The sequence below is a fragment of the Acinonyx jubatus genome, chromosome C1, assembly GCF_027475565.1.
Source record: "Acinonyx jubatus isolate Ajub_Pintada_27869175 chromosome C1, VMU_Ajub_asm_v1.0, whole genome shotgun sequence".
Lineage (NCBI taxonomy): Eukaryota > Metazoa > Chordata > Mammalia > Carnivora > Felidae > Acinonyx > Acinonyx jubatus.
Genome location: NC_069381.1, coordinates 90,869,630 through 91,013,808, shown reverse-complemented (window position 1 = coordinate 91,013,808; position 144,179 = coordinate 90,869,630). Strand labels below are relative to the sequence as shown.

The 144,179-nt window shown below is 36.8% G+C and overlaps 1 protein-coding gene, 2 long non-coding RNA genes and 1 pseudogene across 4 annotated transcripts in view; 2 read left to right on the top strand and 2 right to left on the bottom strand.

Moving 5' to 3' along the window:
• LOC113599072 (uncharacterized) overlaps nucleotides 1-22,022 on the bottom strand; it is a 25,903-nt gene extending 3,881 nt beyond the window's left edge. The window contains exon 1 of the long non-coding RNA XR_003419796.2: nucleotides 21,929-22,022. This is a non-coding gene — a long non-coding RNA (uncharacterized LOC113599072). The remainder of the gene's footprint in view (nucleotides 1-21,928) is intronic.
• LOC128313948 (calcium-binding mitochondrial carrier protein SCaMC-1-like) lies at nucleotides 19,774-63,079 on the top strand. 2 transcript variants are annotated; one of them, XM_053214554.1, is made up of 3 exons: nucleotides 19,774-20,249; nucleotides 37,589-37,741; nucleotides 62,850-63,079. In XM_053214554.1, the coding sequence occupies exons 1-3, from the start codon at nucleotides 20,070-20,072 to the stop codon at nucleotides 62,853-62,855; spliced, it is 339 nt and encodes a 112-aa protein (XP_053070529.1). In that variant the 5' UTR covers nucleotides 19,774-20,069; the 3' UTR covers nucleotides 62,856-63,079. The 2 variants fall into 2 exon arrangements, with proteins under 2 accessions (XP_053070529.1, XP_053070530.1); XM_053214555.1 differs by lacking the exon at nucleotides 19,774-20,249 and adding an exon at nucleotides 24,495-24,799.
• On the bottom strand, nucleotides 25,355-50,215 carry LOC128313949 (uncharacterized). The gene is made up of 3 exons (XR_008295116.1): nucleotides 49,952-50,215; nucleotides 40,037-40,173; nucleotides 25,355-25,620 (listed from the first exon to the last, which is right to left on the bottom strand). It is a non-coding gene; the product is annotated as an uncharacterized LOC128313949 (long non-coding RNA).
• Nucleotides 63,080-71,804: 8,725 nt separating the features above from the next.
• On the top strand, nucleotides 71,805-121,370 carry LOC106974248 (calcium-binding mitochondrial carrier protein SCaMC-1-like; annotated as a pseudogene).
• The last annotated feature ends 22,809 nt before the right edge of the window (nucleotides 121,371-144,179 follow it).

Genomic DNA, 144,179 nt, shown 5'->3' with positions numbered 1-144,179 from the left:
CATTATTCACAATAGCCAAGATGTGGAAACAACCTAAATGTCCACTAATGAATGGATGAATGGATTCAAAAACCCTAAAAAAACCAAAAGACATACAATGGAACATTATTCAGCCATTAAAAAAAAAAAGGGAAATCCTGACATATGTGACAAGATGGATGAATACTGAGGATATTATGTTAAGGGGAGTAAGTCAGTCATAGAAGGACAGATACTGCATGATTTTACTTCTATTAGGTATCTAAAATAGTCAAATTCATAGAAGCAGAGAGAATGGTGGTTACCAGATGCTGGAAGGAGAGAAAAATTGGGAGTTGATTTCCAAAAAGTATAAGGTTTCAATTATGCAAGATGAACAAACTCTAGAGATCTGTTTTAAAACATTGTGCCTATAGTTAACAATATTCCATTGTACATTAAAATTTTTGCTAAGAGATCTCATGTTATATGTTCTTACCATGATAAAAAAGTTAATTTAAAAAATCTCTTGGGATGCTTGTGTGGCTCAGTTGGTTGAATGTCTAGCTCTTGATTTTGACTCGGGGCATGATCTCAGGGTTATGAGATAAAGGCCCTTGACACGCTCTGCACTGGGCAGTGTGGCCAGCTTAAGATTCTCTCTCCTTTTCTCTCTGCCCTTCCCCTGTGCATCCTCTCTTTCTCTCTCTTTTTTAATTTTTAAAAATGTTTATTTATTTTTGAGAGAGAGTGATAGAGCATGAGCAGGGGAGGGGCAGAGAGAGAGGGAGACCCAGAATCTGAAGCAGGCTCCAGTTCTGAGCTGTCAGCACAGAGCCCGAGGCGGGGCTTGAACTCATGAGCCATGAGATCATGACCTGAGCCAAAGTTGGATGCTTAACCAACTCAACCATGCAGGCGCCCCCCTCCCTTTCAAATAAAACAGAAAGAAAGAAAAAAAAAATTCTTAATATGCGGTGTTTAAAATTTTTCTGAAGTTATGTCTAGATGATCTTTTTCCATTCATTTTGCTTGGCACTCCTTTTATCTTCTTTATTGGGAATACTTATGTCTTTCCTCAAGGGATATATATGTGTGTGTGTGTGTGTGTGTGTGTGTGTGTGTGTGTGTGTATATATATATATATATATATATATATATAACTCAAGGTCAGGATGTGAGAAAGGAGCATCTAGTTTGAACTTTGTGGAAGTAATATGTTTTCACATTTCTTTGAAAATGCTAATTTAAAAATTTAAAAGCTTATTTTTCTCTTCCAATAATCTTTCCCTAGGATCAGTACATGTACTATTTATCTCAGTCTTTCTCTTTTATTGTTTTATTGTTTTCTCTCTTGGCATCTTGAGTTGCCCATCAGGTTTAAGAATGGGACTGTTCTAGATAGCTTTTAGGAGTTTACTTCTGTAGTATATATAGGTCTGTCTTCCTGTGGGATGGCTCTGTGTACATGGGAGGGATCATTGATTATGGGAATTCCAGTCACCCAGGTAAACCTCCAAATTACAATGGCTTTACACAATAGGTTTGTTTCTCATCTGTGTCACAGTACAAAGCAAATGTCTCTGACCGGTAGGTGGCTATCTTGCATGTGATAATTCAGAGGCCCCAAATCTTTCCACTAGCATCTCCTTGAGCCTTGGTGCCTTTTGTTCCAGCTGTCAGAGGGGTTAATAAGAAAGCGAAAAGTGTCATACATCCCTTCTACTTACATTTTACTAGTTAGAGAACTACACCTGGGTATAAGAAAACTGAAAAATGAAGTCCCTGGCTGGGTACCTATTTCCCAGAAGAAGTATGTCACACTAAGAAACGAGGAGCACAAATTTTTGGTGCAGAGTCAGCCATTGCTTCTATAAATAGACTTAACCACTGGTTGTCTTCATTTTAGGGTAAGAGTTCTGGAGTCTTTTTGTTTTAGGGGGGATATTTGGCACTCCAAAATGCAAGACTAGAGAAAGCTTTACCTGGGACACTGGTATCCAGCTTTAGCATTCCTGTTTCTCCTCAGTTTATTCAGCTTTTTAATGGCAACTTTTGGCAGGGGCAATGGGTAGGAATAGATGCTAGTTAGTATTCTGTGTATTTAGAAATGGGAAAGGAGGGTGGGGAATGTTAGTTGGTGTCTGATGCAGTCATGTATTAGACACAATTTCAAATAATCCCTCTGTTTTAGCCTCCCCTGTGCCTCCTGCCCTCTGAGGCACCTGCCAACTCTGTCTGAAGCTTCTGTGGGTTTCTGCCATGGAGATTCATCCTCTCCTACTCTGAATGTCCTTCCTGCATATTCTGGACTGCCTGTTCTCTCTTATCTAACCACAGGTTTTTAGTCTTTTTCCATTTTCCACATATTGGCTTTAGTCTCTCACACACTGACAACTCTCCTTGTGTTCTCTTTACTGTTCTGCATTTGTTCCTGTGTTATCATTAGGTCTCAGAAGGTAAGAAGGTAGGGAAGATAGAACTTTTTTTTTCTTGAAATATAGTGTATTGAACTGAGGCCCCAGAACTGTTTCTTGAGGAAAGTCCTGAGTTTTCTTGCGGGAACCATTTGAGTATTTGTCCACAGTTCTATTTAAATTCTTTAACTTTCTTAAGAATATAACTTTACTATCTGCTTACTTGTTTTTTTTTTTAAATTCCAGGATAGTTAACATACAATATTATATTAGTTTCAATATAATGATTCAATGTACAATATAGTGATTCAACAATTTCATACATCATCCAGTACTCATCACAATAAGTGTACTCTTTAATCCCTTTCACCTATTTCCCCCATTCTCCCACCCACCTTCCCTCTGGTAACCATCAGTTTGTTCTCTACAGTTAAGAGTCTGTTTTTTGGTTTGTTTCTTTTTTTCCTTTGTTTGTTTGGTTTCTTAGATTCCACTTATGAGTTAAATCATATGGTGTTTGTCTTTCTCTGATTTATTTCACTTAGCATTATACCCTCTAGATCAATCCATATTATTGCAAAATGGCAAGATTTCATTCTTTTATATGGCTGAGTAACATTCATATACACCACTTCTTTATCCATTCATCTGTCTTTGGATACTTGGGTTGCTTCCATAATTTGGCTATTGTAATGCTGCAAACACATAGGAGTGCATATATTTTTTCAAATTAGTGTTTTTGTATTCTTTAGGTAAATACCCAGTAGTGGAATTACTGTGTCATATAGTAGTTCTTTTTTTAATTTTTTGAGGAGACTCCATACTCCATACTTACACAGTGGCTACACAAGTTTTGCATTCTTGCCAATAGCACATGAGGGTTTTTTTCTCCATATCCTCATCAACACTTGTTTCTTGTGTTTTTGATTTTAGCCATTCTGACAGATGTAGTTTTAAAAAAATATTTATTTAAATATTTAATATTTAAATACCCCCAATGTGGGGCTTGAACTCATGACCACAAGATCAGGAGTTGCATATTTTTCTGACTGAGCCAACCAGGCACACTTTCATTGTAGTTTTGATTTGCATTTCCTTGATGATGGGTGATTTGAGCACCTTTTCATGTGTCTGTTGGCCATCTGTATGTCTTCTTTGGAGGAATGCGTGTTCATGTCTTCTGCCCAGTTTTTAATTGGATTTTTTTGTGTTGTGTTGTGTTGATTTGTATATGTTCTTTATATATTTTGACTACTAACCTTTAATTGGATATATCATGTGCAAATATCTTCTCCCATTCAGTAGGCTGTCTTTTCATTTTGTTGATTGTTTCCTTTGCTGTGCAGAAGATTTTTTTTTAATTTTTAATTTTTTTTTTTTTTTTTTTTTTTTTTTTTTTTTTTTTAGAGAGACAGAGTGAGCTGGGGAGAAGGGCAGAGGGAGAGAGGGAGAGAATCCTAATCAGTCGACATGCTCAGTGTGGAGTTCAACTTGGAACTTGATCCCACAACCCTGGGATCATGACCTGGCCAAAATCAAGAGTTGAAACTCAACCGACTGAGTCACCCAGGCACCCCATGCAGAAGATTTTTATTTTGATTTAGTCCCAATAGTTTATATTTGCTTTTGTTTCTCTTGCTTCAGGAGACCTATCTAGAAAAATGTTGCTGCATTTGATGTCAGAGAAATTACTGTCTATGCTTTCTTGTAGGATTTTTATGGTTCAGGTCTCACATTCAGATCTTTAATCCATTTTGAGTTTATTTTTTGAATGGTGTAAGAAAGTGATCCAGTTTCATTCTTTCTATGTAGCTCTCCAATTTTCCCAACACCATTTGTTGAAGAGACTGTCTTTTTCCCTTTGCATATTCTTGCCTCCTTTGTTGAAGATTAATTGACCATATAATTGTGGGTTTATTTCTGGGCTCTGTATTCTATTCTATTGATCTATGTATCTATTTTTGTGCTAGTATCATACTATTCTGATTATTATTGCTTTGTAGTATGTCTTGATATCTGGGACTATAACACCTCTAGTTTTGTTCTTCTTTTCAAGATTACTTTGTCTAGTTACAGTGTTCTGTGGTTCCATACAAATTTTAAGATTATTTGTTCTAGGTCTATGAAAAATGCTGTTGGTATTTTGATAGGCATTGTATTAAATCTGTTAACTGCTTTGGGTGGCGTGGGCATTTTAATAGTATTTTTTCTCCAAACCATGAGCACAGAATATCTTTCCATTTGTTTGTATCATTTTCAATTTCTTTCATCAATGTTTTATAGTTTTCAGAGTACAGCTCTTTCTTTTTTTAAAAAAATGTTTATTTACTTATTTTGAGAGAGTGCAAGCAAGTGGGGGAGGGGCAGAGAGAAAGAGGGATAGAGAGAATCTCAAGCAGGCTCCGTAACGTCAGCACAGAGCTAGATGCAGGGCTCAATCCTATGAACCGTGAGATCATGATCTGAGCTGAAATCAAGTCGAGCACTTAAATGGCTGAGCCACCCAGGTGCCCCAGAGTACAGGTCTTTCCTCTCCTTGGTTAAGTTTACTCCTAGGTATTTTATTATTCTTGGTGCAATTGTAAATGGGATTGCTTTCTTAATTCCTCTTTCTGCTGCTTCATTATTAGTGTGTAGAAAAGCAACAGATTTCTGTATATTGATTTTGTATCTTGAGATGTTACTGAATTCATTTATCAGTTCTAGCAGTTTTTTCGTGGCATTTTTATGGTTTCTAAACATGGTACCTTCTCATCTGCAAATAGTGTCAGTTTTACTCTTCCTTAACAATTTTGATGCCTTTTATTTCTTTTTCTTATTTGATTGCTGTGGCTAGGACTTCCAAGACTATGTTGAGTAAAAGTGGTGAGAGTGGGCATCCTTGTGTTGTTCCTGACCTTAGAAGAAAAGCCCTCAGTTTTTCACCATTGAGTATAATTTTAGTGTAATTTTCACATATGGCCTTTATTATTTTGAGGTATATTCCCTCTAAACCTACTTTGTTGAGAGCTTTTATCATGAATGGATGTTGTACTTTGTAGAATACTTCTGCATCTATTGAAATGATCATACGGTTTTTATCCTTTCCCTTGTTGATGTGATGTCACATTGATTTATGAATATTGAATCATGTTTACATCCCAGGAATAATCATCATTGTGAATGATTTTTTTTATGTATTGTTGGATTCAGGTTGCTAATATTTAGTTGAGGAATTTGCGTCTATGTTCATTAGAGATACTGGCCTATAGTTCTCTTTTATAGTATTTTTGTCTGGTTTTGGTAACATGGTAATGTAGGCCCACATAATTAATTTGGAAGTTTTCTTTAATATTATTTGGAATAGTTTGAGAAGAATAGATAGTAATTCTTTAAATGTTTGGTAGAATTCATGTGTGAAGCCCTCTGGTCCTGGACTTCTGTTTGTTGGGACTTTTTGGATTACTGATTCAATTTCCTTGCTGATAATTAGTCTGTTCAATTTTCTATTTTCTGCTGATTCAGTTTTGGGAGGTTATATGTTTCTAGGAATTTATACATTTCTTCTAGTTGTCTAATTTTTTGGCATATATTTTTTATAATATTCTCTTATAATCCTTCGTATTTCTGTGGTGTTGGTTGTTATTTCTTTTTCATTTCTGATTTATTTTAACAATTATTCATTTTTGAGAGAGACAGAGTTCATGTGTGGGGAGGGGCAGAGAAAGAGGGAGACACAGAATCTGAAGCAGGCACCAGGCTCTGAGCTATCGACACAGAGCCCAATGTGGGGCTTGAACCCACGAACTGTGAGATCATGACCTGAGCTGAAGTCGAATGCTCAACCGACTGAGCCACCCAGGTGCCCCCTGATTTTTTTTATTTGAGCACTCCTTCCATTTTTTTTTCTGAGTCTGGGTAAAGGTTTCATCAATTCTGCTGATTTTTTCAAAGGACCAGCTCCTGGTTTCATTGATTTGTTCCATTATTTCTTTAGTTTCTATTTTGTTTATTTCTGTTCTAATCTGTATTATTTCCTTCTCTCTACAGGTTTTGGGTTTTATTTGTTGTTCTTTTTCTAGCTCCCATAGGTATAAGTTTAGGTTGTTTATTTGAGATTTTTCTTGCCTCTTGAGGTAGGCCTGTATATTTATAAAATTCCCTCTTAGAACAGCTTTTGCTGCATCCCAAAGATTTTGGATGTTGTGTTTTCATTTTCATTTGTCTCCATGTATTTTTTTGATTTTCTCTAGATTTCTTGGTTGACCCACTCATTGTTTAGTACCATGTTATTTAACCTCCATATATTTGCGTTCTGTCCAGATTTTTTTCTTGTGATTGATTTCTAGTTTCATAGTGTTGTGGTTAAAAAAATATGTATGGTATGTCTTCGATCATTTTGAATTTGTTGAGCCTTGTTTGGGGCTTAATCTGTTTTGGAGAATGTTTTTATGTGCACTTGAAAAGAATGTGTATTCTGCTGTTTTAGAATGGAATGTTCTGAATATATCTGTTAGATCCATCTGGTCCAATGTGTTGTTCAAAGCCACTATCTCCTTGTTGATTTTCTGTTCAGATGATCTATCCATTGATGTAAGTGGGTGCTAAAGTCCCCTGTATTATTGTATTACTATTTATTACTTCCTTTATGTTTGTTATTAGCTGCTTTATGTATTTGGGTTCTCCCATGTTGGGTGCATAAATAGGTACAATTTTGCACGTATTTGGATGTTTCCAAACATCTTGTTGGATGTTCCCCTTATTATTATATAGTGTCCTTTTTTAAAATGTTTATTTTTGAGAGAGAGAGAGAGAGAGAGAGAGAGAGACAGAGACAGAGCAGGAGCGGGGAGGGGAAGAGAGAGACAGAGACAGAATCTGAGGCTCCAGGCTCTGAGCTGTCAGCACAGAGCCCAGTGCGGGGCTTGAACTCTAGAGCTGTGAGATCATGACCTGAGCTGAAGTTGGACACTTAACTGATTGAGCCACAGAGGTGCCTCTATAGTATGCTTCTTTGTCCCTTGTTATAGTCTTTGTTTTAATGTCTATTTTGTCCAATATAAGTATTGCTATCCTGGCTTTCTTTTACTTCCATTTGCATGGTAAATATTTTCTCATCCCTTTACTTTCAATCTGCATGTGTCTTTAGGTCTAAAATGAGTCTCTTGTAAGCAGCATATAGATGAGTCTTCCTTTTTAAAAAATCTATTTCATCATCCTATGTCTTTTAATTAGAGTGTTTAGTCCATTTACATTCGAATTAATTATTGATAGGAAAGAATTTATTGTCATTTTGTTACCTGTTCTATGCTTGTTTTTGCAGTTCTTCTCTGTTCCTTCTTGTGGTCTCTTCTCTCATGGTTTTGTTTGGTTTCTTTAGTGATATACTTAGATTCCTTTCTTTTTATTTGTTGCATATCTGTTACTGGCTTTTGATTTGTGGTTACCATTAGGTCTGTATGTAACATCTTCTGCATATGGTAGTCTATACTAAATTGATGGTTGCTTAAGTTTGAATTCATTCTTTGCTCTTCTCCCTGCATGTTTTAGATACATGGTGTCATAGTTTACATCCTCTTATTCTTATTACATCCTCTTATGTGAATCCCTTGACTGGTTTTTATAGCTATACTTAATTTTACTGCTTCTGTGCTTCCTATTTTTCTTACTCCTACTTATGGTCTTTCCTTTCCACTCAAAGAGTCCACTTTAACATTTCTTGTAAGGCTGCATTAGTGGTGATAAATTCCTTAACTTTTGTTTGTCTGGGAAACTATCTCTCCTCCTATTTTGAAGGAGTCTTGCACCTTGCTGGAGAGAGCATTCTTATTTGCAGGTTTTTTCTTTCAGCACTTTGAATGTATCATGCCACTCCCTTCTGCCTGCAGAATCAGTTTCTGATTTCTGAAAAATCAGGGGATAGAGTTATGGGGTTTCCTTTGTATGTAACTATTTTCTATTCTCTTGTTACTCAAATTTTTTTTAAATGTTTATCTATTTTTGAAAGAAAGACAGAGACAGAGTGTGAGCAGGGGAGGGGCAGAGAGAGAGAAAGAGAGAGAGAGAGAGAGAGAATCTGAAGCAGGTTCCAGGCTCTGAGCTGTCAGCATAGAGTCTGATGTGGGGCCCAAACCCACAAACCACAAGATCATGACCAGAGCTGAAGTCGGACGCTAACTGATTGAGTCACCCAGATGCCCCTCTCTTGTTGCTTTTAAAATTCCTTATCACTACTTTTGGCTGTTTTAATTACTGTGTGTCTTTATGTGGACCTCCTTGGATGATTTTTTGAGGGGCTCCTGCCTCCTGGTTCTGGATTTGTTTCCTTCCCCAGATTCAGGAAGTTTTCAACTATTAGTTCTTCAAGTAAATTTTCTGCCCCCTTTTCTCTCTCTTCTGTGTATCCCTATAATGTGAATGTTATTATGCTTGATAGTGTTGCTAAGTTCTCTTAGTCTGTTTTTGTTTTTTGTTATTATTCTCTCTCCTGCCCAGCATGATTGCTTTCTAGTACTTTGTCCTTCAGGTTGCTGATCTGTTCTTCTGCTTCCTCTAGTCTACTGTTTATTCTATCCAGTATAGTTTTAACTGATTTCTTGATCTCTGATTGGTTCTTTTTTGTTTTCTATCTCTTTGTTGTGTTTTCTATCTCTTTGTCAATAGTCTCACTGATGTCCTCCACTCTTTTCTCAAGTTCATGGAGTATCTCTATGAACATTACTTTACATTCTCTATCGGGCATATAACTTATCTCTGTTTCATTTAGCTCTTTTGCTATGATTTTTTTCCATTTTTTCATTTGCAACATGTTTCTCTGTTTCCTCATTTTGTCTACCTCTGTGTTTGTATGTGTTAGGAATATTAGCTACATTGGGAGCACCTGGGTGGTGGAATCAGTTAAGCATTTGACTCTTGATTTTGGCTCAAGTCAGGATCTCATTGTTCATGGGATTGAGTCCCACATCAGGCTCTGTGCTGACAGTACAGAGCCTACTTGGGAGTCTCTATCTCCCTCTTTCTCTCTGTCCCTCCCCTGCTTGTGTTCTCTCTTTCTCTCTCCAAAACAAATAAACATTAAAAAAAGAGGACTGTCAGCTACATCTCCTGCTCTTGAAAATAGTGGCCTTATGAAGAAAAGGAGCTATAGTGCCCTGCAGTGCAATGTCTCCTGTTTGTCACAGCCTGGTGCTCCAGGTGTATCTTCCATATGTGTTGTGTGTGACTTGCTATTGTGGCTGAGCCACCTTTCCTTTCAGTCCAGTCATCTGTAATAGTTCACTTTGCCTCTTGTGGTTAGGGTTTGGTCTTTGTGTTGTTAGTGGGCCAGTCTGGTGCCACCTTGTACTTGAGTTGAGTCATACCTGGTATTTGCCAGAGATGTAGTAGCACCGAATTCCAGGGTGCTTTCCCCGTATTTTCCCCTGAAAAGCTTTTGTTTGTGGGCAGGGCCTGTAGTCAGACCAGATGCCTGCCCCCAGCTCACTGGTGGGGCCATAGTTGAACTACTATGTATGGTTACTTTCCCCTATCCCTGGGACAGTAGTCATTGTGGAGTAGTGCTGGACCCTGTCAGGACTGCTTTCACACGGCCAGGCTTGTGGCATCACTTTGGATGGGCTCAGACCAAGAAAATATTGGTGGGGCAGGTCTGTAGAGAGGTCTGTGGGGGGTGGGGCACAAGGTGCTAAGGTCTGCACTGGTCCACTGCAGAAAGTGACAAGCAGCTGCCTGGGAAAATCCCTGCTCAGGCATGGATGGAGGGGACAGATCACTGAAGCTCATGGGGGCAGGGCCCATTGTTATTTAGCAAGCTAGGTGGAGATTGTTGGTGCTACACTGGTTCTTGCACATGTCCATGTATCTATGCTGGGAGGCAGAGGAGGGGAGTGGTGCCTGTCAGCTTTTATTCTTGGAGAAGTCTCCCAAAGATCTCTGTCCCTCCAGCACATGCTCTGAGATTAGTAAGTAAGTCTTCTATGTATCTCACACTTTTTTCAAACTGCTGCTTCTATGCTGTATCTCAGAAGGGCTGTTTATTATGCTGTCTCTTTATGGGTGGGAACTCTACCCTCTTGGCTCTCCAAGAAATTTACAGGTATTAAGCTGCACTGATTGTTAGGCCCCTCTGTTTTTCAGAGCCAGATGTTACAGGGTTTTTTCTTCCCTCTGCAGATACCCTGTACCTGGGATGCCTTTTGTGGGGTCTGGTCCTCTCCCGTTTCTGTGCCTGCCATATCCCTCTCCCCCATGGGCAGTCCCACATGTTTGTTTGACTCCCAAACATGTCTCTGCCCTTCCTACCCTGTTCACTGTGGCTTCTTGTCTATATTTAGCTGTGGAAAGCCTGTTCTGCCAGTGTTTGGGTCATTTTCTGGGTTATTTATGTGGATGTGGTGTTATCTAGTTGTATCTGTGGCAATAGGTGAGCTTAGAATTCTCCAACTCTGCCATCTTTCCCGGAAGTTCTCTGCTTACTTGTTTTTAAAGAATGTCTAGATCTAGCATCTCAGAATATTAGCTTTCTGGATTCTCATCAGTGAGCACAAGGTGGCAGAGTCTTCCACTCAACACCTCCCCAAGGCCAGGTTGGGGAGTAATATTTGGGGAGGTGTGTTTGAAGGATATTTGTTTCAGTTACTCTTCCAGTTACTTTAATTTTTTAAAAATGTTTATTTATTTTTGAGAGAGAGAGAGAGAGACAGAGAATGAGTGGGGAGGGGCAGAGAGAGAAGGGGAGACACAGAATCCAAGCAGGCTCCAGGCTCTGAGCTGTCAGTACAGAGCCCGATGCGGGGCTTGAACTCATGAACATGAGATTATGACCTGATCAGAAGCTCGACCAACTGAGCCACCCAGGCACCTCATTCTTCCAGTTACTTTAATTTCTGTCCTTGGAATAAGCTGACAAAATTACTGGAATTGTGTTATCTTAGCCATTCTCAAAACTGCCTTTGCTAAGTGTGTTTTAGCATTATGGCTTCCACTTTAGCAAACTGCTGATGAGAATCAGCATCTCTTATTGCAATTACTTTAGGAATTTTTAAAGGACCTTATCTTTTCCTTTCATCACTCAGTGAGATATTTTTTGAACAACTCATTGCTACATAAAACTTTAGTTCCATGTCTTTCCCATGGAGCTGATGTGTTCTTTCCTGTCTGATAATGAGAATTGTGGAACAGGTTGTGTTTCCCCTTATCTGTGTTTTTATCATTCTCTGGTCTTGACTTTCCACTGTATCTTAAAATTGTGATAATGTCTTTGACAAAATGTGAATTCAGATAGAACTCAATTGGCAAGTGGCTCCCATCCTTCACCTGGCCACAATTTTTAACCAGGAACCAGTTAATGGTATTATCTCCTGCAGGGTAAAGTGCCAGAAAATGACTTTGTGATTATTTGGGGCCTTCTCAATTCAGTGTATGATGCACATTTTGTAATAATTGGTCTGTTTCTTACACATCTCATAAATGAAAACAAATAAATTAAACACATGGTAATTGGAAGATTAATTGAAAAGGGTTGTTTCCTTTTACATTGCAATAATGTGACTATGAATTTTATGTGATGGAATTTTAGGGATTGCATTTATAGAGAGGATTTTTATCTTCCTTTATTACTAAATCTCTAATTCTATTGGGTCTCAACAAAAAGTATATACTATTTATTAGTGAGCTACACACATTTTATATTGTGCACTGTACTGTTTTTATTATAAGATACCTCAAAGCTAATATAGAACAAGGCAAGTTATATACACATGAATGTGAAAATAAAGTAAAATAAAAAGACTTATTTGAATGAGATTTGTCTATTCTGAATATAATATATTCAGTTTCCATATTATTTCCATAAAGGAGAACCATCTTATTTTTTCTCCTTTAAGATTTCTTTGAAGATATATGAAATAGCATTACTACATGTACTGGGTAGTACTCTGAAATTTATGGCTACCTAGAACCTCAGAAGATGATCTTATTTGGAAGTAGGGTCTTTACACATGTAATTAGTTAAGATGAGGGCATACTAGGGCCCATACTAGCTGGCCCTAAATCCAATAACTGGTATCTTTTTAAGAAAGCCAATAGGGGTTCCTGGGTGGCTCCATTGGATGAGTGTCTGATGCTTGATTTTGGTGCAGGTCATGATCCCAGGGTTGTGGGACCAGGCCTTGTGTAGGGCTCCATGCAGAGCGTGGAATCTGTTTAGGATACTCTGTCTCTGTTTCTGTCTCTGTTTCTCTCCCCCACTGCCCATGTCCCCTGCTTGCTCTCTCTCTCTAAAAATAAAATAAATCTTAAAAAAAAACCCTGTAAAGACACAGAAAGACACATAGAAAGCCATGTGATGATGGAGGCAGAGATTGAAATGGTGCAGCTAGAAGCCAAGGATTGCTAGATACTACTAGAAACTGAGAAAGAGACAAGGAAAAGATTCCCTTTCAGAACCTCCAGAAGAAGCTGACCCTCTTTACATCTTGACTTCAGACTCTGTCTTGAATTGTGTAAATTCACAGTATTTTTAAATGATTTTAAAAAGTGATACTGAAAATAAGTATGTACAAATGATATGTAAATAAACATATCATTTGTACAATCACAGGATGTGTAAATCCTGTGAATTTCTGTTGTATTAAGCCACCCAGATTTTGGTAATTTGTTAATTATTGAAAACATAAATTGAGCATCTAGTTGGTACTCCATAAATAACTGCCAGTTGATATCCTTCATAAGGGAAAATTAATTAAGACTATAATAACTGAACAAGAGAGGCAGTTGTACAAAATTTTAAACAAAACACTTTATGATGCAGAAAAGCCTCTTTTTCTCTTTCTTTCTTTCAAAAACACTATAGTTTAATATAAAATGCCTACTACAATTGCATTTTGAAAAATTTGATCTCATTAATATTATATAATATGAATTATAGTCAAAGAAACAGACATAAATGAAGGGGATCAAATTTCATGCTTCAGGATGATGTTACCCACAGATAACATAAAGATTTTATCATTTACCTTCTGTTACCAGCCACAGGTGGCTCAGTTCACCCATTACATTGGGTTTCATTAATTTGACCACTCTTGGAAAGATATTGATAAGACAAACTATATTTGCAACACTTATGAGAAAAAAAATGATGTGATATATTTCCTTGATTGATGAACTTTTTATTGTAGGACATAGAGAAAAAATGTAAAAAGGAATGATAAATAAAAGAGGAATGGTGAAAATTGTTTGTTTTTCTCACCCAAGTGTTTCCAGGTGATGAATGCATTTTATCCAGAATGGATTTATATACTTTGTATATTCACAGTTAAATATGTCACTGAGTCTGGGGGAAAATATTAATTGAATGAACTATAGAAAAATGCTTACAACATGGTTCATAAAGGCATTCTTAAGCTATCATTCTGATGTTCTATCACCCTCTACTGATCAGTGAGCCAAATTACATTCAGCTGTTTTCCTTGGCCAAAGAGGATTCTTGTTTGAAGACCAAAAAACGTATTTTTGTTTATTTGCTAAATCTACAAAATCTGATGATGAATTTTAAAAAATCATACTGAAAATAAGTATGTGCAAATGATATGTTTATGTTTCTCTCTACTATTAGTCAGCAAGCTCCTCAGTAAAAGTTAGACACTTACTTATATTTGTTTCTCTAGCAGCCAGCCTACTGCTTAGCACAGTAGGATAAATAAAATGTTGAGGCAATTTTTGCAATTATAGTAGTCTTTATTTTTCATTACTTTATAAAGTTCTTTGTCTCATAAATATAATTACTATGTGGATTTATGTAACAGTGAAACATATTTTGAATATATTGGTTTCATATAAAATGCTGAAGCTACTTTAACTTCTGTATGTTTTTAACAGTTTCAATCCCATGTTCATAGTCATCTTGATTGTGATTTAATCTGGGCATTTTTCTGGTTACATGTTATTCTGATTATCTCTACATTATTAATTGAGGATTTTTATTGTTTATATTTAGGATCAGCTGGGGGGTGAGAGATGCAGGAGACCAGAAATAATTGTCGCTTATGGTCTGTGTTTATTTCTGTTTCATATAAACATGGTCCAGAGGCTGACATGGTGGCTCTGTAGTCATCAGGATCCTGGTTCTTTCTGTCTTACTGCTCCATTATGCATGTGCTGCATGTGCTGAGTGGAATAAATAGATGCAGAGCCTTTGAGAGAGTAGACCAGAATAAAATCCATGTCACAGCACAGTGGAAGTTGGTGAATTGGTAGTTCTCACCAAAGGTGCTGATGTAACGGGCTTGGTCCATTATAACTATATGAGATTGGTGTGCCCAATTCTGGGTTACGTGATGCACAGTAAGTTTCACAAATTGACATTCTATAAATTCATGACCACAAATTGGTACTCATGGTGCTCAAAAATCTTACCCAGTTTCTTTTATAGCATAGCCTTCTCACTCTCCACAGTAACTATGCTATACCTTCTACTATTTCTTCAAATTTCTGGCTTTCACATCCTCTTTTTTTGACTTTCTCTCCTTCATATTTAACATCCCATTTCCATTAGTTCTTCATTTATTATTGAAGAAATGGAAGCCATTGCATGGGCCCCCTTCATTTTTCCACCACTGTACTTACAAACTCTCAACAGACTTTGCATCTATTTTTTCACTGCATTGGAGAAAGGGCATCCATAGCTGTAGTCAGCCAGTGCAGTGAGATCAATTAGGAAATTCTTAGAGTGGAAAGCCTGAACTAGACTGGTGGCAGTGGAGGAGAAGAGAAGCAGACAGGTCATGATATATTTTAGAGATAGAACTGAAAGAATGTTATGAAGGATTGGATAAGGGATATGAGGGAGAGGGAGAAGTGAAGTTGCAGAGAATGTGGAGAGTTGGATTTACTCAAGGTTATGGTTTTGCAAAATGAATAAGGCAAAGAAAGCAGGAGCAAATGTGTAAAGGAGTATGGAAGGTAGTGATTAAGATGATGGATTATGGAATCTAAGTGGAAGGAAAGAGAAAAATGAGGGCACAATGAAATAAGAACAGTGACAATGCAGAAACATTATTAGATTAAAGGTCCTGGTAAGATCTCTGCTCACATTATTTGCCTGTTTCTTAGGTCAATTGTCTTTCTCTTATTGATTTAGGATTCCTAATATATTCTGAATACTATTTTATGGAAGCCGTAATGTTGGATTTTCTATCTGTGACTCTTTTTCACCTTTTAAATGATGTATCTTCATGCACAGATATTTTCAATGTTATCAAACTTGTATTCTATGGTTTATGCTTTCTAATGTATTATTTTGGAATTCCTATGCACTGAGATCACAAAGGTATTCTCTTACATTTTATTCATAATATTTTAAGGTTTCACATTTTACTTTTAGGTCTTTACTTCACTTGGAATTCATCTTTATGCATGGTATGAGGTATGATCTACTCAGTATTTAACTCTCTCCAATCTGGTTTCTGTTCCACCAATTCACCAAAATTCCTATGCATTTCTTGCCAAATCCAAAAGACCCTTTTTGGCCCTAGGTTTTAATTTTACTCAGCATTTGACACTTTTAGTAGCACTGGACTCTCTTTTTCTAAAAATAGCCTCTTCTCATGCTTTCTTTAATAATACATTTTCCTGTTTCCTCCTACTTCTGTGAAGGCTCTTTCTCAGTCTCTCTTTTTTTTAATGTTTACTTTTATTTTTGAGAAAGAGAGAGAGCGTGTGAGTAGGGGAGGGGCAGAGAGAGGGACAGAGGATCCAAAATGGGCTCTGAGCCACCCAGATGCCCTTCTCAGTTCTCCTTTAATAAAAATGACATTAACAATAATTACCATTTATGAAATGCTTTCTATGTGCCAGGGCTTGTGTTAAGTATTTTTTTCTACTTAATGCTCACAACAGAATGTTGAGACAGAATTGGTACTGATGAGGAAGCTGAGGTTCAGAGAAAATATGTAATGTGCCCAAGATTATTTGGTTGCAGGCAGTTTGCATTTGATGGCTCTGTTGCCTGCATCTGAGATGTACATTGTAGGGTTTTTCAGAACTTGGTCTAGGGCCCTCTTCCTACTCTATACTTTTTAAGTGATATTCTTCTCTCCTACAGTGTTAAAAGCTTTCTGTATGCCAATAAGTTACAAATTTATATTTCCATCTTGGACCTCTTTCCTGAGATAGGCATGCAATTTTGCCACTTGTATGACTCACTGGCATCTTAAACTTAATACATCTAAATTTGAACTCTTGATCTTAATCCCAATTGATCTCCTGCACCTCAGAGATTGACATCTTCATCTACATGGTGTCTCATTCTAGAAACCTAAAAGTTATTTTTGATACTGCCTTAGTCCCTTCATGCTGCTCTAACAGAATACCATAGACTGGGTGGCTTATAAACCACAGAAATTTATTTTTCTCAGTTCTAAAGGCTGGAAGTCCATGAAAAAGGCACCAACAGATTCAGTGTCTGGTGAGGGTCTGCTTCCTCGTTCATAGATGCCTTCTTGCTGTGCCCTCACATGGTGGAAGGGGCAAGAGAACTCTTTGTGGTGTCTTTTATCAGGGCTCTTAATCTCAGTCAGGAGGCATAATCACCTTCCCAAAGCTTCACCTTCTAATACCTTCACCTTGGGGGTTAGGATTTCAACATAGGTAATTTTGGGAGGACATAAACATTTAGTCTATAGCAGGTATCATTTTCTTCCTCATATCTTTCATCTAATCCTTCATAAAATTCTTTCAATTCTATCTCTAAAATATATCATGATCTGTCTGATTCTCTTCCCCTCCACTGACACCACTCTAATTCAAGCTGACTACTCTGAGAATCTCCTAACCGATCTCACTGCACTGGCTCCTGCCTTTCCCCCCCCCATTCTCCACACAATAGCTAGCAGGATCTTTACACTGTGCATTAAGCCATGTTATTCTGCTGCTAAAAATGCATAAATGCCTCCTGGTGTAGGCTGTAATATTTTTCATCAAAGGAGGTGAAGGAGGAATTGAAGTCAGGAGAGCATGTCACTTGTTTTGGCCAATAAAATATAAAAAGAAATGAAATATGTCACCTACAGGCAGAGTTTTTAAGATCCACAGCCTGCTTTTCCATCCTCTTTTTTTCCCTTTGCCATGGCTACCAACGATGTTCCAGGAAGTGGCTGCCTCAGTCCCAGGGTAGGGACAATGACATCCAGGAGCAGAACCTATTGCTGACCTATAATGGGTATATGTATAAATGAGATATTCACCCTGTAGGTCACCAAGATTCTGGAGTTGTTTGTTATCACAGCATAACCTGGTTTGTCCTGGCTGATATAACTCTATATTGTTCTTGGGATAAAAGCCAGAATCTTTAATTGAGCCTGTGTTTTTAATCTCAGTTTGGGCCATTCTTTCTGTTGTTCATTATTGTCCAGTGACAGTGACCTTCTTTTAGTTCCTTGAACTTCCCAAGTTCTTTTCTTCTCAGGAATGTTAAAGATACAAAAAATGCTATTTTCGTTACTCTTCACAGGCCAACCCCTACTTATCTTTCAAGCCTTAGCTTAAATATCACTTAAACTTCAGGAAGCCTTCCTTCATTACCCAATATATCATGGCCCCTGTTACATCTTCCTAGAATAATTACAAACTGAGGTGAGCGTAATGAAGGAAAATTGGATTCATCTCAGTTTGTAATTATTTTGTGAGTTATGATTTTCTATGAGCTATGCTTTCAGCTGTGACAGAATACCCAGAAGAAAGTGGCTGAAATAACAGAGGTTGAATTTGTTGCCTGTCCAAACAGGTCCAGTGGAAACTGGTTTCCAGAGTTGGTTCACTGGCTCAGTGATGCAATCAAGAACTTGGGCCCTTTCCATCCTTCTGCTCTGCCATCCTTAGGTTTTGACTTTCACCTTGTCTTGTTGACCCAACATCAATAGAGATTATAAGGAAACAATCAGCAGTATCAGTTCACACAGAGAGGACTTAAAAGCTGGATCCAAAATAATATTAATGAGTTAAAGTCTCCTTAAATTTCAGCTCATACTAAAATTCAGATATGTGCATAATATGAACTTTGCCTAACCTGGTTTTGCCGGTCTTTATCCTGAGTCCCACCTGCTGCATAATAATAATAATAATAATAATAATAATAATAATAATAAAATTAAGCAAATATCTAATTTGTTTTAATGCTTAGTTTGCCTGGTAACTGATTAAACCCTTTTATATAGCATTTACTTTCTTTTAGATAAAATGTGTTTGTTCACTAATTTTCTCCCTAGGAAAGAATCTGGATGTCTGAAATCATAATGTGGTTTACTTGTGACTTCTGTGACTTTGGGGCTAAGGGCCAAACTTCCTGTGCAGCTCCTTAGAGCATGCTGGTTGGTATTAGCTGGCCCTTCATCTATGTATTCAGTGCTGGTCTCTATTGCTCCACTGCTGTGGCTGGTCTGTTCTCTTGACTTGAGCAGTGCTTCTGATGGCTCTCATTGGCAGGTGCTGATTGCAGACTCCTGAATTTCTTCCTTTTTTTCTTTTTAAAGTTTATTTATTTATTTTGAGAGACAGAGTAAGTGGGGGAGAGTCAGAGAGAGGGGAAAAGAGAGAGAATCTCAAGTAGGCTCTGCACTGTTAACACAGAACCCAATGTGGGGCTCTAAACTCATGCATGAACTGTGAGATCATGACCTGAGCCCAAATCAAGAGTCAGATGTTTAGCCAACTGAGACACCTGGGCACCCCCAGACTCCTGAATTTCTTATCAAATTGACCACTGACCAGGTGATCACTCGCATTACACAAGAGCAATGGGCTCCAAATTTGTTTATCCACCCATGATTTGTGTACATTTATTTAAATATTACATATGTGCAGTTGTCAGTTCATGCTAAATATTAGAAAGCCTATTTTCCTCTTTAACTTTTATAAATATAAAAAGAAGTCTTAACATTTACTCCCTTGGTTACTAAGGTTTGGATTTCAACTAGCCTATGGGAATGACAGATGAAGTCTTGGTCTAATAAAAGGGAGAGAGAATTGGCCCAGGATGGCCCCATGGAGGCTGATCTATGTCAACCCTGGCTCTGAGCACAAAACTGAAAAACAAACAAACAAACAAAAAACCAAAAACACCACCAACAAAAAAAACCTCCTCTGAAAACTCATAACCATGGGACTACCCTCACTCAGTTTGGAGTTTGAATTGAGAATATGCTGTCTGGGGGGACACCTGGGTGGCTCAGTACGTTAAGCAACCCACTTCAGTTCAGGTTATGATCTCATGGTTCCTGGGTTAGAGACCCACATGGGGCTCCCTGCTGTCAGCACAGAGCCCCCTTTCCATTCTCTCTCTCTCTCTCTCTCTCTCTCTGCTCCTCCCTTGCTCGGGCTCTCTCTTGGTCTCTCTCAAAAACAAATAAAACATAAAACAAAAATACTGTCTGGGAATCCCTGGCCAAACATTAATCTGGGCAGGGGGGGAAAGGGGGGCGGTCCTAAGCTGCTTTCCCCCAGCCAAGACTGGCAAAATCAAATCCAGAACCAGGGCTGTTGCCGGACAGGCGGGAACCATCCTGGCCCACTTGCTCCAAACCCAGAGACTTGGGAGCCCACACGTTCCAGGGGCCGTTGCTGCGCGCTGCCTCTGAGGCTCCCTGACGCCGGTACCGGCGGCAGCTCAGCCTGAGGGTGGGGCTTTCCCACTTTTCAGGGTACCCTTAGCGCTGTGTCAGCATGCTGCGCCGAGTACGGGGCTTCCTGTTGCCCACCGTGGCTGGCCAGGAGGAGGAACCCGACCGCCTTTTTGAAGAGCTCTTCCACAAACTGAACCATCACGGGGACGGGATGGTGGACATCAGAGAACTGCAAAAAGAACTGGAAGCTATGGGCATCCCTGTGGGCCAGGACGAGGAGGTGGGCCGTGATGCGTTCAGGCCACATATTGTACAAGGCTGCAGGTCCTCTGGAGCCGTTAGGAGGTGTCGGTGGGGCTGGGACTGGGGGGTGGGGACGGAGAAGACCCCCTCACTCCTTCCCGAACTCCTCTCTGGGCTCAGAAATTCTTTCTGTGTGAGCTGCTTTGCTAAAAACTGCCCAGCTGTTGGAACACTTGTCACAAGTTTGTCCTAATAATGACCTGCCATGGTAAAAACATATTGAAGACTTTACCATCTTGCCTAAGTGGGGGCCAAGCCATCAAAACTCTTAAAAGGCCTGCTTGCATCATCGCAACGTTAACCAAAAACCCTCATTGAGCCAAATGCCGATGGCGTGTGTTCAAATCTGGTTAGCTTTTGGGAACTCTAAGGATCTGCCTTGATGGCCTGTGATGGCTCATCCTACAAGGGCACCCCATAGGTTGGGCTATGCAGCCTGCAGGGCAGTTTGCTCCAGAATGCCCCTGCCTCAGGGCTGCATCATGCCCTTCTGGGACATTCCTGGGTGTGCACTGGCTCCTCTGCAGGCTGTAGCTGGAGATGTTCTGATACTAACACATGAATTACAAACATGTATTTTCAGTTTACTCTAGCACTACCAAAGAATCTATACCGAAGAATCTACAACAATATACCATTCACTAGAGTGTGGACTTATCATTAAGCTTAACAAATGACAGTATCCATACTGATTGCTGTGTTTTCAAAGAAGCCTCACTTCCACAGCTGTACATTTAACCAGTTGACCAACTAGAGTTAAAAAAAAAAAGCTGCTTTAATTTAAGCTTCTCTAAGACACAATGAGGCCCAGCAGCAGCATAAGAATATGTGTGCACATGCATTTGAAAAGGGGAAGGGGACACCAGGTTTTGTAGAAATCTTTTTCTTGTGAGGAGGCTTAATTAAATTCAGTAAGAGGAAATGACAATATTTAATAAGTTTCCATCTGGTAGGCTTGAATTGAATAATGGATGTGACGTCACACAACATGGAGTCCAGAAAAACATACAATCAGGACGGTAACATTTATTCTTAAGTCCATAATCCTCGGGGTTTATAAAATGCATGCCAGAGAAATGAGGGGATAACTACATACCCTTGATTATGCTATGTCACATTTTGTCATAGAAATTGATGATTTGTTCCCTGGGGCTTACTCAACCACAGATGATGGTTTTGATTATATATACCTATTGTATTGATTTCACTGCATTCTCTGTGTCCAAGGCTTTTTGCTGCATTCACTTTGCATTATCCAGAAAAGAAACTCATGACATTATGCTTTTCTTCTAATATAGACCCAGAATCTTAATATTCTATTTCCCTTCTCAATGAAGATCTGGGTCCTCTGTTTTGTCAGACTGACCAGTGTCAGCTCTATCTTCATTCAATTTATCCCAGTGGTTCTCAACTAGAAGTGATTTTGCCCCTCAAGGACATCTGGCAATTTTTACTTTTCTGATGGTCATGACAGTGGGGGATGTGTGTGTGTGTGTGTGTGTGTGTGTGTGTGTGTGTGTGCGCGCGTGTGTGTGATACTAGCATCTAGTGAATGAAGTCCAGGGATGTTGCTAAATATCCTATAATGCACAGGACAACAAAAGATGATCTGGTCCCGAATATCAATAGTGTCGAGTTTGAGAAACACTGACTTACCCCAGCCACAGCCCCTGTCATTCCTTGCTCCCATCTTCCAGTAGCTGTACATGCCTTGTATGTCAACGAGTAAATAGAAGTTCCTTCGGGTTTCATCCATTTTGAGGTTGCTTTTGTGTATGGTGTAATAAAGTGGTCCAGGTTCATTTTTCTGCATGTCACTGTCCAGTTTTCTCAGCACCATTTACTGAAGAGACTGTCTTTATTCCATTATATGCTCTTTCCTGCTTTGTCAAGGATTAGTTGGCCCTATGTTTGTGGGTTCTCTATTCTGTTCCATTGGTCTGTCCGTTTTTGTGCCAGTTCCATACTGTCTTCATGATTATAGCTTTGTAATACAGCTTGAAGTCTGGAATTGTGATGCTTCCAGCTTTGGTTTTCTTTTTCAAGATTGCTTTAGCTATTCAAGGTCTTTTCTGGTTCCATAAAAATTTTAGGATTGATTCTTCTAGCTCTGTGAAGAATGCTGGTGTTATTTTGACAGGGATTGCTTAACCCTTTCCTTTTAGAGATGATTAAAGGAAATTCAAGTCAACGAAAAATACATTTACTGTATGCCTATTGTAAGATAAGTTTTCTGGTTCATAATAAAGATAAAGAGAAAACAGGCATGGAAAAATAGCTCTTTTGAAACTTGAATGACAGTGTCTGTGATAACCTAATAAAATAATATAAATTGAACTTAACTTTTTGGATATAGTGCTAACAAAGACTGCTTCATTTGTTCCAGAGGCAAGTCTACTGTTTGGCTTATAGTAATTTCATAAGAAACAAATATACGTGGCACTGTAACTGTACACCACATAGGTAGAAAGTAGCCAGGTTTTCAGGGTGGAACACAGAGAGCAGGTTCTAGATTCAGGCTGCATTGGTTCAAATCCTAGCTCTGCCACTTATTATCTGGGTGAGTTTGGGTAAATTATTTTGTCTCTCTGGGTCTCAGTTTTCTTTAAAAAAATTTTTTTAAATGTTTATTTACTTTTGAGAGACAGAGAGAGGCAGGCAGAGAAAGAGGGAGACACAGAATCCAAAGCAGGCTCCAGGCTTTGAGCTGTCAGCACAGAGCCCTACACGGGGCCTGAACTCACGAACAGTGAGATCATGACCTGAGCCGAAGTGAGACACTCAACTGACTGAGCCACCCAGGTGCCCCTAGGCCTAGTTTCTTAACTGTAAAAGTGGGATAATAATACCTACTTCTATTAGGGTTATTATGAAAATTAAAGATGACACACATAACTGTTCAATACCTTTCTGGCTTTGCTCTGTAAATGTTAGTTTTTATTTATTAAACAGGTATTGAGCTATTTCCTAGTCACATTATTGCTAGTGACTATGACAGCCAAGCACTTGGAGGCATAAATTTCTATTAAACAGCCTTAGTTTTATGATTAATAATATCAGTAACTAATATTTACTGAGTGTTTTTAGTATCAAGCATTGTGCCAAGTGCTTTATATATTTTAAGGTATTTAATCTTAATTGTCTCCATTTTATTTATTTGTTTGTTTGTTTTAACGTTTATTTATTTATTTTTGAGAAAGAGAGAGAGATCGTGAGACAGAGAATCCAAAGCAGGCTCCAGGCTCTGAGCTGTCAGCAGAGAGCCCAATGTGGCACTAGGACTCACGAGCTGTGAGATGATGACCTGAGCCAAAGTCGGATGCTTAACTGACTGAGCCACCCAGGTGCCCCAGTATTGTCTCTTTTTTACATTTGAGGAAACTAAGTCCCAGAAAGTTAATTCACTTAGGAGTTAGGGACATCAGGATTTGAATCCCATCTGATTCCTGAGCTCGGGTCCTTAATCATGACATGGGTGATCAGCCTTCTAAACCCTCAGAAAACTCCTACTTATGATACATGTAAAGCAGAGCTTTTTACCTGCCCTAGGCATTATATGGGAAGGCTCAGGTTTTCATCAATTCTGCTATAGAGAAAGATATAAAGGAAACTGCTTCCAAATGTATGCTATATATTTTTTATTTGTTTTGTTAGAGGTAAGGAGTGTCTGAAGATAATGTAGGAATCCACTAGATCTTGAAAACTGAATATACTTTTACATTATTGCCAGTTAAATAGTTATCTCACTAGTAGTTGATGTAGCCTGTATTTCACCATAGCTATTAATATTTGTTAGAACTTGACAGATGTTATTTTTGTATTAAATCTTAAGACAAATAGTTTTGAATTGAAAAGGTATAGATTTAAAACTGGGAAATGTAAAGATACCTTAAACATGCTAAAAATATTTATTTATTTATTTATTTATTTATTTATTTATTTATTTAAAAAGTTTATTTATTTTGAGACAGAGACAGCACAAGTGGGGGAGTGGCAGAGAGAGAGAGAGAGAGAGAGAGAGGGAGACAGAATCCCAAGCAGGCTCCATGGTGTCAGCACGGAGCCCAATGTGGAGCTTGAACTCACAAAATGGTGAAATCATGACCTGAGCTGAAACCAAGAGCCGGATGCTTAACTGACTGAGCCATCCAGGTGCCTGGCTAAAAATGTTACTTCTAATTGATAGTATTTCAAGCTAACTTGTGAGTTATTTAAAATTATACTGGTTGGTAAAGTCAAAATTCTAGGAAAGGCTGATATTAATTTGCTGTGGAGCTGAGATATATAAAACATTATTTGCATCTTATAATAAGAGAACATTACTCATCTGAGATCTAATTATAGTGTTATTTATTTATTTTGTTTTAATAGGGAATTGATATGGGAGAAAGATGGACTTTTCCTCATTTACTTGATGAAAAAAGAAGTTCTGGCCTGTTATGGAAATATCTGTTGGCTGGAGGCGTAGCTGGTACTTGTACTCAAACATGTACAGCACCATTAGAATGTCTAAAAACCCTAATGCAGGTGTGTTGCATAGTTCATGTGCATATTTTTGAGTAATGTGAATAATATTTGATGCTTTTCAAAAGAAGGGTTTCAGAGGTCTTAACACTATTCCTTTATATTCTCATGCACAAATTACTTCATTGCCAGTAATCTAGACTCATTTTATTCCATAAGCTGCCAGGCAGGCAACTCAACTTAACAGTGAAAAAAAATAATACATCATTCTCATCCATATGTATTTTAGAGTTTAGTGATGGAGGCAGATATGTAAAGAAATAACTAAATGCAATCTAATAATCTAGCACTAGTATTGTAGGGAGGGCAAAGATTAGGGCAGTCTCTCTCTTTTTTTTTTTTTTCAACGTTTATTTATTTTTTTTGGGACAGAGAGAGACAGAGCATGAACGGGGGAGGGGCAGAGAGAGAGGGAGACACAGAATCGGAAACAGGCTCCAGGCTCTGAGCCATCAGCCCAGAGCCCGACACGGGGCTCGAACTCACGGACCGCGAGATCGTGACCAGGCTGAAGTCGGACGCTTAACCGACTGCGCCACCCAGGCGCCCCAACAGTCTCCTTTTTTGTGAGGTGGGGGAAGATGATAGACAATACTCGGATTCTCTCCACGGGTTGGAAATTACGACACCAAGAATCAGAGGCTGGTCAAAGAGTTGCTCTCCCTCTTTATTCTTTATCAAATACAGAGCTCTGTACATGGAATTCTTCAATTGTCTGAAAAGTTTGGGGTTCTAGAGCTGTTGTGGTCCCTTTGAAGACAGTGTAGGCAATGTGGGTATTATCTAAGCCTGGTGGCCAAGTCTCTGTAGTTTTGGCTGAACAACTGAAACAAAGAGGAAAAGGGTTTCCATTCTATTTGTTGTTCTACTCAAGACAGAAATTATGAGCCTATGACAACACTCAGTCAATATCTCCTTTTATCTCTTTTGGGTCACTAAGCAACAAATTTCTCTATAATTTTTATATAAAATATACAAAGTAAAGAAGCCTGTCTGGCTGCTAGTGTTCTAGATTTCAAGGGGAAGGGGGCAGAAGGCCTACTGTCCATTGTACGTATTTTTTTTTTTTTTACTTAATCCATCTGTTTTCAGTCCTATGCCTCTCTTTGCCTTCCAAAGAAAGTCCTATGCCTTCAAAAGAAAGCTTCCTTGCTTTCTCCAGAGAATAAAGCCAGGTTTTTAAAAAAGTTTATTTATTTATTTTGGAGAGAGAGAGAGAGAGAGAATGTATGTGTGTGTGCTTGAGCAGGGGAAGGACAGAAAGAGGGAGAGAGAATCCCAAGCAGGCTCTGCACTGTCAGCTCGTAGCCCAACGTGGGGCTTGACTCACAAACTACAAGATCATAACCTGAGCCGAAACCAAGAGTCAGATGCTTAACGTACTGAGCCTCCCACGTGCCCCAAGCCTCAGGGGTTTTTAAGGGTAAATTGCCTTCTTTGTGCATTCTCTTCCACAGACACTTAAATTGTAACTTTTACTCTGCTAAATCAGTTATCACCTTTCCCTTTATTTTCCACCACCCCTATATCTGTTGAAATCCCTAGTACACTTTTCCCTTGCAAAGTAGTGGTGGGGTGACCATAAAATTTTCATCTGGACCAAGACACTTTTAAAAGTGAAAGGGAGGGGCACCTGGGTGGCTCAGTGGGTTGAGCATCCGACTCTTGATTTGGACTCGGGTCACCATCCCAAGGTCTTGGGATCGAGCCTCGCATTAAGCTCTGCACTGAGTGTGTGAGATTCTCTTTCTGTCTCCCTCTGCCTTTCTACCCTGATTGCATGCTCTCTCGCTATCTCTCTCTCTTTCTCAAAAAAGGGGAATCTAAATAATCATGGAAGGACAAGTTTTGGGCAAACTATGATATACGGCCATCCTAGTTATTGCCTTCTTTTTTACTTTACTATCATTTACTCTACTATCATTTTGATTTTGGTGGAGGAAGAATAAACATGTGTGGCCAATCTCTCATTTTTACTAAAATTCAATTTCTTGCATGTCCAAAAATTATTTTTATTTTGCTTTTCCCCTTTATTGGCAATTGGCTGAGCACGGACACCAAGGTCAAAAATGCTGTCCCTCAGAACTTTTAAGGCATTACCCTATTACTGTCTAACATCTAGTGTACTTGAGAAGTCTGATGCCACTCTGAAATTTTGGTAGATGATCTGGGTTTTCTCTCTGGAAGCTTTTAGTCATGCCTCTATCCCGGTGTTCTGAAATTGTACAGTGTGAGTTTAAGTAGGTTCTTTTATCATCCATTGTGCTTGATACTTGGTGGGCTCTTTCTAAATGTAAACTTAAGTCTTTCCTCTGTATTAGTATATTTTATTTCTTAATTTTCTACCCTCAATTTTCTCTCTCTGGAATTCTTAGTAGTTGGATATTGTATCTCTTGGATTGGACTACTATACCTCTTACCTTTTCATAAATATTTTCTATCACTATGTCATTTTACTCAGAATTCTGGGGAATTTCTTCAGTCTTGTTTTTCAACACATCTATTGAACTTCTTATTTTAGCAATCACATTTTAGATTTCCAAGAGTTCTTTTTAACCCTTTGAATATTCCTTTACAGCATATTTTTCCTGTTTGGTTTTATTTATTGCTTTATTATCAGATGATTTTTTCTGAGGATATTAGAGGTCCCTTATATTGTTTATTTTATTTAGCTGTAGTTTCCTGAATTGTCACTATTTTCTGTGGAATTAGTTTGCTTAATCTTAGTTTTAGATTTTTATGCTGCCATTCCTTCCCTCATATATGTGGTGTTCCTTTATTGTTCTTTCATATTCAAAATGAAGGACTGGATATTTTAAGTAGCTGGTATATATTTCTTCTGCAGTTAGTTGTGTTTTCCAGTTATGTGTGTTCCAGTTGTGATTTCCAGTTTCTCCCACAGAATTTTTTTTTATTTCAAGTTTTTATATAAATTCTAGCTAGTTAACATAGATGGCAAAATTGGTTTCAGGTGTAGAATTTTATGAGTCATCATTTACATATGACATCCAGTGTTCATTATAACAAGTGCCCACCTTAATACCCACTACGCATTTAGCCCAGCCCCCACCCACCTCCCTTCATCAACCTTGTTTGTTCTCTATCATTAAGAGTCTCTTATGATTTGCTTCCCTCTCTCTCTCTTTTTTCCCTTCCCCTATGTTTATCTGTTTTGTTTTGTTTCTTTATTTCTAGCATAATATATTCTAGTTCCATCCATGTTGCTGCAAATGGTAAGATTTCATTCATTTTGATGGTTGAGTAATATTCCATTGCATATACATACCACATCTTTATCTGTTCATCAGTTGATGAACATTTGGGCCCTTCCCATAATTTGGCTATTATTGATAATGATCCTGTAAACATAGTGGTGCTTGTACCCCTTTGAATCAGTATTTTGTATCCTTTTGGTAAATACCTAGTAGTGCAATTGCTAGGTTTTAGGGCAGTTCTATTTTTAACTTTTTGAGGAAACTCCATACTGTTTTCCAGAGTGGCTGCATCAGTTTGCATTCCCACCAACAGTATAAGAGGGTTCCTTTTTTCCCACATACTCACCAACATGTGTTCTTTCCTATGTTGTTAATTTTAGCCATTCTGACAGGTGTAAGGTGTTATCTCATCATAGTTTTGATTTGCATTTCCCTGATGATGAGTGATATTGAGGATCTTTTCACCATGTCTGTTAGCCATCTGTACGTCTTCTTTGGAAAAATGTTCATGTCTTCTGCCAATTACTTAATTGGGTTATTTACTTTTTGGGTGTTGAGTTTGACAAGTTCTTTATAGATTTTGGATACAAACCCTTTATCAGATATGTCATTTGCAAACATCTTCTCCCTTTCCATAGATTGTGTCTTAGTTTTGTTGATTGTTTCCTTTGCTGTGCAGAAGCTTTTTATCTTGACAAAGTCCCAATAGTTCATTTTTGCTTTTTTTTCCTTACCTCTGGAGGCATGTTTAGTAAGAAGTTGCTCCAGATCAAGTTGCTCCAGAGGTCAAAGATTTGTTGCCTGTATTTTCCTTCAGGATTTTGGGGGAGAGAGAGAGAGAGAGGGAGAATGCAAGCAGGGTAGAAAGGTAGAGGGAGACAGAATCTCACACACTCAGTGCAGAGCTCAGTGCAGGGCTCGATCCCAAGACCTTGGGGTCTCAATTTGCTAGTATCTTGTTTAGAATTTCATCCCTGATCATCAGGGATATTGGCCTGTAATGCTTTTGTAGTGGGATCTTTGTCTGGTTTTGGAATCAAGGTAATGCTGGCCTTATAGAATAAGTGTGGAAGTTTTTCTTCCATTTCCATTTTTTGGAACAGTTAGAGATGAATAGGTATTAACTCCTCTTTAAATGTCTGGTAGAATTCCTCTGGGAAACCATCTGATCCTGGACTTTTGTTTGCTGGGAGATTTTTGACTCCTGTTTTTTTTTCCTGGTTATGGGTCTGTTCAAATTTTCTATTTCTTCCTATTTCAGTTTTGGTAGTTTTTATGTTTCTAGGAATTTATTCATTTCTTCCAGATTGCCCAGTTTGCTAGCATATAATTTTTCATAATATTCTTTTCTGTTTGTATTTCTTTGGTGTTGGTTGTGGTCTTTCCTCTTTCATTCATGATTTTATTTATTTGAGTCCTTTCTCTCTTCTTTTTGGTAAGTCTGGCTAGGGGTTTATCAATTTTATTAATTCTTTCAAAGAACTAGCTCTTAGTTTCTATAATCTGTTCTACCTTTTTTTTGCTTGTTTCTATATCATTTATTTTTTAAAAAAATTTTTAATGTTTATTTTTGAGAGAGAAAGAGAGGCAGAGTATGAGCGGGGGAGGGACAGAGGGAGAGGGAGACACAGAATCCAAAACAGGCTCCAGGCTCTGAGCTGTTAGCACAGAACCTGACATGGGCTCGAATCCCTGGACCCTGAGATAATGAACTGAGCCAAAGTTGGATGCTTAACCGACCAAGCCAGCCACGTGCCCCATCTATATCATTTATTTCTACTCTAATCTTTATTCCCTTCTTCTGCTGGCTTTATGCTTTATTTGCTGTCCCTTTTCTAGCTCCTTTAGGTGTAAGGTTAGGTTGTGTATTTGAGACTTTTCTTGCTTCTTGAGGTATGGCTGTATCACTATATGCTTCTCTCTTATGACTGCCTTTGCTGAATCCCAAAGATTTTGGACTGTCAGGCTTCATTTTCATTTGCTTCCATGTATTTTGAAAAAAAATGTTTATTTATTTTTGAGAGAGAGAGAGAGAGAGAGCGAGCAAGCGAGCAGGGGAGGGGCAGAGAGAGAGAGAGAGAGAGGGGATCCTAAGCAGGCTCTATGCTGTCAGCTCAGAGCCTGATGTGGGGCTCAAACTCAAACTATGAGATCATAACCTGAGTCAAAACCAAGAGTCAGACACTTAACTGACTGATCCACCCAGGTGCCCCAGCTTCCATGTATTTTTAAATTTCTTCTTTAGTTTCCTGGTTAACTCATTCATTGTTTAGTAGGATGTTCCTTAACCTCCATGTATTTGTGGTCTTTCCAAATTTTTTCTTGTGGTTGACTTCAAGTTTCATAGCGTTGTGGTCTGAAAATATGCATGGTATGATCTCAATATTTTTGTGCTTGTTGAGGCCTGATTTGTGACCCAGTATGTGATCTATACTGGGGAATGTTCCATGTGTACTCAAAAAGAATGTGCATTCTGCTGCTTTTGAATGAAAAGTTCTGAATATATCTGTTAAGTCCATCTGGTCCAATGTGTCATTCTCAGCCATTGTTTCCTTATTGATTTTCCACCTAGATGATATGTCCATTGCTGTTAGTTCAATGTTAAAGTCCCCTAGTATTACTGTATTATTATCAATGAGTTTCTTTACATTTGTTATAAATTGATTTATATATTTGGGTTCTTTCACATTGGGGACATAAATATTTATAATTCTTAGATCTTGTTGGATAGGCCCCTTAATTATGATATAGTGTTCTTCTTCATCTCTTGTTACAGTCTGGTTTAAAATCTAGTTTGTATGATATAATAAGTATGGGTACTCCAGCTATTTTTGATGTCCATTAGTATGATATATGGCTCTCCATCCCCTCACTTTCAATCTGAAGGTGCCGTTAGGTCTAACATGAGTCTCTTGTAAGCAGCATATAGATGGGTCTTGTGTATTTTTTTAATCCATTCTGATACCCTATATCTTTTGATTGGATTGTTTAGTCCATTTATATTCAGACTATTGGTATATCAATATTTAGTGTAATTTTATTACCTGTAAAGTATGTTTCTGGAGATTTTCTTTGTTCCTTTCTAGTCTTTTTTGCTTTTTGTCTTTCTTTCCCACTCAAACGTTCACCTTTAATATCTCTTGAAGGCCTGGGTTAGTAGTCACAAACTCCTTTAGTTTTTGTTTGTCTGGAAAACCCTTTATCTCTCCTTCTATTCTGAATCACAGCCTTGCTGGATAAAGTATTATTGGTTGCATAGTTTTCCCCTTCAGCCTGTTAAATATATCATGCCAGTCCCTTCTGGCCTGTCTGGTTTTCGTGGAGAGATCTACTGATAACCTGATTTGTCTTCCTTTGTAGGTTAGGGATTTCTTTTTCCTCGCTAATTTCAGGATTCTTATCTCTATATTTTGAAATTTTTACTATGGTATGTTTTGGTGTTAGCTGGCTTTTGTTGAATTTGATTGGGGTTCTCTGTGTTTCCTGGATTTGGATGAATGTTTCCTTCCCCAGATTATGGAAGTTTTCAGCTATAATTTGCTCAAATAAACCTTCTGCCTCATTTCCCCTCTCTTCTTCTTCTGGGACTCCTCTGGTAAGAATGTTATTATGCTTTATGGAGTTACCGAGTTCCCTAAGTCTACATTTGTGATCCAATACTTTTCTTTGCCTCTTCTTTTCAGCTTCATTTTTTCCGTAATTTTATCTTCTATATCACTGATTTGTTCCTCTGCATTGTCCTTTCTTGTTGTCATTGTATCCACTTGGTTTTGTATCTCAATTATAACATTTTTTATTTCAGCCTAACTAGGTTTTAGTTCTTTTATCTCTGAAAAAAGGACTCTCTAGTGTCTTCTATGCTTTTCTCAAGCTCAGCTAGTATCCTTATGATTGTTGTTTTAAATACTGGTTCAGGCATATTACTCATATATGTTTTGATTAATCCCTGGCCATAGCCCCTTCCTGTTCTTTCTTATGGGGTGAATTCCTCCATCTTGTCATTTTGTCTAGGTCACTTGTTATATTTGCTGCTCCTGAGAGTAATGACTACATTAAGAAGAGCTTCTATACTGTCCAGAGCCTTGTGCTTCAGGAAGTGTTTCAGAGTGTGTACTCTGTTGTTGTGTTTTGGCTGCTCTTTAGACCCTCAGATCAGTCCTCTGTGGCATTTCTCCCTGCCTGCAGTGGGGAGTGTTTGGATCTTGTCCACTGTGTGGTAAGTTTTAACTTGGTGTGTTTTGGTCTGCTTGTTAAGAGGCTAGATCCTATTTCCCCTAGAGCTGAAGCTTTGCAGCACTCTATGATCAGTAGACTTGGTGTGTGTGAGGAGTTTGTGCTGGTCTTTTGAGGGAGGGGCCTGCTGTACTGGTTCTCAGGCTGATTTGCCCTAGTAAAGATGCACCTGCTTAGTGTCTTGGTGTAAGTGTCTCCAGCCTCTACTGGGGGCACTGTGTTGCTCACTGAACTCTATCTGTGTTGATGAGTGGAGGTGAAAATGGCACTGCCTTGCTCTCTTGTCCCTGGAGCAGGAAGGGGAGTTCATGCCCACCACCATTCAGGAAGCCCTCACCGAAGAGTGAACAATCTCTCTTCTTGTGTCCCTCGCTTCCATCAGATTCCTGCCTTCAACTTTTCTGTGTCCAAGCTGTCTGCCTGCCAGGTGGCACAGTACTCCTGTGTTTTATCTCAGGTGCACAGCTAGGTTTCAAAACTCCCAATTTTAGGGACCCAGTACAGCTTGAACCCACACTGATACTTTGGGGGAAGGTCCCACCATGCTGTGCCTGGTGCTGGTTAGTCCCAGAAAAGCATGACCACTCAGGGGCTTTTAGTTGCAGCAAAAAGCTGGCACCAAGTTTTGCATCTCTCAGCAGGTGTCTCTGTTCCTATGCTAATGAATGGGGCAAGATGTTGGCACCCACCATCTCTTTTGTCCCCTGAGAGACAGTGCCAGCCCTCCCAAATGCACTCCAAGAAGATGAACTATCTCTCTCAATGTGACCCTGGGGGTCCTCGGAGCACACTGTTTGCTCCCAGGCCTCTGCCCTCCTTCCCTACAGGAGCATCACTATGCCTGCCAAGCTCGACTTGATGGTGTCAAGGACTTCTAAAACTTCAGACTTTGAGCTCTACTGCTTATAAAAACTCAAGATAATCATCTGCTCTAGTTTTCTCAATGATTTTGGGGAAGTGTTTCTCCTGTGCAATCCCCTGCATGCTATGTTCTCCCTGTTTCTCTCTCTGTCCCTCTCTGTTTCTCTCTCTCTCTCTTCTCTGAGATCAAGGCTTCCTCCCCTCTGAAGCACCTGTGATTCTTTTCTCCCCAGAATCACATCTCTGCACCTCCTACCTTGCATGATGTGGCTACTTTTCTCTCTGTAGTTCTGCAGTTTGTTCTCTCAGCATTTGGAACAATTTCTTAGATGTTTGGAATTGATTATTTAACTGGGCTTGAGGGATGAGGCAAGCATAGGGTTCCTCTACTGCTCTACCATCTTAACTCATATTACCCCACAAAATTTTTTTAAAATTAGATATAATTGACAGATTATATTAGTTTCAGGTGTACAACATAATGATTCAATATACATATATATTGAAAAAGAATTATCATTGTACATCTAACTAACATCCATCACCACACAGTTACAATTTTTTTTTGTGATGAGAACATTTAAGATCTAGTTCCTCAGCAACTGAGAATTTTTTTTTATAAAAGGAGTTACACATCCTGTTTATTTGCATTCTTTCCCTGTTACCAAGAGAACCAAGGAATGATCACAAGAAGTTCCCTGTAAATCAATTTCTTGAAAACTTCACAAGTTTTCTGTAGCCTTGCTGTTTCTTTTGCCAGTTGCTCTTTCCCTCTATGTATGGCAGGCTCAAGCTTCTACACTGCATCACATTTCCTCAGACATCTCTCACCAAGGCTGGGGTACCAGGACTGGGGTGCAGGAGCCCCTCCCAGGCTTTGCCCTCCCCTTGTAGGCCTATCACTTTTTCCTTTACGTATCCTGAGGCCAAAAGTTTGTATATTCTTGGTGAATGGAAGCTTTTATCACTGTGAAGGACCCTCTTGATCTCTATACATGCTTTTAGTCCTATTATGTCTGACATTAAGATAGCCATACTTCCTTCTCCTGTTTAGGATTTGCGTGATATATCTATTATCATCCTTTTGCTTTTAAACTTTCAGTATTTGTATGTTTTAGATAAGTCACGTAAAGCAGTATATGGTTGGGTTTTATTATATTTGTACCTGGAAGATTTATTCCATTTATGGTTAATGTATTTATTGATATTTTTGTTTAAAGCTACCATCTTATTTTATGCTTTATATTTGTCCTGTCAGTTCTAAGATCCTCTTTTTTTCTTTTCTTGCCTTCTGTTGTATTTTAAATAATCATTCTGTTCTTCCCCCCTCCATTAGTTTTGTTGTTATTTTTAAAAACATTACTTATAGCAGTAATTTGAGGACAAGGATGATGATATCCAACTTCAGATTAGATTTTTGTTTGTTCTGTCAGGTGCCTGGGAGTGCTGTCAATCTGGGATCACTTTAATTCAAGTTCGAGTCTTAAAGTTCCCTGAACCGCCCAGGTGATACAAAGCCATGCTGCAAGTCCTTGCAGAGGCTGGTTTCTTCTGGTTTACTCTTACAATGAGGGGATATCCCTGCAAACTCCCAATCTGAAGTGGAGGTGGTATGTGAGAGACCTATACCTTTGGTGGGCCCTGGGGGATTTGTCTTTTGTTCTTTGTTAATCCTGTGGGGCCACCAAAACAACAACTTAATTTCACAACTGTTTTTTCTGGGTCCAGAAATACACTTGAATGCTAATCGTATCTTTCTGTATTTTCTCCTACATAGTGGCCTGTAATATGTCTCTGTCTTGTTAGCTCATGGATACCTTTAAGAAAACCTTAAGAAATAAATATTTCATCAGCCTTTTCAGTGTTCTTATTAGGAAGTTCATTCCTAATTGCTAGTTTGTCATTACCACAAGTGGCATTCTAAACATATTTTAAGATTTTTGATATATTGTCATACTTCCTTCCAGAAAGATAATACCAATTTGCACTTTTCCTAGCAATGTGTGATATTACCTGTTTCCCTGTGTCTTCACCAACATCAGGTAATATTATTTTATAGAAGAATTTGCTGCAAGAGACAATAATCAGTGCACCAGAATTTCCAGAAGGATCTAAACACTGGAACAAATGCTGTCACTTATATTTTCACCTTACTGATGACTTTTCTGCCAACATAGGAGAGAGTTGAAGTATAACCTTTTCAAAACTATCAAGGTTGTTAATATTACATTCTGTTCTACAGTCATATCTATATCCTCAAAATTTTGTCAATAGGGTGGTTTTAAATGTTTAAAATTAATAAATAGCATTTACATTTTTATTATGATATAAATATTATTTATTGTAAAGTCAACTGCTGTGGTAGAACTATATTTCTTTCTCTATGGATCTAATGCCATACTTCCTTGTGGTAGATTGTTTGCAAAGACAGACTCCATAATTCTTCCCATCCTTATAAGCATACTCCTTTGCAATATGACTTTGCTACTACTACTCACAGGTGGAATCTGTTTCACCATCCCTTGAATCTGGGCTAGTTTTGTCTAGAGATGTTGTGGGGATTGGAAACCTCGACTTTAAGAGGTCTCGCAGCTTTTGCTCATGCCTTTTTAGTGCCCTAAGACCATGAGGTAAAGAAGCTGGGACTAACTTACTTGAAAATAAGAAACCACATGGAGAGAGAGGCTCAGCCAACAACACCAACCATCAGCCATATGTCTGAAGCCATCTTGGACCATCCGGCCCCTGTCAAACTGCCAGATGAGTACAGCTACACAAGTAACCACAAGGAAGAATAGCAGAAGAACCACTTGTTGAGCCCAATCCAAATTGCTAATCCATAGAATCACAAGCAAATGTTTGTTGTTTTAAGCAATTGAGTTGTCCAGGGTGTTTTGTTATATTCCAATAGTTATATACCAGTAGTTAAATTAAATGATACACCATTTTGTGATACTTAAAGGAGAATATTTGAGAAAACCCAAATTACCTTATGACTTAACGTATAGGAGGAGTGATTTTAAAAATATTTGACTATCAGTGTAGATGAAAGAATGTTGTCACAGAGGCTGCAGTACCAATAAAGATGAAGGTATGTGAGGGTAACTTTTGGAGTACACTGGCTGATGGTGGGCTGTCATAGCCTCTGGGGTCAATTGGATACCTAGTGTTTGTCTGTCATGGTGCAAATGCCATCAACAGTGGTTCTGTCTCTCCTGTCTTGGTCTAGACTTGCTCTTAATAAAGAGGTCCAGATAGGTATATAGAGAAGGCAGGTATATAGACTGGTTAGTGGTCACCTGGGCAGGTACCTCTTCAGAGTGGAGCCCACCTGAGACTCCCTGGAGCCAGAGTGGCTGGTGTTGGAGGAGGTAGGTACACAAGGGTTTAGCTCAGTGACTTTGAACTAGCCAGTGCAGAATTATTTCCTTATTTTATATACTGGCTGACTTCAGCCCTCTGTACAATTGAGGCAAACATATTTATTATTGTGGCTGCATACTACAAGTATCATTTTGAGTTTAAATGTCTTTCTTTCCTCAATAGAGACTTGGTGATTGTCTTCTAGCTGCCACTGACTTGATGATTATCCTCTTTCTGGTTTTTCTTTTTTAAAATTAAAAAATTTAGTTTTTCCTCCTTTCTTCTGCATATATGCATTGCAGAGAGCCTGCTGATCCCTTCCATATTTATTAAATATCCAACTATCATATTACAAGGGCTGTTTGTCCAGGTCCTTTAAAAACAAATAGCTCTTTAATACCACTTATTATAAAACCACTTTTGACTCTTCTCTTACTGGACTATATTTGTTAAATTTGTCTTTTTTCTTCTTCCTCTCTCTTTACTCACATGCTGAATCACGTTGTTCTGGGCTTCATCTTTCTTATGCTATATGCAATATATTCAGTGTAGTGCATATATTCTCTGATGCTGTCTCAAGGCTAAATTGAATATTTGTTTTCCAGTGTGTGCCCTGGAGAAAGGTCTCAGGTCTTTTGGCCATGAACTTGGTTGGATTACATTTTTCCTCTGCTCACAATGACCATATTGATCATACTTGTTAGAGGCCTCACATCCCTTTGTTAGCAATAAGTTCTCCGAGTTTCAGCGGTCTTGATTTCTCAGGAATGTTGGTTCCCTGATTCTTCTTTACATCTGATTCACTCTTTTCATGATGGAAGAGCAATTTGTTTATCTCCTTGCAGAGTAGGAAACAAAGCAACCATGTTTCTGGCATGTTTATCCATGTCCCATGTGTAAAGTGTCCCCCTTCATAAGCTATAGTGGAAGGATCAAAATAAACATGCTTCCAAAGCTGTCTGATCACCAGAACAACTACTGTTTCCCCAGTAGGAAAAACTTTCCATATCTGGGGAACTTGAACTTTTTCCTGCCTACCACATGAAAATTACAATATGCAGTTTTCAAAGTTTTTCAAAGCATACTGTCTGTTTTTTAAATTTTTTTCTTTCCTTTTAAGGCTCAGAGTTTAGAAACAAAGAATGTGAAGATAATAAGCCCTTTAATGGAGATGGTCAAAGAAGGTGGAGTCATTTCTTTGTGGAGAGGAAATGGTGTTAATGTTCTCAAGATTGCTCCTGAAACAGCTGTTAAGGTCTGGTCATATGAACAGGTAAAGCCATACTGCCTATGACGTTAATTAACAAGGGAAAGTTATTCAATTTTATTTTTTTAAAAACTGCTTCAGATTATCACAAAACAAAGGGGAACATTTGTTTATATTGAAACATTATTTTAATGTTATATTATTATTTTATGATTATAATGCTCTTATTTTAATGCTGTTTTTAAAAGAAATTCCTTCTTTTAAGTATTTCCTCAATAAAAGCTACTTTTGTTTGCACTTCTACATGGAAAGTTCACAATATTATACTAAGTTCACTGAATTCCAACAGGAATATAGTTGAATCAATGGAGACAAAATGAAGCAATGGCCAGAGCAGGGCTTTAGAGACCACAGACTTGTATTTGCCACATTCTAGCTGTGTAGATTTGGATAAGTTCCCATAATATCTCTGAATTTCAGTTGGTTCATCTGTAAAATGTGGAAAATAATATGCACCTTGCAAACAGGTTGGCACATCATAAGCATTCAAGAAACAGTGGTCCCAAGTATTACATAAAGCATTATATGGGATATTGTGGGAAAGTTCTACAGGGGGATTCAAACTAGATTGTGGGGTTGGGGACAGCCTCCTTAAGGAGTAACATTTAGGTTGAAACCCAAAGGGTAAGTGGAAAATTTCCAGTTTAAAGACAGAGAAAAGAATATTTCAGGCAGAGGAAACAACATATTTAGAGCCCTGGAGGCAAAAGAGCAAGATGTGTTTGAGGTGCTAAAAAAAGTTCCCTATGGCTATAGTAGAGATCCTGGTTAAAGATAAGGCTGGAGAGGCAGGAGGGCAAAGGGAGGAGAGGCAAAAGCATATGAAGGGGAGAATGGTTGGGATAGTATGCAGTAACCCAGGGGAGAGAGGAGAGTGAGGTCAGTGGAGAGAGACAAATGGACAGATTTCAGAGATATTTAAGAAGTGGGTAAGATTTTGTTATAATTGTTTGTGGAATGTAAGAGAGAGAAGGGTGTTACAGATGATACTGAGATTTCTAGTTTGTTCAACTGGAGCCATTTATTGTGATGGGGAACACCTGGGCAGGACTACCATGTCACAGATCCTCAAGGGCACCATTCACAGTATACTTTTTTTGGTACATGACATTTGTTATTTAGGAGGATCACAAGATTTTTGGGTGTGGTGTGTGTGTTTACATTTAGTTCTGGGCATGTGGAATTTGAGGTGTCCGTATCGGTTAAGAATCTTTAGGTCATAAGTAACACTAAGCAAGCTGGCTTACACAATAAACAGAATTTATTTTTTCACATTCAGAAATAGGGTGGACTTCTGATGAAACTTCATTTATCTGCTCAACAGTGTCACCAAAGACTCCACCTGCCCTCCCCGCCCCGCCCCCCATCTTTTCTCTCTGACTTCCACTGAGTTCTTTATCCTAAGACTTCCTCTTTTTGTGATTCAAAGATGACTGCCAGAGGCTTCCAGGGGTTCATGTTTCTTTGTGTGTAGCAGGAAGAGACCTGGCTCTCCTAGTAGTTCACTCAGAAGAGCAAGGAAGCCTTCCTAAAACATTTCCTTGGGTCTCACTGGTCCAGGTTGTACCACTTATCAACCCTTGAACTAATCAATATTGCGGAGTGATAGGATGTACTGATTGGCTTGGAACAAGAAGCTAAAATAAAGACCAAAATAAAGACCAAGGAAATATTCTGCTGAAAATCCATTCTTTAAGGAAAATTTTATTATCATCAATACATGCAGTAATTATGACCACTTCCTCAATTTCAATGTGGCAGGAATGCTACATGTCTGTATTATTGTGTTTAATCTTCACAACAATCCTGCAAAGTAGGGACTGCAGATATAATGGTGACCAGTATGGACAAGGCACTTACCTTCATTTTCCAGATGAAAAAACAGTTATAGAGAAGTTAAATAACTTATCCCAGATTACTCAGTAAGTGACCTAGCCGAGATCAAGTCCTAAGTTTGTTTGTGATGTCACGTTGCTTCATCGAAATTGGATGAGGTGCTGCCAGAACTTACTGCATAAGGTGCTCAGTCATTTCCATCTCAATGGTTTCCATTCCATTATATTAATTCCTTATTATAATCAACATTTGTTGGATGTCTGCTATATACCAGATCTTATTCTAAGCACAAAGACTTACAAGATGAAGTCTCTATTATTAGTGTTGGGACCTCCTAATGGACATGACTATATTTAGGTGCTTGGTAATGTGCATTATGGTTTTTAACTGTGGATTACATGCCCAGGTGTTCATTGATACTAAATAAGTTTGTATGCCCTCTGGGATTTCTGTGTAGTAACATACCTTTGAACTCTTATTAATACAGTATAAGATGTTTCTTTCTTCTGGAGGAGTCACTTTAAAAGCTTTTGAGCAATTTGCTTCTGCTTCTTTGGCTGGTGCTACTGCACAATCCCTTATTTACCCCTTGGAGGTAAGTTCTGTTGAAAGAAGATGATTTAATTGCTAACTTTAATGAAAATCATGGCTCTTTGTTTTTCAAATGAGCCACAATCCTCTTACAATTAGTAGTGATTATATTGAGTAGGGAAAACCTATTCCCAGGGCAGTATCACTAGAGCTGTAACATCTAAGCTTGTGTTTCTATTGCTGTTCTTTATTTTGCATTTTCCCTCCCATATGAACATTAAAATAGGCTTACTAAGTTTCTTTTAAACAAAACCCAAAAACCAAAACCAATTGAGATTTTTGACTCAAACTGTACTGAATGAATTTTGGGAAGAAAGGACAATTGCAGTGCTGAATCTTTTTGTTCAGGAATGAGGTATCTGTATTTAGATCTTCTGTTATATCCTTTGATAAAGTTTATAATAATTTTCATATACAGGTCTTACACATTATGAGGCTTCTGTATTACTAGGCACTTTGTGATATTTGTTGCTCTTAATGTATTCCATTACATTCTGCTAATGTTTATCGCTAGTACATATGAAAACTCTTGGATTTTAACTTCTATCCAACCACTTTAAATCACTCATTAATTCTAATAATCTGGAAGGTTTTAAGATTTTTCTCTTAATCATTGTTCTTCTGAAATTTCACCATGAGATGTACAGATTTGGATTATTTTTTTCATACTAGTTAATTTTGTTTTTTTCAATGAAAATGTTAGCATTTTCCTGGTCCTGGGAAATTTTTCACTATTAAATTTTCTATTATGTTTTTCTTTTTGATCTTTCTGTATTCTCCTTCTGTAATTCTTTTTAATTAATTAATTATTTAAAAATATTTATTTATTTTTAAAAGTTTATTTTTGAGAGAGAGAGAGACAGAATGTGAGTGGGGGAGGGGCAGAGAGAGAGGGAGACACAGAATCTGAAGCAGGCTCCAGTTCTGAGCTGTCAGCACAGAGCCCGATGCAGGGCTCAAACTCAGGGACCGCAAGATCATGATCTAAGCCAAAGTTGGATGCTCAACCGACTAGCCACCCAGTCGCCCCTATTTATTTATTTTTGAGAGAAAGAGAGATGGAGAGCATGAGTGGGGTAGGGGCAGAGAGAGAGGGAGAGAGAGAGTGTTCTGTCAGCACAGAGGTCGAAGTGGGGCTTGAACCAGGAACCATGAGATCATGACCTGAGCTGATATCAAGAGTCGGTCACTTAACTGACTGAGTCACCCAAGTGCCTCTAATTAGTTAATTTTTATTCCAGTATAATTAATGTACGGTGTTATATTAATTTCATGTGTTCAATATAGTGATTCAACAGTTCTACACCTTGTGGTGTTCATCATAATAAGTGTACTCTTAAATCACCTTCAACTATTTCACCCATTCCCCCATCCACTTCCCCTCTGATAACCATTAGTTTGTTCTCTATATTTAAGACTCTTTTTTGTTTGTCTCTTTTTTCCCTTTGTTCATTTTGTTTCTTCAATTCCACATATGAGCAAAATCATATGGTATTTGTCTTTCTCTAATTTATTTCATTTAGCATTATACCCTATCAATGTTGTTGCAAATGGCAGGATTTCACTCTTTTCTATGGTGGAAAAATGTAATAATATAATAAATATAATATAATATAATATAATATAATATAATATAATATAATATAATATAATATATATAGTAATATATTATCAATATCTGCATCTATCTATATCTATATCTATCTATCTACATCTACATTATATCTTCCTCTTTATCCATTCATCTATCTATGGATACTTGGACTGCTTCCATAATTTGGTTATTGTAAATAATACCTCAATAAACATAGGGGTGCATATATCTTTCCAAATTAGTGTTTTTGTGTTCTTTGGGTAAATAACAGTAGTGGAATTATTGGGTCATATGGTTGTTCTATTTTGAATTTTTTGAGGAACCTCCATTCTGTTTTGCACAGTGGCTATACCAGTTTGCATTCTTGTCAACAGCGCATGAGGATTCCTTTTTCTCTACGTCCTCACCAATACTTGTTTGTTTGTCTCTTTCTTTTTTTTTTTTTTGAAAGTTTATTTATTTTGAGAGAGAGACAGAAAGAGAGCAAGCGGTGGGGGAGGGGGCAGAGAGAGGGAGACAGAATCCCAAGCAGGCTCCATACTGACAGCACAAAGCCCGATGTGGGTCTCCAACCCACAAACCATGAGATTATGACCTGAGCCGAGATCAAGAGTTGGGCGCTTATCTAATGAGCCACCCAAGCATCCCTAATTCTTGTTTCTTGTGTTTTTTATTTTATTCATTCTGACAGGTGTGAGGTGATATCTCATTGTGGTTTTGATTTGCATTTCCTTTATGATTAGTGATATTGAACATCTTTTCATGTGTTTTTTGGCCATGTGTATGTCTTCTTTGGAAAAATGTCTATTCATATCTTCTGTCTATTTTTAAATTGGATTGTGGTTTTTTGGTATTGATTTGTGTATGTTCTTTATATATTAACCCCTTATTGGATACATCATGTGCAAAAACATCTTCTTTCATTCAGAAGGTTGTCTTTTAGTTTGGTTTATTTCTTTTCTGTGCAGAAGCCTTTTATCTGATGTGGTCCCAATAGTTTATTTTTGCTTTTGTTTCCGTTGCTTCAGGAGACATATCTAGAAAAATGTGCTATGGCCAATGTCAGAAAAATTATTGCCTATGCTCTGTTCTAGGATTCTTATTGTTTCAGGCCTCACATTTAGATCCTTAATACGTTACAAATTTATTTTTGTGTATGGTCTAAGAAAGTGGTCTAATTTCATTCTTTTCATGTAGCTGTCCAGTTCTCCCAACACCATTAGTTGAAGAGCCTGTCTTTTTCCCATTGCACATTCTCACCTCCTTTGTTGAAGATTAATTGACCATATAATTGTGGGTTTATTTCTGGGGTTTCTATTCTGTTCTTTTGATCTATGTGTCTATTTTTGTGTCAGTACCATACTGTTTTGATTACTATAGCTTTGTAACACATCTTGAAATCTGGGATTGTGATATGTCCAGCTTTGTTCTTCCTTTTCAAGATTGCTTCAGCTATTTGAGGTCTTTTGTGCTTCCATACAAATTTTAAGATTATTTTTTCTAGTTCTGTGAAAAATGCTGTTGGTATTTTGATAGGGATTGTATTAAATCTGTAGACTGCTTTGTGTAGTATGGACATTTTAACAATATTTTTTCTCCTAATCCATGAGCATGGAATATCTTTCCATTTGTTTGTGTCATCTTCAATTTCTTTCATCAGTATTTTATGGTTTTCAGAGTACAGGTCTTTCACCTCCTTGGGTAAGTGTATTCCTAGGTATTTTATTATTTTTGGTGCAATTGTAAATGGGATTGTTTCTTAATTTCTCTTTCTGTTTCTTCATTATTAGTGCAAAGAAATGCAACAGATTTCTGTATAATGATGTTGTATCTTGCAACTTTACTAAATTCATTTATCAGTTCTAGTAGCTTTTGATGATGTCTTTAAAGGTTGGTTTTATGTATATGGTTCATGTAACCTGCAAATAGTGAAAGTTTTACTTCTTCCTAACCAATTTGGAGACCTTTTATATCTTTTTTTTTTAATCTGATTGCTGTGGATTTCCAGTACTGTGTCGAATAAAAGTGATGAGAGTCGACATCCTTGTCTTGTTCCTGATTTCAGGGGTAAAGCTTCCAATTTTCATCATTGAGTATTATGTTAGTTGTGGGTTTTTCATATATGGCCTTTATTATGTTGAGGTATGTTCCCTCTAAACATACTGTGTTAAGGGTTTTTATCATGAATGGATGTTATACTTTGCCAAATGCTTTTTCTGCATATATATTAAAATGCACATATGGTTTTTATCCTTTCTCTTGTTGATGTGATATATCATGTTGATTCATTTACAAATATTGAACCACTGCAGCATCCCAGGAATAAATCTCACTTGATCATGGTGAATAATTTTTTTAATGTATTGTTGGATTCAATTGGATTGCTAATATTTTGTTGAGGATTTTGCATCTACGCTCATCAGTATGTTGGTCTGTAGTTTTCTTTTTTGTAGTGTCTTTATCTGCTTTTGGTAACAGGGTAATGCTGGCCTCATAAAATTAATTTGGAAGGTTTCCTTTGTCTTCCAGTTTTTGGAATGGTTTGAGGAATATAGATATTAACTCTTTACATGTTTGGTAGAATTCACCTGTGAAGCTGCCTGGTCCTGGACTTTTGTTTGTTGGGAGTTTTTTTTTATTACTGATTCAATTTCATTGCTGGTAATGGTCTGTTCAAATTTTCTATTTCTTCCTGATTCAGTTTTGGCATGTTATGTGTTTCTAGGAATTTATCCACTTCTTCTAGGTAGTCTAATTTGTTGGCATATAATTTTTCAGAATATTCTCTTACAATCCTTTGTATTTCTGTGGTGTTGGTTAGTTCTCTTTCATTTCTGATTTTTAAATTTCAGCTCTCTCTCACTGTCTCTCTCTATCTCTCTCTCTTTTCTGAGTCTGGCTAAAGGTTTATCCATTTGGTCAATCTTTTCAAAGAACCAGCTCCTGGTTTCATTAATCTGTTCTACTGTTTTTTTAGTTTCTATTTTGTTTATTTCTGTTCTAATCTTTATTATTTACTTCTACTGGTTTTGGGTTTTGTTTCTTGTTCTTTTTCTAGCTCCTGTAGGTGTAAGGTTAGGGTTTTTTTTGTTTTTGTTTTTTTTGTTTTTTTTTAATTTTTTTCCTTGGTTCTGAAGGTAGGCCTGTATTGCTATAAACTTCCCTCTTAGAACAGTTTTTGCTATGCCCCCAAAGGTTTTGGAATGTTGTGTTTGCATTTTCATTTGTTTCCATGTAGTTTTTTTTTCCCTTGATTTCTCGGTTCACCCATTCCTTGCTTAGCAGCATGTTATTTAACTTCCATATATTTGTGCTCTTTCCAGATTTTTTCTTGTGACTGATTTCTAGTTTCATATCATTGTGGGAAGAAAAGATGTATGGTATGACTTAAATCTTTCTGAATTTGCTGAGACTTGTTTTATGGCCTAATATGTGATCTATTCTGGAGAATGTTCTATGTGCACTTGAAAAGAATGTTTATTTTTCTGTTTCAGGATTGAATGTTAAGAATACTTCTGTTAGATCCACCTGGTCTAATGTGTCATTCAAAGCTACTATTTCCTTGTTGATTTTCTGTTTGGATGATTTATCCATTGATGTAAGTTGGGCGTTATAGTCCCCTACTATTGTATTACTATCAATTACTTCCTTTATGTTTGTTATTAGCTGTTTTATGTATTTGGGTGCATAAGTATGTATAGTTGTTATAACTTCTTGTAGAATTGTTTGCCTTATTATTATACAGTGTCTTTCTTTGTTCTTTGTTACAGTCTTTGTTTTAACATCTATTTTTCCAATATAAGTATTGCTACCCCAGATTTCTCTTCAATTCCATAAATGTTTTTCCATCCCTTCACTTTCAATCTACATGTGTCTTAAGGTCTGAAATGAGTCTCTTGTAAGCAACATATAGATGGGTCTTGATTTTTTATCTATTCCATCATCCTATGTCTTTTTATTGGACTGTTTAGTTCATTTACATTCAAAGTAATTATTGATAGGTAAGAATTTATTGTCATTTTGTTACTTGTTTTATTATTATTTTTGTAGTTGTTCTGTCCCTTTCTTCTCTTGCTCTATTCTCTCATGGCTTTGTTTGCTTTCTTTAGTGAGCTACTTGGATTCCTTTCTTTCTTTCTTTCTTTTTTTTTTTTTTGAAGATCTATTATTGGCCTTTGATTTGTGGTTATTATTTAGGTTTTTATTTAACATCTTCTTCATATAGCAGTTTATATTAAGTTGATGGTCCCTTAATTTGAATCCTTTCTTTACTCTCCTCTCCCCTCCATGTTTTAGGTATATGGTATCATACTTAACATTCTTTTATTCTGTGAATCAAATCACTGATTTTTATAGACATACTTATTTTTACTGCTTTTTCCATCCTGATTTTCGTATTCCTGGTCTTTCCTTTCTGCTCAAAGAGTCCCCTTTAACATTTCTTGCAAAGCTGGTTTAGTTGTGATGAATTCCTTTAACTTTTGTTTACCTAGGAAACTCTTTTTTTTTTTTTTCAACGTTTATTTATTTTTGGGACAGAGAGAGACAGAGCATGAACAGGCGAGGGGCAGAGAGAGAGGGAGACACAGAATCGGAAACAGGCTCCAGGCTCTGAGCCATCAGCCCAGAGCCCGACGCGGGGCTCGAACTCACGGACCGCGAGATCGTGACCTGGCTGAAGTCGGACGCTTAACCGACTGTGCCACCCAGCGCCCCAGAAACTCTTTTTTTTTTAAATGGGAGAGAGCATGCACAGGGTAGGGGCAGAGGGAAAGGGAGAGAGAGAGAGAATCTTAAGCAGGCTCCACACTCAACACAGAGCCTGATGCAGGGCTCGATCTCCAGACTGTGAGATCATGACCTGAGCTGAAATCAAGGGTCAAATGTTTAACGAACTGAGCCACTCACGTGCCCCTGTCTGGGAAACTCTTAATCTCTTCTTTCTTCTTAATGATAGCCTTGCTGGATAGAGTATTCTTGGTTTCAGGTTTTTTCTTTCAGCACTTTGAATATATCATGCCACTCCCTTCTGGCTTGCAAAGTTTCTGCTGAAAAATCAGCTGATAGCCTTTTGTGGTATCCCTTGTATTTTTTTTTTTCCTCTTGCTGCTTTTAAAATTCTCTCTGTATAATTACTTTTGCTATTTTAATTACTATGTGTCTTGGTGTAGACCTCCTTTGGTTGATTTTGTTGGGTCTCTCTCTGGGCCTCCTGGATCTGGATTCTTGTTTCCTTCCCCAGATTTGGAAAGTTTTCAGCTATTATTTCTTCAAAATTTTCTGCCCCTCTTTTTCTTTCTTCTCCTTCTGGGATCCCTATAATGTGAATGTTACTATGCTTGGTGTTTGCTGAGTATCTTAAGTCTACTTTCATTTATTATTATTATTTTTTTCTCTCTCCTTTTCAGCTTGATTGCTTTCCATTACTCTGTGCTCCAGGTCACTGATCCAGTATTCTGCTTCCTCTAGTCTACTATTTATTCCATCTAGTATGTTTTTAATTTCAGTTATTAAGTTCTTCATCTCTAATAGTTTTTTTTTTCCATTTTCTATCTCTTTGTTAATGGTGTCACTGAGGTCTTCTACTCTTTTCTCAAGTCCAGTGAGTATCTTTATGACCATTTCTTTAAGTTCTCTATCAGGCATATTACTTATCTCTGTCTCGTTTAGCTTTTTTTTGCTGTGATGTTGTCCTGTTCTTTCATTTGGGGCATATTCCTCTGTCTCCTCATTTTGACTAACTCTCTATGTCTGTTTCTGTACGTTAAGACAGTCAGGGGGCTCCTGGGTAGCTTAGCTGGAAAACATCTGACTCTTGATTTCATCTCAGGTCATGATCTCATGGCCATGGGATTGAGCTCTGCGTCCACCTCTGAGCTGAGCATGGGGCCTGCTTAAGATTCTCTCTCTCTCTCTCTCTCTGAAAAGAAAAGAAAAGAAAAGAAAAGAAGAGAACAGAAAAGAAAAGAAAAGAAAAGAAAAGAAAAGAAAAGAAAAGAAAAGAAAAGAAAAAAATAACATCAGCTGTATCTTCTGCTCTTGAAAGTAGTGTCCTTCTGAAGAAGAGGTCCTGTAGTGCCCTCCAGCGCAATGTCCCTTATTTGCCAGAACCTGGCACCTCAGCGGTGTCTCCTATGTGTATTGCATGCACCTTGCTATTATGGATGAGCCACTTTTTTCCTTCAATTTAGTCATCTACAATGGCTCTCTTTTTCCATTGTGGGCAAGGTTTGGTTCTGTATTGTTGGTGGGCCAGTCTGGGCCATGTACTTAAGTTGAGTCAGATAAAGTGTTTTCTAGAGATGCAGTAAAGGAAATGCACTGCTGAGGCCATAGTTGGACTGCTGTGTGTGGTTATCTTCCCCTCTTCCCAGAGCATGAGTCACTTTGGAGTGGTGCTGGCCTCTGTTGAGGTTGCTTGCACACTGTCAGATTTAAAGCACTGCTTTAGATGGGCTCCAATCAAGGGACTATTGGAGTGGGCAAGTCTGCAGAGAATGTGGTGGTGGGGGCCTGTGGTTCCAGCAAAGTCTGGGACTTGCAGGCTTGAGGGATTGAGGCAGGCCTGGTTGTGTGGGCAGATATGCAGAAACCCATGGGGGGTGGGATGCATGGTGTTAGCAAGGGTTTTGCAGATATGCTCTGGTAGGGGACCTAGAGCTGAAGTCTGGTTGGAAGGGGCATGTCTGCAAGAGAATGAAGGGGTGGAGTACTCTGTTAGCAAGTTAGGTAGCCGTTTTTGATGCTGTGCTGGTTTCCACCTGTGTCTGTGTGTCTAGACTGGGGTGGTGTTGGAGGGAAATTGCACCCACCAGCTCCTTTGCTCCTTGAGAAGTCTCCCAACATCACATGCCCCTCTATCACATACTCTCAGATTAGTAAACAAATCTCCCTCCTGTGTGCCCCAGGCATTTTTCAAACTGCTGCTTCTATGTTGTATCTCCACTTGGTTGTCTGCTATGTTGTCTCTCTAAGGGCGGGGTCTCAGTTTTCTTTAGCCATCTTAGATCTCCTAGAGCTGAGCCCACTGATTTTTAAAGTCCCACGTGTTAGACCCCACTGATTATAAGAACTCATGAAATTTGGCCCTTCTGATTTTTAAGGTCAAATGTTACAGAGATTTGTCTTCCTTGTGTGGGATCCCCATTTCTGGGGTGCCTGGTATGAGGGTCTGTTTGTATTTCCCCTCTCCTACCTGCATTGTCCCTTTTGGCCCCTAGACAGTCCCATAGTCCATTTAGTTCCAGACCATATCTCCACCCTTCTTACTCTCTTTGATGTGGCCTCTTCTGTTTATCTGTGGAGAGTCTGGTCTGCCAGTCTTCTGGTGTTTTCTGGGTTATTTACACTGATATGGGTGTTTTCCGGTTGTATCTTGGGACAAAGTGAGCTTAGGATACTCCTATTCTGTCATCTTCTCTGGAAGTCTCCCTCCTGTAACTCTTACTTGATAGATATTGGAATTCCTTGTGATATCATCCAAAATTCCATCAATCTTTTTTCTTATACTTTCCCTTTCTTTACCCTTCTGAATTATATTCTGGGAGAATTTGTTGACTTGATATGCCACTCATGAATTTATTCTCTAGCTATTTCCATGTTGTTCTTCAGCTCATCTAATGAATTATTTTTTAATGATAAAAATTTTAATTAGAAATTAGTTTTTTTCCAAGCCTAGATGTAATATACTTTTGAATTCCTCTGAAAATTTTAATTATACTTATTTTACAGTCTTCAGTTTGTTCTGTTAGCTTTATTTTTTCTAAATTCTAAATTAATGGATACAAGGAACACACAGGGGCCCTGGACTAAACATGAAAGTGGTTAATTTTAGAGCTAGAAATCATACTAGCTGTAGGTAATTTAAAAATATTTTGAATTATTATCTGTAACGCTGATCCTTTTCTACTCCTTTGTAATCACAAGGATGAAATGTCCAGTTTTTAAGAATATAGATTTTGCCTATAGTTTTAAATTAAAATTCTTTTTATTACTTCAAGGCCTAAACTTGTCTGTGTATTTGTGTGACAGGATTTATATAAAACCTAAGACAAGCAGTACTTTCTTCCTATTACGTAGCTTCAAATTTTCATAGTAAAGAAGCAGTTGATTTAGCAGGGGATAAGGAGATTCCTATAAAGGCATTTCTATCATAGTATCTGAAAACGGGATAGTAAAAATTGAGAACTACTTACTTGATAAAGAGTTATTGCTCTTGTCTCATGTTGAATTTCAGCATCACCAGGGTTTTCTTTCTTTCTTTTTTTCATGAGTGTTTTCTGTATGTTTCCTGCATTTTATATATTCCTCTTAGCCTTTCCATTTTATTCTGTTATCTCTCCAAGGGTTCCAGACCCTTGTTACAAATGTTGTATTAGTTTTTGTACATGTCAGGATTAGTAGAGAAGTTGCAGTTTGGGAAAGGAAAATCTAAGAACAAAAATGTATAAGAAAATCAATCACTGTGGGGCAGAGACTTTGGCTATTTTTGTGGTGGGGAAGATAAATTTTTATTTTGTTTTAATTTCAAACTAAACTTACTGAATAATTTAAGGAAATACTGGATACCCTTTACACAAATTCTCCATATACATTTTACCCCACTTGTTCACTCTCTCTCTCCACACATGTGTGTGTGTGTGTGCGTGCGTGTGTGTGTGTATGTAGACAGAGAGAGAAAGTTGGAAAGATTATGCCCCTTTAACCCTAGATATTTCAATGTGATTTCCTTAAGAATAAGAACTGTTTTATGTATTATCAAAATCAGTAAATTTAACAATGATAGAATACTATTGTCTAATCCATAGTCCTTATTTAAATGACATTAATTGTTCATTGTTCTAATAATGTTCTTTATGGTAATTTTTAAAAAGTGGTCTGAGATCCCATCCAAGATCATGTGTCAGGTCTCTTTAATATCTTTTTTCTAGATCAGATCAGAATCAGATCATATCAGAAAAGATCTCCATCTTTTCTTCTTATTTTTAAATTTTTCTTTACCTTGGTAGTTTTGTGTGTGCATTTGGGGGGCTTTCATTTAAACACACACATAATATATGTATATATAACTTATATACCATATAACACATATATAAAATTTATTTATTTATTTATTTATTTATTTAGAAGCAACAACAACAAAAAGAATAATTACTATGTCCTGAAAAAAGAAAGGCATTTTAATTTTGAGGACAGTACACTGTAGTTTTTGAGATTTTTTTTTACAGTTTATTTATTTATTTTGAGACAGACAGAGACAGTGCAAGTGGGGGAGGGGCAAAAAGAGGGGGAGAAGAGTTCACAAAATTGTGATAATGATTTAGATACCTAACTAAATGACTGTTAAAAGTCTTTTGCAAGATGAGATGCAGTGATTCTATTTCACTTAAAAATAACTCAATAAAGTACCTGCTGATTATTAGGAGAAATTATTTATTGAATTCAGAAAAGAAAGATTCTTTTAAATAAATTAAAAGTAACTTGTTATACAAGTGTTCTTCAAGATGGGCAAGGATTTCTAATAAATTTTAACTTGATAAATGAGTGATGTTTTGCAATACAAGCAGTACACGATGCTGAACATCATATGATCACAACTGAGGCAATGGTTCTTCAAATCCACTTTGATATACTAGTGCTTTGGATTGCAAGCATATTTGCAGAACGAATTATGCTTGCAAACCAAGGTTTTACTGTATATGCACCCATGAAACTACCAACTAGATCAAGGCAGTACATTTCCAGCACCCCAGAAGGGTTCTTTATGCTCTACCCAATCAATAAACACCCCCGCCAGAGGTAATTATTATTCTGACTTTGATCACCATTGATTAGTTTGTGTGTTCTTGAAAACTATGTACTCTCTTGGAGAGTCAACTATGTTGTTGCATGTAATTGTTTTCTCTTGTGTGTAGTATTTCATTACATGAATACCACACTTTATCCATTGTAGTATTTTAAATTTTATTTTAATTTATTTTTTAAATTGAAGTATAGTTGACATACAATATTTCAATAATTTTGCATGTACAACACAGTGATTTGACATTTATATCCATTATGAAGTGCTCACCACAATAAGGTTAGTTCTTCATTATACTATGGAAAACATAAGAACTTATCCCTCTCTGATGTGTATATGCACACCAGGAGAAGAAATGTTGAGTTATAGGGTAATGCATATTCAGTTTTAGTAGATACTGCCAAATTAGTTTTCCAATTTATACTATAATAGCAATGTGTGAGTTCCATTTGCTCTACATCTTTGTTAATACTGGTTATTGTCAGTCTTTTAATTTAGACATTCTGATAGTTGTGCAATAAAATCTCACTGGCTTTAATTTACATTTCTCAATGATTAATAATGTTGAACACCTTTAATACTTATTTTACCATTTGGGTATGTCCTTCCAAAAAGTGTTTGATCAAGAGTTTTGTCCATTGAAAAATTAGTTTTTTCCCCGATTTGTAGGATTTCTTAACATATTCTAGATGCAAGTCCTTTGTCAAATTTGTATATTGCAAACAATACAAGTTTATGGCTTGTATTGTCACTCTTTTAATGGATCTTTTGATGAACAAAGTTCTTAATTTTAATGAAGTCCAAATAACCAATCTTGTCTTTTGGTGTTCTGCTTAAAAATCCTTGCCCACCCCAAGATCACAAAATGTTTCTCTTTCCTTTGAGAAAATTTATTGTCTCATTTTTTCATATTTAGATCTACAACCTACTTAGGATAGTTTGTGTGTATTTATAGTTACAGGTAGGGGTCAAAATTCATTTATTTTTTCTCATATAGATATGAATTCAGCACAGTTCATCGGACTACTTGTTAGCCCTTATACTAATAAGTATACTGTCTAATTATTGTAGCTTTGTAAGAAGTCTTCATATCAAGTATTCTAAGTCCTTCAAGTCTTGTTGCTCTTTAATATTGTTTTGGTAATTCTTGGCTCTTTGAATTTTTACATGAATTTTAAAACCATCTTGTTAATTACCACACAAAAAGTCCTGCTGAGATTTTGATTAAGATTATTTTGAACCTATATATCAAATTGGAATAATTTACATCTTAGAAAACCATGAACAGAGTATGTCCCTTCATTTATGTAGGTCTTATTTAATTTCTTGTAGTAATATTTTATATTTTTCAGTGTAGAGGTCAAGTATATCATTTGTTAGGTGTATTCCTAGGTATTTGATACTTTTTTTGTGGTATTGTAAGTGGAACATTATACAAAATTCATTTGCTAAGTGTTTGTTTTTGTCAGCTTTTAGAAATACAGTTGGTTCTAGATTGGTCTTATATCCAGGAACCTTGCTAAATGTATGCAATATTAATTTATCTGCCAATTTTTTTCTTTTTGATTTTATATATACACAGCCATGGCTTCTGAGAATAGCAATAGTTTGGTTTCTTCCTTTCCAGCTTTTATACCTTTTACCCCCTTTTCTTGCCTCATGGCACTGGTTAGGACCTTCACTACAATGCTTTAATGATAATGGTAAGAGTAGACATCTTTATTTCATTCCTACTCAGATTGTTCCAGTACTTTACCATTGAGTATGATGTTGCTGTAGGTTTTTGGAATCTCACCCTTTGTGATATTAAGGAAGTTCTCTTACATTCCTTGTTTGCTGAAAGTATTTTTTAAATCATGGATAGGTATTGGATTTTTTTTATTTTTTATTTTTAAAAATTTACATCCAAATTAGTTAGCATATAGTGAAACAATGATTTCAGGAGTAGATTCCTTAATGCCCCTTACTCATTTAGCCCATCCCCCCTCCCACAACTCCTCCAGTAACCCTCAGTTTGTTCTCCGTATTATGAGTCTCTTCTGTTTTGTCCCCCTCCCTGTTTTTATATTATTTTTGTTTCCCTTCCCTTATGTTCATCTGTTTTGTCTCTTAAAGTCCTCATAAGAGTGAAGTCATATGATATTTGTCTTTCTCTGACTAATTTCACTTAGCATAATACCCTCCAGTTCCATCCACATAGTTGCAAATGGCAAGATTTCATTCTTTTTGATTGCCGAACAATACTCCATTGTGTGTGTGTGTGTGTGTGTGTGTGTGTGTGTGTATAATATATATATATATATATTATATATACCACAGCTTCTTTATCCATTCATCCATCGATGGACATTTGGGCTTTTTCCATACTTTGGCTATTGTTGATAGTGCTGCTATAAACATGGAGGTGCATGGGTCCCTTCAAAACAGCACACCTGTATCCTGTGCATAAATGCCTAGTAGTACAATTGCTGGGTCGTAGGGTAGTTCTATTTTTAGTTTTTTGAGGAACCTCCATACTGTTTTCCAGAGTGGCTGTACCAGCTTGCATTGCCACCAACAATGCAAAAGAGATCCTCTTTCTCTGCATCCTTGCCAACATCTGTTGTTGCCTGAGTTGTTAATGTTAGCCATTCTGACAGGTGTAAGGTGGTATCTCATTGTGGTTTTGACTTGTATTTCCCTGATGATGAGTGATGTGGAGCATTTTTTCATGTGTCGGTTGACCATGTGGATGTCTTTCTTGGAGAAGTGTCTATTCATGTCTTTTGCCCATTTATTCACTGGATTATTTGTCTTTTGGGTGTTGAGTTTGATAAGTTTTTTGTAAATTTTGGATATTAACCCTTTATCTGATATGTCATTTGCAAATGTCTTCTCCTATTCTGTCGGTTGCCTTTTAGTTTTGCTGATTGTTTTCTTCGCTGTACAGAAGATTTTTATTTTGATGAGGTCCCAATAGTTCATTTTTGCTTTTGTTTCCCTTGCCTCCGGAGATGTGTTGAGTAAGAAATTGTTGTGGGTATTGGATTTTTATTAAATGCTTTTTCTGCATCAAAATATTACTATGATTTTTCTTTTTTTTCTGTGAATGAATGGTTTTCAAATGTTAAAACAACCTTGAAATCATGGGACAAACTTAACTTGATCATGTTGCATTACCACTTTGTATAATGTTATATTTGATTGATAATATTTTGATTGGATTTTTATATTCATGAGAACTTTTGGTTGTAATTTTCTTTCCTGCAATGTTCTTGTCAGGCTTTGGTATTAAGGTTACATTGGCTCCATAAAGATACTTAGAAAATGTTCCCTCTTTTCCTAGTCTTTGGAAGAATTTGTGTACAACTAGAATTATTTTTTCCTGAAATATTTAGGAGAATTTATTAGAGAAGCCAATTTTGCTTGGATAGTTTTGATGGAAGGTTTTTTTCTTTCTTTCTATATTTTAGTAACAGATTTGAGTTGTTTATAAGGTGTGGAATCTTCAGGTTTCCTATTTCTTCTTCTGTCAGGTTTGGAGTATTGTGTTTTTAAAAGCATCTGTCCATTTCATTTACATGTTTAAACTTTATAGCTTTTTAAATTTTTTAATGTTTTTATTTGCTTTTGAGACAGAGAGAGACAGAGCATGAACAGTGGAGGTGCAGAGAGAGAGGGAGACACAGAATCTGAAGCAGGCTCTAGGCTCTGAGCTGTCAGCACAGAGCCTGACATGGGGCTCGAACTCACAGAGTGTGAGATCATGACCTGAGCTGAAGTCGGACGCTTAACCGACTGAGCCACCCAGGTGCCCCTAAACTTTATAGCTTAAAGTCATTAATAGTGTCCTTTTAATATGCCTTTAATAATGACTGTAGGTTTCACAATGATGTCTCCTTTTTATTTTCTGATATCAGCAATTTGTTATTTTTCTTTTCTTTTTCTTAATCAGTTTCTTGGGGGTTTAATAATTTTGTTAATCTTTTGATTTGTTGATTTTTCTCTATTTTACATTTGTTTTCTATTTCTTTGGTTTCTGTTCTTTATTATTTTTATCTTCTTATTTTCTTCTTGTTTAGTTTCTTGGGTTCAAAGTTTAGATTAGGAGTTGGCAAACTGGCTTGCAGGCCAAATCTTACCCACCACCCATGTGTGTAAGTAAAATATATTTGGAACAGAGTCACTTCTATTTATTTATGTATTGACTATGGCTACTTTCATGCTACAGTGGTAAAGCTGAGTAGTTGCTAGAGACCATATGGCCTTCGAAGCCTAAAATATTTACTTTCTGGCCCATTACAGCAAAAGTTTGCTGACCTCTGGTTAAGAGAATCTATTTTAAATATTTTTTCTTTTTTAATATACCAACTCAGTTTCTGAATATTTCTCTAAGTAATGCTTTACTTATATCCCATAAATTCATAATATTTTCATTATTATTCATTTCAAAATATCATCCAAATTTCCATTGTGATTTCTTTTTGACTCATTGGTTACTTAGAAATATATTGCTTAATTTACACACATTTGTGGATTTTCCAGTGATCTTTCTGATATTGAACTTCTAATTGCACTGCAGAAAAAGAATGTACTTTATATGATTCTATTATGTGAAATTTATTGAGACCTGTCTTACTGGCCCAGATATGGTCAATTTTGATAACTGTTCACTGTATACTTGACAACGAAGTGAATTTTGAAATTGTATTTAGTATTCCATATATGTGTTCTTTAAAGTAAATTAGTTAAATGTTGTTCAAGTATTTTATATACTTACTGATTTTTTTTGTCTGCTTTTTCTATTGGTTATTGACAGAGCTGTGTTTAAATCTCTAACCAGGATTGTGGATTTCTCCATCTGTCCTTTAATTTGGTCAACTTTTGTTTACTATATTTGAAGCTATATTGTTATGTGTATTAAAATTTAGTATTGACCCTTTTCTTATTATGAAATGTAGCCTCTTTATTGCTAGTAATTTTTTTTTTTTTTGCCTTAAAATGTCCACTTTGTCTGGGGTGCTTGGTTGCTCAGTTGGTTAAGCATATGCTTCTTGATTTCGGCTCAGGTGATGATCTCATGGTTTGTGGAATGGAGCCCTGCATCAGGCTCCTCACTGACAGCATAGAGCCTGCTTGGGATTCTCTCTCTCCCTCCCTCTCTGCTCCTCCCCTGCTTGTACTCTCTCTATCAAAAAGAACTTAAAAAAAAAAAGAAAATGAAAAAAATGTCTACTTTGTCTAATATTAATGTAGTTACAATAGCTTTCTTTTGGTTCATGTTTGCTTGATATAATTTTTTAACGCATCTTTTTACTTTCAATCTTTATGTGTCCTTATATATAGTGTGTCCATTCTGAAAAGCATATAGTTGGATCTTTTTTAAAAAATCTAGTGTGATTATGTTGTCTTTTAATTAACATTTTGCATGTTTATATTTTTAAATTTTTAAAAATGTTTATTCACTTTTGAGAGACAGAGAGACACAGTATGAGCAAGAGAGGGGTAGGGAGAGAGGGAGACACATAATTTGAAGCAGGCTCCAGGCTCTGAGTTGTTAGTACAGAGCCTGATGTGGGGCTCGAACCCATGAACCATGAGATCATGACCTGAGGCTGAAGTTGGATGCTTAATCAACTTGAGCCACCCAGGTGCCCCTAGTACATTTATATTTTAAAGTACTGTTACAGTTGCATTTTTAAATTTATTTGGAGAGAGAGTGCAAGCGGGGGGGGGACAGAGACAGAGGGAGAGAGAGAATCCCAAGCAGGCTGGGTGCTGTCAGCATGGAGCCCAACGCGGGGCCTGAACACATGAACTGTGAGATCATAACTTGAGCTAATCAAGAGTCAAGACGCTTAAGTGACTGAGCCAGCCAGGCATCCTGACCTACAATTGCATTTAAGTGGAGACCACTTATTAAAGTGCTACTTGCTATTACATTTTTTTTTTTTAGAACAAGAGATTTTTTTTTTTAATGTTTGTTTATTTTTGAGAGACACAGAGACAGAGCATGAGTGGGGGAGGGGCAGAGAGAGAGGGAGACACAGAATCAGAAGCAGGCTCTAGGCTCTGAGCTGTCAGCACAGTGCCCGACGCGGGGCTCAAACTCACAGACAGCGAGATCATGACCCAAGGTGAAGTTGGACACTTAATTGACTGAGCCACCCAGGTGCTCCCCTATTACATTTTTAATTTTCCTTTCTCTCTCTCTTTTTGGGGGAGTCTCCTTTTGAATTAATTAGGTATATTCATTATTTCATTATTTCTCCTCTATTAGCTCATTAGTTATATATTTTTTTTCTTTTGTTACCCTTTAGATTCCAATGTGAATCCTTTGTTAATTACAGCCTACCTTAAATTAGTATTTTTACCAATTTCTTTCTTTCTTTCCCAATTTCTTTTTTTAATTTCTTTTTTCAAGTTTATTTATTTACTTTGAGAGTGGGAAGGAGTAGACAGAGACAGAGAGAGAGAGAGAATCCCAAGCAGGTTCCACACTCAGCGCAGAGCCTGATGTGGGATTCAAACTCATGAACTGTGAGATCATGACCTGAGCCGAAATCAAGAGTCAGATGCTTAACTAACTGACTGAGCCACCCAGATGCCCCTCTTTACTAGTTTCTAATACAATAGTTTTACTTCATTCACATTGCACCCCCTTTTGTGCTACTATTGCCATATATTTTATTTTAGCATGTATTTTAAACCCCACAAGATATTATTGTTTTTTAAATCAATGTTAAATTATATTTTATTCTTTTTGTCTGTTTTACTTCCAGAATTTCCTTGCTTTCAACTTGGGATCATTGTTTCTCTAGTTAAATAATTCCCTTTAAGATTCTTTCTTCAGTGGAAGGTCTACTAGCAACAGATTCTCTCAGCTTTTGTTTCTTTTTATGGCACAGTAAAAGCTATTATTTCAGTGTCCTATGAGTTATACAATTTTTGTTGAAAAGTTAGCCAACAGTTTTATTGTGCTGTCTTAAGGTATTGTCTCCCCCCACTCCCCCCGCCAAACCCCCATGCTTTTTAAGATTTTTCTTTCTGTCTTTGAATTTAGGCAGTTTGAATATACCTAAAAGGTTTGCTTTCTGCTTTTCCTTCTCCTGGTTTTAAAATCTGTGGTTTGATGGCTTTTGTCATTTTTGGGAAACTTCCCAGCCAAAATTTCTTCAAATACTGCTGTGTCCCATTGTTTCTCTCTTCTTCTGACATTCCACTTACATGTATGTTAGATCTTTTCTTCATGTCCTATTTACCTATTATGTTGTTTTCTCTATTTTATGTTCCTTCCCCCCCGCCGCCCCCATGCTTCAATCTGGATGTTTTTTTCTTACTGCATCTGCCTTCTAGAGTTCACTAATCATATGTTTTATCTAACTTGCTGTTGAACCCATACATTGATGTCTTTAGTATTTTTTTCAGTTTGACTTTACATTTTTATTCTTAGAAAAAAACAGATTCTAGGTGTCTTGTGAAAGTCTCCATATTTTTCTCTAATTTCTTTAAACATATTAATCACAATTATTTTAAATTTAATGTATGAATACCTGTTTTGTTGTCTATTTTTCTCTCTAGGTTTCAGTTATTTGATCCTGGGTTTTTTTTCACCATGCTTCATTATTTTAGATGGAAAGATGAGCATTTTGTATGAAAAACTGTAGACTCTGGATGATGTTATTTTTATACAAACAGGGCTAACCTTTTTCTGGTAGGTAGTTACTCTATAGGCAGAGCAACCTAAATCTATTGAAGGTTGGTTTTAGATTTGTTAAGAATGATGTATTTCAGCTTTGGCCTCTATCCAAGGTACTTACTCTTAGAGTATGGTCCTTACCCCTAGACAGTAAGCTTTTATGAGTATTATCTGAAAGCCTAAGCTTTTGTATTATCTGAAAGCTTAAGTGGTTACCTCAACTTCTTGGCCTTGAACTCCAACCTTGATGATCAAGCGTTGTGTTATTGCTAAAATCTTTTCTAGATTGTTAGTCTTCCACCTGCTCTTTTCTTCTGGTGTTCTTGAAATCTCATTTGGTGTAGTTTTAGAGATGGCAATGCCTCAAGGGAAAATTTCACAGAGACTTTTGGACTCACTTCACTAATACTACCTCCATTTCAGGATTTTGCTCAAGTATCCAGCAAATTGGCATCTTTAAATTCCAATGTCTGTCCTCAGTTCAGTAACACTCCTCTTGTCTGCTTGGATCCTATTCTCTCATGCTGAAAATTGTCAAATGGCCTAAGGTAAACAAAACAAAACAAAACAAAAACAATAAACAAACAGAGTGAAATGTAGTGCTTACCTCTGTACTTTCTTTCTCTCAGAGATCCTAGTTTTGCTTGCATTGATTACTCTCAAACAATAGCTTCATATACTTTTTTTTCATATTTTAATATTTTTATTTGTAAGATTAGTGTGACACAAACTACTCTGACATAACAAAAAATGAAAATCCTCTTTTGTTTTTTTGGCATCTCCACATTTATTTCTGAACTCTTCTTTTGTTTTTTTAAAATGATGTCTCATGGTCACTTATCCTTCCCTTGCTTTCAAATCTGTAGTCAACTATTTTTCCTTTAAAATTTTTTAATGTTTATTTATTTTTGAGAGAGAGAGAAAGAGAGCAAGTGGGGAAAGGACAGAGAGAGAGGGAGACACAGAATCAGAAGCAGGCTCCAGGCTCTGAGTTGTCAGCACAGAGCCTGATGCGGGGCTTGAATCCATGAACTGTGAGATCATGATCTGAGCTGATGTAGGATGCTTAACAGACTGAGCCACTTAGGTACCCCTATTTCTCCTTTTAGTACATAGGATAGTGATATTTCAAAATCAGTTATCTGAGCCCTAGGATCATCAGCAGATATTGAAGCTATTGAGTTAAAGGGAGTCGGGAAATAAGAGGGTCACATGATGCCAAAGTATCATCCATCGGATTTCTCGCTAACTGCAAAGAGGAAAACATACAATTACGATGGAGAGAATGGGTGGTCACTATTGCAACCAATTGACCAAATTCAGCATTAGTAACAGTAAAATAAAGTTAAAAAAAAAACTTCAGACGTAATGTGCCTCTTGATGTAATGTAAAATGAAGCGCATAGCATCTGCTATGAAGTACTCTTTCCCAAAATGTTTTAGTGGCATCTGGGAATGCTTTTAGACCTAAAGGAAATATAGGGGATCAAGGGACACGTTTAATGATACTATTAAGAATCAACCAGACAAATATAGAATGTAGGCTATTCTATAAGACAATTGGCCTGGGCTATTCAAACAGCCATTGTCACAGAAAAAATGGTGGTTGTGGGGGAATGACTGGTAGTAGTCCTGATTAGGAAACTAAAGTAACAAAACTAGTACAATGAGTAAATTTTGTTTAGATTTTAGTTTGTAAAAAAAAAAAAAAAAACAACCAACTCTAAGTGACATTTTTGGGACAACTGGGGCAATTTTAATTTTAATAAGGAGGTATGTGGTAAGATAGAGAATTATTTTTAATTTTGTAAGGCATAATTATGATTTGCATTACATAGATTAATCTCCTTATTTTTAGGATATGTTGACATATTTAAGGCTGCAAGGTTCATGGTGTTTGTAATTACCTTTAGAGTGTATACATTCACACACATATATGAACACATAATTATATGTAAGTATAGAGAAAAGAGGAAAAAAACAAAAACTAAGTATAGCAAAATGTCAAAATTTGAAACCAGGTAGTGAGTATAAAAATGTTCATTGTACTATTCTTTTTGTAGTTTACAATTTTCACAATAATGAGGTGGGGGCAATCAATGGGGAATGTAGGTTCAACATTAGAAAAAAAAGTAAGCATGTTCCACATTCTTTTATAAAATTATAGAAATTAAGAGCAATGTTATTAGCTTCTACCAAAAAATAAAAGGCAAAAAAAAAAATGAACGTAGTAATAGAACATTCTCCAAGAAGTTGCATGGTGACTAAATATTTTCTAAAATTTCAAGGGAATTTATCTAAATTTCAAAGGAATTATTTTATTTTGAATGCGGAAGGATGGAGGGAGGAAATGTTTAGATTAAAATAAATAGCAACAGAAACTTTTCAATTCTCTACTGCTTTGTACTAAATTTAGCTATGTCAATTTTGGGAACATGATATAGTGATTAGGGATTAGCTTAAGAATTTGAGAATGTTGCCAGGCACTACGCAATGATCCGAGCATGTGGGGTTTGAGTAAGCAAAAAGACATTGGTCCCTGCTCTCCTGGAACTGGTAGTCCAGTAGGGAAGATAGTTATTAATTAAATATTTACACAAATACATAAACTGTGATGAGAGGTACAAAGGAAAAGTGGACTTCTCTAAATACTATATCACAGGAGTTGCTTAGGCAGTTCTGGAAGACTTTCTTGGGGAAGTGTTGCTTGAACTGAGAACTGAAGGCTGAGATGGGGTTAAATAGCCAAGGTTGGGGGAAGTGACTTTCAGGCAAAGGGAAAAACATATCAACTAGCTTAAGAGGGAAGAAGTTTGGGGACATCTGAGAAACTGAAAAGTAGCCCATATGACTACAGTGCAGAAAGCAGGGGAATAGTACAAGTGAGGTGGCAGGAGGAAACAGAGGCCAGACCATACTGTATTTAAGTCTAATGGGGAATTATTGAAACAGAAGAGTAACATAATCAGAGTTGCATTATTAAAAGTTCTCTCTGGTTAAAGTTATGGAGAAGAAAATGAAAGTGGTGATTATGGTAAAAGGCTGTTACACAGTCTAGGTAGTTGGGAGAATGGAGGCATGGCAGTGGACTTGTAGGTAAATGCATGGATTTGAGAGATACCAGTAAAACTGATGGGTAATGGTTTGGATATGTAAGATGAAGGAAATATTATGGATGCCTTTCAGGTCTCCAGTTTCAACAGCTAGGTGAATGGTGGAGCCATTCCCTGAGAAAAGAAATAGTGAATGAAACATATTTGAATTTGTTTCTGAGTTTGAGTTTCTTAAGACATAAGATGCTGCATAAAGGTACCTATACATGTCTAAATAGTTTTAAAAATTATGTTTACAATAATTATAAAGAAATTCACCACTAGTGGACAGAATTTGTTCCTAAAGTAAAGAAAATTAAATAGAGATGAACATCAAATAGTTCCAACAGAGTCCCTGATTATATACTATGATGAACCAGAGATGTTCCCTTGGGACTACTTGTGAAAGAATTTAAGTAATTATATTTTATTATCTGTTTTAACATGTTTTACTTTAGTTACTGTTTGAAAAAAGCCAAATATCAAATGAATTAGGCTTTTTCCTTCTCTTTCATTTTCTAGGCATAATGGGAGTCCCACAGCTAATATGATTGGTGTCTTTAATCAAATTTATAAAAGCAGTGGAGTGATAATATTTTTCAGAGGCATGACTCCAAATTTCTTAAAGCTGCTTCCTTCAGTATGCATAAACTGTATGGTTTATGAAACAATAAAACCACTCTTGAAAATAGAGTAGAAATGAAATCATGAACTGCCACTTTATGTACATTTATTTATAAGCATGGAAATGTCTTGGCTTTCTTCTTAAATTGCTAGAGGTCTGCATGAAAAGATGCTATACCCATCCTCCAAATAGATAAACATACAAATCAGACTTACTGAATTCTAATTTTTTTTGTAAGCCAGAATTACAGTTTATTAAGTTCTTTATGAACCAAAATCTTTAATATTCATAAAATCTATTTAAGCTTCTCTAAATTTTAATGAAACTCACCAGGAATTTGTATTAAAGGGGGTTAAAATGCAATTTCTATTAGCTAATATAACCTAATTATATTATTAACCTAATAAATTGTTATGTTAGAGAACAAAATTGGAATATTTTGAAGTTTTTCAGCATTTTCTATTTTAAAAACCTAATGTTGCCTTGCATACATATTTTAAATCTGAAAGCATTAAAAGAAAACCTACGCATTTAAAATTATAAATATAAGAGCGAAACAGTGGTGTTTGAACCCCTTTTATTTGTCTAAATAAACAAAACAGTTACATCTTAAACAGAATTACATGGCATCAGAACACTGCAGTCTCCTACCAGTGTTGTTAATGGAATACTGGTGACTTATTGTTCACTTCCTGAGCACTCTCATTTGTGGATACAGACCTTTTTAACTTACTCTTAGTTCTTAACATTGCCAAAAATTGCAAGAAAGTCACTAATGTGAACAAAGACAAAAAATTGAGAACCCTTGTTTTTAAATCTGTTAAAACAAAGTGTTCCTATATTTTTTCTATCTTTTATACTAATGAGTTTATATATATATTTTTCTATCCTTTATAACTGTGCTTTTAAACTCCATTCTTTAAGAATAAATAAAGGCTAATTAGAACTTTGCTTTGAAATCTTAAACTTATATGAAGGATGAATAGTATTCTTATTTTCCCTTTGGAAATTTTTATATTTTGCCTCTTTTTAAAAAATTAAGGAGTGCCTGGGTGGCTCAGATGGTTGAGCATCGGACTCTTAAATTGGGCTCAGGTCATGATCCCAGGGTTGTGGGATGGAGCCCCACATTGGGCTGAGCATAGAGACTGCTTGAGACTCTCTCTCTCCCCCTCCCTCTTTCTGCCTCTCTCCCCTGCTCATGCACATGTGCACTCTCTCTCTCTCAAAAAAATTAATTCATTATTTAAAATTTTATTTTTAATTAAAAAATTTTAAATGTTTATTTATATTTGAGAGAGAGAGAGAGAGAGAGAGCGAGCTCACATGCATGCAAGTGGGGGAAGGGCAGAGACAGCCAGAGACAGACTCTGAAGCAGGCTCCAGGCTCCAAGCTGCCAGCACAGAGCCCCACATGGGGCTTGAACTCATAAGCCTCGAGATCATGACCTGAGCCAAAGTCCGATGCTTAACCGACTGAGCCACCCAGTCGTCCCCCAAAATTAATTTTTAATTCTTAATTTTTGAGAAAAAGAAAGCGTGAGTAGGAGAGGAGTAGAGGGAGAGGGAGAGAGAATCGTAAGCAGGCTCCACGCTCAGTGCAGAGCCTGACATGGGCCTAGATCTCATCATCCTAATTTATTTTTTGTTGATGTATAGTTGACATACACTGTTATATTCTGCTTACCACAAGTGTAGCTACCATCTATTACCACACGATGCTATTACAATATCGTTGACTATATTCCCTATACTGTACCTTTTATTCCTGTGACTTATTCATTCCATAACTGGAAGCCTATATCTACTGCTCCCTACCAACCATTTTGCTCATCCACTCACCATCTCCCCACTGGCTGCCATCAGTTTATTCTCTGTATTTATGGGTCTGTTTCTGCTTTTTGTTTATTTGCCTTTTCATTTGTTTTCCAGATTCCACATATAGAGAAATCAGATGGTATTTGTCTTTCTCTGACTTATTTCACTTAGCATAATACACATGGGTCCACCCATGTTGCAAATTTGCCTCTATCTTTTCAATCTATGTTGAGAGAGAATAAGTCAAAAATATTTAAGATTATATATATATATATAACTACATTTTAAAAATTGTATGGGTATCTGGGTGGCTCAGTCAGACATCTGACTTTTAATTTCAGCTCAGGTCACGATCTCATGGTCATGAGATTGAGCCCCATCATTCTCTGTGCTGAACTGGAACCTGCTTGGGATTCTCTCTCTCTCCCTCTCTCTCTGCCCCTCCTTCCCCACCTCTCTCAAAATAAATAAATAAGCATTTAAAAATTGTATTGGCTCTAATATTGTGATTTAATGAGATATAAGTTATATAATTTATCCTGAAGACTCAATCTCTTACAGAGATTATAGTCAACAATGTTGTATTATAAACTTCAAAGTTTCTAAGAGACTAGATCTTACTTGTACTCATCACAAAAAAAGAAGTGATAATTATATGATGTGATAGAGGTGTTCGGTAATAATACAGTGGTAATCATATTGCAATATATAAATGTATCAAATCAACATGTTGTATACCTTTAACTCATACAATGTTACATGTAAATTATACTTCAATAAAAATTTATGAATTCTTTAATTCAAAAAAGAAGAGAGATGATAAACCAGTTTGAAAACCCAAAAATAAAAAAAAAATAAAATAAAACAAATTATATAATTTATGTTATAGACAACAACGAGTAACTGGATTGGACCAGCTTTCTTTTCAAGTGTTTTTTAGGACACAGATATTTCTGCCATTTTATAAATTAGGGAGTTTTCAGTTACTCTAATATTTGGAGTTATGTCTTACTTACCAAGTTTTTTTAGTGAAAATTTGCGCTCACTGTAAAAAATGTTGAAACTCAAAAGAATAATTCATCTAGTCTTTTTCTCTCTTGTTAAATGGCATGATTTAATTCACTGTGAAATTAGCTGAATTTAATTTCCTTAAGATAGGATAAGGATAGGATCCTTAGGGTAGGGTACTTAAACTATTAATGATAGAATTAAATTGTTAAGTTAAATTTCCTAAAATTCAAAATAATATGAATATACAACTAACATAAGTTTGAGTGACAAAACCAAGCCAAATTTCTAGTTGGAGTCCCATTTTTTTCTTAGTAGGATTCATTAATAGAAGGATTCTAATTAATTTATAACTCAACTTCTAAAGATCACATAAAAAGAGATTAAAATAAAGCAAATGCCTCATGTAAAATTAGTATGTTACCATTCTTTGTTATTAAAAACAATTAGAAATTAATTTTTTTACATAAACTTTCATTCCAAAATAGAGAGGGAAAAATAAATGGCAAGCTAGACCCCTCAATAATTCTACAGATTATAAAGATTAGGTATTGATTTAGAATAACTACATACTGGCAAATACTTTAAATGCTTCAGTGGATCAGATCCATTGAACCCATTTAAAGTCTTCTGCCATTTATTTTTTTCTCTATGTTTTAGAATACAATTTATGAATAGCAGTGTGGTATGTAAATTGGAATTGTTATGTGCTTTGAATACTCCTAGATTTGGAGAAATGTTGTGACTCTAACCTGTGAGTTTATGTATTTTCCATTTATTTTGTTTGTTAATAAGACAGAACTATTTATATATACAATTCAATTAATATATCAAAGTTTATATACGGACATGAAAAGTCTAATCCAAATAGGTTTGATTCTATGGGCCAAATTGTCTGTGAAGGAAAGAAGCAGTAATGGAGAAAAGGGCCTGTGAATTAGATGTGTGGCTCTACCTTTCCTAGGATTCAACAAATCCTTGAATAAGCTTCTAATAAGCTAAGGGAGTAAGGGGAAACAATTTTAAACTCTCCTCTCTGCACAATAAATGCTCCACAGGCAGTCATGTGTTTTATTCCACTCAATCATAAAGACAATAAATATTTAAATATATATATGTATTTATATACCAACCTGCCATACACACACACACATACACACACATACATGCATAAACATGATACACACACATACATATATACACACATATAATCACAATTTTTTAAGCATCAGAGTTGTAGGAGAGGTGTAGATAGAGATGTAAAATCTTAATTGTAGTTAAATATTCAAGTACCCACAATGTGACAGGTGTTATATAACACACGTGCTGTCTTCCTAATTAATATATAGAAGATAACTCCTCTTTCTCTTATTCCTAATAAGATAAATTAGAAACACCTCCAAACCTGTCAATTAATTAAAGAATACCATAGCTACAAAGCCCTCAGAAATCTTGACTTGCGTCTATGAATTTCCTTGAATTTTAGGACTAGGGCTCTGTTAAATAGTAGAATTTTGGCTTACTTTCTTTGTCCTGGACACTTGTAGCCAAACATCATTTTATGTTTGTTTGTTTTTTAAGTTTTTAAAAGTTTATTTATTTTGAGAAAGAGAGAGCAAGTGTGCCAGCAGGGAAGGGGCAAACAGAGAGGGAAAGAGAGAGAATCCCAAGCGGGCCCCTCAGCATCAGCACAGAGCCCAACATGGGCTCAAACCCACAAACTGAGATCATGACCTGAGCTGAAATCAAGAGTCCGATGCTTAATTAGCTGAGCCACCCAGGAACCACTCAAACATCATTTTAAATTGTGGACCATTTCTGAAAGTAATATAAAAACATGGATATTTGGGAAGGGAACAATTATAACTGAATTAATCTCTATCATTTATTAAATGCTTCCATGACCAGTTTTTGTCAGTTTGACTAAAAAAAGAGTAAACTGGTTCTGTCTTTATATATGTCATTAAACATATATACATATACAGATATATAAATATATTTAAAAATTAAATATGTAGCATTTCGCAAAGAAATAAATCAGGTATGCACTCCCCATACTGTTTGACTTCAGATACTACCTTTGTGCTTCAAACACTACCTTTCTTTTCTTCCCTCCTGAGAAATAATCTCTATCCTGAAGTTGGTGTGTTTCATTGTTAATTTTTTTTTAACGTTTATTTATTTTTGAGAGACAGAGCATGAGTGGGGGAGGAGCATAGAAAGAAGGAAACAAAGAATCTGAAGCAGGCTCCAGGCTCTGATTGTCAGCACAGAACCAGACAAACTCACGTACCGAATTGTATGATCATGACCTGAGCTGAAGTCAGACGCTTAACCAACTGAGCCATCCAGGCACCCCTGGTGTGTTTCATTCTTATGCACATTTAAAATTTTTTCTATGTAAGTATATTCATAAATATTTTTCATAACTATATTTTGTATATATCTTCTAAAGCTTGCTTTTAATTTAACACTGTTACATTTATTGACATAACTATTTCATTCATGTTTACTCCTATGTGGTATTCCATCACATACATAAATGTAAGTAAGTATATTTATTTAATCTTTTGGTGGGCAGTTAATTCAAATGGGAAATAGATTCTTAAACTTATTTTAATAAATATTCTATCATGTTAGAGATTTTTATATCTTTATGAAGAAAGGATGGAGGAACTTCCAAAGGTCTCTTCTGAATTATTAAAGAAACAAGGAAGCTTGAACAAGTACTTTACATTTCAGAAAACAGAGAAGTCAATCTGTTATTAGGGCAATAAATTACTATTTAAGATTTATCATAACCACAGACTTTCAAGAGTTAAAAACATAGCAAAAGCCTGTTTTAAGTTAACTGGAATCCAGTTAAACCCCACCATTGTTAACACATAAATTAAGAAGCCATTGGATATTCTTTCTTGTGAAATGCCTGTTCAAGTCTTTTTTCTAATTGCTAAACTTTTAATTTGATTGTTTCCCTTTTTCTTACTGATTTGTAGGAGTTCTTAAAAATTCTGTATAGGAGTCATTTGTTAGCTGTATGTATTACGAATAACTTTTTCAGTCTGGGAATTGAATATCAAGTATCTTAATTGTGTCTTTTGATGAACAGATGTTTTAAAGGTTGATGAGGCCCAATTTCTCAGTTTCCTTTCATGGTTAGTGCAGTAAAAACAAACCAAAAATAATAAACAGAGACCATATGTGGTCTATAAAGCCTCAAATATTTACTATCTAGTCCTATGTAGAAAAAATAAAGATGATCCCTGAACTAGACTAATGAATTGAACATAGCTGCAATTCAGAGATCAGAAAGTGGGTATAGCTACCACTACCATCAAATCGGCTTGAAGACATGAGTGAAATTAGTAAGTATTGGAATGCTGAGTCCAGGCACAAAAACTGGTCTAAACCCTATTATTCATAACCCTGCGTGCCAGCTGAAACAGCAAAAGGAAGCTGTCTTACTTCCTCTTTTTATATTGACCTTGTATCTGGCAACCTTGCTAAATTCACTTATCAATACAAGTAGCTTTTTTTGTAGATTCCTTAGGATTTTTTATGTAAATGATCATGTCATCTGAGAATAAATAAAGTTTGACTTGCCTCTTTCCAATATGTATGTTTTTCCTTTTTCTTTTCTTATTGCATTTGCTAAGACATCTAGTACAATACTGACTAGATGGGGTAAGAATGGTCATTCTTGCCTTATTTCCCATCTTAGTGGGAGAAAATATTTAGTCTTTCACCATTAAGTACGAATGTTCATGTTAGTTTTATGTAGATGGCTATTCAGATTTACTATGTATTCTTTTGTCAACTTTCATAATATGTTTTTGAAGGAATGTTCTCATTTTATCTAGGCTGTCAAATCTGTTGACATATGGTCTTTGTTAGCAAACTCTACACGTGCAGGTAAAAATAATGGGTATTCTGCTGTTGCTGGGTATATTGCTCTATTAATATCAATTAGTCAATCATGTTATTGAAGTCTTTATACCATTATTGACTTTGTTTCCTATTTTATCAACTGCTGTGAGAAGGCTATTGACATTTCTGACTCCAATTGTGGATCTGTCTATTTCTCTTTGCAGTCTATCCATTTTTGCTTCATATATTTTAAAGCTTTGTTATTAGGCGCATACACAGTATGGTTGTTATGCCATCTTGAAACAATCCTCCTAACATTATAAAATATCTTCCTTGTCTTGAAGTCTTCCTTGGCTGATATTAATATAGCTATGCCAGCTTCCTCATAATTAATGTTCACATGGGATTTCCTTATCTACCCTTTTACTTTAAGCCAATACGTATATTATATTTCACTTTTGTAAAAAGTATATATACAGGTCTTGCTTGTTCTGCCTTTTACTTGGAGTGTATAGAATATTATGTTTAATGTAATTATATATCAGTTAACTTTAAGGGTATCTTATTTGTTTTGTTTGTACCAACTATTCTTTTTTCTCTTTTCCTCTTACATTCTTTTGGACTAATACAGTACTTTTTAGTATTCTATTTTATCTCTTTTTATTGTTTTGTTAGCTATAATTCCATGGTTTTTTGTTTTGTTTTGTTTTAATGGTTGCCTTGGGGTTTCCTGCATACATTTTTATACTATTTTATTTTACTTTTTAAAGTTAAAAAAAAAAAGCATTCTGAGGGGGAGAGAGAGAGAGACAGAGAGAGAGACCGAGAGACCGAGTGGGGGAGGGGCAGAGAGAGGGAGCAAGAGAGAATTCCAAGCAGGCCATGCATGGATAGTGTGGAGCCCCATGTAGGTGCTCCAATCCAGGAACCGTGAGATCATGACCTGAGCCTAAAACAAGAGCTGGATGCTTAACCGACTGAGCCACTCAGGTCCCCTTTCCCACATACATTTTTAAATTTATACTACTTCACATATAATGCAAGAACTTACTAGCAGTAGACTTCCACGTCCTCTCTCCCATCCTTTTTACAATTGCTGTCATACATTTTACTTTTACATGTTATAAGCTTCACAATATATTAGTATATTTGCTTTTGACAGTTAATGATCTTTTAAAGAAGTCTTTTATATTTATAAATGTCAGCACTTACAATATTTTGTATAAGTTGTATAAATAGCTTTCTGTTTATTATTAATTCCTAAAACCCATTCATTTAAATACTACATATTTCATGACATTTGGTCACATTTTTATTATAGCACTTAAGTTGACTTTATTTGTTTACAGACCCAGAGCACACTAGATGGTAAGCTTCTATGTTAGCAGGTCCAATATTGTTTTGTTTTTTTTTTTAATTTTTTTTTAATGTCTTATTTATTTTTAAGACAGAGAGAGACAGAGCATGAGTGGGGATGGGACAGAGAGAGAGAGGGAGGCACAGAATCTGAAGCAGGCCCCAGGGTCCGAGCTGTCAGCACAGAGCCCCACGCGGGGCTTGAGAAATGTGAGATCATGACCTGAGCCAAAGTTGGACGCTCAACCCATTGAGCCACCTGGGCGCCCCAATGTTCTTATTTTTATCTAGCATTTAACAAAATAGTATAAAATTTATATGAAATAAATGACATCGTAAAGTATATCTAATAGCATTATTTAAAGAAATAAGTGAACTTTATTCTGTGGTCCAAGATTCAGGATTTTACATGAAAAATTACTTTTTAAAACACTGGTCTGGGCCTGTCGTTAGACTGTACCACTGACTTTCAAAAGATGTGACCAGAGATTGAGGACATAAAGCTTCAGTGCAATGAATTGTGCAATGCACAATGCAATGAACTCGGTTTTTACATAATCTCTCAACCGTCTACTGCCATTGTCTAGTGCCTCAATTTTAGAAGATCTCAGGCTCGTTTTTGGGAGCCTGTAAAAGAGGCTGAGGAGGGGCAGAAATGTGTGGCGTCCCACAAGACAAAGGAAAAGGGTGTGGTCAGCAGTGTCTGAACAGGACCAGCATTAAATAGGACAAGGATTTGAAAGTGTCCTTCGGCTTCTGTGTGAAGGGAGTTCTGTAGAGGTAGGTGGTGGGGGCTGCGGCGAGGCTGCAAGGCTGCCGGGGGGGGGGGGGGTGTCTAGGAGAAAGCTGGAGGTGAGGAAGAGGGGGCTCCCGGAAGCAACCCCAAGATCCCTGGGAGTGGGCTGGGAGGAGGGAGACTGGAACCAAGCGTGGAGGCCCCTCTGGGAGGGCTGCCCTCTTCAGACGCCCCCAGAAGGAGGGGTGGCGCGGGGGCACGAGATGCTCCCGTCAGAGGCGAGGCGCAGGTCGGAGCACTCACCTGAGGAGCCGCTCAGTTTGCGCTGGGAAACACCCGGAAGCTCTTTCGACGCCGCCAGGGGAACGCGCGCCCTCTCTGCTTCTGCTTAAACTTTCCTGGGCTCCCGGGTCGCTCGTGGGCCCGGGGAAGTCCTGGGTGCAGGTTGCCGCCACGTTTGGTGCCTCAACCTGCAACTTTTGGGGCGTAGCAACCCTCGCGAGGCGCCTGCGCCCGGTTTCCCACGAGGTGGTCCTCCGAACTTGCTCCCAGCGGCGCCCGAGAGCCCAGCGGTGTGGGCGGGCTCGCCCCGGAGGCCCCGTCGAGCTGTTGTCTCCGAGGCCCCACGCAGGCGGGCGTCGTCGAGGCGGCGGCAGGTGGCGCAGCCGGAAGCGGGGGTGGGGGCGGGTCGGGCGGGTCGCCCTCTTCCGGCCGGGAGGAGAGGCGGCCGAACGGCCCCCGCCTTCCCGCCCGGGCCATGCTGCGCTGGCTTCGGGGCTTCGTGCTGCCGGGGGTGGCCTGCCAGAAAGACGAAGATGACTTAAGGGACGAGATGCTTTTCCAAGACCTGGACAGCGACGGGGACGGGTTGGTGGACATCGTCGAGCTCCAGGAGGGGCTGAAAAACGGGCTTATCGTCCGGCCAGAACTCGGAGGAGGTGAGTGACCAAGGGAACGTGGCACCGGGAGTGTGGGAGACGTTGGGCGGAGGTTAAAGTCACACTTGCTCTTTGCAAAACTTCTTTCCAAGAACCACGTTGGAAGGGTGGGATTCTCTTCCGTGAGCGCCCCCTCTCACCCGCAACGCAGAATAACGGAGCCCAGCCCAGCTAAACACGTTCTCGGCCTCCTTACAACAGTCACTTTCCACAATGACCAGAGCCTTCTCCTGGACTTTTTGGGAGATGCTGAGTGGGTGTCTAGTGACTCAACATTTACTGAACCCGCACAGAATTTCAGGGGCTGTGTTAGCCTTTGTGAATTCGTAGAAGAGACTTTCTCCTTTCCCAGGATGTTCACAGCCTAGGTTCACGCTTCAGGGTCTTGCATAAAAGACAAGAGCAGATAGGTCCCCAGAGCTGCTCTCTCTTTGTCTTAAAGTTTATTTATTTTGCGAGGCCGGGGCAGAGAGAGAGGGGGAGAGAGACAATCCCAGCGTTGCGTTGCTTAACCGACTGAACCATCCGGGCGTCCCTCATCTCATTCTTAAATCGACACCAAATGTCTTGGGGGGAAATCAGACCTAGATCCGTGGGTTTACGCTTCAGCTGACTGATTTAGTGCCTTGCCTAGATTAGGGATGTCTTCCTTCTCTGGACCAGTCTTGATTATTTAAATACTGGTTAGGTGAAAGTTTCAAAATACCAAGAGAAAACAATCATGTTTCCCCTCTATTAGTGCTAACCAGTCCTCAGATGATCTCCCCACTTGTTTCAGCTCTCTGGTGAGATGTGTGTTAGAAGTCCAGAATATTCCCATGGGTCAGGAAATTCCTTAAGGGTCTGTGCTCCAGAACCAATTGCTCTGATTTGATTATTATCTCTTTATCTCATACCTCTGTCTTCCTGCTCTGCTTTACTTCCTTCTACTTAGTCCAGAACTCCACGACACTGGACCTCAGCCTATCAAGTATCTCTGGCTCCTGCTTACTTGAGAAGGGATATCAGAGAAGAAACCTGAGAGAGTAGGGTAGGAATCAGAGAAGAATGGTAGGGATATAGGTATATTAGCATGAGTACTGATTTAAGGTATACACTATGTCTTAGAGAATGGTATCTCATTCTCAAAAGGTATCATCTCCAACCTGCCACTTGGAAGAAAACCACTTATTTTCTGTCACTATATCAGGATTGGACAGCAGGATTGGACAGAGGGGGAAGTTGAGCTGTGATAGAATTGCAACAGAAGCTTCAGACAATTCAAAAGGAGCTTTGCATCTGGGGTAGTTCTTTAAGAGTTGTCCTTCCTTGAGGCAAGAGCGCCAGGGCTTTATTACCTACCGCTGTCTCTTATGCCCCCTCCCCTACTTATTGAACATTGGCTGCCTCCAGGGAGTGACTTTAGGCAAGGTGAGTCTTTTCAGCCTAGAGAAGCATGAAGGAGGAGCTCAACTGAGAACTGTCAGTCACCAGTACTCCCAGCTACTGTCAGTCCTGAGAATGTGGGCAATGCACCACAGCATCTACTGCAGAGAAGCATTTGGAAAATAGTGCTGACAGGACAAATTGATTAATTCGATCTGGAGTGTGAGGTAAAGGAAGAATTCAAGAATGATTCCAGGAATTTTGGTTTGAACAACTGGTTGGTTGGTGGTGCCATTTGCTAAGATCAGGCAGAATTGGAGAGTAGTGAAGTGGGGTGAGTGATTATCGAGAGTTCTTGGTTTGGACATTTGAGGTTCCTTAGAGACATCCAGGTGGATATAGCAAGTAGTAGTTTTGTATTTGAGTCTAAATCTCAAGGAGATAATCTAAATCTAAATTTAGATAAATCTAAACCTCAAGGGTTAGAGATGTACATCATCAGCATTGTATCGGTAAAGCTTTTTATTGGGTGAAATCCCCTAGGTAGAGGGGTCTGAGGACTGAGTTGGTCTGAGGACTGAGTTGTGAATCATTGCAACATTTTGAGGTCAGGAAAGAGCCAACATAGGAGACTAAAAGGAAGCAGTTAATGAAGTAGAAGGGAAATCAGAAGAGTAAGGTCTCTTGGGAGCCAATTTGAGTCAAGTATTTCAAGGAGGTAGTTATTATATAGAACTGAGATATCTGCTGAGAGATCTTGTAAGATGAAGACTGAATTTAACTGTGGGGTTTGTCACAATGGAGGGAATTTCTAACCTTGAGTAATTCCATGTATGCATGTACCTTGTTGTTGGTTGTGTCTCTGAGGAAAGTGAGAGGGCTAGGATCCTGAATTGCTCAATACTTTACCACCTTCCTCTGCTAGTGATACATGTTATAGACGTAGAAGGTATACAACACAGATTACACTTGACCTGGGGCTTTGGTCCTAGATCCCCATCTTATTCCCTTCTGTGATGAGGGAAGTTGTGCTGAACTACAGGTGAGTCTTGGTCTTGTTGCCTTGAACACAATCCAGACTAGTGGATCTCAAAACTTGAAAATATAGGCCTATATATTATCTTTTAAAGAAAAACAATTCTTGTACTCCTAAGGATTGAGTTAAATCATTTTTGTCATAGTTACTTAGATATATTTATAAATATAAAGAAAGTATAAAATCATTATGCTTATAGCTCTTATACAACCATAGATCCTAACAGGTATGTAAATTAAAGATTATAAAAACCACCAAAATTCTAATTAATAGCATTTATTTAATGAGATAACTAATAGTGTTTGGGTAAAACTAAATTTCCATTTTCTTATGAATATTCTACTGATAGGTACATTTGTTTGAGTTAAACATTCTGAAATTATCACGTGTTTGCCCAGTTCTCCCCCACTTTCTTTTTTTGTATGAATACTGTGAAAACTGTTATATATATGTGGGCTCTGATGTCACTGGATTTTACTTAACAAAAAATACATTATTGCCTATGAGGTGAACCTCTGTTTTTTGTTTTTTGTTTTTCATTAGCCTTCAACAAAGTGGTATCATTTTGATGCTTGATTACTGGATTACACAGGGACATTGAAATAAATATTAGGCCTTAGTTATAAGGTGGCTGTCTGGTTGCTTATGCTATTTGTCTTCAGATTATCTTTAAAAGGAAAACACAAAATTAGGAAATTCTCACAAAAGATACTCAGACCTGTAGGAGTTTATGGATTTCAGGATAAGAAATACTTACCTAGATTATAGGCAGATTTAAGCTGCCACAGCCCTGTCTCTTTTCCTCTGGACTCCACCCTGTTTCCTACAGGACCTTCTAAGGGCAAGGGTGGGGGACAGGGCCTAGAAAACCGGTTTGGAGTTTACCAAGCAGAAAGAAATGTGCATTTGTTGGAGTTATAATCCTTTTACTCCTCCCAGCAAAACTCCCCTGTTTTAGCACTGGGCCTAATTGTTTTTTATCTATATCAGTGCTCTTATTCTTTGAGGAAGAATAGTAAAGTAGCAGGAAGAAAGGTTTCCTTCTCCCTGAACCCTCTGTCACCTCTGGAACTTTTATTCTGTGGTTAACAACCTTTCTCAGCACTTAAACCTCTTCATAGAGCCTTGCTTCTTACTGAAGCAGCTATCCTCTGAAGAGCCTCCTTGCAGCCCTCTCAGGGCTGAAGTCCCTCCTCTTTCTCCTTTCTAATTACCCGCTTCATTGAGGTCCATGCCATCTACCCTCTGACCCAACCATTTTATTCTTTGCTACTCACTGAACTTCTGTATAAGCCTCTTGGTCACTGAAGACTTACCACCTGCTCATGGTCTCCATCTCTACTGCAGATCTTTATATCATCCTGAGTGACTTCCTCATCCACTTCTGCATATGATCCATACAACATCCAGGCTTCCTACTTCCTTGGCTATATATGTCCAGTGACCTTCACCTCACAACACTTCAGCATCTCACTCTCTGGGCCCCACTTGGGTAAATTTTCCTAATAGGAGTAGAACTCACCTTATAGGGTAGCTGTTAGGATTAAACTGGGTAAGGCTTTATTTTAGCACAGCGAGGACACGTAATTGTCATTTAGCAGATGTTAGCTGTTTTTGCACTAATTTATATCCATAGGGTTGGAGGGTGGTGAAAACAGAGCAAAAAAGATTTCCATTTCTACAGATTTCACTAGGAATGTGGGAGATTCTGAAACACTAGAATGGGAGTATGTCTGGGAGTGTCTGAGAAGGCCCAATGATATGAGCGGCTCTCTCCTAGGCAGTGGTCCTGACTGAGCCCACAGGGCATATACATACACACTGACTTTAATTAAAAATAGGTGAATTGAAAAGTTTACCCACAACTTTGTGAAATGGCATACTTGATATAAAATATTGAATTAGGCTACCTCTTGTTCAGTAATGTTACAAACCATACAGATAAGCCACTGGCTAGTCATTTGACCATTGACAAGGCAAGCAGAAGAGTGACAGAACTATTTATTGCTTATTTACCATGTGTTAAGTACTGCCTTAGGTAGTTTACATTTTCCATTTCATTTTAAACTTGTGTTTTCTCATGTATAAAAAACAAGAGAGTTCTAAGTTTCAAAATTCTGATTCTAGGGACATCTGGGTGGCTCACTGGGTTAAATGTCCGACTCTTGATCTCAGCTCAGGTCTTGATCTCAGGGTCGAGAGTTCAAGCCCTGTGTTTAAAAAAAAAAAGCAAACTTCTGATTCTCATTTGAATTCTCAGGATTTACATAAGTAAATCACCTGGAGAAATGAACCTCATTGACCCTTGGGAAAATGAGCAAACTCTTATTTTTAAAAACAACATATTTCTGCATTTTTATATGCTTTATAAAAATAAAACTGTTGTCCTTCACTGTGAGCTTTCCTTGTGCTACTTCAAAAACTTTCTTCATTTTAGCCTCCAGTTGTTTTGTGACTTACTAGCAAATGTCATGCATAGGAAAGCATATGATTCCTACATTTTTTCTTGAAATTGGCATATGACTTTACATTGATTTTAATGTACAATTAAAATGTATTGAGTGAGCAGGTGTGATTAATGATGGAATGCAAATAAAGTATGGCAAAAAACTTATGCAATAATTGGAATAATTTCTATAAATTTAACTGTAGTAGGAGAAAGTGTCTTTATTGGCAAAAGAGGAAAAATTAGTCTTTGAAGCCAGTTGGTAGAAAATGCTTTGTAATGATTCTGATATAAAAGTGTTTAAAAGGTTCTGAAGGAAAAGAAGTTATTTTCTGATATGTCTACCAATAACCTCAATGCCTATTTGAATTCCGTGCTGTACACACAATATAACATCTTAGGAATACTACAAGTTGGCTTGCTTTCCAAAGGAGCAAAATATATACATCTTGGAGCTTCATTAAACAAACGTTCCAATAAGAAATTGTAAATTGCTTTGGAAGACTTGTCCTGCAAAGGGAATGGAAGAGGAATAAGTGAAATTGGTAGAGAAGGACTAAAAATTTCAGGAAAGTGAATAGATGGAAGAGATTTTTCAATCTTATATAGTATTGTTTTCTTTCAGTATTATAAATATATCAAGCATACATTTATAAAGTATGGAAAAATTTAGGGAGGAACTTTAAAATTTGGCTGTGATATCCTAGGTTTTACTATGAAATTTAAAAATTAGAGAACTTTATAATGATAAATAATGGTAATTTTGCCAATTTATATTCACATTTCTAGATGTTTTAGATTTCTAGTAGGTTTTCCAATATTAAAGTAGAGGAAAAATCTAGTTGAAATGTGTTTTGTTTCACTTAGCAGTGAATAGATGTTATGCCATATGATGATAAGAGAGTATTTCACCTCTTTAAAATTAATGTCAGTATTATATAGATAAGGAATCAAAGAAAGACATAAATTATAACTACCCCCAATCACTTCTTAAAGGTATAAAGACTTAGCTATCCTCTTATGAGAACAAAGCATCATTTTAACAAACTTTCCTGCAATGTAAATGATGTGTGCAGTTTTTTTCCCCTTATATTTTCATCTTCCTTAGAATAAAATTCTAGGTGAGTAATTTCAGGGTCAAAAGGTATGAATAAGGATCTTAATACATACTGCAAAATTATTATGTAGTTAGATTGTACTATTATCTAAGTAGATTGTCTCATTTACTGCCATAAATGAGAGTGCTTGTTTCCTTACATGGTCAGCAACAATAGGTAAGTAAAAAAAAAATTATTTCCAATTCAGTGTGACAACCAGCATGTTAATAACTTAAAATGATAAATTATTTTTATCATGCCATCTGGTCTCAATAGCAGAGGTTAATTTTTACTTGCAATGTTTTTTGACCTGTACTTTTTTTCCCTTTTCTTTTATATGTAATCAGTCTTCTGTTTTTTGGTTTCTTTTGTCTGAGTTTGATTCTAAATAGTTAATGTAATGTCATTAGTAATTTTTAATCTTCTTGTGTCCCTTAGTGATTTGTATCCAATTTCTACCAGCACAGATTGTTAGGTTCAGATATGGGAAATAATATTTAAGCCAACAAACTTGATGTTTAATTTCATTAATAATGCAAATTGAAACAAAAATATAATTTAATATTTCTTTTCTTCCTTTTTCCCTTCTTTTTTTTTAAAGATTTATTTTTTAATTTTAGAGAGAGAGTATGAGCAGGGGGGAGGGGCAGAGGGAGAGAAAGAGAGTCTCAAGGGAGAATCCCAACGTGGGGCCTGATCCCATGACTCTGGGATTACCTGAGCTGAAATCAGTGTTGACTGTTCAACTGACTGAGCCACCCAGGTGCCCTTTCTCTCTCCCTTCTTTTCTTTTTCCCTTCCTTCCTTATCAGTGAGATTGGCAAACATTTGAAAAGTTTGATAGTATTTAGTATTTGTCATAATGTGGGGAAGTAGGCACACTGTAATATTTTTGATGAGAATATAAATTGACATTCCCTTTAAAAAAATATTTATTTATTTTGAGAGAGAGAGCACAGATGACCAGGGGAAGGGCAGAGAGAGAGGGAGAGAGAATCCTAAGCAGACTCTGTGCTGATGACAGTGTAGATCCTGACACAGGGCTCCATCTCACAAACAGTGAGATTATGACCTGAGCAGAAATCAAGAGTCGGACACTTAAACGACTCAGCCACCCAGGTGTCCCTGACATTCCCTTTTAAAAAATTATTTATTTTAGTATAGTTGACATACAATGTTACATTAGTTTCAGGTGTACAACATATGATTTCAACTTCTGTATATGTTATGCTATGCTCACCACAAGTGTAGCTACCATCTATTACCACACAATGCCATTATTACAGTACCATTCACTGTATTCCCTATGCTGTACCTTTTATTCCTGTGACTTATTTATTTCATCACTAGAAGCCTTTATCTTTCACTCTCCTTCACCGATTTTGTCCATCTTCCTACCTCTGTCCCCTCTGGCAACCATCAGTTCTCTGTATTTGTAGGTCTGATTCTGCTTTTTGTTTGTTTGTTTGGTTTCTTAGATTCCACTTATAAGTGGAAATCGAATGGTATTATTCATTCCCTGTCTGACTTATTTCACTTAGCATAATACCCTCTAGGGTCATCCATGTTGTCACAGATGGCATGATCTCATCCTTTTTTATGACAGTAATGTTGATTGTCTATATCTACCACATCTTTACCCATTCATCTGTCAGTGCACACTTGGATTGTTTCTGTATCATGGCTATTGTAAATAATGCTGCAGTAGACATAGGGAGGTGTATATCTTTTCAAATGAGTGTTTTCATTTGGCGGGAGGCAAATACCCAGTAGTTCAGTTATTGGATCATATGGTATGTTCTATTTGTAATTTTTGAGGAAATTCCATACTATTTTCCATAGCATCTGCACCAATTTACATTTCCATCAACAGTGCACAAAAGTTCCTTTTTCTCTACATCCATCCCAACACTTGTTATTTCTGTCTTTTTTGCTTCTATCCATTTTGGCAGGTGTAAGGTGGTATCTCATTGTGGTTTTGATTTGCATTTCCCTGAGGATTAATGATGTTGAGCACCTTTTCATGTGTCTGTTGGCCATCTCTGTGTCTTCTTTGGAAAAATGTCTATTTGGGTCCTCTGCCCATTTTTTAATTATACTATTTGTTTGCTGGTATTGAGTTGTATTAGTTCTATATATATTTTGGATGTTAACACCTTTTTGTATCATTTGCAAGTATCTTCTCCCATTCAGTAGGTTGCCTTTTTGTTTTGTTGATGGTTTCCTTCACTGTGCAAAAAGCTTTTTATTTTGGTGTAGTCCCAATAGTTTATTTTTGGTTTGTTTCCCTTGCCTCTGGAGATAAATCTAGAAAAATATGGCTATTGTAATGTCATAGAAATTGCTGCCTATGTTCTAGGAGTTTTATAGTTTTAGGTCTCACATTTGGATCTTTAACCCATTTTGAGTTTGTTTTTGTGTATAGTGTAAAAAAGTGGTCCATTTTCATTCTTTTGCATGTAGCTGTCCGGTTTTCCCAGGGGGTATTTATTGAAGATAGTGTCTTTTCTCCACTGTACATTCTTGCCCCCTTTTTCATAGATTAATTGACCACATAAGTGTGTGTTTATTTCTGGACTCTCTGTTTTGTTCCATTGATCTATGTGTCTGTTTTTTATGCCAGTACCATACTGTTTTAATGACTACAGCTTTGTAGTATATCTTGAAATCTGGTATTGTGGCACCACCAGCTTTATTTTTTCTCGGGATTGCTTTGACTATTCAGGGTCCTTTGTAGTTCCACAGAAATTTTAGAATTATTTGTTCTAGTTCTGTGAAAAATACTGTTGTTATTTTGGTAGGGATTGCAATGAGTCTGTAGATTACTTTGGGTAGTATGGACATTTTAACAATATTAATTTTTCCAAGAATATTAATATTCCATGGGATATCTTTTCATTTGTGTTGCCTTCAATTTCTTTTGTCATTATTTTATAGTGTTCAGAGTATAGGTCTTTCATCTCCTTAGGTAAGTTTATTCCTAGGTATTTTATTCTTTTTGGTGCAGTTGTAAATGGAATTGTTTTCTTAATTTCTCTTTCTGTTACTTTATTATTGGTGTATAGAAAAACAACCAATTTCTGGGTGTTAATTTTATATCGTGCAACTTTACTGAATTCATTTATTACTTGTAATAGTTTTTTGGTGGAGCTTTTAGAATTTTCTATGTATAGTATCATGTCATCTGACAGTTTAATTTCTAACTTACCAATACGTATGCCTTTTATTTCTTTTTCTTGTCTGATTGCCATGGATCGGACTTTCCAGTAATATATTGAATAAAAGTGGCTTGAGTGGACATCCTTGTCTTGTTCTTGATCTTAGAAGAATAGCTATCAGTTTTTGACATTACTTCCCCTACCCCCCCTTTTTTGACAATCTTAGTTTTTTGACATTCCCTTTTTGGAAGATAATTTGGCGGTGTATAAAATTTAGAAAATCTACATGTCTTTTAATTCAGCAATTCTCTCTCTAGGAATCTATGTTACAAACAATTGTGATTCAAAAATTATAATTTTACAAGATTATTCATTGTAGCATGTCTTGTAAATAGTTAAAACTTGGGACCAACTTAAGTTGAAACTATAAAACTTCTAGGTGAACTTATATTTTTAAGTAGGCCATAGAATGATTAAATAAAATTCACAGAATATGTTTTCTTTATATTATGTCATTTTTAAGCTTTATTCAACAAGTGTTAATTGATTACCCATTGTATGTCAGAAGCTGTTCTATGTGCTTGGGGTGTAGTGATGAACTAGACAAAGTCCTTATTTCTTGGAGCTTATGTTTTAGTAGCAGAGGCAGGCAGTAAAAAGACAAACAAGATAATTTTATGATATTCCCTGACTACATACACCTCTCTGGCCTTGTCTCTTGTTTGCTTCCATTTCTCACTCCCTCTCTCCTTTGCTCATTGTATTACAGTGAGCTGTAATTGCTCCAGCATTGTTGCCATTCTTGCCGTTTCCAGACACATCCTAGGCAGGCTCTCATGAACATTTACATAAAGCTACAGCTCTAGGTTCTGGTGAATTTTGTGTCAGGTACTTTGGTAAGGATGACAGACATCAAGGACCTCAGCTACTTCAATTCATGAGACTCAGCTTTCATAAAAAGGTGTATATCACTCATAGAACACTTAAAATATCAAACGCAGGAAAATCAGTAACTAAGTGACAAAAAGAATACTGCTAAAGAAAAGTTGGTAATAAAAATACTAGGTTAAAATATCAGATTTCACAATTTTAGCAATTTGACTTTGGCTCCAAAAAGTGTGTGCAAATTAGGAATTCTAAGAAAAGACCCCCATGGTCTGCTTCGTGATTACTACCACAAACCAAAAAAATAATTCTGCGTTGCCACAATGTCTTCCCTGCTAATATAAACCACTCTTTCATAGTTCTAAAGAAACTAGATGGTAATTCACATAAAAGGGGTTATAAGATCCTTCTTACTCAAAATAAAATGAAACTAAATATGATGTGTGTCAAGTCAGAAAGAAATCTTATCAAAATGTTGACCAGACAAAGAAACCAGTTACCTTCACTGGCTGCCTCAGAGTGCAGAGCTAGCATGAACAGAGTCCTGGCTGTATCTCTGCATCCCCATAGTGTGAGGGTGGACAAAAAAGCCCTTCAGCTTTCCTGAGGTTTTGTTTCCTCAGGTGTAGGATTGAGGGGAGCAGACTAGGTGGCTTTTAAGAGACCTTTCAACTAAAAGGATCCAGGTCAGTTCAAGATCCCTGTATTTGAGCAGACATTTAGAGTGGCAAAAGAAATAGATTAAAAATGGTGGGTGAAGTATTTTTTGCCTTTTGATCCCATCATTCAGAACTATTTCACATTACAGTTCAAGGAATCTGTGTCAGATACTTTCATCTAATGGCTGGTACTGCTAAAGGGTAAGCAAATAAATGAAGCATCTGACAATGAAATTTTTAATAAAAATATAGAGGTTGTGCCAAGTTTGGTTAGAAAAATGACACACCACCACATCACACCAGCAGTTAGGACTTCCTGCCTCTGAATTTTAAGAGCCATCAACTTGGTCAGGAGACGTGCATTCAAGCCATTCACCAAGATCAAACGAGTGCACATCGATTAAAAATATGCTTCCTGGTGCTTGCTTCAGCAGCACATAAACTAAAATTGGGAAGAATACGTTTCCTGAAATCTTCCCAGGAAGGGAACTTGAAAGAAACTGTTTTTAACAGAAAGGATGCAAGAGAGTTAAGTGCAGGGTAGGATATTTTTTCTTTACAGAACAGAAAAGTGTCCCAAAGAACAGTAGTTTCTCATTTTTTGTGCCGTAAAAAGAATACACATATCACTTCTTCTGGAATCTAACACTGGCTTCATTTTCAAAGAGAATCATTTTATTTTCCTCAAATGCAGCCATAAATTATAAACTTTAAGCATGTGATAGTTACATGATTTCTTCAGTAAGCCTAGGGCTTCCACAAGCTTTTCTGGAGCTTAGAGCCAGAGTAGTCCAGGGAGTCAAAGATTAAAACTTTCTTCACAGCCATACATTCCTTTGATGTTTGGGTTATTGAACACAAACTCACTGGATAACTTGTCTTCAGCATTGTGCATTAAAGTGTTAGCTATGTTTTCTTCCTTTTTCTTCCTTTTCTTTTATTGTTTTATTTCATCTTCATCGTGACTCTTTAATCCTCATCCCCCCACCCATCTCCCCTCTGGTAACCATCAGTTTATTCTCTATAGTTAAGAATCTATTCTTGGTTTGTCTCTCTCTTTTTTCTTTGCTCATTTGTTTTGTTTCTTAAATTCCACATATGAGTGAGATCATATGGTATTTGTCTTTCTCTGACTGACTTATTTTGCTTAGCATTATAGTGTCTGGTTCTATCCATGTTGTTGCAAATGGCAAGATTTCATTCTTTTTTCCCCCCACAAACTAAAGTTATTTTAAATAGCATGTGGGAACGTAAGTTGTTCATTTCATCCTGAGCATGATTGACTGATTGATACTCTGAATGGATACGGAACAGGATATTATTAATTTCCTTGTCTTTCATTGAGCTATGATTTATATTTTCTTGATAAATTTATTTGAAAACTTATTGGATAATTTCATCTTATATTTAAGCATTATTGGAGGTAATAAATCATACTTTGAAAGACACTTAGGGTACTGAAGAACTTGTCTTCACAAGGTGACAAAATTCACTTTTAAGTAGCTTTATCCAGCACAGTGGTGATCCTGAAGAAGAAGGGACTAATCTCTACTCACTCATAAAGGGTTTTTTCCCTTTTTTAAGAAGCTTTTTAAAAATAATTTTAATTGATCATCCAATGTCACGTTTCAAATCACACAAGTGATTGTAACTATAGAAGGATCTCATCTTCTTCATTCTCTAATTCTTGGTTTGCCGGTTTCTATCGTTTTCTTTTGTTTTGCCTTTTTAAGCTTTTATTTAAATTTCAGTTAGTTAACATACAGTGTAATATTAGTTTCAGGTATACAATATAGTGTTTCAACACTTCCTTGTAACACCTGGTGCTTATCCCTACACGAGCACTCCTTAATCCCCATCACCTATTTCACCCATCCCCTTCCCTGGCAACCATTAGTTTGTTCTCTATATTTAAGAGTCTGTTTTTTGGTTCGTCTCTTTTTTTGTTTTGTTTTGTTTTGTTTCTTAAATTCTACATATGAGTGGAATCATCTGGTATTTGTCTTTCTCTGACTGACTTATTTTGCTTAGTCAGACTATTTGACTATTATTAGTCTCTAGCTCTATCCACGTCATTGCAGATGGCAAGATTTCATTCTTTTTTATGGATGAATAATATTCCATTGCAAAAAGTACTACATCTTCCTTATCCATTTTTCTATTGATAGATACTTGAGCTGCTTCCATAGTTTGGCTATAGTAAATAATGCTGCAATAAACACAGGGTTACATGTGTCCCTTTGAATTAGTGTTTGTGTATTCTTTGGGTAAATACCTGGTAGTCTGATTCCTGGATCATAAGATAGTTCTATTTTTAATTTTTTTGAGGAACCTCTATATAATTTTTTTGAGGAGCCTCTATGAGGCTAGTCATTCCTTCTTGTTCTGGCCATGGTACACAGTGGCTGCACCAATTTGCTTTCCTACCAACAGTGCAAGAGAGTTTCTTTTTCACCACATCCTCGCCAACACTTGTTGTTTCTTGTGTTGTTGATTTTAGCCATTCTGACAGGTGTGAGGTGATATCTCCTTGTAGTTCTGATTTGCATTTCCCTGATGATCAGTGATATTGAGCATCTTTTCATGTGTCTATTGGCCATCTGTTATGTCTTTTTTAGAGAAATGTCTGTTCATGTCTTCTGCCCATTTTTAAATTGGATTATTTGTTTTTGTGTATGTGTGTATTTTCTTTTCAGGGAACACTCTGACTCCATGAGGAATTTCCTTTTGTTTTTGTGTGTTCTAAAAGTATAAGAAAGGCCATTACAACCCTTGGTTTGGACATGATGTTCAGGCTTATCTTTAAGAATTTGTTTTATCTTGGGGTGCCTGAGTGGCTCAGTTGGTTAAACGTCCAACTCTTGATTTCGGCTCAGGTCATGATCTTCGGTCATGGGGCCTGCTTAAGATTCTTTCTCTCTCCCTCTGCCCCTCCCCCTGTGTACCTGTGCTCTCTCTCAAAAAAAGAAAAAATTGCTTTATTTCATTTACTGCTGAAGGTGTCAGGGCGAGGGTACCTGGATGTGCTTTCTCTTGCTCACAGCCTGGAAGGTGACCTAGGATAATGAAGCCAACATCCTCCCCATCCTGGCGCCAGGGTTCCTGGTGCTAAAATTCAGTCACCTCAGCCTCTCTCCATGGGCACATGTTGACCAGGATTTACTGCTGAATTGAATTCTTAACATTAGCATTAAGTTTTCTGGCCATGTTATAAACAGTTGCTTACCTTTAAATTATATGCTATAGTCTTCCATTTCTCATCAAGTTCCTTTTATCCCATGTTTTCCTCTTTCTTGGATTTTTTTTTTTCATTTTATTGCAACTGCATCCTCAAGAAGCCTCTCCAGAGTTTAAGGGTAACAAACGGAGTATATCCCAAACTGGGTTTACTTTGATCATATTTGAATGCTAGTTTGGCTAGGTGTCAGCTTTTAGCTTCTGAATCATTTTCCAAGAGAACTTTGAAGATATTGCTCAGGTTTTTTTTTTAAATTAAGGTACAGTTGACACACACAGTGTTATATTAGTTTCAGTGTATAACATAATGATTTGACAAGTGTATAAGTTATGTTATGCTTGCTCAATTGTTAATATTCAGTGTTGCAGATAATTAAGTTTGATGCTAATCATTCCTTCTTTTCTCCTCTCTCTCAGGCCTTCGGGTTTTTCTCTTTACTCAGATATGTCTAGATCATAATACAACTTCTGTTTGAAGACTTTTGTCTTTCTTCTAATCATTTTCTTTCAAACTCTTTATAGAACTTCTAATAAATGAATATTAGATCTCTTGGATCTTTCTCCCAATTCTACTTTTTTTATCCTTTTCACCTCTCTTTTTGCATTGCATTCTAGGAGACCTTCTTGGCTTAGTCTTCAGCTGTTCAGCTATGTGCATTTTGTTAATAAAACATTGCTGAATAATTAATTACTGTAATTTTTTACTTATAAGAACTGTTGGTTTTTGTTTTTCCTAATGGATATAATATTCCCTCAAATCTTATACATATCTCCACTACTGAGGGTTTTTTCGGGAGTAGTTCTTCCATTTACAGACTATGGTGCTTTTTCCATGCTGGTGGTGATTCTTGGTTGTCCGACTTTGTTGATGGGCATTTGGATTGTATCCAGTTTTTAGCTATTGGGAATTATATTGCCATGAATATATGTGCGTAAGTTTTTGTATAGCTGCTTTAATCTCTCTTGGTTAGATGCCTAGGAGTGGAATTGCTGGGTCATTTGCTAAGTATATGTTTAACTTTTTGAGAAACTGCCACGGTTTTGCAAAGTGGCTATACCATTTTATATTCCCACCATCAGTGATGATTCCAATTTCTCTACATCCTTGTCAATACTTGACTTTTTTGACTATAGCCATTCTAGTGGATGAGTGGTGCTGTCTCACGGTGTTTTTAATTTGCATTTCATTAATGACTGATGTTTCTGAGCATCTTTTTATGTGGTTATAACTTTTCTTTGATATTCTTTGCTGAATTGTCTGTTTAAATCTTTTGTCCATTTTTTTGGTTGGGTTAATTTTTATTTGTAGTTACTTTTAATTTCTGGCAACTTAAACTGCTTTTCTAGTTATGGTAGTGATACAAAGTTTATTTTAAAAATAGTTGGTTTTTAAAAAGTATATCAATTAAGTGAAATATATTAAAGAAAAGATTATCACTTATCATTTTGTTGTGGCAAAAATTTTGAAGATGACATAAATGTCTAAAAAAACCACTTCCTCAAGGGTAGGTATTACCAGGGTCAACACTAGCCCTTTTCTCATTCTCGATATCTCTCAGTGATTTTATCTACTCCCATAGCTTCTGCCCTGTCCCTCTACTGATGTTGTTGAAGTTCACATCTCCAAGACCTGTATGTGAGGATCTGCAAATACTGTCTACTGTCTGCTAGACATTATGAAGATACCTCACTAGCACTTCGAAGTCAACATGTTTTCCTGACTGCCCCCTCATCACAGTGTTCCTTCCAACTTCCTCTTTTGGGGTTCTCACCATTTTATAGTCACTGAAGCTTAAACTCTAGAACTCAGTCTTGCGTAATCTCTTTGCTTCTTTGCCTATTCCTTAACTCAGAATGCCCCAAACTCTTTTTCTCGCAAACCTGATGACTGTCAGAGTAAGACCCTCCCTATACACATGGCAACCCAAATAACACCTTCAGAGTTCTAGATTCCTCTCTTTCCCTTACCTTCTATATTGTGTCAGTGATCAAGTTACCTCCCACTTGCTAAAGATCTTTTGTATTTTGCTCCGCATTGCCATTCCTACCACCTTCCCCCTAGTTCGGAGATTCATTTCTCTTCTGGATTTTTGTAATAACCCTCTTATTGTTCTTTCTATTTTTAATATTTTCTCTCTCCTTCTCACCAAAGTTTATCACTGGAGTAACCTTTTTCTAACACCGATCATGTCACTTCTCTGCTCAAAATTCATCAGTAGGAAAAAAAAAGGAGTGGGAGATACAGGCTTCTAGTTATGGAATGAAGAAGTCTTGGGAATAAAAGGCACAACGTAGAGAATATAGTCAATTCTATTGTACTAGCATTGTATGGCAATAGATGGTAGCTGGTCTTGTGGTGAGTACAGCATAACATATAGTTATCAAATCACTATGTTGTATACCTGCAACTGATGTAATGTTGTGTGTCAACTACACTCAAAAATTTTTTTAAAAACCCCAAAATTTGTCAGCAGAGAACCATTATTTATATCAGTATTTCCCAACTTCATGAGTTTGCTATAATCAAGAATTGACTGTACTCTAATTATTTGAAGAGTGGATTCATTTATATGTCAAGAAATTTACTTTAAAATAAAATTTTGTAATACTACCATAAACAGAAAGCTAGTTGATTAAAAGTAAACATAAAATACAGGTTGCCCGGGTGGCTCAGTTGGTTAAGCATCCACTCTTAATTTTGGCCCAGATCATGCTCTCATGGTTTGTGGGATCAAGTCCTATGTGCTCCGTGCTAATAGCACAGATCCTGCTTGGGATTCTCTCTCTCCCCCTCTCTCTCTGCCCCTCCCCAGTTTGTGCTTTCTTTCTCTCTCAAAATAAATAAATAAACATTAAAAAAATAAAAAATAAAATTAAGCAAATAAAATAAAAACAAATAAAACAAATAGATAAAATAAATAAAATAAAAACAAATTAGTGTTGTGAATTGCTGGCTAAATATTGTATCATTTGATAAAATTATCCTGTTACTTATCCCCCCTTTTTTTTAAGTTGGCAAGTATTCAGGAATATTAGCACAAAACTGAAATGTTGCCCATGATGTTACCAGAAGGACTGAAAGATAATTGAAATGAGAATAATTTTCTCACACTGTGATTTAGTGTTATTTAATACTACTTCAACATAAGCACCACATGTATTCCACTCATTTGGAAATACTAACTATAGAATTCATTTGAAATCCTTTTTATGGCACATAAGTTCTCTCACAATCTCCCTGTGCTTATGGTGTCTCCTACTTTTCTCCCTTGCATTTTATCCTTAGCAAATTAGAACAATGCAGGGTTGTTATGAAGATTAAATGAGTTTATATATACAAGGTGCTTAGAAGTAAGTGCTCCATAAATATTAGCTGTCGTTATCACTGTCATTATTATTGTGTTTTTTCTAATTAACATGTGTTCTGCCTGCTTGCAGACACTGTGACGTATTCTTGGGATGTTTTTTCACATTTGTCTGCTCAGCTAATGCCTGTTTTTTTTTTTTTCTGCAAGTCTAAGCTCATACAGTCTTCCTCTTCTGAATTCCCACCCCCCCCAACTCTACTGTACCTTGAATACATTCCCAGTATAACACCTGAAATATTCTCTTTGGTTATGTGAGTGGTCTGTAACTTTCTTCAGGGAAGGCACTGCATCTTCTTGTCTTTTAACCCTAGCACCTAGACCAGTGTCCAGCTCACAGTATTTAAAAAAAAATTTTTTTAACGTTTATTTATTTTTGAGACAGGGAGAGACAGCATGAACGGGGGAGGGTCAGAGAGAGAGGGAGACACAGAATCTGAAACAGGCTCCAGGCTCTGAGCTGTCACCACAGAGCCCGACGCGGGGCTCGAACTCACGCACCGCGAGATCATGACCTGAGCTGAAGTCGGATGCTTAACTGACTGAGCCACCCAGGCACCCCTCACAGTATTTTTTAATTCAATAAATATGGATTAAGAGCCTTAGTATGCCATACCTTATGCTAGGCATGGATGGTACAAAGATGAACAAGACATGGCCTATCTCTTTGAGGTAGGAGTCTGTTGGAAATACATATGATGTATATTTAAGAATTATGATTGTTAATTTTTTATTTAAAAAACTGTAACAACCTAGTGAGATTGGAACATACACTCTTACTCCATAAGGCTCAGTCTCAAACTATTAAGCTGTGAGTCATACTAAAATTTTAAGTATTTTATCTCATCTGGTTAATAGAGTGTGAGGTCTCTGATGGCAAAGACTATGTATCTCAGTACCTTTCTTCCCTCAAGGTACTTGGCATTCATTGTTTACCTCTGGTAAATACTTACCAACTTATAAGATTCAGAATTATTTGGAATGACATGGTGGCTATTGACTCTAGTATTGCACAAGTTTAAAAGTCACAAATGTACTTAGCCTTGTAGCTGTGACTGAAAAACTAGGACAATGGATGCTGATGAAAATGATAATTAATATGAAATGTGTAATTTTAGCATGCTACAGTGGCTTTATTTGTAATACATCTCTGAGATGAGTTTCTACTTTTTTGTAGCACATTTTTGAAGCTGGAAATACCAATGATGATTCAGGATTGGACTTTGAAGAATTTATGCAGTACATTAAAGACCACGAGATAAAAATGAGGCTGGCATTTAATAGCCTGGACAAAAATAATGATGATGTGTGTGTTTGTGTTTTATTCACAATTAGCTTAACATGAATAATAATTGTCAGTATTAAAGGGATTTTTTTTTACTAGCTTTTACTTACCCCTGTCATCAAAGATTCAGTTATTTCTATTGTCTAGCAGTAATTTTTTATTTCTAAAAATAATATATAAACTATATTTATTAGTGTTATAATTTTTGTGTGATTTTGAAAATATTTTGGTTGCAGGAAAGTTAGATAACACAGAAAATATCCTAAAATAAAGTAACAGTTACTTGTAACTCTGCTGTGTAGATGTCAGGTTTAACACACACACACACACACACACACACACACACACACACACACAAATATGTAGTTGTTTGTTTTTACCTGAGAGAGAGAGAGCATGCTCATGTGTGTGCAAGCAATGGGGAGGGGCATAGGGAGAGGGAGAGAGAGAATCTCAAGCAGGCTCCACACACAGCACAGAGCCTGGTGTGGGTTCGATCCGGAGACTGTGAGATTGTGACCTGAGTTGAAATGAAGAGTCGGACACAGCTGACTGAGCCACCCAGGTGTCCCTTGATATATTTTTATATTTCCCTCTAGACTTTTTATTTCTGTTTCTTTCTTTGTTTCTCTTTCTTTCTTTAAATGAAATTGTAGTCACGCTGTATATATATAGTTTGGTGTCTTATTTTTTTCTCTGAATGTTACAATGTAAGCGTTTTCATTTCATTTAGTATTCTTCACATAGTTTTTAATGACTCTGAAATATTCTATTTATGAGTAGATAAATCATTCGTATATTGTTAGACATTTAGAATGTTTCCAATCTTTTATTCATAGTGCTGCAATCAATATCCATGCTGATTTACAGAGAAAAGGTATATTTTGTTACAAACCTTTAAATCAGAAAGACTATAGGTAAAAGTAGAGTACCATTTCTGCATCCATATGTGGCTAATCCATCACAGGTAATTAGAACCTAATTATATGCTATTCAAGAAACATGTGTTGATTTTTTAAGTTTTGTGAAATCTAGTTTTTGTTAATTGAAAAATTCTAACTGTACCAGAAAAGCTATTTAAAGGATTGTACTGAAAGATTCTTGGGTAAAACAAAATGTAACCTGAATGTCACAGGCTTAGTGACCTGTGATATCCATACTGCAGCGCTCTATGCTTCCATTCACTTTCCAGAAAGAAGTTTAGGCCTTTCTGGGTTCTGCTACTGAAATAGTACCCAGAAGCTTTAAAGGTACCACTTACTAATTTATGTAAATTAGACCTGGTCATCGGTTGCTGCTGATCTTGGACCAGTAGTTCTGTTCTTGTGCTATTCTGGAATTTCACTCTCTTACTACCGCTTACCGCCACGATCATCATTTGTAAGCTGAAAATCCACCGTGTCAGATAATCAGCGAAATTAGAATGCCATTAGTAAAATATAATGCTATCACTATCTCTGGTAAAGCTGTAAATCACTGCTTGTAGCTCTTGGTAATAATAGACAATACTTTTTCTGAGGAAAGATGGATATCCGAAAGTAATATAGTGATTGGCAATATAGATCTTTTAATTTCTGCCTTGTCTAGTCAAACTGCCAGGAGTCAGCCCCCAAAGTCCTGAGAGCCACAGTCCCAGTTCTCACGGGCTTCACGTGTCTCGAACACCTGAGCTGCAACAGTTGGTGTGAGGCTCTGCTGTGGGCACCAGGGCTACTGCCCACCTGGCCTGCAGAGCTCAGGCCCCAGGAGCCCTGCAGGAGCACCAGGTCTGGCGGAGCTGCCTGCTCCCTGTGTCATCATTGTTGCCGCTTCAGTGACCACCTTGCAGAGCTCAGCCAGTTTACTTTGGCCAGCATGCTTTTTGTGTGTGAAAAAGGGAGCACATCCTCTGTTATGGGTTGAGGGGTGTGCAGCTTAAAAAAGATACGTTGAAGTCCTAGCCTCCTGTACCTCAGACTGTGACCTTATTTGGAAACAGTTCTTTACAGAAGTAATCAAGTTAAAATTATGTCATTAGGGTAATGCCCAATATCTAATATGACTGGTGTCACATCAAGGGGAATCGTGGACACAGAGGCACATGTGCACAGAGGAAGATGATGTGAAACACCAGACTTCTGGCCTCCAGAATTGTGAAACAGTAAATTCTTGTTGTTCTAAACTACCCAGATTGTGGAACTTTGTTACGGCAGCCCCAGGAAACTCCTCCCTTCTGTTATGCTTTATCAAATGTCTGACAATACCAGAATGTTTTGGGCCTCAAAGTACAGCTTTCTCGATTCATGTGAATATGCAGTCACTTTCTTCCAGAGTGTACAAATGCTTCCAGATTGGCTGCGATAGGGTAGTTTCTGCTGTCAGGTGTGTATCATTGACCCTGGAGCTGACATTTCCTTCTGAATTCTATTACTGGATCTGGCTCACTGCATCATACCTTCCCACGCTTTTCCTTCCTGACATCATTGTTCCTGATGGGACTCTCCCAGCTCATCACACATTATATTTGTTAAACATTAATAGTATACCGGATTCAATGTTTACCACCTGCTTTCTGTCCCCCAGGAGGCTTTCCAGGCCTTATGCCAATCAGTGGAGGCAAGAGGATGCATGTGGGCTGCTGTACTATCAAACTCATTAGCAGGAAGTGCTCAAACCCCAGTGTAATCTCATCTATTTAACTTCGTTCACCAAGTAGTATCTGAGCTCCTGCTCAGTTCAGCCAAAATGTCCATGGAATGCTGTTGTAAAAATGTGAATGAAGTAATTATTGAACATAATTTTATCATTAAGATTATTTTTTAGATGGAGTTTTTTGGAGGCTGAGGAAATGGTTGGAAAGAAATTAACATTTATTGGACTTTATCTTCTATATCTTATTTTTGTCTCACACAAGTCTTCGTAGCAGCTGTTTTTCACAGATGAGAACACTGAGGCTAAGGAAGGTTAAATAATTTTGCCTTCCATTGGCTTTCCCAGTGAACCACATCTCCCAGCACTTATGCCTTGGTGTAGCCATATACCACACAGACCTGTGTTTGGCCATTTGACTTGCTTCAGCCATTAGCACATTAGCAAGGCTTAATAAGTATTTGTACATTGGAACTTGTCCTCTTGGAATACTCTTTCTTGAACATCCTGAGCCACCAGAAAAGAGGTCTTAGCTACCCAGTTGGAGAGATTGCATGGAGAGAAATGCTCATTTAGTAATCAATTATTTTACATTTCCATCTGAGGTAATAGATATGAGTGAAGCCATCTTGGATTTCTAGCTGTAGTTGAACCTCCAGATGATTGAATTCACAGGAGTGGCCCAGGCAACACAAGAAGAACCAATGAGTTGAATCAAGCTCAGATTGCATACTCATAGTCAAATATATCCTTTTTAAACCACTAAATTTTGGAATAGTTTGTTACTTAGCAATAAATCACTGGTACAGGAATGGAATATTTTGTATTTCTCCCTGGAATTGCAATGCTAGAATGGTTGTGTTCCTCCTCTCCATCCATCTAACTATTGTTATTCCATTGAATTTATTTCAAGTCCATTATATGCTTGCTGCATATAATTAAAGACAACTTTGAATCTCTTTTTCAGGTCATATGCCTTGATTATATTCTGGAACACATTATCTAATTGTTTCTACATCTTAGCTTGGATTTTTAGCTTCTTCGGGGTAAAAATTACTTAATGTATTTTAGTTAAATGAAGCAAACAGTTTTTGAGCACTGTATGTGAGTTATTGCACTAGGAACTGTGTGAACAAAGGTCTTCAGAAGCACACCATTTGGGGTGAATTAAGAATAAACATACAGAAGACAGACTATGATCATTGCTCTAGAAGAGATATAAGGAGAGCTTAATTGTGCCAAGGGACACTTCAGATTTGTGCTGGATCAATATGTAAATAGAATGGAAAAGAAAGGGTTTCTTGAGCAAAGAGAGTAAGTAGTTTGAACAAAGGCAAAATTAGGAAATTGTCAGTCAAGGTCAGAACTGGTTAATATGGCTTTTCAAGTTTGGCCCTAACTTACTATTTTTTGGGGGAAATTTCACTGACATATAACATATATATCAATGTGCACACATTCTAAGTTAAAAGCTCTACAAATTTTCCCGAGGCAAACACACAACATGAAAACAGCATCCAGATTAAGAAGCAAAATATTAGTAGTATCTCAGAAGCAGCCCTTTTATATCCCTGCCAAATCACTATCGCCCACTAAAGTAGCTGTTATCCTGCTTTCTAGTACTGTATGTAAGTCCTCAATCAATCTTTGTTAAACAAGTAAGTGTACCGTGCTCATACTGTATCTCTTGCTGAAATGCTTTTTTGTTTCTTTGGTGGTATCTTGTTTATCCTTTATTGTACTTCATTTGTGACTTTTGTTTTTCACTCCTTTATTTATGCCTCCATTACACTTTATTTATAACTATCCTATAACATACATTTGGCACAGTGTGATATAATTTTGAAATAAGTAGTTCATCCATACAAGCTGGCAAGCTTCTCAGGGGTGGTTGTTTTATTAATCTCTGGCTTCTCTCACATTTAGCATAGTGATTTTAATAGTATGCTTTCAAAATATATTTTTTAAACTATTGAATTAATGAGCATAGTGTTCAGAGATTGTAATGGGATATAAGGCAGAGGATTCAGTTTTCCCAGTTGAAGAAAAGTTTGATTTCTAGGCTGAGGAATAGACCAGTAAATTCCACCCTGTGAAGCTTGGAACGCTAGGGGCCTTGGAATGATTGCAAAGAGTCTGAAATTCTATGCATGAATACTGGGCTTTATCTATAGGCTAAATAAATAATATATCTCATACATATGTGCACTATTTATAAATGTATACAGATGCAGCTATGGCTCATAAAATATGAACTAAAGATGTGACTGAATTCATATATTTTTGATGTTACATATTTTCAACTAGGTGACATTAAGTTGATTTTTTTAATATTGAAATGTCCTCATATTTTAAAAGACTGAGTATCCTCAACTCTTTGTTTTACACAGAGGAGGAATCAAAGATTCTTTGGACTTGGATAGTGCCATGATAAGTTATGTGTTTTAGAGTTTGAGGAGAAAATGGAATACTTAATTTTTCCTTTATAACATCCTGCAACATGAGATTGAGATGCATAGTAGGCTTGTATTCAATGTATCAGTTGATTTGAATTATAACATAGGATATGGTTGTGCTAAAAAGAATTTGTATTGGGGGTGTCTGGGTGGCTCAGTTGGGTAAATGTCTGACTCTTGGTTTCAGCTCAGGTCATGGTCTTGTGGTATGTGGGATCAAGCCACATGTTGGGCTTTGTGCTGACAGCATGGAGCCTGATTGGGATTCTCTATCCCTCTCTCTCTCTCTGCCCCTCCCCTGCTCTCATTCTCTCTCTCAAAAGGAAATAAACTTTAAAAAATGCACCTTAAAAAAAGATTTTGTGTTGTATTATAATTTAGGTATGTTATTATTTTTTTAGTTTACCTTATAAAATGTTGGGTTGCCTTATTTTCATGTGCCTGAATCAGATCTTCAGAGTTAGCTTTTACATTTTTTCCAAGTAGGTATCATAATCTAAATCTGTTGTAGATCTGCAATCTCTTACTGGAAATCCTTAGGGTCAGATGTGTTCAGAAATTTAGAATTTGGGTTTTAGACAAGCAATACAGTTCCTGTATGATATATTATGTGATACTACAAGTGAGATTTGGGGTACCACTGTGCAATTATATATGTGAGTATTTCTTCAAAGAAACAAATGAATAATTATATAGAATCATAAATAATTGACTACCAAATGAATTTTGATGACAAATATACAAGAAGTCTTTTAGTTTTCAGAGCTTTTAAGCTTTGTGTTGTGAATATGGAATTATTGGCCTAAAAAACATGGACTTTTTAAAGACTATTATGTTTTAAGTATATTGCCTTATCTTTTCAGATACTTTAATTTGACATTTTTTTCACTTTTTAAAGGAATAATAGAAACTTCAGAAATAATTGCTGCTTTGAAATCACTGGGTATGAATATTTCTGAAGCTCAGGCAAAAAAAATTCTACAAAGGTCAGTCCTCATCCTTATTTTTAACAGTTTTTATTTAGTTCCATGTTAGAAACTAATTGCTATATATGTAGCGCCTTCCTTCCTCCCTGCCTTCCTCATTTCCTGCCTGCCTGCCTTTATAACATCAGCTTTTATTGACAGTGTTATAAGAAGAGTCCCTGAGAAATTTATTGAACTGTGAGAATGCTGTTGACTAAATCATGAAGTGTTTACACTTCACAAAGTCCCTAGGATAAAATCCTTCCTGCTTCTAGTTCAAAGAACAGATGTAATTCTCTTAAGCAATTGACTTAACACGTTTCTTTTTAATTTTTTTGACATACAAAATACTGTACATAATTAATATACACAACTTGGTGAGTTTGGAGATAAGTGAACACCTAGGAAATCATTACCACATCTGTGTCATAAATCTATCCATCCCTTCCAAAAGTTTCCTCCTACCCTCTTATTTACTACTATTATTTTTTCTGATAAGAATACTTTTTGTAGTTAAAACTTCAACTTATTTATTTTTTTACTGAGGTGTAACTGACGTGAAACACTAGTTTCAGGCATATAATGTAATGTTTTGATATTTGCATATATTGGGAAATGATCACTGTAAGTCCAGTTAGCATCTGTCACCATATATAGTTAAAATTTTGTTTCTTACAATGAGAACTTCTAAGATTTACTCTCTTAGCAAGTTTCAAAATTATGCAGTATACGATAATTAACTCTAGTTATTATGCTGTACATTACATTCCCATGACTTACCTATTTTATAACTAAAGTTTGTACCTTTTGGCCTCTTTCACCCATTTCACTCATTCCCTAAACCCCCACTTTGGACAACCCTAATCTGTTCTCTGTATCTATGAGCTTTTTTATTATTATTATTTTTTTAATATTTCACTTATAGGTGAGATCATACGGTATTTGTCCTTGTCTGACTTGTTTAACTTAGCAAAATTCCCTCAAGGTCCATCGATGTTGTCTCAAATAGGTAGATTTCCTTCTTTTTTATGGCTGAATGATATTCCATATTCCACACACACGTGTGTGTATGTGTACACACACATACCACATTTTCTTTATCCATTCATCCATTGGTAGACACTTAGGTTGTCTCCATGTAAGAACAACTAACATAAATCTGCTGTCTTAGCAAATTTTTAAATATCCAACAGAGTATTCTTACACTTAGTACTTATTCTTAGAGGATTTATTATAAATGTTATAAGCACTATTTTTGTTGTAAATTTCAGCATCGATAGTGATGGAACAATGACAATAGACTGGGATGAATGGAAGTACTACTTTTTACTTCATCCTGCAAAAAATATTGATGAAATTGCTCATTTCTGGAAGCGCTCTACCATAAGATTACTTTGTATTTTACTATATTATTATTTTGTCACAAATGCCATAGCTGTTATTATGATCACATAATCCCTATACTACTTCCAGCCTCAGTGGCTAAAATAGCAAAATTCTCTCCTAATAGTGTTCTACTAATTTATCAAGGAGTGTTAGTATTATATGTACAAAGACAGCTACCACAATTTCTTTGTTTGGTAAAATCTAGAACTTAAAGTAGATACTTATCTGCTGCAAGGGCCTACTTTGCATTGAGAATAAGTTATTCCGATATAGTTAACTGTCTTAGGAAAGTGGAAAAATAATATACTTTAATTCTTTTCACAGAAATGATATACTCAGTTAAGTTTCTATCATAGGAAATGCAAAGTCAAACATTAAAATGCAAAATTTCAGAATCAGAAAGGATCAACTGTGTAATCTACCTATTCGTTTTATATAAGCACTTGACTCAGTTGTGAGGAGGAAATGAGGTTTTATAATTGAAAACATTTTTTTTTCTTTTTTAGATCTCTGATGCAGGGGGTTAAGTTAATCATTTATTCATGGTATACTATTTGCAAATCCTCCTCTCCATAGACAATATAAGGGAGGGCCAAGAGCATAGGCTTCGGAGTCAGATGCCTACGTTTGAACTTCGCTTCTGCCATCCACTAGCTATATAACCCCTCTGTGCCTCAGGTTTTCTCAATTATATACTGGGTATAATAATGGTAAGAGTTTTGAGAATTAAATTAGTACATTAGTTAATAAATGTAGAAAAGGGCAGAGCAGGTAATACATGTCTTCAGTAAAGGTTACTTATTATGATAGGCACTTATTCTAATATGTTTCCTCTGTGTCTTGGATATGTATATGATCTTAGGAATCATGTAGTGTTTCATGTGTGTGCTTTTATTTTACATAGATAGTATTCTGCTAAAGGCCACAGCTGATTTTTTGCTTTGTTCACTCAATATTATGATTTTAAGATTTGTCCTTGTTTTTATGCATTCATCTAGTTTATTGCTTCTAACTACTGCATGCTATACATTTAACACACCTTCTTTATCCATTTTCCTAGTAATAGGAACTGATAAGAAATAGTTTTCTCCAACTTCAAGCAAAATGCCTTCCTCTACTGTAGCTTAGGGAATTTCACCTGAATTTCTGAGTCAGAAGTAATATGCATTTGCAAATTTTAGTAGGTTATCCAGTCTTAATTTTATAAAATATATCCATGTTATTTCCCAGGATAACTTGCTATGGTAGCTTACATTCCCACCAGCAATGCCTGATAGTTCCTGTTTCTCTACGTATTGCTTGGTATTGTCCAGTTTTCTAATACTTTCCACTCTGTTGGGTACAAAGTGGTATCTTCTTTTAATGTGCACTTCTTTGATTTTAGTCCATTTTAAACATCTCTTCATAGAAATACTAGAGATTCACATGTTCTTTTTCTATGAATTATCTATTTATATCCTTATAAGATTTGTTGAGATATAATTGATATATGACATTGTGTAAGTTAGGGTGTACCACATAATATTTGATACACTTATGTATTGTGAAATGACTGCCACAGTAGGGTTAGTTAGTTAGCACTTCTGTTACCTCACATAATTATCATTTCTTTTTTGCAGTGAGAACACTCATAGCAACTTGCAAGTATATAATACAGTATTAACTATAAGCACCATGCTGTAATTAGATCCCCACAGAATTTGTTCACCTCATAACTGGTGGTTTTGTCCTTTGACCAATGTCTTCTCATTTCCCTAATTCCCCAGCCCCTAACAACCACCATTCTACTGTCTGTTTATATGAATTTGGCTTTTTTTAGATTCTGTATATGAGTGAGACCATACAGTATTTGCCTTTCTCTATCTGACTTATTTCATATTTAGCATAATGCCCTCAAAGTCCATCTATATTGTTGCAAATAGCAGGATTTTCTCCTTTCTAGTGGCTGAGTAATAATCTATTGTGTATAATGTATATATATCACATCTTACACTTAGGTTGTTTACGTAACTCCACCATTGTGAATAATGCTGCAATGAACATGGAGGTGCAGATATCTTTTTGAGATCCTGATTTCATTTTCTTTGGCTTTATACCAAGAAGTGGAATTTCTGGATTATATGATAGTTCTGTCTTTAATATTTTGAGGAGCCTCATACTGATTTCCATAGTGGCTGCACCAATTAAATTCCCACCGACATTGCAGAAAAGGTTCCCTTCTGTCTACATCCTCACCGACACTTGTCTCTTGTTTTGTAGGTAGTAGCCATTCTAACAAGTGTGAGGTAATATTGTGATTTTGATTTGTGTTTCCCTGATGTAGACCATCTTTTCATATACACATTGGCCATTTATAGGTCTTTTTTTTTTTTTTTTGAGAAATGTCTGTTTTGTTCTTTTGCTCATTTGTTTTCATTAGATTGTTATTGAGTTGTATGAGTCCCTTATATATTTTGGATATTAACCCTAAATAAGATATATGATTGTTTCTTTTACTGTGTAGAAACTTTGAAGTTTGATGTAGACCCACTAATTAATTTTTGCTTTTGTTACTTATACTCTTGGTGTCATATCCAAAAGGTCCTTGATGGTGCCCATGTCAAGAAGATTTTTCCTTGTCTGCTTTAAGGAGTTTTATAGTCTGAGGTCTTATTTTAAGTTTTTAATCCATTTTGAGTTCATTTTTATGAGTGGTTTAAGGTAGAGGTCCAATTTCATTTTGCTGCATGTGATTATCCAGTTTTGCCAACACCATTCTTTGAAGAGGCTATCTTGCCCATTGAATATTCTTGGCTTCTTTGTCAAATATGAATTTACATGTAAGGATTTATTTCTGGGCTCCCAATTCTGTTTCATTGGTTTATGTGTCTCTTTTTCTGCCAGTAGCATACATTTTCATTATGAGCTTTGTAGTATTGCTTGAAACCAAAGAGTATGATGCCTCTAGCTTTGTTCTCTTTCAGGATTGCTTTGGCTATTTGGAGTTTGTGTTTCCATATGCGTTATAGGATTTTTTTTCTATTCTGTGAAGAATGCAATTGGAATTTTGATAGGGATTGTGTTGAATCTATAGATGGCTTTGGGTATATGGACATTTAACAATATTAGTTCTTCCAAACCATGAGCATGGTATATCTTTCCATATATTTGTGTCATATTCAATTTGTTTTTAAAAATTTTTTAATGTTTATTTATTATTGACAGACAGAGCGTGAACAGGGGAGGGGCAGAGAGAGAGGGAGACACAGAATTGGAAGCAGGCTTCAGGCTCTGAGCTGTCAGTACAGAGCCTGATGTGGGGCTCTAACTGACAAACCACAAGATCATGACCTGAGCCGAAGTCGTCCACTTAACCCACTGAGCCACCCGGGCGCCCCACATTTTCATTTTATTTCATCAATGTCATCTAGTCCTCAATCTGTAGGTCTCTTACTTCCTTGGTTAAATTTGTTCCTAAGTATTTTATTGTTTTTGATGCTATTATGAATGAGTTTGTTTTCTATATTTCTTTTTCATATATTTTGTTGTTAATGTATAGAAATGCAGCTGATGTTTATATATTAATTTTGTATCTTGCAATTTTACTGATTTCATTGATTAACTCTAACAGGTTTTTTTGTGGAGTCTTTGGGATTTTCTATATATAAGATCATGTCATTTGCAGCAGAGACAATTATACTTCTTTCTTTCTGATTTGGATGCCTTTTTTTCCTCTTTCTTGCTCAACTGCTATAGCTAGAACTTTCAGTACTGTGTTGAATAGGATTGGTGGGAAGAATAGGAACAAGGTGTCTTGTTCCTGATCTTCAAGGAAAAGCTTTCAACCTTTAACCATCAAGTATTATGTTAGCTGTGGGCTTGTCATATATGGTCTTTAATATGTTGAGTTATATTCATTCTCTACCCAATTTTTTGATAGTTTTTTTTAATCATGAAAGGATGTTGAATTTTGTGAAATGCTTTTTCTGCATCTATTGATATGATCATATGATTTTTATCCCTAATTCTATTAATATGATGTCACATTTTTTGATTTGTGTATGTTGAACCATCTTTGCACCCCAGAAATAAATCCCATTTATCATGATCCTTTTAATGTGCTATTGAATTTTATCTGTTAATATTTTGTTGAGATTTTTGAATTTATATTCATCAGGAATATTGGCCTATAGTGTTCTTTTTTTGTAGTGTCCTTGTCTGGCTTTGGTATCAGGGTAATGCTGGTATTGTAAAAATTAGTTTGGAAGGTTCTATACTCTTCAGATTTTTAGTAGAGTTTGAAAATGATTGGTAGTAATTTTTCTTTAAATGTTCGTAGAATTCACTAGGGATGCCATCTGATCATGGGCTTTTATTTGTTGGGGGATTTTTGATTACTGATTCAGTCTGCTTTCTCATTGGTCTGTTTACATTTTCTTTTTCTTCATGATTCAGTCGTGTGGGGTACATTGTATGTACCTAGAGATTTATCCATTTCTGCTAGATTATGCAATTTATAGGTGTATAATTGTGCAGAGTAGTGTCTTACGACCCATTGTGTTTCTGTGGTATCCTTTATATTATCTCCTCTTTTGCTTCTGATTTTATTTGGGTTTTCTCTCTTTTTTTAGTTTAGCTAAAGGTTTCCCAATTTTGTTTATCTTTTCAAAATAACCAGCTATTAGTTTTGGTGATTTTTTTTTTTTTTTTTGCTTTGTTTTTGGTCTCTATTTCCTTCATTTCTGCTATGGTCTTTATTATTTCTTTCCTTCTTATAACTTTTGTCTTAGTTTGTTTTTCTTTTTCTAGTTCCTTAAGGTATAAATTTACATTGAGGTTTTTCCTGTTTCTTGAGGTAGGCCTGTATCACTATGAACTTCCCTCTAAGAACTGCTTCTGTTGCATGCCATAAGTTTTGGTATGTTGTGTTTCCATTTTCATTTGTCTCAAGATATTGTTTTGATTTCCCCTTTGATTTAATCTTTGACCCATTCAGAGGCCTTATTCTCTTCCTTATCTCCTTTATTTTTTGTATTTAAATATCCTGCATTTAAACATTTAACATATTTAAGTCAGTATCATTTAAAAAAAGTATAATCCTACTGATGTTCCCTCTAGCTACCTTATCTTTTTTACAGTCTTCATGGCTATACTTTCCATTTACTTCTCAACTAACTGGCTTTGCTTTTAGCACTTTATAAAAATTATTTTACCAAGCCAGTCTCCCAAATGTTAGTTCAATGTATATTTTCTAGATCTTACCACTCTCTCTTTTTAAATGTTCTCTTCAGCTGGTTTCCTTGACACTGCATTCTCCTGGTTTTCTTCCCACTTCTCTATCGTTACTTTTCCATATCTCTTGAGGATCTTCTTCCACGGTTTGTTTCTTATATGTTTTCTTCTATGTTCTATTTTAAGCTTTCTTTACGTCTCATTCTGTACATTTTCTTTCCTAGGCAGTCCCACTTACTCTTCCATCTAGAGCATACCTTCCTTCTGCATGTACAAGCATTCATTGGACATCAATTGAGACACCTCAAACATAAACACAACATCATCTGTTCCCTAGACCTTCTTTTTCCATTTCGCTGAATGGTGTCATTAACTTCCTAGTTGCCCAAACCAGAAATGTCAACATTATTCTGAGGTCTTGAGCTTTTCTTTATCCTCCTTCCATCCCTGTATACAGTCTTGCAGTTCTTAGAATATGCAGTATCTTTGAAGAAATTATTTCCTTTGCCTAGAACATTCCCTAGGTTAATGCCTACTTCTATAGGGAGATAGTAGAGTGTGATAGACAAGAAGTTAACCTTTGAGGTCAGAATACCTGGATTCATATTGCTTTGCTACTTCTAAGTCACTTTGTGTGGAAAATGTTCCCTGACAGTTCCACTCATCTCTCCCCCCTGCCAAAAAAAGATTCTATACTCTATTCAGTGTCTCTATATTATGTTATTTTTTTAATGTTTATTTATTTATTTTGAGAGAGAGTGTGTGTGTGAGCAGGGGAGTGGCAGACAGAGAGGGAGACACAGAATCTGAAGCAGGCTTCAGGCTCTGAGCTGTCAGCACAGAGCCCAACATGGGGCTTAAACCCACAAACTGTGAGATCATGACCTGAGCTAAAGTTGGACACTTAACTGACTGAGCCACCCAGGCACCCCTGTATTATGTTCTTAAGACATTTTTTTTTGCTACCCTTATTATTGTACTTATTCCTCTGTATTATAATTGCTTGTTTCCTTTCCTGTTTTTCTCATTATACTATAAACTCCCAGAGGGAAGAAAGTAACTTTTGAACCATAATATTATGAATGCACAGCCCAGCACGTGGCATGTTAATTTATTAGTTCAACACCTATTTACTGAGCACACTTATCTACATAGACCAAGGTGCAAGGTTGACAACAGTGAGCAAGAAAGACTAGTTTGCAGCTCTTATCAGGATTAATTTCTAAAGGAGGAAGCAACCAATAGATAGAAATGAACTAATTAAAATTGTGCTAAGTGTTAGAGAAGAATTCATGGAAAGAGCAACAGAGGATTGTTCTAGGTAGAGGGGAGATCAAGTACAATGGTTTTGAGGTGGAATGGTGTTTGGAAAGGGGGCATTCAATGAATGAATAAACTGAAGGTGGGAAAACTAAGAACCAGAGAAGTGACTTGTCCACCATGATTGACAAGTAATGGAACCTAGATCCCCTGAGTCCAGTGTGATGCTCTTTCCAGAGAGTCACACTGCCTCAACATTTAGCAAAAACCGACAAGCTTAGCAAAAGCATGTATGATTACTGAAAAGAAAGTGAAATGCAAAACTTGTCAGAGTTCAGATTTTTAAAAAGAAAATTGTCATTTGAGGAAAGAATTGATGTCAGTAATAAAGAAATTAAAGCATATAAAATGCTGCTCTTGAATTCTGACTTAGGTAAGTACACAGTGGAATTTGAGAGAATTTTAAATAAAGTAAAGAAACTTAATTAAGCATTTATTCCTTACCTATTGTGTGGCAGGCACTGTGGTGTGTTACTAGGACGTGGTCACTGCACTGATTATTTACATTTTTCATGGAAGAGATTAAATAGTTTGATAATTTAAAATTAATAACTCTAATGGTAATTGATTTTACAGATTTTAAACCTATATGTGAATGTATTATTGAAAATCATTTGGTCTAGTACAAGTGCTGAGAAAATTGTCAGTCTTCATTAACAGGCCATGAGATATGAAAAAAAAATCTTTGGGTTTTTGGTCTTTGTAAAAAGTTATCTTTTTAATTTATCAAGTGGTTATACTTTTCCTTATTATGTAATTCATATTTATATCGTATCAGATAATTGACATAGGGGAGAGTATATCTATTCCAGATGAATTTACTGAGCAAGAGAAGCGTTCTGGAGATTGGTGGAGGCATTTGGTGGCAGCAGGTATAGCCGGGACAGTTGCAAGGACATGCACGGCACCTTTTGACCGCTTGAAAGTCATGATGCAGGTAGATTGCACACTTTACCCCTTAAGCATTAACATAACTTGAAAAACCCTCCTTAATTTTCAAAAGGAAATATTTTGACACATTTCATCCTATTTCCCATTAAAGTTTTACTTTTTCTGAAAATGTAAATTTTCTTATTTCAATATTAAAAGATTTCTTAATTTTCTTACAGATGCTTGTGTGCTATTTGAATTAGTTTTTATTGGAAATAATAATAGAACACTCTGTTAGAGGTTTTTTTTTCCCCAGAAATATAACTAAATCTACCAAAGAAGTGATAAGACACCACTAGTCTTATTTATTGGTTATCTTTAGACTCTAGCACCTACATAATAACACGGGTGTATTCTACTAATGAAGTGTTAGGCATATTTCTAAGAACTGGAAAATAAGTTACTTAAAGTTTACTAGTGGCTGATACTTCACTAGAGGTAATGTCAAATTATTTTTATTTTACCGAGTAAGGATTGTCAATGATAGTTTTAAAGTAGTGCATAGTTTAGTCTGTTAACTATCATAATTCAAATTTAATATTTGCAGAATACTTTCTTTGCAAGGATATAAAAATTTATAATTCACAGTCTAGTGAGTTTAAATTTGTAATTAAACTTACATACTGGATGTTGTTTTGTCTTTTGTTTTTTTGGTAACATTGGTGACATTTGGTAATGGATTATGAATAGTGTTTTTTGGTTGATGGCTGATCTTGTTACTCTTAGAAAATCTTATTTCTGACAGACTCAGATGTACACGTTGGGAGCTCTCAGAGGGGATAGCTCCCATCTCCTGACAATCTATTCCTGCTATTTTCCTTTGGCTTCCTTCCTTCTCTTGCCAAATGTTTACCATATTCTATGGCCTCTTCCTTATTTTTCTTAGTATGCTATCTCTTCAGAGCCATCATTTGTGTTGCAGGACACATGGAACAATGAGATAACTGAATCTCGGGCACTTGGGTCCTGGGTTTCATGCCAGCCCTGAACAAAGCTTCAGGGGCTTTCTGACAACATGTTGGGGGACATCATCTTCTACAGAGAGAATGAAAAGTTTGCAGATCCTGCTACCTCTTATGGGTGCTAGGTGAAGAGGCACAGTAGTAGCAGCCTAGGAATATCCTCCCATTTTTTCACAATAACCAAGTTTAGAACACTCAGATCTGTATCCACAATGCAACCCTGAACATATTTGCACTTTCTTTCTCCAGCTCTTCTGCATGTATAGCAGGAATGCCTCTTACTAAGTAGCAGTATATATGAATAATTTATATACTGTTTTTTGTTCTTGTAATGAACAGGATAATGTGAGCATGTTTTCATGTTATTTCAGATATTCTTCAAATATTTCAAATATTTGTGTATTCTTCAAATACAGGTTTTAATGACTGTATTATTTCAAGTGGATATGTCCTATTATTTTTTTTTTTCTATTCTTGGACATGTAGGTGGTTTTAAAATTCTTTTAAAATTATAATTCATAATAGTTCATAATGACTAACATCATTGTTTATGAATATTTTTATCATATTTAGGATGATTTATTTAGAAATAGTTCCTAGAAATTAAGTAATGATTTGAAGCTGTGTGGGTGCACGTGCTTAGTGTTAAATTCTTTTCCAGACTTCTTCCCATAGGAGGTGAGAATACCCATTTCACCCTGCTCTCCCATTATTATTCTCTTATATCATAGCCAGGAGGGTATTTTATTGTTTTAGTTTTCACTCTCTTAAAAATAACATTTTTCTTATTATAAAATAAAACATTAGGAAAATGGGAAAATAAAGAAAAGTATAAAGGGGGACATTAAAATGACCTGTAATCCTTGTGTATTAGTCTGCCAGGGATGCTGTAACAAAATATCACATACTGACTGGCTTACACAACCAAATTTTATTGTCTCACAGTTTTGGAGGCTAGAAATCTGAGATCAAGGTGTTGGCACCTTCTGAGGGCACTGAGGAAAGGATCTGTTCCAGGCCTTTCTCCTTGGCTTGGAGATGACTGTCTTTTCTCTGTGTCTCTTCACATTGTCTTCCCTCTCTACATATTTCTGTGTCCAAATTTCCTCATTTTATAAGGATACTAATCATATTAGATTTTAGAGCCCACTTTAAGACCTTACTTTAATTTGATTATCTGTATAAAGACCTTGTCTTCAAATAAGGTCACATTCTGAGGTAATGGGCATTAGGACTTCAACATATAAATTTTAGGGGGACGCAGTTCATCCCACAATACCTTGCTACCCAGAAGTATCCACTTTTGAAAGTTTGACATATTCTCATCCATTCCTTTTTAAGTGCATATTTCAGTGTACTTTTTAATAATCTTGTGATATATTAGCAACAACACATTTTGTGTGTGTAAAAATTTTCTGGTAAGTCATTCCTGTTTTCTTTAAGTTGTTCTTTTCTTTGATATATGAGATTAAAGTATGTATTTGGTAAAGCAAAAGAATTAATATATCAATTTTGTATGTCTCCAAACAAAAATGAAAATGGTATTGAATATCATAGATATTGATATTTATATTTATGTATCATTATTTTATTAGCAATAATAACATCATTGTCATATTACCAACAAAATCAATTAAAAAATAAATTTCCTGTTCATTTCTAGGTTCATAGTTTAAAGTCAAGGAGACTGAGATTGATTGGTGGGTTTGAGCAGATGGCAAAAGAAGGAGGAATTCATTCTCTTTGGCGGGGGAATGGTGTAAATGTTTTTAAAATTGCACCTGAGACAACACTCAAGATTGGGGCCTATGAACAGGTAAAATGTTACTTCTTGTGGAATTTTATGATAAAGATCAGGTTTTAAATTTAATTAAAAAATTTAGACTTTCATGAGAGAGAAAACTGGCATGTGCACAAGCAGTAGATATCATTGTGTAAATGATACCTTGAAGATATTGTGGGTTTGGTTCTGGATCACTGCAATAAAGGGAGTCAAATATGTTTTTGGTTTCCCGGTGCATATGAAAGTTATGTGGTCTATTTAGTGTGCAATAGCATTGTATCTAAAACAAAAATAAAAAACAAAAACAAAAAAAAAAACAACTATGTATTTACTCTAAGTAAAAGTACTTTATAAGCATCATCTGAACTTTTAGTGAGTTCTAATCTTTTTGCAAATGGAAGATCTTGCTTTTATGGGTATGGTTGCTAACTGATTAGGGTGGTGGTTGCTGAAGGTTGGGGTGGCTGTGGCAATTTCTTGAAATAAGACAGCAATGAAGTTTGCCCCATTGATGAACTCTTCTTTTCATGAACATTTTCTATGTAGCATGTGATGCTGTTTATTAGCATTTTACCCACAGTAGAACTTTTTTCGAAATAGAGTCAATCCTGTCAAACTTGCCACTGCTTTATCAACTAACTTTATATAATAGTCTAAATCCTTTGTTGTCATTTTAACAGACTTCACAGCATCTTCACCAGGAGTAGATTCCATCGCAAGGAAACACTTTTTTTTGTTCTTCTATCAGAAGAAACTTTATCTGTGAAAGTTTTCTAATGAAATTACAGCAGTTCAGTCCCATCTTCAGGCTCCACTTCTGATTCTAGTTTTCTTGCTGTTTCCATCACATCTGCAGTTACTTCCTGCACTGAAGTCTGTAGCCCCTTCTTCCAAACTCCTATTAATTGATTAATTGATATTTTGACCTCTTCCCATGAATCATGAAAATTCTTAATGACATCTAGAAAGGTGAATCCTTTCCCGAAGGTTTTCTGTTTACTTTCTGTAGATCTGTCAGAGGAATCTATGGCAGCTATAGTCCCCTGCTGTCAACACTGAGACAGTCATCTTTGGGTCTTTCAACAAGGACTCCCTTCTTCTCTGAGAAACATAGTCTACTGGTAGGTTCTCCAGGCATGATAAAATTCATTGTAATATTTCTACCTTCATGAGTCTGCTGAACCCTTCCTCAACAATCTGTCAAGACTTTAACATCTCTATCTCATTTGCTGCCAGCTGTAGTTGTGTCCAAGCTTTAAAGAGCAGTCCCAGTAGCATATTCCAACTGGCTTTAGGAGTCCTGTGTCATGAGAGAGTGTTCCACATCAGTAAAGTCTTCTCTATCCAGCATTACATCCCACCTCTCATATCCCCCCGGTCAGTACTCTTGTGATCCACTCTCACACCATTCCCTTGGTTCCTTCCAGCCCATAGTAGCCAGGTCCTTGGGCTGTCTGAGGACTGACCCTATATAAGTTATTGGTTGAGAGGCAGTAAGAGGCAATCATAGGTGGGACAGACTGTGGGAAAAGCAAACATCCTCTTGTTAGGTATCTGCCTTTTTGAGGCCTTTACATTGCCTCTGGACAAAGAGAAGCTTCTCTGCTCTAGAATTAGGAAGGAGGCAACTTTTTGCCAAATTGGAGGTGCTAGAGACTACATTTTCTAGGCATATACATCCAAATGTCCCCATCCCATGTGTCAGGGTCTTACTCCTCCCCAGCGAGGGTCTTCACTTTACCATAGGAGACCTTTTGAGACTCTACATGGTTTCCTTAGTAACTGTTACCTTTACATTTATATCCTGGGCCTGATTTGTAGTTATCCATGAGCCTCTCTTTAAATGCTTATATGAAGGCCTTACGGTGTTCATAATATGATTTAAGGTGACAATCAGCTGATCTAACCTTGACATTATCTTCCTTCAAAGTATCTAAGACATGGGGTGCCTGGGTGGCTCAGACGATTAAGCATCCGACTTCAGCTCAGGTCATGATCTCATGGTTTGTGGGTTTGAGCCCCGTATCAGGCTCTGTGCTGGATTCTGTGTTGCCCTCTCTCTCTGCCCCTCTCACACTTGCACTCTGTCTCTCTCTCAAAAATAAATAATTAAAAAAAAAGGATCTAAGACATGATGAATCACTAAACTCTACACCTGAAAATAATACCACACTATATGTTAGCTAACTTGAATTTAAGTAAAATCTTGGAAGGAAAAAGAAAATAAGAAAAAACAAACAAAAACCGCAAAAAACAAAGTTTCTAAGACAGTGAATTAGAGCCAGCCACCTCTACAATCTTGTAATTTTCCCCGTGCTGTTCAAGTATTAGGGCAACTGCATAATATAATGCTTTGCTGCCTATGAATATCTCATCCCAACCCACCATGACTATGAATCTTAGTAATTGTAATGCCATAGCTTACCATAGATTATCATCATCCCATTTACCAACCAAGATCCCATAATTGTCCAGTAACTGGTGAGTGATCCACTCTCTATGTCTACTTTCTAGGACCACTTTTCAAAGAACCAGCTTTTCAAAGAACCAGCTTTTGATTTTATTGATTTTCTCTATTGATTTCCTATTTTCAATTTCATTGCTTTCTGTTCTAATTCTTATTACATATTTTCTTCTGCTTACTTTGGATTTAATTTTCTCTTCTTTTTCTAGTTTTCTAAGGTGGAAACTTAGATTATTGATTTTTAGGTCTTTGTTCTTTTTTAATATATGTATTCAATGCTATACATTTCCCTCTAGTACTGCTTCCGACTCCTTTTGATAAATTGTGTTTTTATTTTCATTTGGTTCAAAATACTTTAAAATTCCTCCTGAGGTTTCCTTTTCGGCTTGTGTGTTATTTAGAAGTGTGTTTTTAAATCTCCACATATTTTGGTAAATTTGGTAGATATTTTAAAAATAATTTTTCTGTTACTGATTTCTAACTTTATTCCACTGTGGTCTCAGAGCAGCCATTGTGTGCTTTCCATTCTTTAAAATTTTTGTTTTTAATGTTTATTTAGTTTTGAGAGAGAGAGAGACAGAGAGAGACAGATCTCAGGTGGGAGAGGGAGACATAGAATCCGAAGCAGGCTCCAAGCTCTGAGCTGTCAGCACAGAGACCCATGGGGGCTTGAACTCAGAAGCTGTGAGATCATGACCTAAGCCGAAGTTGGACGCTTAACTAACTGAGCTATCCAGGCATCTCCATTCTTTTAAATTTGTTAAGGTGTGTGTAATGGCCCAGAATGTGGTCTTTATTGGTGAATGTTCCATGTGAGCTTGAGAAGAATGTGTACTCTGCTATTCTTGGATGAAACAATCTGGATGTCAGTTATATACAGTTGATTGATGGTGGTGTTGAGTTCAGTTATGTCATTACTGTATTTAAAGTGGATTTCTTATAGATAACATATACTCTGACAATTTCTGTCTTTCAATTGGTGCATAGGGCCACTTTTGAAGTAATACCAACTGTTTTAATTTGGGTTCCCCCTCTCCCCCCAGACAGAGTCTGGGTACAGCTAGCTTATTTGTGAAGAAGCAGGGACAGTGAGACATGGAAGGAAGAAAAGCCAATATAAGGATACATAAATGAGGTTTCAGCTATAGGAAATAGGGGCTTGATTCTGAGGGAACTTCTAGGAAGTATACAGAATGGTTCTCAGAATTATCTGCCTGAAAGAAGAGAGCTGAGCTATTTATCTGCCAGTTTATATCCCATATTATATGAGGATTGCTCTTATGACTTTAACTTCCCCAGACTTCTGGGCTGGACAGTCTCCTACACCTTCAGAGAAGGCCCTGAGGCAGCAAAACAGAGAGATGAAAGGCTTTTCTTTTTGATGGTGTTCTGTCAGTGAAGTGAGTCTGTGAGTCTGTACCGAACTGTCCAAATGTGATGCAGAGCTCTGGAAGTGTCTGCCATGGCCAGGTGTCTGCCTGCTTACATTTGGGGGCCTGAGAATTGCTTTAGAGATCAATGGAACATAGGGTCTTGTAGGCTTTGCTTATGGGTTTTCTAGCATACAATTGTTTCAGAAGTTTCTTAGACTTCTTCTCTGTTTGTTTCTAGTCAATACCACATAGCATAACCACATCCAAAAATCTCTTCTCTGGTATTTTATTTTCTAGCTCCTGTGCTTAGTCATTCCCCTTCTGTCTCATTTTTATAGTAGCCTATGTTGATGTGAACTGAAACAATAAACTGAAATCAAATGACAGAGCCCCTAATATGATTTTTTTCAGATAGGCAAGTGCTTTAGGACAATCTTATTTCCTTCTGTTGGGGTACAGAAGCAGGTGGCCTTTCCAACTTGGAAACCCACCATTCTTGAATACAAAGCCAGGCTAAGAAAACTCCCTTAGCAGAGCTCCATTCCCTCCCATTTCTGCTTGCAAACTGGCTTTGGAGAGCAGAAAAGCAGAGAGATACATTACCTCATATCTTATAGATTGTGCCAAAAGCAGCAAGGAGCATGCAACACTGACCAATATTCTGAGATTTTACTATCAGTTTTCCTAGAACTTCAGGCTCAAAAAGCACACCGTCTGCCTTCCACATTATCACAGCAGACGCTTTATCAAGCATTTCCACAAAGCATTAGAAAGATCATCATCTGCTTAGACTGTAATATCTGTGTCCTAACAATAAAGCCAGTGCCACATATTTTAGGTTTTATTTATGGTAGTACCCTACATCTAGTAACCAATTTCCGTTCTTGTTGGGGTTCATTCTAAGCTGTTTTAACAAACAGATTCCAAAACACAACAACTTAAATGAGATACAGGCAAGTGGTCCATGGCTAACAGCACATCTCTGCTATCTTCAATGCCTGGCTTCAGAGGTTGCTTCCATCTTTGCCATTCCTGAGGTGGAGGAAAGAGGTGTCCAGGACAGACAACTTGAAGAAGATGTCAGAATTTGCACACTCAGCTTCTCCTCATATCTCTTTGGCTAAAATTAGCCACTTAGCCACACAACCTAATTGCAAGAAAGAAGAGGGAAATGTAGTTGGCAACTGAGTCAGCTGTGCTACTAAAAGGAAGAAGAAGGTGGTGGGTGCTAGGTGCTGGGAACATGTAGCAGTCTCTGCCTTCACTGAATCAATCACACTTTCTGATGGGAGTTACTGATTTGAGAACCAGAGTTAGTTGAATTATATTGATGATAGACCTCTAGGAAAAGCAAACAGGAAGACATCTTACCTAACAGGTGACAAGATAATCAGTTTGCTAAGGCTGTCTTGGATCCTAAATGAGTTTAGTTTCAGTCTCCATGAAATTTGACTTACTTTACTTCCTGCGAAGCCTGACCTTTACGCTATTGTTTTCCTTATTTCCACATGTGTTATTGCAATAACCTCCCTGCTGTTTAAGCTAACCAGAGTAAACCATTGTTCCTTGTAACAAAAGGAGCCTCTCATGTTAAGTTACTATTCTTGATTATCCAGTAACCAAGCAATATTAAGTACCTTGCATATCTAAGACATGGGGCTAAAAAGAGGTAACAGATGCAATTTCTGTCCCTTTTTGTCATTTGCATGCCCTTTATGAAATAGTACATTCATTAATAAGCTTACGTGATTTAATGTTACTAACTCATTCTGTGGGGAAGAAAAAGGAAAAAGGAGGTCAAATAGAGAAGTCTTACTTATTATTTTAGACAACTAATTGCGTAAAAATTAAAATCAAGTATTTCTCTAGATGCTAATGATGCTAATGCTATTGCATAAAAATTAAAATCAACTATTTCTCTAGATGCTAGTGTCTGGAATACTTTCTCAAATAATTTTATATTACTAATTAACATTATAAACTTAGAAACAATATATGGATATATATATATGTATATATATATTCCATTTCAGTAATATTATATATTTCAATGCTTTTATTTATACAGTATAAAAAATGGCTTAGTTTTGATGGTGCTAAAATAGGAATTACTGAGAGATTTGTATCTGGCTCATTGGCTGGTACAACTGCCCAGACCTGTATTTACCCCATGGAGGTATGTATTATTATAAAACTGTAAGTAAAGTAATGTTTTCAGTGCAAATTATAACTTCTTAAAGTAAATGAATCCCAGATCAGGATTTTGTACAATAAACAGCTTTCTAGGTACAGGATTTAAATCTCACACTAGTGAGTGTTAGTTGGACCTAGTAAATGTTTTCTTTTGTTTATTTAGGATCAAGGTAGTGTTGTAGACCTATCAAGAAGATACATACATGTATCAAGAAGAAAAAAAATTCATTGATTGCTTGCTTGATTGATAGAATCACTGAATCATTAATCATGTCAAATTTGTATTGCATAGTCACTAAGTTTAAGGCATTTTTCTAGATCCAGAGATAAGTCAGATAGGCATTTTGGTCAGTCTATAAGAGGAGATAAAAATGCACATCAATAATCATGATTTGGTCATTTGGTCAGTCTAGAAGAGGAGATAAAAATGTACATCAATAACAATGATCCATAATAGAAAATTTGAATTCTAGAAGAGAGATCAATATGAAGTACTATGGAAATTTAGGGGGGGGAGAAATGATTTCCAGTTAGTGATTTCATGAAAGACATAAATAGAATATGTGAGTTTGGCTTAAATTTTGGACATTTAGAGTTAATGAGGAAGAGCATTTTAGGTGGAAATAATGACTTAAAGGAATGGAGGCAAAGGAGCAGATTTTTAGGTTTGGACTGGACACTGGATGATACCATAGATAATGGGTTGGAGGCAGATCAGAAAGGCTCTTGAATGCAATGTAAGAAATATAATTTTAATGTCTTAAAAAATAAGAAGCCATTAAAGACTTTGGAAGCTGAAATATAATCTTGGTGAAGTTTTCTAGAGTGAGGGAGACGTGAGATGACGATAAACAAGATACTGCCATCATTTGGGGAGTGATGGTAAAGACTTGGAGTATGACATTGACTGGAGGAAACTGAGTCCTTTTAGAGTTGTCACAAGAACTGACAGCACGAGATGTGGCAGGAAGGAGAGAGGGAAAGGAAGAAGGTGAAGCTCTGTCTGGGTTCTGTGCTTAAGTGTTTAGGAGAGTTACATCTGAGTTACACCTCTAATGGAGTTTGAGAGTGGTAGAAGTGGCCCAGGTGGTGAGAGATGATGAGTTCAGGTTTGCACATATTTGAGTTTTTGTTGGACAACCAGGTTATGATTTTCAGCAGGCAGTTGCAAATGTGATACTTGAGAGATTTCAAGTCTTGATGTGTCATCTGCAAAGAAGTGCTAGTTAAAACCATGAGATTACTTAGAAAAAAGTAGTGTGTGGTGCTTTCTTTTCTTTTCTTTTCTTTTCTTTTCTTTTTTTTTTACACTGAGAAGAAAACTTTGGAGAAGACCTTAATTTAGGGAGTGAGTGGGGAAAGAAACCTACCAGTGAAGCAGACAGAAAAGATTTACTTGGGTAAGAAAGGAGTGAGTTCACTGCCGTGGAGAGGGCAGAGAGTTTTAAAAATGGGATTTTTCAAAGTGTGCCTCCTACAGAGAACTTCTTCAAGCAAAGCCTTCCAACTCATGGCTCAGAGGCAGCTCCAACAAGATAACACAATTTGCCCAATCAAGAAAAAGTTTATGCTGTTTTTTGTCTTGGCTGTTTTGGAGAGCCATTTCTCTAAGTATATATGGAGCTCCCTTACATTAAATTAATGGAATTTAAGAGAACAGGAGTGTTCTATAAGGAGAACTGCATAGGAATGTTGATCACAGACAGACTACTGAAGCCTACTATTGCCCCCATAGCTCCTGTTATGTTATTACTTTATGGGCACAAAATGAGCCCGTCATATCTAATAATTATAGTTAATACACTTCACTGTTAACAAGAGTTCTTAGAGTATGTATTTTAAATATACACAAAAATTTTTTTTTCCATATTGGTTCTTCACTTTAACATGACCATTTACTTTTGTTAAACTTGGAATTTGTCTACAGTTGCTTTATTTTGAAGCAATAATGTTACCTCAGATGAGTTTGTTTTAGAATATGTTACCTTACAGCACATTAAGGAGGTTTGGACAGATGTTATCCATCAAAACCACAGTGATTAATTGTATTTTCCTATTTAAATGATTTTTTAAAACTCTGTACTGTGTCAACTGTTTATAATTAAAAGTCAGTTAGAGAGGGAGTGGCTGGGTGGCTCAGTCCATTAAGCATCTGACTCTATTTCAGGTTTGGTCATGATCTCATGGTTTGTGAGATCTCATGATTTGTGATCTCATCGTTTGTGAGGTTTCTGAGCAGACGGTGTGGACAGCATGGAACCTACTTGGGATTCTCTCTCACTCTCCCTCTCTCTGCCCTTCCTGCCTCTCTTAAGTAAATAAATAAATATTTAAAAAAATAGCCGGGGCACCTGGGTGGCTCATTTGGTTAAACATCCAACTCTTGGTTTTGGCTCAGGTCATGATCTCATGACTCATGAGTTCAAACCCTGTATGGAGCTCTGTGCAGATAAGCGCAGAGCCTGCTTGGGATTCTGTCTCCCTGTCTCTCTGCACCTCCCCCACTTATGCACTCTCTCTGTCTCTCTGTATCAAAAATAAATAAACATTAAAAAAATAGTCAATTAGGGAGAGGTTAAAATCATTATTTAAAATTGCTTTCTTTTTGTATTTCTATGATAGTAAAAATTGTAATATAATACAGTTTACTGAATTTCTAGATGAGTTGAGTGAATAAATTTTTATAATATTATTCACATTTAGGTTCTAAAGACCAGAATGATTCTTGGTGAAACTGGACAGTATTCTGGGATTATTGATTGTGGCAAGAAGCTTCTGAAACAAGAAGGTGTTAGAACCTTTTTCAAAGGTTATATTCCTAACTTTCTAGGTATTCTACCTTATACAGGCATAGATTTGGCTGTTTATGAGGTGAATTTATTCTCATTACTATGACATTATGTGTTAGATTTGAAAATTTGGTATAATAATAGTCTTCATTCTAAAAATCAGATTATAAATGACTTTACATGGAATAGCTTCTGATAGAAGTTTGGTTGAATTGAATGCTTTTATTTGGCTTGCTTTTCATTTTATATATTAGTTGTCTTGTATTCTAATAATAACTTTTTGTTTGGTATTTCTTTGTTAATTTGGTTTCAGTGATAATAATTATAGACCTAAATGCTGATAAAATATTGGTTCTCAACTCTAGATGCATATCAGAATCACCTCTTTAAAAAATAAGATTCTTGGACTACATCTAAGATCTTCTGATTTAACTATTCTGGGGGGAGGCCTAGGGTTTAGGTTTTTTACTCTCTAGAAGAATCTGATGTACAGTTAAAATTGAGAAAGCTGAGATATTACTGCCCCATTATGAAAATGAGAATCGAGGGAAGGAGTAATAGGGGGCTCCAGTGGGGGCAGCGGGGGGGCAGACAGCATGGAGACAGGCCAAATATCCTAATAGTGTAGTGCTTGCTGATCAGGTAGGGTTCCAGGTTATTCCCCTTCCAACCAATCATTTCATTTTTATGACCATACATGTGTTTTAGATAGACTCTCTTAACAATATATACCATTTGGTCATAAGAACCAGGTGAGAGTAAGTGACTAGCAGAACTTCAATTCATTCTCAGTGCAGGAAGGACAGTTCTGTAGCCACGGGCCCAGTGGTATTTTTGGCAGGTGGTACCACCATCATACAAAAGATAGCCAATTTTGTTTAGCAATTAAAAAAATGTACATACCTTTTATAGAAGCTTAAAGTATTGAATACGATAGCATGTATTTCTTTTCTTCTTTGTTGTCTTGCATCTTATTAAAATGCCTTTATTGCTCCTGTTTATGTTGGGCTCCCTCCATTCTTTTATTTTTATCGTTCAATATCTTTTGCTTTCTTGCCAGATTGACATTGCATATTTCTCTTTTTATTGTTGCATGACTAATAAATGCACTGAGTAAAGACATTTTGAAATGTATTTTTGTCAGAAGCATCAAATTATACATTTCATAATAGTTGCCTCAGTATAATGTAAAGCTGTATCCTTTAATAAATGAACAGTTCTAAAAGCACTTAGTGATATTTAAAACCCACTGTTTTTAGGGGCACCTGTGTGGCTCAGTCAGTTGAGCGTCCGACTTCAGCTCAGGTCATGATCTCACAGCTTGTGAGTTCAAGCCCTGTGTCAGCCTCTGTGCTGACAGCTCAGAGCCTGGAGCCTGCTTCAGATTCTGTGCCTTCCTCTCTCTCTGCCCCAACCCACTCACATTCTGTCTCCGTCTCTCTCAAAAATAAATAAACATTAAAAAAAAATAAAGTAAAACCCGTCATTTTTAAATAACTTTTCTAGCCACTTTTATTCAAGGAAAAGCAAATTTGGAAAAATGAATCTTTCTTAAAAGTTCAGAAAATGTGGTTTTGTTAGCCTAGAGTGGATTATGCAGTCTTCTCTACATTATTCTGTTAATCCCTCTGAGAATCTTCAGAATTTTGCTTGGGTCTTTGAATGTCATTACAAACCAAAGCAATTAGACAAAACAAAACAAACAAAATAAGCAAAACACATGCAGAGAGACACAGAACATAGGAAAACTCAAACTGAGGTTGTGTGAATACATTTATTTGAAAACATCAGTATGCCCTGTCCATGATAGGACAGTAGGGATAGCCTTCTCTATACAAGGAGTAGGAACGATCTTTTGTAAAGACTTTGGAAAGAACAGTTACTTAAACCAAGTGATTAAGGTTGCCTCTCATTTATCAGCGTTGTGACTTGATAACTTAGTTTCTCTGAATTAGTTCTTCATTTATACAATTTATAAAATGGAGATGACAGTATTGACTTGTCAAGTTTCTGAAGGGTTTAAGTGAAAATGCTCAGTGTAATTCTCAAATCAAGAAGCCACTCAAGGGGCTCCTGGGTGGCTCCATTGGTTAAGCGTCTAACTCTTGATTTCAGCTCAGGTCATGACCTCATGTTTTGTGAGTTTTACCCCTGCATGGGACTCTGTGCTGATAGTTTGGAGCCTGCTTGGGATTCTCTCTCTCTCCCTCTCTTTCTTCCCCTCTCACACATGATCTCTCTGTTTCTCAAAATAAATAAATGAACTTAAACATTATAGAAGAAAAGCTACCCAGTATGTTTATTGAAATTGAGCAAGCAGCACACTTTTTTCTACTTAGTCTTGCATAATGGTTAAAGGATATTTACTACTCTCTTCTCTGTCAGCTTTTGAAGAATTATTGGCTAGAACATTATGCAACAAATTCTGTAGACCCTGGGATAATAATTTTGCTGGGATGTAGTGCACTGTCTCACACTGTGGTCAGATAGCCAGCTTCCCTCTGAACCTTGCAGAACTCACATGCAGGTTCAAGGTGAGTTTTTTTTTTTTTAATGGAGTAATAAATTAAAAACTGATTTAAGATAACTTTAATGAGGTAATAATAAAAACTAAGTTAAAAACAGTTTTAAAAAATGAGGTTGTTTTAAATGAGTAGAAATTAATGATTTCAAAAGCAGAAAAACTGAAGAATTGATAAATCAAAAGCAGACTCTGATTTTTAAGGCACATGTCTTGAATTTATTCTTTTATTGTAGAGACTTTGTCAATTTTAGATTTTATTTATTCTCCAAAGTTCTGTTTGGGACTTCCCACATTTCTTTTAGTTACCGATGATCTCCTTAAGGAGTTTATAATTAGGAAGTACCGTGCCTAACAATAGAAAACATTTTTTTCTTCAAATTAAGTCAACAGTTACTCAGTGCAAACATGCAATTTTCCCCTAGTTCTGCTATCATTGTTTTATTCTGCATCAGGAACTTAATACATTTGTGGAATTGCATTTACATTATAATCCCCTTAGCAAGGAGAGATTGGGTGGAAGGGAGGTTGTCTGGTTTTTTCCTCTCAAGTGAAATGTTAGCAATTTAGATTTTAAGAAAATACCTTTATCACTTTACAAAAAGAAAAAGAAACCTTATCTAATTCTATTTTTATATTCCTCAGTAAGTTATTTAAGGAGTCATGTGGCAAGTGATATTCTTTTACATTTGTTTTCTCCTCTTGTTGGTAAGATTTTCAGATTTAATTTAGATTGCAATCCAGGTGGGGAATCTCTGTATCCATCCAATCACCCATCCATTGCCCTATCAAACTGTGTCATACCCAATTCCAAATGCGTTGTTGAGGTCCCTTATGAAAGACATTCAAGTGCTGCCCAAAAGAACTTTCTGCAGTGATAGAAATATTTTATCTCTGTGTTGTCCAGTATGAAAGCCACTAGTCAGGCACTTGAAATATTGCTAATGCAACTAAGAAACTGGATTTTTAGTTTTAATTAATTTTAATTAATTTAAGTTTAAATAGACACAGGTTTCTGGGGTCTACTGTACTGGATAGCACAAGACTATTCTAGAGGTAGGGAGAGAGTTATATTTTAGCTTGTGTAAATTCTAGAGTAATTTTAGCTTCTGTAAATTCTCATTAATCATTGGACTATCTTAATGTATAAAGACTAAATATTGAATTACACTGATTTTTTTTTTCAATTTATAGCACTGGAGGAAAAAGGAACAACAACTTCTATGATTCACCTCATTCAAGAGATACATAACAATGAAGGAAAAAAGGGATTTTTCAGGGGTCTCACCCCAAACATCATAAAGGTGCTTCCTGCAGTAATCATCAGCTGTGCAGCTTATGAAAAAGTGACACAACATATGGGATTAATTTAAAAGTGAAATGTCAAATTATTGTCATAACCAAAATCACTTAATTGTAAGATAATACCTGGGTGGTAAAGAGAAATCTGTCCTTTTCTAAAAGGAAACACATACCAAATAATTGTTAAAACATTTTTTTATTATAAAATCTATAAATTAAATAATCATTTTGGTAAAGTTCTTTAATAATTTAAAATCCTCAATATCCACAGAAATCTATTTGTGTTTTCTACTACTCTCCATTGAATCCTAACTTTAAACTTGTTTTTATTGGGTTTGGGTATACATACCATGGTATTTGGTTTTAACATTTATATGTTTATATGTTCTACATTTGGTAGAAGCTTGTGTTAACCTTTTTCTATTTAAACAATTGTTTGCAAATCTGAGCTTGAAAATATTTTATACACTTTAACAAAAATCACTGCATTTAGAATTAATGTTGCAGCAAATGATCATGGTTTATTTCTCTTTTTTAAGCCAAAATGGAACATTGGTTTCCTAATTCCTTCATAGTTCCTTCTATCAGATGGTAGATGGAATAATAACACAACAACATATTTCTGATTTCTCCAGCTATTTTATTTGTAAATACAAACACTCTTCGTTCATTTTTATTCTTGATATTTTCAGCTGTTATAAGGAGGTCAGTATTGAGAACCGGTTGGCATTGGACAAATTTTCTTTTTACCTTCTGGTTGAAAAACATTTGAGGGGAAGAATTTTAAAGATTAAATCCATTATTTCATACTTGTTGAAGCAATTCTTATTTTAGCTTATGAGTTGATTGAGTCAGCCCTGGAAAATCCTGACTACTTCTCCTTGCTTTTATGGAACAATGAATCCTGTTCCCTGCTGAAACTGAGTGAGAGTGTGGCAAGACAATGGCAAGGGGCCGGTTGGCCACAACAAGCTTCGAATGAAGAACTGCCTCACTAGACTGACTGATCCAGGCTTGGAGACCTGGCCTTGCTGATTCCAAAATTTGACTTTATTAATTTCGTCAAGGTGATCAGTTCCTTGGTGATAGATTAATTAAAATTACTCACGAGATCTAGAGGTATCACAATGCAAAAGTATTAGTGTGTAGTGGACTTTATACTTTCCACTGACCAGAATACTTTCATCCCTTCTCCTGGGCACAGTCTCCTGGTATCAGGGTATCTGGGAAACCAAATAAATCATGAGAAGATTGATGTAGAATGAGAACAAAGAGAGGACTGTTTTACTCAGACCTATCCCAGTTAAGGTGGGAAGAGGTAGGAGCTTGTGAACAAGGAAGAGAGGTTGAGGAGTGGGAGAGAGGAGAGGATTGTGAAACTTTAGCTAAACTAAAACCACAGATCACCAGAGGGGAGAAAGGCAAATCTCATCTGAAGTCCAGGAGGGTGTGTGAACAGCAAGTAATGGTGATAATTGTGTAGATAGACTTTTACAAAGCATTCCAAATCGATGAGATAGCTTGAGTGGTAACATGGAAATAGTGGTGGGGTTGTGGGGAGAGGGTTTGTGGAGCATTAGGGAAATCACAAGTAGCCTGGTCATTTGGAAATGTGTGGTGAATAGGAAGATACAGTGAAATATAAGGCTACTGCTGTAGGTTCGTGACGGGTCATGGAGAGCTTTGAATTATATGTGATGCTGACATGCTCTGGTATAAGAAGGCAACTTTGACAACAGAATAAACCATTGAAAGAGGAGATAATAGAGCCAGTGAGACCAATTAGGGTTTTTCCCATAGCCATAATTATTAAATGCTGGCTTCTGAGTAAGCTTTTCTTCAGAATAGGTATACAAGTCAAAGTACGATTTATTTTATCAAGTTCCTGCTATGTGCTAGGAATTATTTCAGGACACTTTTAAAGGTTCTCTTAATTCTAACAGGAAGTTGAGATTATTTTTTAAAATTTTTATTCAATTTATGTAAATAGAACAAAACAGTTCATCCCTTTCTCCCACCCCCATATCCTGCCTCTTGCAACCCCCAATCTATTTTCTGTATCTGTAAGCTTATGTGTGTTTTAAATTCCACTTATAAAAGAGATCATACAGTATTGGTCTTTGTCTTACTTATTACACTTAGCATAATGCCCTCAAGGTCCATCAGTGTTGTCACAGCCAGATTTCATTCTCTTTTACAGCTGAATAATATTCCATTGTATATATACCACAATTTTTATTTATCCATCCATGCACTGATTGTTGTTTCCATACACTTAGGTTGTTTCCATATCTTGAATATTTTAAATAAGGCTGCAATAAGCATGGGGAGTATATATCTTTTTGAATTAGTGTTTTTGTTTTATTTGGATAAATAGCCAGAAGTGGAATTGCTAAATTATATGGCAGTTCTACTTTTAATTTTTTGAGGAACTTTCCACAGAGGTTACACCAATTTACAGTCCCACTAACAGTGCATAATAGTTCCCTTTTCTCCAAACCTCAGCAAAACTTGCTGTCTCTTATCTTTTTGATACTAGCCATTCTGACAGGTGTGAGGTGGTATCTCATTATGGTTTTGATTTACATTTCCGTGATGATTAATGATGTTGAGCATCTTTCACATACTTGCTGGGCATCTGCATGTCTTCTTTGGAAAAATGTCTATTCAGATCTTCTGCCCCTTTTTTAATTGGACTTTTTTTATTCTGTTGAGTTGTATCACCTCTTTATATGTTTTGGATATTAGTCCATTTTCAGATGCATGGTTTACAATTATTTTTTCACATTATGTAAGTTGTCTTTTCTTTTTGTTGATGATTTCTTTGCTGTGCAGAAACTTAAAAAATTTTTTAAAGTTTTTATTTAAATTCCAGTTAGTTAACATACAGTTTAATACTAGTTTTGACGTACAATTTATTTTATTTATTTTCTTTTTTTCAAATTTGTATTTAAATTCTAGTTAATATACAGTGCAATAGTGGTGTCAGGAGAATAATTCAGTGATTCATCACTTAGGTACAACACCTAGTGCTCATCATAACAAGTGCCCTCCTTAATACCCATCACCCCTCTAGCCCATCTCCAACCCACCTCCCTCCATCAACCCTCATCTATATTTAAGAGTCTCATGGTTTGCTTCCCTCTTTCCCCCCCTCTCCCATATCAGGTGTACAATTTAGTGATTCAGCACTTACAGGCAACACCTGGTCCTCATCACTAGTGCATTCCTTAATCCCCATCACTTATTTCACCCATCCCCCTACCTATCTCCCCTCTGGTAACCATCAGTTTGTTCTCTATAGTTAAGAGTCTGTTTCTTGGTTTGTCTCTTCCCTCTCTCTCTCTCTTCTTCCCCTTTACTCCGTTCTTTTGTTTCTTAAATTCCACATATGAGTGAAATCATATGGTATTTGTCTTTCTCTGACTTCATTCACTTACTGTAATACTCTCCATCTCCATCTGTATTGTTGCAAATGGCAGGATTTTATCATTTTTTACAGCTGAGTAATATTTCATTGCGTACATATACCCACATCTTCTTTATCCATTCATTAATCAGTGGACACTTGGGCTATTTCCATTGGCTATTGTAGATAATGCTGCTATAAACACCAGGGTGCATGTATCCCTTTGAATGAGTATTTTTGTATTCTTTGGGTAAATACCTGGTAGTGCTACTGCTGGATCATAGGGTAGTTCTGTTTTTATGTTTTTGAGGAATCTCTATACTGGTTTCCACAGTGGCTACACCTGTTTGCATTTCCACCAACAGTGCAAGAAAGTTCCCCTTTCTCCTTATCCCCATCAACACCTTGTGTTGTTGTTTCTTGTGTTACTGATTTTAGTCATTCTGACAGGTGTGAAGTGATATCTTATTGTAGTTTTGATTTGCGTTTCCCTGATGATGATTAATGTTGAGCATCTTTTCATGTATCTGTGTAGAAACTTTTGGTTTGATATAATCTTACTTGTTTGTTTTCGCTTTTGTTGGTTTTGCTTTTGGTGTCAGATTTAAAAAAATAATTGCCAAGACCTGTGTCAGGGAGCTTACTGCTTCTGTTTTATGGTTTCTGGTCTTACATTCAAGTCTTTAATACAGTTTGAGTTAATTTTTATGTATGGTGTAAGGTAGTGGTCCAGTTTCACTCTTTTGAATGTAGCTGTCTAGTTTTTCCAATACCATTTATTTATTTTTAAAAATTTTAATGTTGTTTATTTATTCTTGAGAGACAGAGAGAAACAGAACGAGTCGGGGAGGGGCAGAGAGAGACAGAGACACAGAATCTGAAGTCAGCTCCAGGCTCTAAGCTGTCAGCACAGAGCCTGATGTGGGGCTCGAACCCATGAACTGTGAGATCATGACCTGAACCAAAATCGGATACTTAACCAACTGAGCTACTCAGGCACCCCTCCAACACCATTTATTGAAGAGACTGTCCTTTCCCTGTTGTATATTGTTGGCTCCTGTGTTGTACGTTAATTGACCATATATGCATGGATTTATTTCTGGGGTGTCTACTCTGTTTTGTTATATGTCTGTTTTTATGCCAAATACCACAGTGCTTTAATTATAAAAGCTTTGTAATATAGTTTGAAATCAGGGAGTGTGATGCCTCTAACTTTGTTCTTCTTTCTCAAGATTGCTTCGGCTATTTGGAGTTAGAAGGTTGAGATTTTCCCAATTTCCAAATGAGGAAATTAAGTTTATAGAGAGAAGCGCCTTGAACAGATCTAACACTTTCCTCTCTCAGTAAAGATTGTGCTCATCCCTGACCTTCAGGGCCTCCATTCTACATGAAGGCCTACCTTCAGCCAGATCCTTGGAGAAGTCACGGATATTTTGTAAAATATCTTAAAGTGATAATTTAGCTCTCTGTCCTTGGGGTACAGCCTCTCAATTTTCTGAGATTGGATCTAAGCCTGCTCTTAGGTACTGAGATGTCTGAATGGTAACTTTTATTTAGAAGTGGTTATCATAATGTTACTTGAACATTGAAACTTGGGAGTTGGAGTTAATCTTGAAGAAACACCAGAGACCCTGTCTGAATGCCATAGGAGAAATAACTGGACAATATTATAAGATCTGTGGTGTCAGAAGTTCAATTTAACACCAAGGCACCCTCTGCGTAGTTTTTCAGATACCATTAGAGCTTAAAGATCACACCCTTTGTGGGTTACCTTGCAGAACTGTGATACAAACTAGTGAAATTCATGGTCTCCAGAGGGTTAGTAGCATGTTACACCATATAATTAAGATTTTTGGATAGGTTAGAGTGGGTTATAGAAAACACTTACTGTGATGAATTAAAGATAAAGAAGGACCATAGCAGAAGTGATGATCTGGAGACACTTGGGATTAAGTGCCTATTGAATTTTTGACCCCAAGAAATCTCTGGACCTCACACAGAAAGGTAAAGGACTCTCCAGAAATCACAGAGGCCTTTCAGAAATTTAGTTGGCAGTCCACTGGAGCAAAACAGTAAGCCCTCAGATCTCCAGAGGCCTCTTGTAGAGCACTCATTTCTCTAGCTGCATGCAAACCCTGTGTTCCTGAGGGCAGTGCAGAACTTCTGGATATTCTTATTGCCCAGACTGCATATTCAAAAACCAGTTTATTAATCTATTCACTTTGGAGAGAGCAGTTGAGAAAATCCCAGCATGTTAATCATAACATGCTGAAGGCTGGTTATAATCCTTGCAAAAACCAACAAGCATCTGTGGGTTCTCAGGTTCATAATATTTCAGGAAACAGACTATTTCTATTCCTCTCATTTCTAGATTAGTGTATAATTTTCTCAATGATCAATTTTCAGATATTAATCTGTTGCAGGTGTGTAGAAAAAATCTTGAATAAAGCACTTTAATTGTAGAGGGAACTAATGAATCCACTAATCAGTGCACACTTCTTTACCTCCGTTTTTCATATAGGAATGGTATCCTTAAGGATGATCATGGTGGACTGATAGAAATGGAGTAGTGAACTTTCCCTGAAGCTGTTCTTAGAGTGTCCATCTCTGCCATGTTCTAATCCCACCTTACATGTTGTCAAGTGATCATTGGCCTTGTATGAGTGGTCTCACTGTGCCCCAGAACAAAAGGAGTCCAGACTGGCAGAATGACTAGCAGAACAACTAAAATATTTTCCCCAATAACACCAGGCTCCCACCAGGGCTCACATTCGGTTTATAGTTCAACATGTATATGCCAGGTACTATGCTAAGCCAGGTGTCTAAAGAGCAACAGAAGTCTTAGCGTTTACACAATAGTTCTCTAAGCTGACAGCTATCCACCATGTACCACCATGGGAGTGGTGCAACATGAGGGAGTAGTCTGCCTATGTAGCTCCCTTCTGCTCTGGCAGCTGGGAAGAGACCAGTCCTGTGCTTCAGCTAACTACCTGGGACCTACTGTGCTTGTAGAAAATCTGATAGCCTTTCTTTTTCCTCTTAAACTTGTGACTTTATTTCAGAGAGATAGGTATAAGTTGAACCTGTCTCTGCATCTTCAAATACAGTCCTGTGAGGTTTACAGTTTTATGCACAAGTCACAGTTCTAGCCCTTTACCCAATCTAGATCCAAGGTCTCATATCCTTTTCCTGTGTGACCATTGCCTGCTATTATGAAGCTCAAATGAGATGATGGATGCGAAAGTATTCTAAAAACCACAAGCTTCATGTGAGAATATTATAATTTTTAGGGTAAATAATATGTTTGTGGTAAGGTAGAGAGTAAGGGTACTTTGATTCAGAAAGACCTCCAGTTCTGTCTTTAGCGTTCATTGTATTTGAAATTTGTGGATGGTCAGTTAATCTTGGAGTCTCAGTTTCTGTATTTTTAAAGTGGGGACAATAATATTGCCTTTTGTAAACCTTATTTACAAGATTGTTGTCAGAACCAAATGAGATAAGGGATATGAAACTGCTTCATAATATATGAATAGCCATTATAAATAGCCTTAGTTTATTAATCCATTCAGTTTGGAGAGAATACATGTGGACTTTGTAAGATATGCTTAGACTTCAAAAATAGGAAACTGTAATGTTGGTTACAATCCAGAGCATTTATATAATGTACAAAGGTGGTCTCCCCCTGGTATGCTGTTGTCTAGCAAGGAAGGAGTCTGGTGTTCCCAGGGGAGACCTGTACTGGAGTCAGAGCACTCTGAAGGTCCCAGTGTCATCAGGACTGCTCTGCCGGCAGAGTATTCAAGCCTGACCTTTGTGTCTCTTTCAGCTTCTGCAAGGTTCTTTCCAGCTGAGGTCTAAGTCTTGGGCTTAGGGGCCCCCTGTTTTTCTTTTGTTTCTTCTCATGTATCAAGACAGCAGTTAGTTTGGACAGAGGTCCTAAAATGTCCCAAAGACTAAGGGAAATAAATTGTTAGTCTGAGCTCACTTATCACAAATAACTAAGTTTTGACTCTAAATAGGCTAAACATGTTTCTTTGTAATTTTTATACTTTGTCTCATTTAATTCTCTGAAGATTTCTATAAAATAGATCACCACTGTTTTACAGATGAGACAGACTCAGGTAATTTATCCAAGAGGACACAGTAATTCAAATTGAGTTCTTCTGATAAAAAAATTAATGCTTTTTCCCCAATAGTATAATGATCTTAAGTCTTGGGGGACTGTCTCAGCCTCTTAGAACAATACTACATGAGACAGAATTAGGCTAAGCAGCTTATCATTTGTTCCAAGACAAATTTTTGTTTATAACATTTCCAGTCAGGAAATCTGTAAAGTTTGAAGAAAGTCTAGGAGTTTGAAATTCAAATCTTGCCAAGTTGACAGGGTTTGGATAAACTCCTTGGACTTCACATTAAAATCCCCAAAGAGCTGTGCCTTAAAAGTAAGTCTGGAACTTTAGGACTAAGGGCTAAAATAAACCTCCCCTAACAAAATGTAAAGACTGGTCCCCATAGACAGGATCAAGGTTATCTGACAATAATTTTAAATCATCAGAACAAAATGCATCATTTTTTAAAAATTTTTTATTTATTTTTGAGACAGAGAGAGACAGAGCATGAGCAGGGGAGGGGCAGAAACAGAGGGAGACACAGAATCCAAAGCAGGCTCCAGCCTCTGAGCTGTCATGGGGCTAAAAGCCTGACGTGGGTCTCGAACTCACGGACTGTGAGATCATGACCTGAGCTGAAGCCAGACGCTTAACCTACTGAGCCACCCAGGCACCCCAAAAACACATCATTTTTTAGCAGACAGAACAAAATCCAGAATTGCATCAATGTATTATCAGTAATGACCAGTATACCAAAAAACCAAAAAAACACTGCAGGTAAAGAAGCAGGAAAGGATCACTCATAATCAAGAGGAAAAACTTGCGTATAGAAGCAGACTCACAGGCGACATAAGTGTTGGAATTAGCGGAGGACAGCTTCTATAAATAAGTTAAAGGATTTAAGGACGTCAAAGATGGAGAATTTTGGCAGAGAAATGAAAACTATGAAAGAACTAAATTGAAATTATAGCACTGAAAAATGTCTGGGAAAAAATGAACTGGATGCAGTTAATGGCAAATTAGAGATGACTGAAGGAAGAGCTAAAGATAGGTCAGTAGCCATGATCTACTTTGAAGAACAGAAAAAATAATTGGTGGACAGATGAGCTTCAGTGGTCTGTGACATGATATTGAAAGGTCTAACATACATGCAATTAAAGCCCAGGAGAAGAGGAGAGAGAGAGTAGGATATAAAAAAAAATATTTGAAGGAACAATGGTCATGAAAAATAGAGGTAGACTGAAGGTCAGGGAACTTTAAGCAAGATAAATACAAACCATACCTGAGCACATAACAGCGAAACCACCAAAAACCAAAGATAAATCTTGAAAGCATTCATAAAACTCTTCATTGATTTAACACTGGCTTCAAATTAAAACTCCAAACTGTTTTTCTCTTTTGTTGCTTTCTTGAGTTATGTCATTTCCCACTTCACATTTTCATGTTATCTAGTCATAATCTTCATTGTTTGGCTATCCCTTTTCCATTTTTTTATGTCTGTTTTATGGTCTTCCTTCACAGTTGTAATTGCTCTGTTATATTTTTTCTTTTTAAAATATATATATAGGAATATTAGCTTAGAATTTTCATCTACCTGCAGTAGGCATTTTGTGTGTGGGAGTTTTTATTTATAGGAAAATTGGTACTCTATTTTTTTCTTATACTGCCTTAGTCTAGATGCTGAGCATATTCATTTTTATTAATCATAGTTGAATGAGATGGAAATTTCTGGATTAGAATTAGAAGTTTCTGTGGAGTTTGTTGGGAAGCCAGGATAGCTTTCCAAGCTTCATAGTTCAGGGAAACAAAACAGCTGCCTTTGTGGATATAGTCCTATCTCCCATGGTTCTCGGGACCCAGCCTAGTTTAGGGACCCTGGACTTCCACAGATTCTTTGTATGTTGCCATTACCAAGAAACACAGTAATCACCTTCCAAGAGGATGTACTTTTCAAAGTTGGTGGGAACTTTGTGAAATCTGCCTCTTCAGGGTTCCGTCTTCCAGCATTTTCTGAGCATTTCTCTTTGCCCCTCTCCACTGGTATCCTGTCAGACTTCAGTCTTGTTCACAACGGTTTCTTTTCCACATAGGATCCTCTCTTTATAGAATGTAACATTTGTGGAAATCTCTGAGATCTTCCACTGCCGGGCCCTCTGTTCTTCTCTAAGACATGCATCACAAACTCCTATGCAGGCTTCTTAGCGACCCTACCTTTGGTAGTGCTTATGCCCAGTTTTGAGTTTTCAGATTTTCCCTGTCTCCTGTATTCACTGAAATGTAGTTTGAGGGATTTTTCTTTCTCCTCCCATTTCTCTGGTTTTTAGAAGAAATAGTGCAATTCAGAATTTAGTTTCTACCTCATTCCAATGGAACCCAGAACTCTAAGTAAGACAAAATATATCCAATTGAATATTTAGATGATTTTCTTTGTAATTGAGATTTTGAAATAAGAGCTAAATTACACGAATGATGGCAGATGGTGGGAGCCAGGTTTCTCACTGCTAGGGGTGGGGGTGGTTACAGATAAACAAGAGCAGGAGGCTGGAATGATCCATGTGGTGAGGATTAGTGTTGAAGACATCAGTAAGAACTCATGTTTATCTTAAAATATAGATATAGATGGTCACATATAGGGGATTTTTTGTAGTTAGGTGTATTTTACACAGGTTATTATACACATATTTCTTTGGTCAGTTGAGAGAATAACACCTAAAAGAAAACACTCCAGTGGCAACCAGCACACCTAATGCCCAGATCTTGGTTTGTGATATTCTCTAATAAAAGAGTCCTTGGAGAAATAATTGAGTCTAGGACTGAGGAAGTAAATATATATATGATGAGCTTGAAGCATCTTGTAGTGCCAGAAAGTAAGGAAGTGATCATAAATTCAAAACCAAAACCCACACACATACACACATTAATGGTGATATGTAAAAGGGACACAGGAGTTAGCTGAAAGAGCTCCCGATCGGCAAAAGTGGAACAATTTGAGCAATGAAATTAATGAAGGAGTGTTGAATTATAACCCAACATATAAAATAAATATCTGTAAGTCTGTACCGATGTAAACAAATGATTGAATAAATAAATCAATGTGAGAGAATAGACAGATATCCTGTGCAGAATTCTAAATAATAATGTAGATACTTCTCCTTCAACTCTCCACTCACTAAGTGTGGTGTAGGCATAGTAACTTCCAAAGAGTACAATATGGAAAGGGTTTGGAAAAAGAGTAGGTTTATTGGAGAAATATAACAAACATGCCCCAGCCAGGTAAAGTCAATATGGGCCAAGTTATATTGATAATATATACTATTGACACAATGTTATGAGAATGGCTCTTTACCTCTGTTTCTTCCTTCCAAAAACCCATAATCCCATAATCATGAGAAAAACATCAGAGAAGTCCCACTTGAAAGACATTTTACAAAGTCCTTCATCAGTACTCCTCAGAACTGTCAAGGTCATCAAAAACAAGGAGAGTCTGAGACACTGTCACAGCCAAGCAAGGAGGAGTCTAAGGAGACATGATGATTAAATGTAATGTGGTATCTGGGGTGCAATTTTGGAAAAGAAAAGAGGCAGTATGTTAAAAACTAAGGAAATCTGAATAAAGTATGGATTTTGGTTAATAATGTATCAGTATTAATTAATTGTGACAAATACATCACACTAATTTAAGATGTTAATAATAGGGGGATGCTGGGCAAGGGGTACCTGGAAGTTCTCTGTATTCACAACTTTCCTGCAAGTCTAAAACTATTCTAAAGTTAAAATTTTATTTACAAGTTGTTTTTAAAATACCTCCACAAATTTCTAACTTGATCCCTAGGAGCTCCCTAGGAGATGGTATTATTCTCATTGAGAACCTACTGAACTGGTCCCATACTTCAAACTCTGATGTCTTACCTCTCTTTGCTCACTTAGAAAAATTGAAGGTAAGGTGGAATGCACAAACTTTTTAGGAATAGATAAGGACGTTGTCTCACTTGCCATGGAGTTTGTGTGAAATATTTTCACTAGGTAATTTGGTTTGCTGCCCATTTTGTAATTGTAATAATGATGATGATATTAATTACAGTAATAATATTGATGATAGTGATATTGGTAAACTCCAGAGGGAAATGGAGAACAAGTCGGGCTTCTTGTTAAATCCTAATATTGAGAGTAATACATATTGGGGTGGGATTCTCAGACTTACTACTGGAAAGACAAGGAAAAACTGTCATTGGTGTGATTTTCCTATAAGCAATTAGTGTAGCTCATTTTCTTTGCTGCTTATAGTAGAAACTGGCCTCTTAGAAAAGTGGTATTATTCTGTTAGAATACACACCAGCCTCAGCAGAGTCTTTTTCTTAACAAAGATAGTTGATCTGTAATCAGACAGTCCTTAAGAGAAGGGAAAGAATTTCCAACCTGACATATTCTTTCTGTATCTCCTTTAAAAGAACTATAATCACTGGACATAGCAGAAAGAGAGGGTTATAAAAAAGTTCCTTTCTTCTATGAAAGCTATGAGTTCTATAAACTCATGAGTTCCTTGCTTCTATAAAAGCTATGTGAATGACTAAAAGAAGACTTTTGTTAAGACAAGACTGTCTGAAAATATCAAATTTTCCCTTATTAGAAAAGTCAGATAAAGAGAACAGTATGCCATTAGAAAGTAGATTATGTCAGAGGAAAGACAAAAACCTCACCAGGAATGGGTAGTGTAAATAGACCATGAAGTAGTGGTGCAACAGACACATTATGAAACAGAAGGTGATGTAGAAGATTGCATGCGAACAGCTTATACAGGTGATCCTAGAAAGATAAGCTTACCCTAATTTTTGTGGGCGTCTAACAAATTTTTAGGGCATCACGGTACTTTAGCCTACTATAAATTTGCTTTTGCAACAACATATGTTGCTTAATCCTTTTTCTTTTAATAGAAGTTCCTTTGGATTTTTGTTTGTAAATTGGACAGTTAATGCCAGATTATTGAACCTTCCAGAGGAAAATTTTTTCTCAAGTTTATGCATAGTATTGAGTTAGAGATGTCTAGCTCCCACAAAATATTCAATCTCCCCCTTTTTGTGGGAATGCAGCTAAACATTTCTCAGCATCCCTTGCAGTTAGGGTAGACATGTGACTAAGTTCTTTCCAATGGAATGTGAACAGAAGCGACGTGTTCAATTTCTGGACCTGAAGGGAGATTTCCTGAAACTCTGCATGGAGGAGAGCTATCTGTGACCTGGAAGACCTGTATAGTACTATTATATGAATGAGAAATAACTACTTTTGAGTTTGAGCAATTACAGTTTTGGATGTATTTGTTAGAGTAACATAAAGTATCCTAGTGTGAGACTCTTGTTGAGTAGTCAGTGAATGAAAGAAAAATCTTCCATAGGGCTTTTTTTTTTTAAATCTGACTATATACTGTTTACAAGAAGATATGCTTTCGATCAAAAGATAACAGCTAGGTTGAAAGTAAAGAAATGGATTGCTTCTTGGCCTTTTGGCTAAGATCAAGTGAATGCAAAGATGGAAAAAGATTATCTCTAGTAACATTTTTTTTGTTTTGAAGTCTATGTTGTCTGATATTAGTATAATCATGCTAGCTTTATAATCGCTATTTACAGGATACAAGAGGGACATTTATAATAATAAATAGGTTAATCCATCAGGAAGTTATAATAATCAAAAACATATATGCACCTTACAACAGGGCCCCAAAAGATTTGAAGCAAAAACTGACAATTGAAAGCAGACAATTAATAATAATATTTAGACACTGTAATATTCTCATTTTCATAAAGGATGTAACAACTAAGCAGGAGATCAACAGGAAATAAAACATTTGAGGAACACTATACACAAACTAGACCTAATATATATGGAACACTCTACCCAACAGTAGGAGGCTATACCTTCTTCTTAAGTGCACATGAAACATTCTCCAGAATAAACCATATGCTAGGTCATAAAATAACCTCAATAAATTAAAAAGGATTAAAATCATACATAGTATGTTCTCTGATCTCAGTGCAGTGAAATCAGAAATTTCACTCCAATAGACTATCCTGAATGATTTTGAAGAACAGCGTTTGAGGATTTATACTACTTGATTTTAAGACAACTGTAAAGCTACAGTAACAAGACAGGATGGGATTGGCATAAGGATAGGCATTCAGATTAATGAAACAAACTGGAGAGCCCAGGAACAGACCCGTGCATATGTGGTCAATTGAATTTTGATAGAAGTGCCAAGGTATCCAATGGGGGGAAAGGATAGTCTTTTCAACAAATGACTCTGGGACAACTGGATGTCCATATGGAGTAATATGAACTTTGATCCTCCTACCTTTCACAATTCACAAAAAGTTAGCTGGAATAGGTCATATCTTAATGTAAAAGTGGAAACACTACCATTCAAAGTATTGCATATTAAATTAAGACACCATTTTCATCTCTTAAATTGAGAAAGTTTCTGAAAGGGAACCTGGGTGAGTTAGTTCGTTGAGTGTCTGACTCTTGATTTCAGCTCGGATCATGATCCCAGGTTGTGGGATCAAGCTCCACGCTTTGTGTGGAGCCTGCTTAGGATTCTCTCTCCCTCTCTCTCTCCCACTCCCTCTGCCCGTCTCCCTGACTTACACACTCTCTCTAGAAAAATAAAAATTAAAAAAATTCGAGAAAGTTTATAATATTCTAATATTTAATTGCATTTTTAATTAAATAAAGCACTTTCATACACTACCTGTGGAAGTGTGTATTAGTCCAAACTTACTGGAGGGCAATTTGACAATACTTAGCAGAAGAAGAAAAAGCCATAACTGAGCAATTTTACTTCTAGAAATTTATCCTAAGGAAATTATCATAGATATTAAAAAAGATTTATCTACTGGAGTGTTTATATTTTCTATTGTTTATAATAGCAAAGAATTGTAATGAATATGTATTCATGAAATCTTAGTTTAAATCTATAACACATTACAACATTAAGCAGTTCTTTGAAATGTTGATGTAGGAGAATATTAATGATGTGGGAAAATGTTTATACTAAATCATCTAGCAAAAGCAGTACTCAAAATATTACATGTAATTTGAGATTATTTTATTAAAGAAGAAATATGCAATAAAGCAGACATAGAAAGCAGAGTTGGTGCGGGTGGGAGAGAGATAGAGTTTACTATATCTAAATTAAATCTCTGGACAGTGAGATCATGAGTATATTTTCCTCTGTGATTTTCTATATTTTTCATACAACAAATGCGTATCAGTTTTATAATCAGAAATGAAATTGCAGGGCTCCTGGGTGGCTCTGTCCATTGAGCGTCCGACTTCAGCTCAGGTTATAATCTTACAGTCTGTGGGTTTCGGGCACTGCATCAGGCTCTCTGCTGTCAGGGTGGAGACTGCTTTGGACCCTCTGTCCCCCTCTGTCTATTGGCCCCTCCCCTGCTTGTGCTCTCTCTCCAAAATAAATAAACATTAAAAAAAATGAAATTACAAAAGTCATTTAAAAATAATGAGAGAAATTATAAAGGAGAGAATTTTTTTTAATTCTTTTTTAAAAAATGTTTATCTGTTTTTGAGAGAGAGAGAGAGACGAGCATGAGTGGGGGGAGGAGCAGAGAGCAGGGACAGAGAATCTGAAGCAGGCTCCAGGATCTGAGCTGTCAGCACAGAGCCTGATGTGGGGCTTGAACCCACGAACTGTGAGATTATGACCTGAGCTGAAGTTGTACGCTTAACCGACTGAGCTACACAGGCTCCCCAAGAATTTTTTTTAAGATTTTATTTTTAAGTAATCTTCACACCCGATGTGGGACTCAAACCTACAACCCCGAGATCAAGAGTTGCACACTCCACCAACTGAGCCAGTCAGGTACCCCTATAAAGGAGAGAATTTTAAGGTGGCTGAAAAAATTCCAATACAACATATGTGGCTAATGAAGCTCCTTTGTTTTTAAGATTAAATGCCTTCAACAGCATTCAAACAATAAAAATATAAGAATAAAACAGGCATATTTTAATCCATTTTTTAAAACTTAGTAATTTTATTATAGTTGATTTCTTAGCCATCATGTCTTGTCTCATAAATAACCTTTGTTCTAGGAAGAGTTTGGTAAAAAAGTGCTCATAATGTTGTATATATATACTCACCCTATCATGTCACAAAAGAAAAAAAAGCAACCAAGAAGTCTGTGCAAGATGTTGCGTGGGCAGTGGGAAGTTCTTCCGAGATTTAACAAAGAAATTTGGCTAAAGAAAATTCAGACAGGTGTACATCATGGCCAGCCTTACTCCATTCATTCATGTGCACTCTGGATTACTGCAGGCAAGTCATAATTAGATTGATGATGATTTGTATAACCCAAATACATGTTTTTAATTCAATGATAAAATGAAAAAGAATGGTCTCCATTTTCTACTTTGGGTTTTTATTGGTAGCAGTGTTAGGCTTTTAGACCAATAAACTTATTTTTTAAGCAAGCATTTCTGGTTTGAATTTTTTCAGAAAGGATATAATGGCTTTTAGTGATGTAGTATATCCCAATTTGTGATGATGATGTACGGTCCCAAACAAAATATGGTTGCCTCCAAGATAATTCTTCTGTCTGCAGAAGAAGGGATGATAAGATATTGCTCTCCTCCTCCAGTAACAATATTTTGGAATTAATGAAGTGCTTTATAGTGTATTATCTCACGATTCTTCCAATATCCCTTAGAGAAAGGCAGAGAAAGTATTACTAATCCAGACTTGTCCACAAAGAAACTGGAGCTCAGAGATTTTAGGTAAGTTTGCTGGAAGTTAAAAATGTCTAGGAAGGACCTGGGAACTAAGGTGGTGTTTAGAAAGGACATGGTTGTTGGGACCAGATCTATAGGAATATGAATCATGACTGTCATTTGGAAAAGTCACTCAATCTTTTTTTTTTTTAATGAAATTTATTGTCAAATTGGTTTCCATACAACACTCAGTGCTCATCCCAACAGGTGCCCTCCTCAATGCCCATCACCCACTTTCTCCTCCCCCCTCACCCCCCATCAACCCTCAGTTTGTTTTCAGTATTTAAGAGTCTCTTATGGTTTGCCTCCTTCCCTCTCTGTAACTTTTATTTTCCCTTCCCCTCCCCCTTGGTCTTCTGTTGAGTTTCTCAGGATCCACATGAGTGAAAACATTTGGTATCTGTCAGAAAGTCACTCAATCTTGCTGATAATTTTCACATATGTAAACAAAAGGGTTTTGGAACACCTGGGTGGCTCAGTCGGCTAAGCATTTGACTCTTGATCTCAGTTAAGGTCATGAGCTCATGGTTCATGGTTTGAGCCCCAGGTCAGGCTCTGCACTAACAGTGTGGAGCCTGTTTGGGATTCTCCCTCTCTCTCTCTCTCTCTCCCTCTCTCTCTCTCTTTCTCTCTCCCCTCTCCTTCTGCCCCTCCCCTGCTCACATACACACACACGCACACTCTAAATAAATATTGAAAAGGGGGGGTCATTAATTCCTACTTTGGAAGATTGTTAGGAGACTTAAATGAGAATAATGTAAGTAGATTATCTGGAATTTAGGATGTTACTCTAACAGCTGTATTCATTCGTTTCTCTTAAATATCTCTATATTTACTGAGACCCTTGCAGCTGAGTATTTTAAGTAGGAAAACAAACATAACTTATGGGATGGAATTACTAAGCCATTTAACTGTGTTTCCCAGAGTCACTTTGACTTTATTTCGTGTGGGGCTGGTGCTTGCTCTACATAAATTCGGGGCAAGTCCCACAGCTTTCCTGATTGCTTTCAGTTAACAAAAGGTTCTTCAAAAAAATAATTAATATGCTGGGTGCAGTGCATTCATCACAACTGCGATCTCGAAGGTAAAGAACTTCTCCCTCTGCCTTTGCTAAGGCCTTCTGCAATGAGGGGGCTGGGTGTGTTTGGCTTCTCTCTTTTCCCCTTCCAGGATTCTTTCTCTAGCCTGTGAACAGAATAGAAAGGAGAGGAAAAGGCCAGGAGGCCAGTTCTTCTGTGACTAACATGCTGACAGGAGCCGCACTGAGTTCCCTGCCCTGACATCTTTCTTTAATGGGGCTCTTTCGTGGCTTCCGTGGAGACTCCCTATCCCACCCAGTCACTAGGAAACTCTATTCTGTAGTTTCTTGTTGGGTATCATGCACTCTGCCTGGCTGGTCAGTTATATTTCCTTCCTTCATCTCTACACAACTGATGATGCCTCTACTTTTTTTTTCCTGCTGAAGTTTATCTCTGAATTTAGACAGCCCTTCAGCCCTTTTAGACAGGACCCAAGACAACACAGTCCTTCCCTGGGGCACCTTGCACAACTCACATCTGATACAGAAGAAACATTCATACATTCTTTGTTTCAACAGACTGTGTAACTTTCCTAAGGCAGCAACTTCTCTTTCACTTTATTGGTGATAACAGTCAGCAAACATTCTGTAACTGTAACTCTGTCCACAGTCCATCAGTCCTCAAAACTCGTGTCAGATTTTCAGGGAGTCTCACTAAAGCTCTTTGCTCTAAGCTGGAGATGAGGGGCACGTACCTCTTCCCCCAGGTGGAAGGTGGGGCTGGGTAGAGGAGGGGACTCAATGCAGCAGCAGCTCTTTCCAAATATCCTCTTCTAATGCAATCCCTTTTACCCTCAGTATCGGTGAGGGTTCTCACTGACCACCATGACTTCCTTTGAAAATTCTGCATTATGGTCGTGCATATCATTTTGAAATAGGTTATCCGTGGTCTTGGTATCTTAATCTAAAGTTCTACTTAACTGCCTGTTCATTCTGCATTACCTTATATAAAATTTGTGTTCCTATATGTTGAGTATGAATTTAGCTTTTGTTAATTGAATCTCATCTTGTCGTTGACTTGAATAATAGTTTCAGAGATACTTTATTGTTTTTATCTGATTTGTTTTTAAATGGAACTGACTTTTGGATGTTTGACAAATTAGATAGAATCTGATATACTGAAGCCCAAAGCAATTACATTTAATAAAGAAACTCTATCTGTACATCTATATCCTCTTCCAGAAAATGCCCTTCTCCCCTTTCCTTTTATCTGGTTTCCCTGGGAACTGCAGAGCATTGACATAATCCTGGGACCATGGCTAATTATTCCAGCATTGAGGGCCTAACCCCAAGAGGAGTCGCATGAAGACTTGGAGACTTTGTATCAGAGAGTGTCAGCAAAGGTTCTCTCTGGCGCCTGAGGGGGCATGACATAAAACAGAGCTGTTGCAAGCATGCTTTCTACCACGTGTAGAACACAGAGGTGAACTGTGGGAAAAGATGGAAACGAGCTCAGATGGGAGCAGAGAACGTGAGAGAATCTCGAGGCTACTCCAATTCGGGGTTCTCATTTCACCCCAGGTCCAGCTGTAGTCTTTTCTCCTGTTGCTAAGTTAACGCAAGTGGGATTTCTGGCATTTGGACTCTCCAGACGCTATCTCCTGATAGACTTCTAAGGTGTCTTGGTAAAAAAAATTGTTTTGAAAACAGAAAATATAAAAATTAAGTTTTAATATGACTATAAATTTATTGTATATACACGCACAAGTATTATAGTGCCTTATATAGAGCCAACATCTAGGAGACATTTGAAGCTGTATAGTCATGAAAAGGAAGGGTTAAGTAAAATCAACAACAAAAATGTACCAGTACTGTAACAACTTTAAAAAGTGGGACACTTAAAAAAATTCCATAAAAGTCAAATCATTTTGGACAGCTAATTTTGAGTAAAGACCTGATCAAAGGCAGTGAGAAACATGAAAAAAAAAAAAAGTGGTACACTTTGGCAGCAGAAGATGTCAAGGGTTACAAAAAGAATTTTAACCATCTTTTGGCCTTTTTTGGAGCACATTATCTAATTTGGAGTTACATTATCTACTTCAGGGCTTAAGTAGATGATGGAGTCACTGAGAAATCATTCACAAGGATTATAAAGTTCCAGACTCCAGAGGAACCTTAGATTTTGTTATTGACAGAGGAAGTATGCCGATGTGATGCATTGTTTTTGCAATATATAAAATAACTTTTAAAGGTAAATGTATGATAGTTCTGTTGATTTACTTTAGTTTTGTTAGAGTGCAGACTATTTTTTTTAATGGAAAGAAAGTATATTGTTACACCCAGGTTTTAAATAACATTTCAGTTTGTATCTTTTGTTAGTGTAGTTTAGGGATCTATAACTATATTGATGACCAAAAAAGAAAGACCCACTTTTCTTCCTTTCCTTGGATCCCCTTCTGCTTTCACTGCCCCCACTCCAGCTTCTATTTAGCCCTGACCTTCCTTCATCTTTAGGTAACAGCACCCTCTATTGAGATGTTAGCAACATTACATGGTGGCCATTTTCCCCAATGCTGGCTTTTTCTTTGGGAGAACAACACTGAAAACGTACTCAAGAGATGAACTTTCTGCAAATTGAATTACTCTCAAACTCTTTGAAACTTACTACAAAGATACAAGTACAGTCACGTGAGTACAAATATACAAGTGATCATGAGTTTGAAGACATCACAAAGACGTACACAAACTTTAATGTAAGACATCAAAAATTAATATATATATAGCAAAAAGGCATGAAAGGAAAAAAAAACCAGCAAAAATTTATGTTTTAAAAATGAGTGATGGGGGCACCTGGGCTCAGTCGGTTAAGCGTCCAACTTTGGTTCAGGTCATAAGCTCAAGTGTGTGTGTTCCAGCCCTGCGTCTGGCTTTGCTGACAGCTTCAGAGCTTGGAGTCTGCTTCAGATTCTGTGTTTCCCTCTCTTTCTGCCTCTCCCCCACTTGTGCTCTGTCTCTGTCTCTCTCTCAAAAAAAAATTTTTTTTAAATGAGTGATGAACATTTTAAAATGGGAAAATGTGCATTGGAAATTTCTCTCTGCACAGCATAACTAAATTTTTTTTAATGTTTATTTATTTTTGACAGAGAGACAGAGCATGAGCGGGGGGAGGGGCAGAGAGAGAGAGGGAGACACAGAATCCAGAGCAGGCTCCAGGCTCTGAGCTGTCAGCACAGACCCCGACGTGGGGCTCGAACTCACAGACTGTGAGATCATTACCTGAGCTGAAGTCGGACGCCCAACTGACTGAGCCACCCAGACGCCCCTGCACAGCATAACTTTAAAAATAAATGCCAGGGGAGCGATTTTTTAAATTGTTTTTATAGATTCTTAATTTTATTGTTATTTATACAACCCAAACTTCTTCTAGCTGCAGAACCCCAGAGGTATGATTACTTCCTGTTTCCTCTGACTGAACTGTATGCCCTATGAGAACAAAGACCTCTTTATATTTCTGTATCCAAGAATATTTAAAACCGTGCGTTCGCACCAATACCACTAATTCAAATGCAACGCTGTAGGGTTCATTCTAGCTTTCTCTTTTGCATGTTTCTAACTCCTTTCTCTGAGAGCAGGAAGCCTAGCTCTTACTATCCTCAATATATTTATTTAGTTGCTCAAGCCCCGTATACCAGCCTCCCAACCCAGGAGGCTGCTGCCCTGCCCATCTTCTTTCCCTGAGCTCTGACCCGTTCTGGGCAGCTTTCCTCAAGCCTGCCCAATGACGTTTAACTGGTGATGAAGGAAGGGAGGGAGGGAGGGAGGAAGAGAGGATGGAAGGGAAGGAGGGGAGAGAGATGGTGGCTTTACAAGCAAAAATATATAGAATATTGATCTAATTTTCATGATTATTGATTCCTTAATAGATGTGCTTTTTTTTTCATTTTAAATGTATCAGCCTTCAGAACAAAATTTACATAAATTTTCGCAAACTGAAGACATTCTTAACACAGTCTTTTACATAGTTATTTTCAAAGTAGTGAGGGATGTGGTTTTGAAGCCAGTGTGAACTTGACACAACTGTTTTGAAATGGGAAGTATTTACATGATTTAGTAATGATGTCAAACTTCCAGTAATTAAGCACCATGTCTGCATTTACTTTTTTGGGTGGGTTGGGGTAGTGGATGATGAGGAGTAGTGAGCAAGACACAGAATTCTCCTGGTTATCTGGATTTCTGTCTCCTACATGACTTGGAAAATCTCAAGGAATATTCACTTAGCTTAGATAGAGTTAAAACTTAAAACGATTCTTGTCTCTCTAAAGACTACCTGGATATTCAAGGTTAAAATACATATGATAAAACTAGCTTTCTGGTGATGGTGATGGCTTTACCCTGAACCAATTGAATTCTCTTACATAGCCCACTTTGTAATTCCTTAAATTTGAGACAGCAGTGAACAGAATTTTGACATAGAGTTATTCCTTGTAGAGAGGCTGAGACTTTGGTTTTCTTAGCACCCACAGTAACTGCATGGTCCAGTAGGTAAAAAGGGTAAACTTGTTTACCAGCTAAAACTATGAACATCTAGAATGATCATTCAAGGGGATTCTTCCTAACTATAAGGATTTCAAGGTAGGTGCTGAAAAAGGTCTTTGAAGACCAAAATAGATGAAATTTATAAAGTTTGAAGGTCGTCCCAATGGAAGATGGTAGTGCTTAAGAAAGCTAGAAACTGGAAAAATACAGAGGCAAGCTGAATTGGGCTGAACCCTCAACTTCTGTCCTGACCACAGAAATGAATTGGGTTAAGGACATCTGAGTTCAGGGTTTCTCCTGTTGATCTCTGTCAGAGCTACTGGTCTTTGGGAATTATCAACATAGGAATGGGTAGGGATGCTGTCTCTCGTGCGTGTGTTTAAATGTCTATGTAAAATTTTATTCTCTCATGAAGGAAGTTGTATTGTTAATTTTACCTTTATTCTGTATGGTAACAGTGTTTTCTTTCTTTCTTTCTTTCTTTCTTTCTTTCTTTCTTTCTTTCTTTCTTTCTTTCAAGACAGAGTGCAATTGGCGGGGGTGGGGGCGGGGAGCAGAGAGACAGGGAGACACAGAATCTGAAGCAGGCTCCAGTTCTGAGCTGTCAGCACAGAGCCTGATGTGGGTCTTGAACTCACGAACCATGAGATCATTATCTGAGGTGAAGCTGGACGCTCAACCAACTAAGCCACCCAGGTGCCCCAAGTAACAGTGTTTTCTTAAAAAAATTTTTTTTATGTTTTATTTTTTGTATTTGAGAAAGAGAGACAGAGAGACAGAGAGTGAATAGGGGAGAGGAAGAGAGACAGAAACAGAATCTGAAACAGGCTCCAGGCTCCCA

Bases quoted from the DNA above. Each gene is read 5' to 3' on its own strand.
- LOC128313948 (XM_053214554.1), top strand. From the start codon at position 20,070: ATGCTGCGCCGAGTACGGGGCTTCCTGTTGCCCACCGTGGCTGGCCAG. The intron at 20,250-37,588 runs GTGGGCCGTGAT...TTTCCTTTTAAG, and splicing joins CTGTGGGCCAGGACGAGGAG to GCTCAGAGTTTAGAAACAAA.